General features: G+C 38.0%; 2 protein-coding genes, 2 long non-coding RNA genes and 1 pseudogene across 7 annotated transcripts; 2 read left to right on the top strand and 3 right to left on the bottom strand.

Annotated features, from left to right (window-relative positions):
- The first annotated feature begins 31,718 nt into the window (after window positions 1-31,718).
- On the top strand, window positions 31,719-31,788 carry LOC141515785 (U6atac minor spliceosomal RNA; annotated as a pseudogene).
- Window positions 31,789-46,285: 14,497 nt separating this feature from the next.
- C2H1orf52 (chromosome 2 C1orf52 homolog) lies at window positions 46,286-65,849 on the bottom strand. The gene is made up of 3 exons (XM_074221775.1): window positions 65,467-65,849; window positions 65,131-65,332; window positions 46,286-55,778 (listed from the first exon to the last, which is right to left on the bottom strand). Exons 1-3 carry the CDS (start codon window positions 65,740-65,742, stop codon window positions 55,708-55,710), a joined length of 549 nt encoding a protein of 182 aa, XP_074077876.1. The 5' UTR covers window positions 65,743-65,849; the 3' UTR covers window positions 46,286-55,707.
- Window positions 65,850-66,446: 597 nt separating this feature from the next.
- On the bottom strand, window positions 66,447-86,277 carry BCL10 (BCL10 immune signaling adaptor). 2 transcript variants are annotated; one of them, XM_074221773.1, is made up of 3 exons: window positions 86,111-86,277; window positions 73,447-73,735; window positions 66,447-71,778 (listed from the first exon to the last, which is right to left on the bottom strand). In XM_074221773.1, the coding sequence occupies exons 1-3, from the start codon at window positions 86,165-86,167 to the stop codon at window positions 71,426-71,428; spliced, it is 699 nt and encodes a 232-aa protein (XP_074077874.1). In that variant the 5' UTR covers window positions 86,168-86,277; the 3' UTR covers window positions 66,447-71,425. The 2 variants fall into 2 exon arrangements, with proteins under 2 accessions (XP_074077874.1, XP_074077875.1); XM_074221774.1 differs by lacking the exon at window positions 86,111-86,277 and adding an exon at window positions 81,458-85,773.
- Window positions 86,278-88,704: 2,427 nt separating this feature from the next.
- On the top strand, window positions 88,705-90,887 carry LOC141510979 (uncharacterized). The gene is made up of 5 exons (XR_012475217.1): window positions 88,705-88,778; window positions 88,860-88,955; window positions 89,830-89,951; window positions 90,041-90,167; window positions 90,397-90,887. It is a non-coding gene; the product is annotated as an uncharacterized LOC141510979 (long non-coding RNA).
- Window positions 90,888-98,202: 7,315 nt separating this feature from the next.
- On the bottom strand, window positions 98,203-118,533 carry LOC141512667 (uncharacterized). Of its 3 annotated transcripts, none has more exons than XR_012475566.1 (5): window positions 118,161-118,533; window positions 115,940-116,054; window positions 115,599-115,668; window positions 112,238-113,113; window positions 98,203-101,356 (listed from the first exon to the last, which is right to left on the bottom strand). It is a non-coding gene; the product is annotated as an uncharacterized LOC141512667 (long non-coding RNA). The 3 variants fall into 3 exon arrangements; XR_012475569.1 differs by having other exon boundaries at window positions 115,940-116,043; XR_012475567.1 differs by lacking the exons at window positions 98,203-101,356; window positions 112,238-113,113 and adding an exon at window positions 114,834-115,134.
- Between the last annotated feature and the right edge of the window lie 5,362 nt (window positions 118,534-123,895).

Raw genomic sequence — 123,895 nt, 5'->3', positions numbered from 1 at the left:
TCATCCAGGAGTAAAGAGATGTAATAGTCCCACTGTACAAATGACACTCCATTCTGATTGTCATCTTTTAGGAAGGACATCAATAAGCTGGAGAATATCCAGAGGAGAGAAACTAGGGTAGTGAAGGGCCTCAATCGGTGTCATATGAGGAGAGTTGAAGAAATAAGGGTTGCTTAGCCTGGAGAACACTTGAGGGGAGGGAGGCACAGATAAGAGAACCACCTTCATATCCTTAAAGAGGACTCAAGCTTAAAAAAAACAACAACAAAAGATTAGATTTGTTCTATTTAACTTTGGAGGGTAGAACCTCAACATTGGATCAAAAATAGGTCAAATTTAGATTTTTATTTTAGGGAAAATGTGCAAAAAAGGCAGCTAGTTGGCACTATAGTGAACAGATGACTGGTTTTGAAGTCAGAAGGACCTGAGTTCAAACTGCATGACTGGGCAATCACATAACTTTGCCTCAGTTTCCTCATCTATAAAAGGAACCGAAGAAGGAAGTGGCAAATAACTCCAATTCCTTTGCCAAGAGAACCCTCACTGGGGTCACAAAGAGTTGGGCATGTCTGAAAAAAACGAACACAAAGTCCAATGATGTAATGAGCTGCCATAAATTCCACTTCATCAGAATCTTCAAGGAAAAAGCTAGATGACCACATGACATTTATATTGTAGTGGAGATTCTTTTTGGTCCATGTAAGTCCCTTCCAGTCTGAAATTCTGTGATGTCCTCTGACTTTCCTCCTTGTGGGCTTTGCCTACCCCAGCTGGACCACCTAAGACCAACACTACTACAATCTCTGGAGATGAGGCCATCAGCTCCAGATCTCCATTTAAGGACAGAGCTCAGCTCAGCCACATCCTTGTTTTTTTCATATAACTACTTTGAAGCTTTTCTGACATCTTAACCATGCCCCTGCCTTGAGTTCCTTCTTCTCTACTCCATTCTCTTTCTCCCCCCTCCCCACTTTTCAACTTCCATTGGTATTTTGTCTTCCCCATTAGACTGTAAGCTCCTTGAGGGCAGATACTATCTTTTTTCCTATTTGTATTCCCAATATTTAGTACAGAATCTGACACTTAACAAATATTTACTGACTGAATGACTGACCAAGATAGAGGGGACTGATATTGTCAGCCTTAGGGGTATCCTAGCTATTAAGACAGATTCCAAAAAGTAGGCATCTGTGACCTAAGACTAAAAGGAAAGTGAACTCAAAAGGAAACTCCCAATAAAATTTTGTTTACAAAATCATCATTCCCATCAAATCCCTTGAGAATAAGAACTGTTTTATTGTTTTCTTTGCAGCACAAAAGCTTATTGAATCAGCTCACATATATTAAACTCTAACTGTGAGACTCTTCCATGCCCTAGAACAGAAAGACAATAATAAAAAAGGCACCAAAGAAGAGCAGGGAATTATCTAAAGAGGATGATGTGACTGATTGACTCAAATTTTAAAAGGATGCATATGAGAGTGGGACTTGCAGACAAGCAATGGAGGATATTATACCCTAAAGAATTACAAAACAACGTGAGAAAACCTTTAAAGTCTCATAAATTATTAAATTTTACTTTTATTCCATACTAGTGTTCTAGGACTCAATGTATTAGCTATCCCTACCTGTGAGCATGAATATGAGGGATAGACTTGGACAAAATATTTCCTTCCCAAGTTGCCAAATCTGAGGACACCATCTTCCCAAATTATACGTACATCTTTATATCAGAACGGATGAAAACTATCCCCCATCATCACAGGCAGGCTGATAAAATCACTAGTGATTACTCTGGGGCAGCTATAGTCATCTTTTGTTTTACAATTTGGGGATGATAGTAGGGTGAAGAATATTGTTTTGTGTTGGGAATATTCTTAAAACGATGTCTCCATATCAAAATCATTGCTATTGTTAGTGAAATTTAACATGTTCTTAAATCAAGTAAAAAATCTGAAGAAATCTTGGTAATTTGTATTCTTAATCTTATAAAATAAAGGAGGAAGAATGAGACACCTTAGACTCAGCCACTTTTATGCTTCTTGGATCTTTAGCTACACAAGAATTACTAAAATGTCCTTGGTAACTAGAGATGAAAATTACATTAGATAAAATGGTTTTGTTTTGTTTTTTTCCCCCTTTACCTGTCATATGAAATTCAATAAGAAACCACATGGGGTGGTGGATAGAGAATGAATCTCAGAGCCAGGAAAACCTGAATTGGTTCAGATCATGAGGCTGACACATATTGGCTTCATGGCCTTCAGCAAGTCATTTAATGTCTTGACATTCTAGGCAACTTTCTTTCTTTTTAGGTTTTTGCAAAGCAAATGGGGTTAAGTGGCTTGCCACACAGCTAAGTAATTATTAAGTGTCTGAGACCGTATTTGAACCCAGGTACTCCTGACTCCAGGGCCAGTGCTTTATCCACTGCGCCACCTAGCCACCCGGGCAACTTTCTAAGAATGTGAAATTAGAGAAATGCTGACCTGTCTTGGTAGAGGAAGTAGTTTCATTTGGGAGTCACCCTATCCCAATGAAATCAGAAATCTGGTCCCCATCCTCTATGGACGTCAGTAAAAATATAAGCAAACAGAAACCTGAACATGTTTGTATAAATACAATTTTAATAAATAATTTAATTGGATTTAACAAATCTAATATTACAAATGTACCAGATGATAATGGAAATACAGGGAGAAAATAATGTGAACAAAATCATAAAGGCAAGGAATGAGTTAGAAACATGGTTATCAGTGAAGTTCTTTTATCAATGGGGGAAAGAGTGAATCTAAATCACATGCAGTTTGAGTTATAAGGGGGCCTCAAAAGCCAGATAAGATCAGTTAAATAAAAAAATGCATTTAACAAGCACAGTACCTTTCATGTAGTGGATGGTTGGTTAAACTGATTACTAAAAGGGAATCAATGATAATAAACCTTTTTTATAAAATCGAATTACATTCCTTTTGGAATATAATTAAATCTAAATGCATCTATTTTTTAAGTTTAATATTTTGCAATACTGGACATGAAGCACAGTTTTGCCACTTGAAAAATTTCATTACCTAGTGGTCAACCTTCTGTTAATAATTAATTAATCCATTAAACAACCAGAATCTAATGGATTCTATCAGACACTAGGATAAGCACTAGAGACACAAAAATAAAAGGGAAATACGTAGTCTCTTTCTTTGATGAATTCACATTCTATCTAGAAAGACAACATTTACATATGTAAATATATTAAAAAATACAAAGTGAATGTAAATTATGTTTTGTGGGGAGAGGGGTATTAGTGGTTGGAAGATCAGGAAAGACTTCCTGAAGAACATATTTCTTGAAGACTAGTCTTGAAAGAAATTGGGATTCTAAGAAAGGCATAGAGGGGGAAAAGTACATTTCAGGCATGGATTTGGGGAAGTCATTCCAAGAACTTGACTGTGTAAGAAATAATAAAAACAGACATTCAGTCAATAAGCATTTATGGAGTGCTTACTGTGTTCTGAAGTTATAAAAACAAAAAGGCAAAAATAACCCTGTTCTTAAGGAGCTCATATTCTAAGTGGGGTAGGGGTGGAGGGAACAATGTGGGAATAACTAAGTCAAACAAGAAATAAAATAAATTGGGAGATGATCAGCATTTTAAGCAAGAAAAGACTTCTTGAGGAGGCTAGGAGTTTACTTGTAACTTAAAGGAAACCAAGAGGCAGAGATTAGGAGGGAGTAATTTCCAGGCAAGAGGGACAGGACAATGAAAGTACCCATCAGGGAGGTGGAGAATCTTTCCCAAAGAACAACAGCAAAGCAGCCAGTGTCACTGGACAGCAGGGTATATGAAATGGGACTAGGGGCAATAAGAAGACAGGAAAGGTAAGGAGGGACCAAGTTATATAGGGCCAAACAGAGGATTTCATTTTCCATTGTGGAGGTGAGAGGGAGATAAGATGAACAGAACTTCATTTTTGACTGATGAAAGTAAAGGATGGTCTGCCCAGGGCAGAGACTTGTCTCAGGGAGCTCGACCAGAAAGGATATTGCAATAGATTTCAAAGGAATTTTTCTAAAGTTCGGGTCTGACTACATCACTTTCCTATTCAATAAACTCTAATGACTTCCTATCACTCCCAGGATTAAATATAAAATAAATTAGAGGCAGCTAAGTGGTCCAGTGGCTAGAATGCTAGATCTGAAGTCAAGAAGACCTCAAATCCAGCTTCAGAAGTTTATAAACTCTGTGACCCTGGTCAGATACTTAACCCTGTCTGCCTCAGTTTCCTCATCTGTAAAATGATCTGAAGAAGGAAATGGCAAACTATTCTAGTATCTTGACATCAAAACTCCAAATAAGGTCACAAAGAATTGGACTCCACTGAAAAGTGACTAAGACAGAACAATGCCTTTTCCACCACTATGCTTTTGATTTACCCTGGATATGGAATCCTCCATCCCTACCTTGCTCAAGCAATCTAAATACTTCCTATTGATATTTCAAGTTCTAGGTCACATCCTTCCTCCAAGAAACTTTCCTAGAAATCCAAGACTGGAGGTTGAATGGTATTTACCTCCTCTAAATTTTCTTACAGAGCTATCTTTCTACTGAATTATTTGTATGCATATCCTAATTTCCCTATTAGATTATAAATTCTCAGAAGACAGAAGATTGTGTCTTTAGCCTCATTTATGATTGTATCACCAGTAGTGTCTAATACACCTAGGAAGAGCTCAGTGACTGAACTGGCATATTGGCTTTGGTTTGGAAGGGGGAATCTGCTTTCATTTCCAGTCCACTGCTTACCTCTCCACCAGACCATACTGCTTCAATGTTATTTTTGCAATGATTTCTATTGATGAATATGAGACATGGACGGGGAAAAGTGTATTTAGCTAGCTCATTAAACTAACCAAGTCTGGAACAGAAAATCTATCTCAAATATAATTCTGATTTCAGGAAAACAATCATTATATGATGAAAAATATTTCATTTTATTTCACACAGAGAACCACTGAAAATACAACAATATTTCCATTTCATAAATTTAGAACTATTTAATGTTGTTTAGGTATAAACTTTACTCCCCCATGAAAAGTCACACAGGAAATGACTGAGGGTAAGATTGCCAATAATGATGTGTATAAACACAATTTGATCTCTGATTCAGAAATTATTTCCATTCCAACTGATACCTACAAAACCTTTATTTTTCATATTTAACTTTATTATCAAGAAAATAGTATCATGTATATTTACACAGTAAAAAAAAAAACAATCAAAATCAATTATGAAATACAACCTGAGATCTGGCCGGAAGTCAAGATCACCAAAAACTTTGTAAGTGCCTACTATGGTCCAAGAACTCTGCTAAGCACTGCAAAGAAAAACAGAAACAGCAAGATGAGACTTACCAGCTAACTCTGTCCTTAATTCACCTTACTGAGTTCAGGTGTTGTAATAGTCATTGTCTAATACAAAATCATCTTCCATTGTTCCTGGCTCCACCCAGCACCACATCTGTGGCAAAAAGAGCCCTGCAGAACTGAAGGATGCTTTTAAGGTATGAACCTACTCTTTCAATATTGAATTCTGTATTAATATGTTTGAAAAAGACAATAGTAATGAGACAATAATGTGTCTAAATGTCTAAGCACTGCTTGAAATATAATAACAGAAGATGGGTTGTAATTATATACTTTTTGAACTGGATATGTGATTGGTCATTTCTGTGAGGAATTTCCACATGGATAAAAACAGATACTTTCTCCATACTTTAGCATTTTAAGTTTCTTACCCCTTGGGCATTGAGAAGTGAAGCTTCCACAGTCACATGGCCAATAGCTGACTCCAAAGACAACTCTATTCCTACCATCTCAAGTTAGAGAAATCCTTTACATGTTCATAATAGAACAAAAAATCTTTTTTTTTTGCAAAAGTAGAAGGCAAAAATAGAAAAAGTAAGATACCATATTTGTTTTCTTTTTTAAAAAAATTTACATCTTTTTCAGGGCTAACTAGGTCTCACACTGACCCTGAAGGCAGGAGGACCTGAATTCAAATTCAGCCTCAGACAGATTGTTGTGTGTGATCTTGAACAAGTCACTTAGTCCTGTCTACACTTTAAAAAAAAATAAATTGCATCTCTTAACATTTGACACAACCATTTAAATTTCTTATGTTATTCACTTAAGAAAATCTAACTTAGTTTGATAAGATTTGTAAATTCCTTAGCACAGTGGAAGTGTTATATAAAAATTAGCTATTAATAGTAATAATAGTAATAATAACATTTCTCTGAATTTGCTTGTTGTTCATTAATTTAGAAAGTTTTCTTCCATGCAGTAGACATTTAATATATGTTCACTGAATTTAGCTGGATTACTCTCACAACTTTTTACTTCTGTGGTCCAACAGTGCCCCTGCCGGCAGGAGGCCAAACTAAAGTGAGTCTGGTAGGAAAGCCTAATGTGAGGTCCTTAGGGAATTGTCCTCACCATGGCAACCAAGATATTCTATTGTCTTTTCCTTGAAAATCCAGAGCATTTCCCCAAGTCATTTACATTACTTTTTCTGGCCTCTACTTTCCTATTGCTGAGAAAAAAGTCTAATACTGTAGCCAGTTTGAAGAAGGAAATTAGAGTTAGACATAAATTCACTTTCAATTTCATTAATGGCATTAAAAAGATAGAACTATGACTTTAATGCTTGTGAAGAACTAATATATAAAACTGATCACAGCATAGCTTTTCAAAGCTACAATTTATAATATTCTTCTTTTCCTCTTCTCCCCCCTCCCTATTCCCTTTTTTGTGGGGAGTGAGTTATATTCATGAGTCCTCCATAGAGAATGAAATTTACAGAAAAAAAGGATGAACAAAAATGCTAAAGATTAAGGAAATTGTTAGAAATAGCAATTAAGCAGATATGATATCCCTGATCAATTATATTCTTTGAACTATTCATTTATTAGTTAATACGCTCATGACTTTCCCTTTTAGTTACATAGTTTTATTTTTTTGGTTTGGGGTTTTTGCAAGGCAATGGGGTCATGTGACATGGCTAAGTATTAAATGTCTGAAGTCACATTTGAACTCAGGTCCCCCTGACACCCAGGGTGGGTGCTCCATTCACTATGCCACCCAGCTGCTCCATGATTAATTTTTTTAATTAAAATTTTTCAATTATCAAGCATTTATTTTTTTCCTCTCCCCCCCCCCACACACACAGTAAGACATAACAAACAAAACCCTAGTAGTTAGGAAAAACAAATTCCCATTTATATCTTGTTCTGCTGAATTAGTCCCTCACTTCTCATTTAGGAGGAGGCTAGCACTCATCATCATGTGTCCTCTGGAATCAAAGCTGGTCATGGCATTGATCCACGGCTACCATGTTGTTTTTGTACAAACTGTTCCCTTGGTTCTGTTTACTTCAGTCAGAGCCAGTAGATAGACAGCTGCCATTCAGGAAGGTGGAATGCCCTTTTGAATGAAAAAGACAAGGAAGGTTTGCTTCTTTTGATGGGAGAGAACCTTTGTTTATGTGAATTTTTTTTTTGCTTTTTTCGGAATGTTATTTAACATTTCAAAAAGCCTTCAGGAAGTGTAACTGAACACCTAAATGCTTTCTTTAGTGTTTATCACTCTATCTCAACTTCCAGAACAAGCTCAAAAGTATTCCTGTTTTTTTTATAACAACTTGGGAATTTCATTTTTATTTTAAAGGTATCTATAATTTGGTATCATAAGGTCATAAATTTAGAGCTGAAAGAGATCATTTAGTCTCTTTTATTCTGCAGATTAAGAATTAGGACCCAAAAAGGTTAGGAAACCTTCAATATTATTCATGCATACATATTTTAATGTGTGTGTGTGTGTGTCTGTGTGTATCTCTCTTATATTTAAATTAAAATAAATGGGGGCAGCAAGATGGTGCAGTGCATATAACCCTGGCCCTGGAGTCAGGAGGACCTGAGGTCAAATTTGACCTTAGATACTTAATAATTGCCTTACTGTGTGAACTTGGACAAGTCATTTAATCTCATTGCCTTAAATAAATAAAACTATAAATTGAAATAAATGTAGATGTAGATGACTCTAAATGCCTCCAAGTCAGGAAGATCTGATTTGCAGCTCTGACACATACTGACAGTATCAGGATTCCCTGGTAATTATTCATAAGACTATAAATTGCAGAATAGGGGTTAATCCTTACTGGCACAGAGATTTTTCTCTTCGGGAGTTCATTTCACCAAAGAAATCACAAATCTGGACCAAATGCAATTTCTTGAATTTACGGGATGGTGATATGATGGCCCTCTAAGTTAGGCTATGTATCACATTTTATTAAGAACCTCTGATTGAGGCAAGCTTGTCTTGGACATAGATGGGTAATAAATGAGCTTGAAGTCTCATTGTAGGGCACTTTTCTCAGCCCCTTGTTTTCTAGTGCTTAGCACAGTTCCTTTTCCTCCCTCCCTCACCTCTCTATAGTGGGTAATGAATAATTGATTGCTAGCTTGACTTTATTCTCTTCTTATGTACCAACACCCACCCAGGTAACAGGCACCGAAACTTCAAAGTACAAGGTAGACTCTGTGAAATGAATCCCAAGGAAGAACAGGATGAGTGAGGATAAAGAATAAACACACTGCTATCTTGGGCAGTCCAGTATAGAAATATTTTCATTTATAGTTGTCAGAGTTTAGCTTTCATGGATGGCACATTCGCTAGAGCCCTGTGCTTGGATTCAGGAAGACTAGTCTTCCCGAGTACAAGTCTGACATTAGATATTGTGTGACCCCGGGCAAGTCACTTAACATTGTTTGCCTCAGTTTCCTCTTCTGTAAAATGAGCTGGAGAAGGAAATGGCAATAGCTCCAGTATCTTTGCCAAGAAAAACCTAACTGAGGTCACAAAGAATCAGACACAACCGAACAACAATAACAACAAAGTTTTACGGTATTCAATCAGTTATGATTTTTTTTAACATCTAAACTATGCTAAATGTTTGAAATACAGAGACAGAAATGAAGCAGTCCTTGCCTTCAAAAGTTTAGGTTCAACCTGGAAACACAATATGTACACATATATAAATAAATACAGAACTTCATATAAGCATAATTTTTTTTAAAAAACTATAATTTGTTTATTATCCCAACTTTTAAAAAAATTAATAAATTCCTTGATTGTGTTTAGAAAACCATAATTAAAACTATGATTTATTTCTGGTTTTGTCACTCTTTCTTACCAACAAAGCCCACAATGTTTTTCAGTATCTGGAAATATTTAAGCTTTTGCAGAACTGTCTTTGTTTTCTTCTGTAAGTTTTTTTAAAGGATTATTATCAATCTTCAACAAGGAATTATGGTGAAAAATTATTTTAAAGTATGAGACATGTTGTAAAAACAAACTTTAACCTTTACTATTCTAGCACAGAAGTACAGAGTACTTTATGTACAGAGTAAAGGCTGCATGTTACATAATATGATTTGGAATATCTCCAATCTAATCTAGGAAAAAACACAAACCAAACTTAATTCCAAATTAAATTTTTTTTGAGGTTCTCACATAGACACATGCATAGAGGGTGTTTCTTCAGGTCCATTTCATTGGAAACAGAATGCGGAATCACCTGTTATTAATTCACATATGAGGGTGTATATATATATATTTTACATATACATGTTTGTACACAGAATTTGAAATATATCAATTATCAACATCCTTACTAACAATGATCACAGAGTAGCCAATGGTAGACTTCAAACCTTATTTAAAAAATAACTTTTAGGGGCAGCTAGATGGCTCAGTGGATAGAGCACTGGCTCTAGAGTCAGGAGGACCTGAGTTCAAATACAGCCTCAGACACTTAACAATTGCCTAGCTGTGTGACCTTGGGCAAATCACTTAGTCCCATTGCCTAAAAGTAAAAAAAAAATAAATAAAAGAATTGATCCAAAAAATAATAACTTTTCCCCCAAACATTTTCATATTATTTCATTTGGACTTGAAGCTTTAGTAAAAAAATTCACATGTAATCTAATTTTTTAAAATTGAAATTTAATTGTTATACCTGAATTATCTAATATATTTTTCAATTCACTATTTTTTGAATGCTAGATTTTTCTTCAAGCATCTGTTATAAAAATTTAAAATAGAACAGTGAAACTTTGAACTGTTCAGACTCCCATCCAAAAGACATAATCATAATTTTCCAGTAGTTTCAGATTCTTATAAACAGTATTGAAATAATCTTCTGGTAATGTGGAATTGTTTGTAAAACTTTTGGCTTGTTGTTGGAGTTGTGAACTGATCCCACCACTCTGAAGAACAATCTGCAACTATGCCCAATCAAATTGTGCATACTTTTTGATCCCCACAATATCACTATGAGATCAGTATCTCAAAGAGTTCAGAAAAAAAGGGGAAAAGATCCACATGTACAAAAATATTGATAGCAGCTCTTTTTTGTAGTGGAAAAGAATTGGAAAATGAAGGGTTGCCCATCACGTGGAGAATAGTTGAAAAAATGATGGTATATGAATGAGATGGAGTAATATTGTTCTACATGAAATAATGAGCTGATGAACTTCAGAAAAGCCTGGAAAACTTTGCATGAACTGATGCTAAGAGAAGCAAGAACTAGGAGAACGCTGTAGACATTAACAGCAACAGTTTATGATGACCAACTAGGATGGATGCATTTCCTTTCAGCAGTTCAGTGATCAAGACAATTCTAAAAGATTTGTGATGGAAAATGCCATTCACATCCAAAGGAAAAAATATGGAATCTGAATTCTGACCAAAGCAAACTACACTTTTTAGGTTTTTTTTTTCTTTTTCTCATGGATTTTTTCCCTTTAGTTCTGATTCTTCTTTCACAATCGGAATAATATGGAAATATGTTAAACATGACTATTCATGTATAACATATATCAGATTACTCCTTGTCTTGGGGAGGAGGAGAGAAGGGAAGGAGAAAGAAAAATATGAAACTCAAAATTTACCAAAAAAATGAATGAAAAACTATCTTTGCATTCAACTGAAAAAATAGCATTTAAAATTTTGCTTGATATGTGTTTGATCTTACAATTCTGAGCAGAGGAGAAAAATCATGTAACTATGACTTCCCAACAGTAATTCTAAATAGATGCAATAAGAAACTAGTAAAGCATGATTTCTATGAGCTTTCATTGAAGCAAGTCTTTTTTTTCATTGAATACAAAGCAGACTTACTAATAAGAAAAACCTTCCCCTCCAACCATGTACGATATATGGCAGCCTCATAATTACATACCCAGAGGTTGTTGAAATCCAAAAAGAACAAAGCTTCTAAACAAAGTCCATTGCACTCACCAAGACTGCCTGGAGGCATTTGGAGTTTTATGTCTCTGTTTACTCTGGGATTCAATTAAATAAATGCATATTTAAGGTATGAATCACAGCTAGGCTAGATACATTCTACAGGAAGAAGCAGGAGAGTATGCATCTTCCTAGCAGATAGATTTTAAAGGAACTTTGCTTGCATTCAAAGTCCTAAATATTTGGTTTATTTCCAAAATACAGTTGTTTAAAAGTATTAGAGCATATTCATGAAAGGATAAAGCACTGGGGGGGGGGCATTGTTACAAATGTCACATCCTTGATTTTGCCCTTGAATCCTTTCTAGAGGTAGTTTCTGTCTGCATTGCCTCAGACCTTATAGCTGAGCTCCTGAAGCCTCTGCCAGTCTAGCCAAGGCTCTGACAGGTGCTACCGAGGTTGAGAAATTTAAATATGGCCCATTGATGGTCAGTATGACCAAAACTTGACCAAGATCCAGTCTGTTTAGATCAGACAGGCTGATCACCAAATGCTTGGCCACCAGCTAATAGATTTCTCCCTTCAAAGTACTCACAAAGACTGTCTTCTGAGGCTTTGCAACCTGAGGAAATACAAGCATCTAGGTCCTTAAGAGGGAGACTATCCCTCCGAAAGCTGTTGATCATTTTTCATTTTCAGTGTTTTCTTGGCAAAGATACTGGAGTGATTTGCCAGTTCCTTCTCCAGCTCACTTTCCAGGCAAACAGGTCACAAAGTCTGAAGTCAAATTTGAGCTACCCAGGCCAGAGAGGACTTTGTGAGGGATCCTCACAGGGGAGAACAAGACTCTAGCAAAAGTCCTTCCAGAAGCTCTAAGCTATCTCCTTTACTGCATCTCAGCACAAGTCCACTGTCCCCTAGATAGTGTATTTGTGGGATATTTTCTTAGTTTGGTATGGGAAGGTGAGAAGTCAGAGGATCCTTTGTACTACCTCTTCTTACTACATCCATTTCTAATCTGACTAGCTAGCCTAAATAGGGGAAGCATAGTAGCAGAGGAGGTGGTGGGGTGGGGTGAATGATTGCATCAGGAAAAATCACTCCTAGCCTTAAGGAGGACTTTTGTCAAGAGATGAGTACTTTCTAGGGACCCAAGTAGGAGCTGGAATTGTAACTTCAGTAATCAGTCTTCATTAAAAAACTCAGGTCACATCACTTACTACATGAGAGCATTCTTGATTCCCCCAGATGATAATACAGTGCCTGAAAAAAACAGAGACATTAAATGTGTGTATATAGTGTATTTTATATGTCTATAGAGACAGCATAGCTTAATGAGTCAGAATGGAAGCTAGGAAGACCTAGGTTTAAACCTGGCCTCAGACACATGCATTCTATGTGTCTCTCCAAGCAAGGTTTCTCAGGGCTCGGTCGACTAGCAAGACTTTAAACTTTTGTAAAAGATACAGATTTGCATTGGCAGGAGTTTCCTGCCCTTGAAAGTTCCAAAAATCCAAAGTCCACATCCTAGACTTGTTTATTGTATGTGAACCCCTTCTCTCCTACCCTAAAGAGGTTGGTTTGTTTTGTAAAGAGAAGAGGCTGCTTCATTTTTGTCTAGGTATCCCCAACATTTAAAGAGAGTTGTACCAAGTATGAAAATGATTGTTGACTGATTACTACAAATTCCGACAAATCTCATAATTCCTAGTAAAGTATCTCTCCTCACTGACAAAAGGAGACTTTGGGGGGTTTTTTGGGTTTTTTAGTTGTTTTTTTTAAGATAACTGTGCAAAGAAAAAGTATCTAGAAGGCTTTCATCTCTTAATGCAAATATGAATTGGAGAGTCTCCACAGCACCTGGAAGAGTCAAAAGAGGTTAAGGAACCTTATGTTGCTCACATGGTTTGCTAATTAGTAATCCTCATAGCTCTCCAACCTAATCCCTTCCTCCATCCAAATTACCTAATAGAATAAAATAGGTATTGCCCACACATTGAAAGACTCTGACAGCTTGCCACATTAAAACAACTTTTAGAGAATTCCTTTCCTCACTAAAGTAGACTAAGCATTCCTTGGATGGAAATGGGCCACAGCATCACCTTGCATTCATGGTTTGACCTTGACCATTCAAGCTCCCTGTCCTAGATTACTCCTTCCTCAAGTGGGAATAATAGATCAGATCTTCCTCCCAGGATGTCCCAAGGGATTCTAAAGAATAAATCCATTTAAAAGTCTGGAACTCTCTTGCTCCTCACTTAGGCTTTCTGGCTTCCCTTGCTTCCCCCAAGTCTCTGCTTTAAGTTTGCAATCTTCCTTAACCCTATGGCACCTTTGTTCTGAGGATATCTCTACTATCCTTTCTCATAGCTCCTTCTCCTATACTTGATATAGTTGTTTTCTCCATTAGATTGCAAGCACTCTGAGAGCAGATTTATTTTTTGGTTTTTCATTGAATTGCCTGGACTTTTAATAGCGCCTGTTGTATAGTAAGCACTGAAGTGTTTCTTGACTTGAATTGACTTGATTTTTTTGAAATAGTTGAGACTTAATTACAAGGTAATCAGACCTGGGCCAACCATGATATTTCAGGTTAAGTCTTCCTGTCTCAGCATTGGTTTGTAATGTGACCCACAAGAGTTTCATACAGTTCTAAGTCTCATTTTCTTCTAGTGATAGAAAAAGGAAATATAGCATGAGAATACTGAATGTTCATATTTATTTTGGAAGAGATTTGTGGACATTGATCTCTATCATTGAAGAATAGAAGAGGTAATCCACATTTATTCAGGAACCACCGTAAAATGCTTATCAGGTTAAATAAGTTCAATAAAACACACTCAAAATCCTCAAGCACTCAAATGGATCCGGGATTTCATTGATTTGGGAGTTCTTTCCGGGGGTGCAAATCACAAACTACCCATGCCTGCCCCTTTTTGACTTTCTGTAAGTTTGACATAGATATATGTCTATTCAGTAGTCGACTTTACTTTTTCCTGCCCATGAAGTCTACTGTTTGATCTACTTGCCATCCCTCACCTCGACCACAGGACTTGCCCTTAAGAGAAGGACAGAATTGAAGCAGCTCAAAGGAAACTTGACATTCATAAGTTTAGAGTACCCACCCCAGGTGTTCACATGGACTATTTGAGCCCAACCTGTGGTAGAACATTCCAAGCTCATATTGGTCTGATCAGCCACACTGTCATTTGTCTCAAACACAGTGATGTCATTTTGGTCTTCTTCAATAACAAAGGACAACAACCAACCAGCCAACCCTACTTCAGGGTGCCAACCAGGGGAATGCTAGGCATATTAGGCTCTTCTGGGAGCTTTTGTCTTATTGTTCTGGGACTTATGACTCCATGTAATTTCCCAGTTCCCCTGGCCCCCACCTTTACATGTGTTGTCTTTCTCTATTAAAATGTAAACTCCTTGGGGCAGCTAGGTGGCATAGTAGATAAAGCACTGGCCCTGGAGTCAGGAGTACCAGGGTTAATTGCCTAGCTGTGTGGCCTTGGGCAAGCCACTTAACCCCATTTGCCTTGCATAAACCTAATAGATAAACAAACACATAAATAAATAAATAAAATGTAAGCTCCTTGAGGACAGGGACTATCATTCTAGCACCTTATCTGAAGGATAAAAAGTACTCAATAAATATTTTCCCTACTTATTTACCACCTCTTATTTGAGTGGATCTTTCATTATTGTTCTTCGGAATTCCTTATTGGTTATATATTACTGCCTACTTACAACACAACTACTGTGACACTCATTTTTAATTCTTTGAAGATTGCTGTATTCCAAAATGTCATTGCCACACAATAGCATCAATAAAATACTAGAATAAAAAGAACCTTGGTTTCCAAGGAAAACGGAGTCATTAAAGGAACTTCACAGTTTCCCAAAGGCAATTCCTGTGTCTCCTCTTTTATTACATTTCCAGGCCCAAATGATTGTCATCTATACTTCTGGTTTAGATTACATTCTAATGCACAAGAGCTGTGAGTTGTTCACCCAAATGCATATCATAATCTAGACAACAGACTTTTTTCATCCACTTGGGTGGTGGGTGTTGTTTTCCCCAAATGGTTTGTTGGGCCAAACTCTTTTGAATAGTTACAGATCTTTTCCAGAGGGCCTTGCAATATTCCAGGCTTTGATGTAACCATAGCAATGTCATCACTAATAGAAGGGTTTAGGAGATCTCATCCCTCTACCCCTACTCCCCCCCCTTTAGAGAATCCTGCTTCAACTTGGTCTTTGTGATAGATCTCCTCCAATATAGTAGCCAACAGTTTTGCCAGGCACACACCTTGTTGTTTTATTCCTTGCCTAGAGTTTATAACCATAGGATTGTAGAATAAAGTTTTTTTTTTTTGTCATATCTTTCAAAGAATCTTGAGTTACCTTGATACATGGGTGGGTGACACTCTGTTAAGTTTTTTTTTTGTTTGTTTTTTTTTAGTTTTTGCAAGGCAATGAGGTTAAGTGGCTTGCCCAAGGCCCCATGGCTAGGTAATTATTATGTGTCCGAGGCCCAATTTGAATTCAGGTACTCCTGACTCCAGGGCCGGTGCTCTATCCACTGAGCCTAAGGTTTGTTTTACTCTAATGAATCAAATACTTCATAATGAACAAACATTTTGAATTTACTTTCATTCTCTATATCTTTCAGTTAATTGTGAAATGGTAAAAAGTAATGAATATTAATTTTGAAAGTCTATTTGTTCCCTACTAATACCTTTATCAAAGATACCCTTGATTTGTATAATAATACGAATAAGCAGCATTTATATAGCATTTTTAAGTTTTGGAAATACTTTCAGCTATGTTATCTCATTTTATTCCCTCAAAAATCCTGTGAGTTAGGTGATATTATTACCATATTTGACAGATGAGGAAACTGAGACTAAGTAACTTGAGTGAGGTTAAATAAAGTAACTTGCCTAGGGTGGTACAGCTAGTAATTAAGGTTGGATTTGAATTCAGGTCTTTCTGATTCCAAGACCAACTTTCTTTATAGGCTTGTGTCTGTAAGTGACTCACATGAAGATTTTGGTTAGTGGGAGATCAGAGACATAGGTAAGTAGTTGCTGTTTTCTTAGCTGGTTTCTTTTTTTAAACATGGTCTGAAGTTGTTTTTTTCCCCCATGTCTTTGATATTTTCTCCTTCTTCAGATAAATAATGATGCCTCAAGGCTACCCCAATGGTGTCTCCAACACATCTCCATAACACCCTTTCTCTATACATTTCATCGAATTTGTCTGTTTTTTTCCATCTTTGTTCTCTTAATACTACTTCTGTTAGCCCTTATTATGATATTAGGATCAAAGTAAGAAGGTTCCATTGTATTTGATGATGAAAATAGTTTTCTAGAATTATCCTTATAGATCTTTTCCATTTTTCTTCTATTTTTCCATCTTCTTTCTATATCATCTTTAAATGCCTTTCAGATGACTATTTATTTGGATGTCTTGCAGAGTTGCTTTTAAACTGATTTTATTCTCCACTACTACTCTTTGATTTAGATGTTATTGTTCTTAATCATTCACCATTCTTCCTGACTTCACAAGATTTTACAAATCAATTTATATTCAAATGAACATTGCCTTTGATCACCATCTCTTAATTCTTTGTTAGTCAAATATTTTCTGACTAAGGTTCTTTGAAGTTCTTTTGGTCTCCTTGAATCAATAGATTTACTATAATTAAATCTCTCTATAAAATTATTGTAATTTGTTTCCATATCATTTCTGTTGTTCATTTCCATTTTTCATCACTAATTAGTCATTTAAATAGCTTGAGATTAAGTTGTTGCAGTTGTATCTTTTTCTTCTTAATATTTTTTCTTCTTGGTTTAAAAAATTCTGATCTTTACCCTAAAAGGTAAACTGACTATGCATAGAAAACTGATTCAGGGATAATTCTCAAATTAATAACAAGCATTTCCTCATCTCTTAAAAAATTAATCTATAATTGATTTCTTTTTTGTTGTGCTAATTATAGTCAGTACTTATTAATTCTTTTCTCAAAGAAAGCTTTCAAGATAAAAAGACATGAAGCATCTTATTAGTCTATAAATCTTGGTCTGTTTCATTCCTTTTACCTGAATTTCATTACATTTCCCCTGCCATCCTTATCTTTTTCTACTTGTGCATTGAATTCACTATCTGATATGATAGTCATATATCTTATTCACATATCTAATATGCTGATAATTGTTACATATCTGAGAACACCTTAATACTCTTACTCTCCTTTGCTATAGTTTGAGTGTTTCCTCTCCTTTTCCCTAGTTTTAACCAAGGTTTAATAATCTTAGAAAATGGTATCAAGTGAGTCGAATGCTGGTTCATTCTGGGGTATAATTTTACCTCTGCCACTTATTATCAATGTGATGGGAAGCACCATTTTTAATCTCTCTGAAATTATTGATAAATTGCTATTTGGGAAGAAAATTGGACGTCAAAGAATCACAAGTTATTATCATGAGTTTTATCTACTTCAAAGGTCAATATTCTAGGAAATTCTTTTCTTAAATTTGTTTAAAAATGTTTATTGCTTTACAAGGTAGAAATCACAAGGGAATTAAAAAAGAAATTAAGCTTCTACCTGATTTCCTTCTTATTCCTCCAAGTCCTAGTCAGACTCAAAAATTACCTGGAGGAAGATGACTTGTGCATATGTGATGCATGTTCTTAAAAGATGCATGTTCTTAAAGCTGTATCTAGAAATTCAAGGTGAAGTTTTGCTGCCTTTATCTACTTTACCTATTTCTCTCCTGGAGAATTCAAAAGTCTGAGAAGGGAAATTGGTGATAGCAAAGATAACTGATTGAGGAAAGAGGTTGGCAGCCAAGACTCAATTCACTGGTTTTTCTCTACCACTCACATAAATAAAGACTATAAAGAAACATTTGAGACAGTAAGCCTAGGGCAGCAAAAGGATTCACTCTATAGTTGGCAGTCAAGAAGAAATTTGGCCCTGTTTGGAAATTAAAATGACTTTAAGTCTGGGAGAGATCAGGGTTCTAAATCTATCTACCAAAAAATTTGAGATGATGGAATGTTAGACATCATATGCTTCCATACCTCTGTATTTCACCCTTGTGAGTATTCTTTTCAATAAAGCACAATTTATCCATGTTGACATCCTTTGAGATTCTAGTCCATGTCCTCCCATTCATCTGGCACACAGGATATAACCAACATATTTCCTCTAGATCTTCTAATGGATACCAATGAAGTATGCTGGTGTCAACTGATTTTCCCTTTGCTCTCAATTTACAACCCCTTTGCTTTCTGTTTTGTTTTGTTTTAGGTTTTTGCAAGGCAAATGGGGTTAAGTGGCTTGCCCAAGGCCACACAGCTAGGTAATTATTAAGTGTCTGAGGCCGGATTTGAACCCTGGTATTTCTGACTCCAGTGCTTTATCCACTATGCCACCTAGCCGCCCCAACCCCTTTGCTTTCAATATGACATTATCAGACCTGACCAAATGTGATACTTTCTTCTTTGCATCTGTATACTTGAACATGTTTAATTTTGATTTTTTTTCCTGTCTTTCTTTTTACAAAATCACAGAATTTGAAATTTGGAAGGGATCAATGATCATCTTGTCCAATGCTTAAACAAAAAGTTCCCTACTATGCTATGTCCAACAAATGGTCTTCCACTCTCTTGTTTGAAGACCTCCAAGAAGGAGGTATACACTTCTTAAGTGAGGCAGTCCACATCTCTTCTGGTCAACTCTAAACTCTAAAATATTTTTCTGGTCTTTGTCAACATCAAATGTTTACTCCTGGTTCTGTCCTTAGGAGCCATTCAGAACAAACCTAATCCCTCTTCCATCTGACGTCCCTTCAAATACTTGAAGATGACTATTATTCCCTACCTTCTCTGTCTTTTCTCCCTCCTCCAGGCTAAACATGTTCAGTTAATTACACCAAGTCTCATATTTCATGGACTCAAAGTCCTTCACTTTCATAGGTGACTCTTCTGAATACTCCTAACAAAGAGTTTTCTTCACCTCAACTTTGTGGAGTAGATAGTGTAAGTATGCCCTCAATTATCTTCATCCTATCAAGATTATGAGATGCATCAGAGTTATGAAATATTGGAACTAGGTTTCAAATCCAGATCTAATGATGGCATGAGAATGAACAAATAGAAGAAGGCTGAACTACTTAACACTTAGTTTGCTTTGGTTCTCTCTCCCAAGAATTGTCTTTGACATCTGATGATTCCTGTGAGGGTAAGTTGAAGGAACTGCAAATGTTTATCCTGGAGAACAGATGACTTGGTGGGAGAGAAAGGTGGGGGGGTTGGGAGAAATCAGTTTTTCAAGTCTTTGGAAGGTTGTCATATGAAATAGTTTAATAACTTGTTCTGTGCGGCCTAAGAGATAGAACTAGGAATAGCTGTATATGTGAGAAAGGTAACTCAGTATAAGGGGAAATTTTGTAACAGCAAATATTCAAAAGTAGAATGAATTTCCTCAGAAAGTAGTTGATTCCCTCTCCCTAGAGATCTTTTTTTAGAGGGGGGTGGCAAAGCAATGGAGTTAAATGACTTGCCCAAGTGTCTGAGATCTGATTTGAACTCAGGTCCTCCTGACTCCAGTACCAGTGCTCTGTTCACTGCACCACCTAGCTGCCCCTTCCCTAGAGATCTTTAAGCAAAGCACAAGGGACCACCTTGGATGATATCTTGTAGAAGAAATACTATTCCATTGTGAGATAGATTAGACCAATTCTGAGCTCCCATCCATTTCTGAAGTTTGATGGTTAGATAATAGCTCCTTTCAGAAAGAACTATAATCTCTGGAAGTCCTGAAATTCCACAGTTCAGAATTGACAGGTGAAAAGACTGACCATAGAAGTCTTAAAGAGAATACCAGGAATTTTGTTTGCTTTTACATAATCCCCTATCCTCAAAGCTACTACAAAACACCTCATCAATCCCTCCAGTCCTAAAGTAGGCAAACACACCTATCCCTGAAAGATAAGAGTTCTTCATTTCACTGGTGTTCTGAAACATTTCTTTTGTACCACAATCTTTTAAGAAAGGTTTCTCACTGCAACTTGTAGAGAGACAGTCATATTCAGACTCATTTAAAAAAAACCAAGCAGCTTACCTTGAAAATTGCTTACTTGTAAAAAAGTTGACTAGAAAAAATTTGCTTCATTTTTGCTTTTGGGAAGGAATGCTGACAGGTTGAAGTTACTTGTTTCTATAAATGTAGCCTGGTAGAGCTCATCTAATGTAAAGTCCTCACGTTATGGGTGAGAAAGCTAAGGTCCAAAGAGGGCAACTTCAATGCCCCAGATCACTCACCTAGTAAGTGGAAAAAACAAGCCTAGAATTCAGATTTTCTAATAGTTGACTTTATAGCATACCATCCACATGGGATAAGTTAATTTTTAGTATTAGAGATCTGATAAATCTCCTTCCCTCTTCCTTTCTCTGTTGTGATATGATTTTCTTTATATCATTTTTTCCTTCAGGTTTGCAATCCAATATATAGAGCCTTAAATAGACAGTAAAAGTAGGGCAAAACTCCAGGTGTGGCTGAATTTAGAGAGCACCAAATTGGCATCTAAGAATCCATAAACGGGAAAGTGACCTGAGAACTGAAGAGTTCTTCAAACACTTGACTCTTTCTGCAAATACCTTTTGTCCATCACCATCTTTTCTTTAGGGTCTGAGAAGTCAGATCCAGGTACCTCCTTTTTCCTGTGACTCTAAAATCCTGAGTGCCTTTTGAGACTAGTATGGAATATGGAAAAGGGAAGGGCAGGAGATCTCCAATCTTTAACCTTTTCTGCTGAGGATGGGTTGGGTAAATGTGCACAAGGGTCTGAAAACCGCCGTGCTACAGATCTGGGTCCCAGCCCTTGGTCACCTGCCCAGAGAGATCCTGGTCAGGTTAAGGGCCTTCTCTATCCAAGAGAAGCTCAGATGTGGCAGGTAGGAAAGCTAGAACTGCATGGGCTAGGGCAAGAAGTGGCGTCCTCTCAGCACTGGAAGACTTCATCCATAAATAACAACAAAAGTGACCATTTGGATAGCGCTTACTATGTGTCAGAACTTAGCTGAGTTCTTTACTATCTCGTTTGATCCTTTTAACTCTGGGAGATAGGCACTGTTATTATGCCCATTTTACAGATGGAAAACGGAGGCAAACACAGATTAAATGACTTACACAAAGTCATAGCTAGTAAATGTCTGGACTTCTTGGTTCTACCCACACTATACCATCAGTCTGCCCGTAAAAGTCCTATTATTTCTTACTTGGATACTCTGTCTCTTTTCTCTCAACAGAAAAACCTTCCTAAAACCAAGATAAAGAGAAAGGACCTGGGATCACCTAGGGACAAGTTCAAATCCATAAATGGGAGCCAACGTGCAATGCTCTTTCTGTTATACCATCTAACCTTAGCTTTGTACTTTCTCATTAAGCTCCCACTGCTGATGCTTTTTTCATTGGAGATATCTCTCCTGCCTCTGCCCCTTCCTTGCTTGGGGTTAAACCTCACTTCCCAATAGATCAAAGAGGGAGAGATAGATGCCTAGCCTAGGGTCACCCTTGCATATAGATTTTTAAAAAATGTTAAAATAGATAACGGTTATCCTCTATCTTTCTTCCCTCTTAGAAGCTCCCAAAAAATCTACTTCCTGCCTTCCTTCCTTTACTTCCACAAACTCAAAAAAGTTGTTTTTAATACCTCTTGTTTTAAAATCACAGTTATTATTATCATACTCAGAAACAGCAATATTGCAACAGTGATCAACTGTGGAAGACTTAGCCAGTGTGCTCAACACAACGACCCAAGATAGTACCAAAGGACTTGCGATAAAAAAAATACCGTTTCCCTCCAGAGAGCGTATGTCGTAGACTGAAGCACACTTTTTTCACTTCATCTTTCTTGGTAGTTTTTGTTGTTGCTTTTGCCAACACGATCAGTGTGGAAATGTGTTCTGTGTGATTTCACACATATAATTCATTTCATATTGCTAGTTTTCTCAATGGATGGAGGAGGGGTGAGAGGGAGGGAGAGATTTCTGAACTCAGAATTTGACATTAATGTTTAAAATAAAATCAAAGGGATGTACATTGCATAAGAACTAGAAATACCTTCTCTGCTGGATCTTCAGAAAGTCAAAGTGGCATCTGACTCATTTTTCATCTTGATCAATATCCCAGAATCACATTTATTCAGATCAACTTCATATGCTTGCCTTCAGGCTTTTCTGGGTCCTAACTGTAGATGGGAAATTCTTGAAACATGAAGCTTTGGCTGTAATTGTCTGGACCCCATCAAAGATCTGCTCAAGGGCCCCAGCGTGCTGCAAAGCCCAGGACAATAATATACCTCAAGGAGACTCCAACCACTGTCCCCATCTTGGCCTATGATGTCATAGAGATTTATTATCCTACTCACCTTCTCCCAAATACCTTAACATTATAAGGATATCACTCTTGCCACATGATTGATTTCCTTTTCTGGGCCTGCTTATGTTAATGAAAATTATTAGTTATTAAAATTATTTTAATTTTAAATTATCTAATTATCAAAATGTCAACTCTAATTGAATATTAATTAAAATAATTAATTTTAGATATTTTAAATTAAATATTAATTAATAAATTTATTTTTCAATTATTATTTAAGATAATTTTTTAACATTCTTTTTTTTGTTTTCTCCCTCCCCCCATCCTGTAATAGCATGTGATCTGATATAGGCTCTTCATGTACAATCATGTTATACATATTTCTATATTAGTCATGCTGTGAAAGAAGAATCAAAACAAATGGGGAAAACTATGAGAAGGAAAAAAAATCACAAAATCAAAATTTAAAAAGTAAAAATAATATGCTTTGATCTGCATTCAAACTTCATATTCTTTCTCTGGAAGTGAATGGCATTTTCTATCACAGGTCTTTTAGAATGTCCGATATTCTGCTAAGAAGACCTAACTGTATCAGAATGGATCATTGCCAAATGTTGCTATTAAGGTATGTAATGTTCTCCTGGTTCTGCTCACTTTACTCAGCATCAATTCATTTAAGTCTTTCTAGGATTTTATGAAATCAGCCTGCTCATCATTTCTTACAGAACAATCATATTCAATTACATTCATATACCATAACTTGTTCTGTCATTCTCCAATTGATGAGCATCCCCTCAATTTCCAATTCTTTGCCACTACAAAAAAGCTGTTATGAATATTCTTGTACATGTGGGTCTTTTCCCCCTTTTAAAAAATCTCTTTGGGATACAGTGGTCTAGCAGTCTAGCAGTGGTATTGCTGTGGTCAAAGGGTAGGCACAGTTTGATTGCTTTTTTGGACATAGCTCCAAATTGTTCTCAGAATGGGTGGATCAGTTCACCACTCTACCAACAGTTGGACCTGTTTATCTTTGACATGAATTTTCCATCAATTCTTGCACATAGTTTGTCCCTGTTAATATGCTGTAACCTCTTTTTGCTTCCCATTCATCTCTTCACTGCTCTTTATGTGGCCCACATATGTGTTTCTTTGGAGATTATGATCCAGGATTCATAGCCAGAAAATATCAATAGAAAGATATCAATGTTAATAAAAGATGCCATTCTTTGTCCACTTGGTTTGTGAATGTGTAGGCCTAACTTTTGAATAATTGTGATTTGCCTTCCTTCCTCTGCAGAGTTGCAGGGTTTGCTGGGAGTAATACAATGTCAACTTTAAAAAATATATATCTGGAGGACCTTTTCAGTATGAAGAACTAGAAGTTCATTGAATTAAGAGAAAGGGTGAGAAAGTGGAAAGAGTACTGGGTTTGGAGTTAGAGGTTCTGAATTCAAATTCCATTTACTACCTGTGTGAGCCTAGGTAAATTAAATAACACTTCTTGACCTCAGTTTCCTCAACTGTAAAATAAGACGATGATTTCTAGATGAGATGGATCTTTAAAGTCCTTTCCAGCTCAAAATCTATTATCTATGTAAATTATCTCTGTTGCATTTTTCAAGAGACCCTATATTATAATAATAGTAATATCAATAATGGCTCGTGTTTATGGTGCTCTGAAGTTGGCAAAGCACCTTATAGCCATTATCTTATTAATGTCTTCTAAGTAGATAATCAAGGTCTTAACATATACTTGGGAGGAACTTTTTGTAGGATTTTTAAGTATCCTTTTTATTTCCACTACCAAACTCACATGCTTTTGGGAAATAAATAAATAAAATATGGTATTAAAAGCATTATTTTTTGGTTGGCTGATAGTAGTGGATAATTTTATATAGCTTTTCAGGGTTTCCAAAGTACTTTTAAAATACTATATCATTTTATCCTTACAGCAACCCCAGGAAGTAAGAATTATTACTATCCCTATTTTTATAGATGAGGAAATGGAAGTAGACAATAGTTAAATGACTTGTTCAGAGTCACACAGGTAAGTGATGGAAAACAGATTTTAACCAGATTTTTTTTTTTTACTCCAGCTTCCATGCTCTATCTCACTGCACAACCCAGTCTCAAAAATGCCCAAGAAAATTGGGCAAAGACTGTAGTGTCTTACTGCCAGATCTACCAGATCTCAGATTATATTATAAAGGAGTAAAGCTATATGGTATGGATTAAAAATAGATCAAAAGAACAGAGTCCAGTGGAAGGGTCTAATGATTTGCTCTGTTTGGCTCAGAAGACAGAAATAGGAGCATCAGATGGAAGTTATAGATGTAGATTTTGGCATATTCTAAAGTAAGGTAAGAATCAGTGAACAGTTAGAGCTATCTAAAAGTGGAAGAGATACAGCTTTATAGCTGTGTGATTGTAAAGATAGACTCTGTTGTGGAATATGACTTATGAGAGCTTTTATTCTTTGTTAAGAATGACTTTAATCTATGTCAATCAGGGTGTCTGGACTATTTTCTACAGGTTTTGTACAGGTAAAAAAAGCATTTTTTAGAGGATTGTAATAATTCAGTGACATTTTAGGAAGAAATTGATTTAATCACAAAGTAAGTTACTGCAAAGTGACTCATTTTCCACCTAAACATGATCTTGTTCTCTTTGTCTAAAACTTGCAAATATACTGGTCATCTCATGCCATCATAAGTTTGATCTTTAAAGTAAAAGAAGTTGAAAACATGGTTGTCTTGAGAGAAGAGAAAGTTGTCAAGAGAAAGTCATTCTTCTCCTCAAATTAAGATAATTATAAAAAATACTTTTATTGATCTATTTTGCTTTTATATCATCTGTGCCCCTCCCATTCCCCATGTCTTTTAAAATAACTTCTTAAAATTTTGTGACAGTGAGAAATGCTATTTACAATAGGGATAAGTCTATTTAGAGAAACCACCACAAGAATAGAAACCAACAAAGAAATATCAAACTAAGACAGAAAGATTGTCCCCCCTAACATTTTCTTTATTCAAATTCTTCAAAGAACAAAACTTGCCCAACATATCCTGTTTTGTGTTATCAAGCTCCTATTAATATAAATAGGGCATGTTTGTAGAATTTGCATCAATTAAGATAATTTGATGGATTCACAGTATTTACAATAATAAACTAGAACTTTTAGTCCACAGCCCAAATGTTACTTTCTGAACTGGCTATTCCAAATAAGAATGTTCTTCTGATAAAGACATTTGTTAGTAGAAAGTTTTAGCTGTTAGAGATATTTAAAAATATTTACATTCTTTAGTGAGTGAAAACACTGATTTGTCCTAGGATTTCTTCTAATTACTTAATTTCCCAGGCTCCATGTGGATTGCCCTTTATCAAAATAAGATTATTCATATCTTAAAATTTAATAATGCTTTTTAATTTTAGGGAGTGTTTTCACAATGATTAGCTTATTTTTGATTCTCAGCAGCTCTGGAAAGTTGGAAAGGACTTGACTTTAATTTCAGTTGGGCACTAACTGCTACTCAGACATTCTTCTATTCATCTTTAATCATAACCCTAACCTATTCCCTACACCCATTATTCCAAATTTTTTCCAGGCTCCTTAATTTTCCAACTCTGCTCCCTTATTCTCAGCCAATGACCTCATCTTCTACTTTACTGAGGAAATGGAGCCATTCAGTTCAGACAACCTCAACTTTCTCCATGTTCTTGGAATTGTTCTGTTTCACCCATCATTCATTCTGTTTCAGAGAAAAATGAATTCAGAGCTAGAAGAGTACTTAGAGACTATCATGCCCAACCCCTTGATTTTAAAGTTGACAAACCAAGATCAAGAAAAGAATGATATCTTCTTTTTTAATCCATTCTTCCTTCCTTCCTTCCTTCCTTCCTTCCTTCCTTCCTTCCTTCCTTCCTTCCTTCCTATTTCCCTTTCTCTTTGCTTTGCTTTGCTTTCCTTCCTTTCTTTTTCCCTTTATCTCAAGGCTCTAGGGGCAGCTAGGCGGTGTAGTGGATAAAGCACCAGCCTTGGAGTCAGGAGTACCTAAGTTCAAATCCGGTCTCAGACACTTAGTAATTACCTAGCTGTGTGGCCTTGGGCAAGTCACTTAACCCCATTTGCCTTTCAAAAATCTAAAAAAAATAAAATAAAATAAATATCTCAAGGCTCTAAGCCTTGACCATTTAGGTTACAATTCAAAAAAAAAAAAACCTGTGGCTAGTCATCCCTCTCTATCTGGGAAGATGAAGGAAGATAGAGAATAATTTAAATCAGACCAATGGCAGGTTAGGAGGATCTCTTCTAGAACGCAGAGGAAAAAAAAAATCTTCATAGTCAGTCTCACAACAGGTTCCAGACAGTCTCAGGTCTAAGTCCCTGAAGTCTTTGAGTTGCCAAGTGAACTCTGGCATTTGAATGTCTCTCCTACCAGACAGGACCCTTCCTTTCCTTCTTTCTTTGTCATCCCTTCTTTAGATATCATACCATCAAGTGGATTAGATCCAGGAAATGGATCCATTTCAAACAGCTATTTGTCAGCATCCTTCCTCTTTATCTACCCCTCCCCATCCTGGTTTTGTTTTGACCTTGAGGGAAATGGACAACTGGGAGCAAGAAGCAGAAAGAAAGGGAAGATGGAACTGAGGAGAGAAAGGATGCCTTTGGAAGGAAAACAGATTTAGGACCTTGCAGATTCACAGGATTGGACTGTGCTAAGAGGTCACACTTAACCCTGATCTGTTGGGGTCCTGTCTGGTAGGAGAGACAATCAAATGCCAGATTTCATTTGACAACCCCAAAACTTTAAGGACTCAGACTGAGAATGCCTGGAACCTGTTGGTGAGACTGACAATGGAGATTTTTTTTTACTGTGATTTCTAGAATGGGTCCTCCTATCTTGCCATTGGTCTGATTTAAACTATTCTCTATCTTCATCTATTCTTCATCCTCCCAGAAAGGGATGGCTAGCCACAACCTTTTTTTTTTAAATTGTAGCCTAAATGGTCAAGGCTTAGAGCTGTTACCACCTTTAGAACATTTAAGAATAGTTTCTGAGGTTTTATTGTGTTTTGGAGTATTATTTTAAAAAGCAACTATCTTGTTCATGTCAAATTTATTTGTCTGAATTCACACACATTTGTCATCTTCAAGGAGAAAAATTTTGGAGAGAAAAGGGGTTTATTTCTTTGAAACACTTTTAGGTAAGATTATTGACTGGGGGGGGGGGAGGGGTCAAGGAGCCAAGAGAGAAGATTTCTTTGAGGGAGAAAGAGAATAATAGGCAAAGCCATTCCTAGCACAATCCAACTGGTTGGTGAGTGCTGCAGCAGTCATTTCTCCCTCTTTGCCCTGAAAGTTTGTGCTTGAAAGGGAAAGCCATGTCTATGAACTGGAGTGGTTGCCAGGAAACTCCACTTACAAAGAAGAGGAGCAAGTTCTGCCAATTCAGTGGGTTATTGACATTTTAGCCTGCCATGCTCCCTAGCCTGTCACTTAGTGGTTATGAATACTTACCAAATATTGACAAAACAAATGCAAGATAGCTTTTTTGGGAGAAAGAAACCAGTAACTAGGGGATCTGGAAAGACCTCATATAGGAGATGGATTTTTCAGTTGAACTTTGCAAACAAACAAACAGAGAAAAACCCTAGGGACTTTATGAACCTGAGATGAGGAGGGGAAGTATTCTAGAAATAGGAAGCAGATTCTACAAAGGCAAGGAAGGACAATGAAGATGAAGGCCTATGTTGGGGTCCTCAACTCTTCTTCCCATTCAGTTGAGCTCTTGCCCCACATCCCTATTCTGCTTCCTTTTCGTGGGCAACATAGTTTTAAATGTCAATTTCAAAACAGTAACTCCACTTTAGGCCTTTTTTCAGTGAAGAAAATAATTATCTTGTGTCATGTAAAAAATATTAACAAAATGAAAACTTTTTTCACTGAACCAATCTGAAATCATAAGCAGGGCAGTCAGTGGTAGAAAAGGCTATTTTACTTTATTAAATTAAAGACCTGATCCCTTGCTGGGAAAGGATTTAATTGGTAGAAAAATAGTATAGTAATTTAAATGGCAAGAGGCTTTTATCTAGCATGTACATTGGCTTGTTATTTTAGGATTGCTGAATTATTGGGAGTTGAGGCCATGTATGCTGGAGGCGGAATCCAATTCCTATAAGTAAATTTGGCATCTTAGTATCTGATCTGGATTTTATAGACAAACTAGGCAACTCCTCCAGTATGTTTTGTTGCAAAAGGATACTGCTCTAACCTTCCATCCCTGAATTCTAGTCTGAGAATTCCTGACTGTGGCTGCTAATCACTGTGATAAGAGACTGTTAGCACTTTTGCTCCTGCATATTTGTGTGACAGATTAGACCCTGTCTGGGCACCTCTTGGCAGGTCAAAGCCTGCAGTCCCTGAAAGGAGAAAGCAAGGAGCTCACCCAGCTTGGCCTCTGGCTCTCAAGCATCTGAGTAATCCCACTGAACCTGTTTGACAGCTCCAGAGCCAGGTACCTGCTGAAGCCTGCAGATAAGACCCTCTTGGAAAACCTGATAGCCCCAGTCAATAAGGAAATTACTGAAAGGGGCTGGGGTTTAAAAAAAAATCCACCCCATTTCTTGGATTTAGAAAGGCTTCAGACTTTCATGGAAATCTCCACATTTCAAATTCAAGAAAGAATCATCATAATTTTTATATTTATCTATAAACATTAATTATGGGATCTAATCTAGAAGGTAATGCAGAAACAGTCAGTTAATAAACATTTATTAAGCATCTACTATGTCCCAGGATCTGTGCTAAACCTGGGGATACAAAAAGAGGTCCAAGATGCTCTCTGTCCTCAAGAAGTCCATAATCTAATGGGAGAGGCAACAAGCAATATATATATATATAAATATAGGATGAATAGGAAATAATTGAGAGGGAAGGCACTCAAGCTAAGAGGAAGTTGGAATGATTTCCTGTAGAAGATGGGTTTTTAGCTGAGATTTAAAGGAAGTCAGGAGGGAGAGAAGTCCAGCAAGGAGCATATACAGAGAAAATGCCCAGAGCCAAGAGATGAACAGTCTTGCTTATAGAATAGCAAGGAATCCAGTGTCACTAAGACTAGCGTGTAAGAGGAGTGAACAGGTAAGGAGAGGGATAAGTTAGGAAGGACCTTGAATGCCAAACATACAAAGAGTGAAAAGGGAGGAAGGGGGCTAGGTTAGGAAGGACTCGGAATGCCAAACAAAGCATTTTACTGGAGTCTATTGCTAGGGGAGGGGCTGTCACATGATCCAACCTGCACTTTAGGAAAAATCACTTGTGGCTGAATGAAGAATGAATTGGGGAGAGGAGAGAGATGGGGCAGGCAGACCCACCAGCAGGCTATTGCAATATTCCAAGTAGGAGATGATGAAGGACTGCACCAGGGTAGTGGCAGTGGCAGAGGAGAGGGAGCATATCTGAGAGATGATACAAAGGGGAAACTGATAGGACTTGGTAAAAGAGTCCATATAGAAGGGGGAGAGAGGGGAACTGAGGGTAAATCTGATGGACTGGGAGGGGGCTATTGCCTTTTACAGTAATAGGGAAGGTAGGATGAACTGGGGGGAACAGATAATGAGTCCTGACTGAGATGTTGACTTTAAAATGTCTACTGGATAAGATGGTTAGAGATGAAAGATTGGAGGTCGGCAGAGAATCTGGGGCAGGATTGGTAGATTTGAGAAGTATCAGCATAAAAAAATGATAATTAAACCCTTGAGAGCTGATGAGGTCACCCAGTGAAATAGTGTAGAGGAAGAAGAGAAGAGAACCCAGGACAAAACCCTGAGGGACATCTATGTTAGAGGGCAGGATCTAGATGGGGACTCAGCAGAAGAGGCTGGAAACCATCACTCAGGCAAAACCAGGAAATAGGGGTGTCTTGAAAATCTAGAGATAAGAGAGTATCCAGGGGAAAAAAGGTGAGCAATAGTGTCAAAGGTTAAAGAGTGATTGAGGAGAATTAGCTAGAAACCAGTCATTTTTTAAAATGGGAAACAAAGTCTGGAATGGTAATGACATACCCAAGAACATATAGCTAGTAAGCAGTAGAAAGGGGAATTCAGTAAAAGAATAGGGACTGGACCAGTGATTTCAGTGGAACAGGGAATTTCCTCTACCAGTCCTAGTCAACCCTTTCTTTTTCATTCATTATCTGGGACAGCTAGGTATAAGGTGGATAGAGCACTGGTCTTGGAGCCAGGAGGACCAGAGTTCAAGTCTGGCCTCAGATACTTACTGGCTGTCCTTGAGCAAGTTACTTAACCTTCATTGTCTCTCATCCAGGTCCATCTCCAGTCATCCTGATCTATAGCTGGCCACTGGACCCGGATGGCTCTGGAGGAGAAAGTGAGGCTGGTGACTCAGCTCAGTCCCCCTCACTCAAAACTCAATTCATGTGCTTGGCATGGCATCATCTCTCTGATAGTGTGATCTTCCTCAAAAGTGAAGGACAAACATTATTATTGTTATCATCATCATCATCATTATATACTTGTTTGTCCTTTGTTCTCAAAGAGAACAAAGACATCAGGAGGTGATGTAATGGCCTGTAAATGAATTGTATTCAAGTGAGGGAGGGCTGTGTAGTCACCAGCCTCACTTTCTCCTCCAGAGTCATCTAGGTCCAGTGGCCAGATGTGGATCAGGATGAATGAAGAAGGATGCAGTGGGAGAACTTGACCTTTTAAAGCTAAGGTGTTTCCCAGGTCTCAGTTTAACTGAGGCAATGCCCATTCAGTGATTAGGGCTGGGTAAGAAATGAAGCAGAGGGGCAGCAGTGGATAGAGCAACAACCCTAGAGTAAAGAGGACCTGAGTTCAAATGTGACCTCACACACTTAATAATTACCTAGCTGTGTGACCTTGGGTAAATTACTTAATCCCATTGCCTTGGGGAAAAAAAGAAATGAAGCACAGAATAGCTTCCACTAGATGTGTGTGTGTGTGTGTGTATCAGCTTGGTAGGGGAAGGCCCTCAGGGTTTCTGGAAAGGAGAGAAATTAGCATTCCCCTTGATAAGTATGGAAAAGGTCCTATCATTTTTTTTTTTAAATGGCAAAGGGGTTAAGTGACTTGCTATCCACTGCACCACCTAGCTGTCCTGGTCCTATCACTTTTCCAACACATACATTTAAGGCATTTTCACCTACCATGTTCATTATCTTAAAGAAGTGCCTAAAGCTTCAAGCAGGTAAATCATATTTCCAGGGTCACAAAATCATTGCATCTCAGAGGTTGAATGATGAGATAAGTTGTAAGTAGGAGATTTGGAATTGTAACTCAGATCCTTCAAATTAACCCTACTGGGGGAAGGAGGAAGAGTGAGAGGAGGGAAGGAGTTAAAAGAAGGGAGAGGTAAAGGGAGAAGAGGAAAAAAAAGAGGGGGGAAGGTAAAAGGGAGGAGGGAGGAAGGACAAAAGTAGGAAAGCAGTGGGCAGAGAAAGGGGAGGGAAGTAGAGAGAGGAGGGGAAAGAAGAGGGAAGGAAAAGGGGAGGAGATCAAATCTTATCTTCATGATCTCAATTCTGCCCAGTTTGTTTACCTGTTGCATCATGGAGGCAGAATGAGTCACAAACCATTCCTACACCTTGTTACCTCTATCAACAATACTGCAAAAACAAGAATGAAGTTTCACCACTTCATTATTAGGGAGGCATTTTAGACCCCACTTTTGCACAAGGAGAAACTGCAGCACAGATTAAGATTTGCCTCCAGCTACAGTGAGGGAACAGAATTCAGCAAGCAGACCCATTTCTTCTATTCATAAGGTGAGGCTTTTCCTAGGTTCTGAAGCTGTCAGATTTCATGGGGTTCTAGAACCATTGCTAAGCTTCTAGTCAACTAGTCCCCGCTGCCTGATGATTGGGTAGAACTGGCCTTGCCCTGATCAGCCTCTACTGCTGACCCCACTTTCTCTTTAAATGGTGCGTTTGCTCTTTCTCCACCTTGGAAAGAATGTGAAATTTGGGGTCACCGGACCTGAGTTCAAAAACTATCCTAGCTCCTTGAAATTTCAGGATCCCCATCTGTAAAATGAAGGAGTTGGGGGAGACAGCCTTTCAGATCTAGATTTAAGAACCTGTGACTTTGGTGTGAGTGGCATCCTTTGTTTGAGAGGCAGGGAGGAGTTGGAGAAGGAAGCCTCGATTCAAACCAGATGCCAACATCTGGCTCACTGAATGCAATCTATCCCTGGGGCACAATGCTCATAAATGTCAGGGGCTGTCTAAGGCAAAGAAGAAAGAAAAAGGAGGTTGAGAGGGACGAGACAATGGAAAGAGGGCTGGAATGCAGGAACAGGAGGCAGGCAAGAAGAAAGATGACCTATGGGACCATCCTTGGAACAATTAAACTCTCTGTAGATGATCAGTCAAACCATGTGGTTAACTTCACCATCATCACTGGAAGCTACTGAAGAGCCCAAGGGGCAAGGGCTTAGCTATGGTTTTGAAAGTTTAAATGAAGATTTTTCACCTGCGAAAAAAAGTAAAATACATGGATTTATGCATGGACTTATAGCAAAAACTCAGAAAATAACGCAGCTTCTGGGGTTTGAGATCACTAGGATTCCATATAATGGGTTCAGCAGAAATAAGATTATCCCCCAACCGCATCAAAGAAAAGATGTCCTGGTGGGGGAATCGAATGGTGAAGTACTGTTTCTACCCAAATGAGAAAAACAGCAGGATATGAGGATGTGGGTAGCTGAAGAAAGTCAATAACAAAGACTTTTGGTAATAGAATAAAGAGAAAATAAAACTGGCAGGAAATGTGGCCTTTTAGGATCACTAGCAAGTTCTTAAGGTCTTTCAGCAAGATCAAAAAAAAATTGGTAAAACTAAAGATCATGACTCTCAGTTCTCTTGATCTAAGTTTGAAAATGAAAATCAAATATTTTTTTAAAAGGATGTTTTACAGTGTTGTTTTAATATAGAAATTGGATGCCTAATTCCACTTTTTAAAATTTTTCTTTTTAAGTCAAGGAACAAAATTAAGGTGCTAAACTTATCTAAGTTTTTATTTTAATTTTATATTTTATTCAATATTTATTAAGTCCTAATAAGTGCACAGCATAGTGCTAGGCAGGTACTTATGAACGAACTGAGATTTTCTGTCACATATCTTAAAATTTTTTATGAGCATAATAATTTCTTAAATGTGTAAGGTATTTTTATTACAATAGCTCTGCCAACAAGTATCATTAATCTCATTTACAGACAAGAAATATTAATAATAATATTATTATTAGCTCATTTGACCCTCACAGAGTCCTGGAATGTAGTTACTACTATTAGTTTCATTTTTGTTATTTGGTTATTTTTTCAGTCTTGTCTGACTCTTCATGACTCCTTGAGGTCATGGCAAAGAATCTAGAGCAGTTTGCCATTCCCTCACCAACTCATTTTACAGATGAAGAAATTGAGGCAAACAAGGTTATATGACTTGTCCAAGGTCACTCAATTAGTGTCTGAGACCAAACTTGAACTGAGGAAGATGAGTTTTCCTGGCTTCAGATTGGGCACTCTCTGTCCTATGACCCCACCTAGCTGCCCACTCCCATTTTACAAATGGGGAAACTAAGTCTCAAATAAGTTGAGTGACTTGGTCAGACCTCACATATAACTGATAAGCAAATAAAATGTGATTTGAACCCAGCTAGCTCTTCTTGACTCCAAGGTCAAGAATATAGGTACTTTCTCATACAACTTTTATAAAAAAAAAAAAATATATATATATATAATATATATATATAAAATGAGATTAATTCTTTTAAACAGTCTTAAGTATTTATGAAATATTTATTCTGTGCAAGACATTGGGAATACAAACACAGTGAATTCCTACTCAAAAGGGAGTTTACATTCTAATGGAGAAGACACATGTTTTTCAGTTGACATGGTGCTAAATTTCTTTAAGGACAAGAACTGTTTCACTCTGTTATGGTATCCCCAAACCTGTACAATGTCTGGCAACAGTAGGTGCTTAATAAATATTTATAGATTGGTTTAATCAAAAAGAATTTCAGTCAAGAATCAAGATTAGATAATTAGATAATCAATGTAGGTCAAGGTGGAAGATAATCTATCCTTAAGGGCACCTTGAAAACTCAGAGATATCATGGTACAGGTCAACAGAGAAATAATTAATGGTGCATATCATTTTGTTCTATGGAATTTTGAATTTTCAGAATTGAGATAGCAGGGAATGGATTCATTTTCTAGAACCATGCGCCTTAAGCTTAAGGAATTTTTGGATTGGAGTAAAAAACTCTCCAGGCTCACATAGTAGCAACTCTAATCAGTACTGTAAGTACTTAGACCAAAGAAGGCATAGAAAGCATGAAAATCTTTGGAGTTTTGACTCTGCAATCAGGAATCAAAAGCCTGGTAGAACAATCCATGATATGGTAATGGTGGATGATGATAAATTAATTCAAGATTTGGGCAAGGATGGAAATATAAAGTGAAAGAGATCCCTACAAGCAAAACCCTACAGTAATGCTATCAATTCTCCATCATATTGATCCCTTCCTCACCAAAAGTTTTAAACTCAATGAATTCAGGGATTTTTTTCCCTGTAGAAATGCCTGCACAATTTTAAGGTAGAAATCAATTTGTTAAATAGGCGTCACTTAAAGAAAACAGACTTTGCTGGAGCAAATCATATGAGTTAACACATTTCAAGCACTCTGCAATCTTTAAAACTATATTAATACTAGCTATCATTATTATGCTTGTTCTATTATCATTATTTTATTTGTTGTTTTGCTATTGTCGTTGCTGATGCTATTATTGCTACTTTTCAGAAAATGAGTGGGAAATTCAATTTTATCTCCAAGTATAAGAACATTCCCCTATTATACTCACTTTAGCCTATCATTAGGAAAATGTTCATTTTTGTAATCTCCTAAATCCTCTTCCCTCTTAGGCAAAGTAGGCAAAAGGTTACATGTTTCCTCTTTGTGTTTGCCATGCAAAAGAAGAGAGCTTTTAAAAAATAATAAAATCAAATTATTCTTAAATTTGTGCCCTAATAGTTTTTAACTAATCAATTTGGTCAACTTCCCAAATTCTCTTCCCTCTTAGTCAAAGCAGGCAAAAAGCTACATGTTTAGTTCTTGCGTTTGCCATGAAAAAGAAGAGAATCTTCAAAAAATAATAAAATCACATCATTCTTAAATGTATGTCCTACCATTTTAAAACTAATCAATTTGATCAACTTCCTGGTAATTCTAGAGATGTCTGTTGAGCTTCTCTAAGAGTTGCAACAAGGAAGACAAGTTTCTTCCATAGCTGACTGGAATTAGTTTTTCCTTGGAACTGACCCCATGAAATCATTAGTCATTTAGAGAATTTATAATCCTTTACTAATAAATGTGAACTCAATCACAAGTGGGCATTTGTTTTTCAATAATGAGGGTCATAAAAATTTTCCATTGCCCAGTTACTTTCAACAGACCTATGAATTTCAACCTTGACCATGCTTGACATTTCGATGGAGCTATGATTCCCTTCTGCCAGATACCAATCAAAACTCCCATCCCTCTCCACCCCACATGTTGTAAAATACCTGTCCAAGTTTTCCCATGAATGCATCCTAGATGATCTGGTCAAAATGCTTTCAAGAGATTTCCTTGTGCTTTGCCTCTCTTGGTGATACCAGTGATGTCTCTTGGTCTATCCCTATATTGGCTACCATTTTTTCCATGTGAGTGACCCACCTCCTTTTCTGGCCTTAGACATCCTCTGAGATATTTCTTACATGACTTTCTATGCCTAAATCGTTGTTGGTAACGTGCTACAACCTGATTATGCCTACCTTGAGTCTTTCCACACCTCCATTAAAGTCCTATTGTGATGTCTCATCATGGTACAGACATTATCCTGGGTTCTCAAAGGCTCTGTCAACAGATCACAAGCTCTAGCAGGTTCTACCAAGCTGGAAAGGGTTCAAGCATAGACCTGGTGACAGAATGTGTGTTTCTTATATGTAGACTAGACTAGCTAAATGCAGGGAAGGAGCATGATCAATGCTGGCTACACATGATGAACTTTTTTCAGTCGTGGCAACCCTTAAAACAGACAAAATATAAAATGACCTTCAGTCATATACAAATGCCTTCTTCCAGGGTGATGATAGCAGCATAATAGAAAAGATTGAAGTGTATGTGAGGAAAAAGGTACTAAAAGTTTACACAGACTTATTATTCTTCAGGAGTTTAAATCTTGTATGACTATTTGTGACATATTTGGAGTGGTTTGCCATTTCCTTCTCCGGTTCATTTTGCAGAAGGGGAAACTGAGGCAAGCAGGTTAAAGTGACTTGCCCAATGTTACCCATTTAGGAAATGTCGAAGGTCAGATTTGAATTCAGAAAGATGAGCCTTCCTAACTCCCTGTATCCATCTATTCCATCTATCCATCTAGACCAGTTACCTGGATCATGGCCTAAGCAATAAATATTCATTGCATTCTTACCGTGTTCTTGGACTGTGCTAGGAGATCTAACTTGTGTACATGTCTTATATTTTCTATTAGATTACAAATTCTCTTAATGCATGCACAGTATCTAGTGTAACTTTTTGTCTCTCTCTGCCTAAGGAACATAGTAGGTCCTAAATCAATGTGCTGATAAACAACTGAATGAATGATGAGAAGACATGATCCTTGACTTCATGGAAATTACAATTGAACTAAGGAGACAAGACTAATATGCATACATAATTGGACAGTAATAAATGACAAAGTATAATCTAGTGCTAAGTGATGTGGCTCAGACCATTAATTCAGCAAAAATTCAGCAAAGGAAGATGTTATTGGGGCTGAGTCAGTGAATAATGGCTTAATAAAAGAAATAGGACATTGACTGGACTTTGAAGGATGGGGAAGATTTAGCTAGGAGGAGAAGGGAGAGGGAGCCGTAATTCAGACTGGGAGACCAACATGAGCAATGAGAGATTGGAATTAGCATTTGTATATGTATGGGGGGGGGGGAACGGAAGAGGAGGGTAGGGTGGGGAAGACAGTATAGACCCAAGCTGATCTGGAGGATTCACAATGCCAAAGTGAGAGGCAATGAGAGACAGGCAGGGTGGGGATGGGTTTATAGAAGACCTTGAAAACTAAACTGATGACTGTAGCCTTGATGTGGTAGGTAAAGGAGAGTCATTGTAAATTACTAAACCCAAGAGTAAAATGATGAAGACAGGTTTTGGGAAGAGTTGTCTGGTGAAGATAGGCAGAGGAGCTAGACATATACTTTCTCAAGCCACTCCTTGGAATGAGAATCAGTGAACGAAAATAGATTTATTAAATGCTTGCTATATGTGCCAGCTACTATGCAAAGCATGGGATCAAATACAAAAGTGAGACAATCCTTCCCCCTGAGAAATTTTTATCCTTATGGGAAGAAACACACAGAAGGGATTGTTGGCCAGGGAATGAGGGGAGTTGGGGTCTGGGGAGTCGCAGAAATAATAGCATGTATTATTTACATTATGTAGAGTAGGAGACTAAGCAATGGCTAACAAATGTCCACTGAGCAGTGAGGAGGATGTGGTCCATCTTCCCTCTCTAGGATCACATGGCTAGTAAGATAACTCTAGATTTAAGCAGGTGATTGACCTACCCTGTTATATTAGCATGAGTTTGATGACTGTTGCTCCGAACAAGAGGTGGAAGGCAAGAATGTGGGGATAGAACAGATGACAAGCCAGACTTTGGTTTATGAATCTTGTCTATAGACTATATCAATTGACTACTTGACATTTGATTTTCTACTAAATACTCAGCATTGTGCTGGGAGTTATAATTTGTATATGAATCTTCTCTGACCTACTAGGTTATAAACTCTCCAAGGGCAGGGACTGGGCTTTTACATCTTTTTGTTTGTTGGTGGTGCTATCCAGTTGTGTCTGACTATGGTTTTCTTAGTAGAGTTAATGGAGTGATTTGCTATTTCCTTCTCCAGCTCATTTTACAGATGAGGAAACTGAGACAAATGGGTTAAGTGACTTGCCTGTTCTCCTAGCTAGATATGGCTGAGACTAGATTTGAACTTCCAAAGATGAGTCTTCTTGACTCTTTGCCTAGTAGAATCCCTTGACTCTACTGCATCATCTAGCTGCACTCAGCTCAGTATAGTCTCAGTAGTTCCCTACTGTATCTAGGATCAGATAAAAAAATCTTCTTTTTGGCATTTTAAACTCTCACAGCTAGGTCTATTTTCATCTTTCTTGTCTTTTTATACCTTATTTCTTTGCCATATTAGACTATTTGCTACTCTTCACACAGAACACTATAGTCCCTGTGCCTTCCAACAAATTGTTACTGGTACCTAGAATGTTCTTCCTCCTTATCTTCATATCGTGGCTTCCTTCTAGACTCAGTTCAGACTTCATTTTCCATAGCAGGTCTTTCCCAGTTCCCTCAGTTACTCTGTGGGCACCAAGGTAACCATCTCTATTGATTTATTATTGATTGGCCCACTTCCATTGTCAATCAAACAGTTCTTGGATGATGGATTTTACTTGACTTTTTCCATATTAGTCATCATTGCTTTTATGTTGTAGACTCTTTGTACTACTATATACCCATTCTTTGGGTTACCTGCAATTCTGACTCAAGAAAGATTGTGATTGTTTCACAATTTGCCATCATGTAGCTTAACCAGAAGAATATTGATGTTCAAAGAAGGGATCTTTGTTTTAGGGAACAGTTTATGATCACTGGAAGAGCTAGGCATATTCTCAATAGTAACTGAGCCTACTCTCTTGCTCCTGTGCAATTCTGGGCCAAGTTCATTATCCATCTGTAACAGTGTTTCCCAAAGATTATGTTTACTGATGAACTAACTCACTAGATATCATAGTATAGACCAAGGGTCACTAAACTACAGTGTGGTATGGTCAATGAGTTAAGAATGCTTTTAAAAATAATTGCAAATATAATAATATTTGATTCAAAAATGTAAAAACTATTCTTATTAACTGGCTATATACAAAAATGGTCAGTGAGCTAGATTTGGCCTTTGGGTCAAAGTTTAACTGACCTCCAATGGTCTAAACATTTTTTTTTTTATCTTATACCTCTATCTTTAAAAAAATTTCTGTAATATATATATCCTTATTTATTAATAATATGATGTACTACTCTACTAATAAATATGTATATTATAAAAACACAAAAATAGAAAATTTAAAAATATAAACTAAAGATCAAATAACATTTAATACTAAAGCTAAAGGATTTGAGTAGAGGAGTGACATGGTCAGACCTGTATTTTTGGACAATCACTTGTGAAAAACAGAGTCATCAAAGAGGTGACCAATAGGCCAAATGCATCCCACAATATTTCCTAGGGTGGTCTGAATCAGATTGAAATGTAATTGGGAAATATTTAATCAAATAAATAAAAATACAATAAGAGATATACAACATTACATTTTAAAATGAACTCAATAGCAGTCCATACAAATTAGTGTTATCCCCGCCCCTCCCCATTCCTTTTTGAGTTTGATATCACTGGTGTAGGTGTAGAGGAAATAAAGAAGGAAATAGCCTTTATTTCATACCATTGCTAGACATGATGCTAAGTGCTTTAGAAATATTATTTCATTTAGATTCTTACAACAAGCCTGGGAGGTTGTTGTTTTATATTTTAGGTAACTGTGTCAGGGAAAGGTTAAGTGACTTATCTAGAATCACATAGCTAGTAAGTATCTGACTCTAAATTTGAACTCAGGTCTTTCTGATTCCAAGGCCAGGACTCTACTGCACCACTTAGCTGTCTCTAATCAGATTAGAGAAGGGAGAGACTTGAGTCAAGGAGACCCTTTAGGCAGCCATGTAATAATTAAGGGAAAGAGATGATGAGACCAAGAGGCTGGTGGCTGTTTGAGTGGAGAGATTAGAACTTGTATAGCTGTGATGACAAGATTTGATTGAAAAGATGGCAAGAAATATTATGGAGATAGAAATGACAAGGATGGATATGTGTGAGGGAGAGGGTAGGATGTGGTCCATCTTCCCTCTCTAAAATTAGTCCATCAACACTTTGGAGTCAGGTGTGGGCCTCTAAGGCGACCAGCCCCCACTTTTAGAGAACCCTGGTCTAGACATCAATCATTCTTACTCATTTATTTTACCCTTTCTGTCTAGTCAGGCCAAAGTCTTTAGACTGGTTGCTGATGTCATGAAGTAGGCTGTTGGGTATTCTAGGACTTGATGTGAGCAATACAATGTCATCTGAAACTAAGATCATCAATCTCCATGGAAAGATTTAATGGAATCTGAATGCAGATTGAAGCACACTATTTTTTCCTTTCTATAATTTTTTTGTGGTTGTTTTTCCTTTGGGTTTCTGTCTTTCACAATATGACTAATTTGATAATCTATTTTGCATGGTGGAATTTGCTTATTGTTTCAGGGAGAGGGGAAGTGAGTGGGGGGAGAGAGAAAATTTGGAACTTAAAATGTTTTTAAAAAATGAATGTAAAAATTATCTTTACAGAAATAAAATATTATTTGATTTTCAAAAATGTAAGAGCATCTGGAGCACTTTGTTATTCTTAGGGAATCCATCTTCTATGTGAACTCTCTGCTCAACAATCTTGCAACACAATTGTAAGTATATGTCTCCTGCTTTAAGCTTCTCTTGATACTGATAATCAAAGGGTCACTAACAAAATTCTCTGTTGTGACTAATTTTAAGAAATTTTGTATGGGAGAGAACTTGCTAGAAAACAGTCTTCAAGATCGCATTTTGCTCTATTGAGTTTAATTTTAAAAATGAACAAACAATTCAATAATGAATTCTCCATTTTAGTTAACTTCATCATGGCGAAGATGTTTTCTGCTAGATAAAATTATGAAAGACTGCATAATTTCTTCTCATATCATCATCAAGGATATCCTTGATGCATAAGCGGATCACTCTCATCAAGATTTTATAGGAGATAGGAATAGGTAACAGGTAACTCCCAGGTGAGAAAACTTCCTCCATATGGCACATTCTCTGCAATTTATAGTGTTAAAAAGTTTCCTAGAATACTGAGAAGTTAAATTTCTTGCCCAAGGTCACAAAGTCTGTATGTGTCAGATATAGGACTTTAAACCAAGTCTTCCTGGTTTCAAGGCCAGCTTGTAAGACACTATGTCATCAGAAAAAGATTATCTAGATATGAAAAAATAAACTGAGGGTGCAGTTGGTCATTTTGGGAAAAAAAAACACATTGGCATAGGAATTTGTAATCCTAAATTTGAATTGGATCTGAATCCCAGATTTTTTCTTTACCATCTCTATAACCATGACCAAATAGCTTCTCTTTTCTTCTTCTTCTTCTTCTTCTTCTTCTTCTTCTTCTTCTTCTTCTTCTTCTCCTCCTCCTCCTCCTCCTCTTCCTCCTCCTCCTCTTCCTCCTCCTCTTCCTCCCCCTCCTCCTCCTCCTCCTCCTCCTCCTCCTCCTCCTCTTCCTTCCCCCTCTCCCCTAACTCTCCCTTCTCCTCCTTCCCCTTCTTTCCCTCCTTTCCCTTCTCTCCTTTCCCCCTTCCTTCTTTCCCACCTCTTTGTCCTCCTTGGTATCCTCCTCCTTCTCCCCTTCCTCCTCCTCCCACTCCTCTTTTGGTGGGGTGGAAGTAGTAGTGGTTCAAGTTCCTCATTCATAAATGAGAGAATTGTACTAGTCAAGACAAAGAAACAAATACTTATTGAGGGCCTGTTACAGGTCCAGTACTTTGCTATCTACCTAGGATACAAAGAAATGAAAAAACAAAAACAAAAGAAACCAGATAGGCCCTTCTAATTCTAAAACCTAATGATTATCTAAATATAGATTATTTTTATAGCACAGTTCCAAGAACAAGAGGGCTACAAAGAAAACAGAATATATATTTCAGTGTATATTTGCATGCTAACAGGAAAAACTAAGGAAATGAAGCTCTAATTTGGAATTTCAGCAAGAAGAAATAAGAAAAGGGAGTGTTTTCACATTCCTTTCATTCTTATGGCTAAGGATACATTTCTACAGTAATGTTGATTCTGTAGAAATAAAACCATAGAGAAGTCTAAATTATTCACCATTCCTTTAGTTGCCTTTGAATCTACCTTAGGCTTATCATGACTTGATGCAATAATTATCAATAATGCTAATGAAGGACCTGACCAAAAAAGCCCAAGGCTGACACATGATAGGCCCTCCATGGTATCAATGGAAACAAAACCCGAGGTGGTGGAAAGAGGTACAGAAACCCTGGCAGCCCAGATAATAGGCCAGAGCTGAATTCAGAGAGAGCTCTGCCTTCTAAATAAGTTAAAATACACAGGACACCAACCTAACCCTAGTGGGCAGAGTTTCAGGCAATGTTCCCCATATGGGCAAGAGTCTGCCAGGCAGGAGAGATTCTTCAGATCATCATCACTACCTGGCCATGCAGGTGAGAAAGCAGAGCTGGGAGAGTCTCCTTTCATCTCCAGCAATCAACTTCAATGGGACCTCAAGTCCTTACAGTTCAGAGGCAAAAGAACCCAGGAGGGGAAACCCTGGTTCCAGACAGTCTGGGGATTCCTTTTGACCACGAAGCTGTTCCCCCCAAGCGATTCACTGCTCCCTGAACTATGAAACAATCAAGAGAAATTAACCCTCTCATTTGTTAGCCTTCAATAGCATACTTTAACTGATCTGGAGCCACGGACTCTCAGATAATTGTCCTAATTAGTCTGGCATGGGGTGTGGAATGGGAAGGGAGAATTGGCATCCTAAGTCATTAAAACTGAAACTTAAGGGGGAAAAACCTAGTCATTTCCAGTTTTGACATATGGATTACAGATGTTGCAAAGAAAACAGATTCTCTAGGGGTTTTCAGGGGACTTTTGGAGGAGGGGAGCAAGAATAAATGGGTAAATGAGGTGGGGGGGCAAGGCAGAGGAGGGTGGGAAAGGGGGAGAATCTTGAGTTTTAACAGCCAAAAGAAAGCTCTAGTGAAACCTCTTATTTTTCCAACAGTAATAATACTAGCTAACATTTCAGTTGGTAAATCACTTTACGTATTATTTTTATTAATTTTTTCAATAAATAATAATTAACATTATGTTTTAAGGTTTGCAAAGCATTTTATATGTGCTGTTATTTCTTCTTTTGTCTATTGTGTTCCCTCACAAGCTCCTTAGGGAAGCAACTAGACTGTCTTGTTTGAATTTGTATTTCCAGTGCCTGAGAATGATTTTTTTTTTCTTTTTGACAAGGTAGAATAGGTCATTCTTTGCCTCATCTCTTACTTATCTGCCTTAATCATTGAATGGTCAGACAAACTGAGATCTAGCTTAAAAAGGCCACTGTATCCAGGGCCATCTCCAGTCATTCTGATTCATATCTGGCCACTAGACCCAGATAGTTCCAGAGGAGAAAATGAGGCTGGCGACTTAGTACAATCCCCCCTCCCCCTTCCCTTAAATCCAATTCACTTCCTTGTCATAGCATCACCTCCCTGATGTCATGGTCTTCTTTGAAAATGAAGGACAATGCAAAAAATAATTAATCTTCTAAACATGCTAAACACAATTGAGTATAATATTTGCCTAACTGTTCACCACTGAGGCAATGGGAATGGGAAGGGAGGGTAGAAGGAAATTAGGTAACCTAAAAATATGCATATGCATGTGGATGAATATTGAAAAACTTTCATAACATGTAATTGGAAAAATAAAATATAATATCAATTAAAAATGAAGGAAAAATATCATTTCATCCTTCAGTCATCATCATAGTTAATATTATACCTTAAATGCAAAGCATTTAACATGTATTAATAACATTTGACCCATGGGTCTTCTAACTCAATAACCAATCCTTTTCTAAATAGTCCCTTTCCATCCTGTTCTTCCCAATGAGGCAGCTAGGTAGTTCATAGGAAAGAGCATTAGACTTAGTGTGAGAAAGACCTGAGTATAAATCCTTTTTCAACATTCACTGACTATTGACCCTAGACAAGTCACTTAAGCCCTGCCTGCCTCATTTTCCTCAACTTTAAGATGGGGAAATTGTATTGGCTCTATTGTACTTAACCTCCCAGAGTTGTTGTGAGGATCACATGTGATATTATTTGTAAAGCATCTGAGACAATGTCTTTCTTGCAATAATAAATGCTTGCTCTCCCCACACCCACTACCCACCTCCCCCAAGTGGCTGAGGCACTCTGCCCCATGTGCCTCAGCAAAGCCCATGGGACACAAGAAGTAGATGAGGCTCAGGATCAGCACCTTGGACTTGTATCTGTGGTCCAGTCCCCAAGTATTCTCCATGGAGAAGGCTTCGATTCCATTCTCCTCTTCTCCCCGTTCATATAGCACAACACTGTGTACCATAAAGAGAATTATTATCCAATAATTGTGTGCCTACTATGTTAGGGGAAAAATCATAGAGAAACCTTTCCTGGTATCAAGGAGCAAATACTTTATTGGGAGAAGGGTATGAGAGGGGGATGTGATGTTTCCCAAAGGAAAAGAGTGTGAGTTATGGACATTTGGGTCTTAGTAAACAAGAGGACCTAGAGCAGGTTTTTTTAAACTTTCTATGTGTCATAGACCCTTTCAGTAGTCTGTCTGGCGAAAACTTGGGGACCATAGAGACAAATAGTTTTTAAATAAGGGGAAATAAATTTTTTATTACAAAAGAATTGGAAAAGAAACCAAACATATTTAAAGACCGCTATTAACCTATTAAGAAAATAAGTTCATAGACCCCAGTTTAAGAACCCTATGTCCTAGAGTGTGTCCCTCCAAGGAGTCATTTCTGATTACAGGCCTTTCTGGTTGTCGCTTTACTTTATCCCACACTTTAAAAAAACTCTTGTGGATTGTTACATTAAAATCCTTAATGCCAATTCCCTGCTGTGCCTGGAGTTGCATTCCAGTGCCGCACAGAAACTAAGAGAATGATGAACTTCTTCCCTGAACCACACAGAAAAATAATCATTAAACCAAAAGCACAAATGCACCAGTTGACCTGGAAGGGTTTTCACTAATGCCTCTGTTTGGGTAAATTTCTAGAGAAACCAGCAAAAATAGAGGAAACATGAATAGCCCTAGTTCTGGGTAACAAAACATGCTGAGATAATTAATACAAAGCTCCCAAATCTATGCCATGAATTCTTCTTCAGTTAGGTTTTATTGTTAAATCTAGAAACTCAAGAAAAAGACCTCAAAGTAGAAGGGATTTCTGAATTAGAAAGGAGTTTGGATTATATGACCTCACAAGGCCATCGACTTTAAGATTCTCTCAATCAACCAACTCACAAGTTTTTAAAAAGGCCTATTGAGATACACTGAAAGGCACCAATGATGAAAAGACCAAAAGAAGAGAGAGGGAGAGTCCCTCCCCTCCAGGGCTTATATGGTTTTGGAGGGAATAGCATATATGTTCATATATATATATATTATATATTATATATATATTATATACATTAAAATATATATATATATATGTATATATATATACATATATATATATATATATTCATTCTTCCCAAGTTTGGGACAACTCTACAGGACATTAAGTGCTATGTACATATGGTGCCTGGTTGAGTCAGGGAACCCTTCTTTGTAAAGGGGACACACATCAAGGAAGGGATTGGAGAAAGGCAATTGTGAGAGCTAAGAGTGGATTTTTGAATGACCAGGTTGAGAGATTCTCCAGCCATAGAGGCATCATGAGACCAGTAATCTCTCTGCCCCCTGGATTCTCAGTCTCTGCAACCCCAGAGATCGCTAAGGGCGGACAACCCTTAATGAGATTTTTCTCTCTCTCCTTGGTTGAGCTGTTAACATATCTCACTTCCATCCAAAGAACTCATTTGCTCCTGTGTATACTTTGGTTGATTCTAGTCTATAAAATTTCTCTGATTTCCATTAATTACTTCCTTTGTTAAAGAGTTGGAATAGATATTCAAGGGCTTTACTATAATCAACATTGGGAGGAAGTTAAACAAGGGATATCTTCCCTTTGAGAGTAATCAGTATCTTTAATTCTGAACCCATTGCACTCTTAGACTATCTTATTTTTTTGTGTGATAGACTGATATAACTCTTGACCAATATTCTTCTTGGAGATGAGAATGATAACCCTGGATCCTGCCTGTTCCTGCCCTGATGGGCTACTGATGGCACTATTACTGCCTCTTTCTACTCTCCACAAAGGTAGAAATTGTAGTCTTTTTTGGAGACAGGGTAGGCCAGATCTCATATCAGACATCCATTCATTATGCCATATGAAGGCCAGTTGTATTTATACTGGACAAGGTACAATAAAGTTTTTTGGTTGTTCGGTTGTATTCAGTCCTGTTCGATTCTCCATGAGCCTTTGGAACGTTCTTGGAAGAGATACCAGTCGTTCACCATTTCCTTCTTCAGCTCACTTTCCAGATAAGGAAACTGAGACAAACCAGGTTAAATGACTTCTCTAGGGCCACACAGCTGTGTCTGAGGGCAGATTTGAATTCAGGTTTTCTGCAAGGTGGTAAAGAGGATAGTCAGGAAGACTCATCTTGTGGGTTCAAATCCAATCTCAGACACTGACTAGCTGTGTGACCCTGGGCAAGTCATTTAACCCTGTTTGCCTCAGTTTCTCATCTACAACGTATCCCAGAGAAGGAGATGGCAACCCACTCCAGTGTCTCTGCCAAGAAAATTCTAAATGGAGTCAAGAAGAGTCAGACACAACTGAAGCGACCAAACAAAAATAAAGTTAGCATGAGGTATTTGGGAATGGGGAGTCATATTCATCCATCTATCTATCTATCTATCTATCTATCTATCTATCTATCTATCTATCTATGTTTCTATCTATCTATCTATCCAGAGAATCAGGGCAGGCCTCATGTAGGGGGTACTGAACTAAGCTTTGAAGGAGGCGAGGGAAACTAATGGGTAGAGGTAGGAAAGGAGTGACATCCCTGGAACAACAATGGTTACAGAATTGACAGGTCCTGGGTTTAAAGGCTTACCACCTACCTATGTGTCTTTGGACAAATTGTTTAATCTCTCTAAGCCTTGGAATTCTCATCCATAGAACAAAATAATGGATCTAGACAGACCTGTAAGTCCATTCTAGCTTTCTATCTATGATCTAGTCATGGGAGATATTCTTTTTTTTGGCAAGGCAATGGGGTTAAGTGACTTGCTCAAGGTCACACAACTAAGTAAGTATTAGGTATTTGAGGCTGGATTCGAAATCACAGCTGGTGCTCTTTCCACTGGCTGCCCCCATGGGGGACATTCTGTAAAAACAGAGATGGACTGTCAGATGTGAAGAGCAAGAAGAATGCCCAGGTTGGAGAGTGTATGAAAAGAGTAAATGGGTAATAAAGCTGGAAATGTAGGCAGGAGCCAGATACTTTAAGAATATTTTGTGCAATATTTAACCTGGTTCTGTTCCTGAATGTCTATGTCATCTTGGGTGAAACCTCTTACCCTCTGCTCCTTCTCAGTCTCCTTTACTGGATCACCAATCTGCTCCCACTTCAGTTGTGAATATACTTCAAGATATTTTCTGAGCCTTTTTTCTTCTTTCTTTACAATTTTTCCTTGTTAATGTCACCATGTTCCATAGTTCAATCATTATCTCTATATGAATGATCCCCAAATCTTTTTCTATTTCCCATGTTTTCCAATTGCCTACTACTCAATATCTCCACCTGGATATCCCAAAGGCTCCCCAAACATAGAAATATCCAAAATAGAAATAATTCTATTTGCTTCCAAACCTAGATTTCCTGCAAACTGCTATTTCTGTAGGGAAAACCACCATCCATCCTTCCTGTCACTGTGGTTCTCCACTGTGGTCATATTTGACTCCTTCCTTCTCTTTAGTCCCACCATGGCCAATCAATGGTTATACCTTGTCTATTTTACTTCCACCTTAGCTCTCTTAACTGTTTCCTCTCAATTCTTTGGATCTCTAAAGCCTCTGAGGCCCCCTATTCCCTCTTGGGCTATTTATAATATTCTTCTATTTATCTCCCTACCTACAATCCCTTTACTCTCCAACCTTTTCTTGATGTAGCTAGAAAGCTGATATTCCTAAAACATGTATCTGACCATGTTACCCCCCACTCAAAAATCTTCAATGATTATTGTCTCCAAGAATAGGCATGAAATCCTCAGCTTGGCACTTAAAACCTACTTCTATCTAGCTCCTATCTACCTTCTCAGTCTTATTCTATATCATTCTCCTTTCCGTGCTCCATTCCAAACTAGCTATCTCTAACCTCCATGACTCTGAACAGGTGGTTCTCCCTTATCTGGAATGTACTCCCATCCTCACCTCTGTGAGATATGATTCATTAGGACGCCTACTCTACCCCAATTAGTATTAATCAGTTTGGTATTTTACATAAATCACATAGGGATAATTAGATAAGATAGGTTCTTATAGTAAGCCTCAACCTTAACATAACGTTCACTACTTGTTTACTAGTTCATGAAACTCACTTGCGCAACCTCAAGAATGCTGACAAAGATGTTTCTATACTGTTTTGTTCAATTTTCATGTCCAAACCCAGTGAGGGTTGGAGGATTTGGTTCTTTGGGAAGTTCCCCAATTTATTTTTGTATCTCTGGACCAGTCTCTCTTGTCCATCATGGGCAGGCAACCTGACCATCTTATGACCACTTAGTTATAATGCCCCATGTTTTGCCCAAAACTTGACCTTCCCAGTCCCACTCTACCCCACCTTCCACACAACATACCATTCCTAGCTGATGTATCATTTTGGGTCCCTGAAGGAAGGTCTATCAACCCATAGGATTCTGTACTTTGTAAAGACAGTCTCTCTAGAGTACTCAAATATTATATCTTGTATCAAGTCTTATAAAAATAAGGTCCTAGAAGAAGGGGGACAGCTCAGATTGTGAGGAAAACCAGAAGTCATCAGAAGGAAGCATAACTCAGTGGTTTTTCTTGTAGACTGGGCAATTATAATTTTCACACCTTCCCCTTATAGGATTCCTAGGTTCCTTCAAAGTAAGGCTCAGGTGTCATTCCTTTCCTGCATCCTTCCCCCTTATTATATAACTTTTTTTTTGTATTTGTTTTGTTTTGCTTAATATATGAACATCCTGTTTTTTCCCAAAGAAAATATAAGTGCTTTGAGGGTAATCCCTAACTAATATTTGTCTTTGTATATCTGGTATGTAGCCTGGCACCAGGTAGGTGTTTATCCTATAGTGGCACTGTAAAAATCTTTGAAAAGAAACTCCCCAAGTGGAATGGATGCAAAGCAAAGGTTGCCTTTAAACCAAAACACTGATCTTGTTAGCATCTTTACACATTGATTTATACATTGATCCTTTTATACACTGATCCTTTTCAAATTCTGCTCCTCTCAGGAGATGAGACAAAACTGTGTTATTCATTTTGTGGTTACAGAGCAGAATTGTAATGTTCCAACAAGGGCTTTGAATGAAGTGAAAAACCCAAGGAGTCCACCCATTCCTAGAAAAACAAGATGGAGGGCGGGCAGAGGCGGCTCTTCCCGAGAGGCACAACTCATCTCCAAAGACAATGAGCTGGCTGGAGGCGGCCCCAGCTGTAAGCGGTTATGGAATTGGCATTGATAGACTTTAGCCTAAAAAAAGATGAGCTGTTTGTTCTCATTGGAAAGGAGTACAGAGAAGAGTCAACAAAGATGGGATGTTCCAACATCTGTGTAACAGAACCCAAAAAGCAGGCATTTTTTTATACAGTATGAAAAAGGAATCTTTTTTTTCTCTATGCTTTATTAGAATAATAATAACTGACACCTAGAGGCCACTTTATGTCATTTTATTTGATCCCTCACAACCCGCCTATAAAGCAAGGTTAGCTATCACTATCATACAGATGAGGCTCAGAAAGCTTAAGTGGCTTGCTTAAGATCTTGGCATAATGGGAAGATTGGACTTAGACATTAGAGTTGGAACATGTTGTGTATATTATCAGGGTCTTTATCTGTAAAACGAGGGGCTTCCACTCAGTTGATCTAAGTCTATGACATATTCAATCATCAAGCATTGACTTATGACTCCCATACTTTGTCATATCCTGTGCTAGATTCTAGGAGTCATCAAAAATGAAACAGCCTCTGTTCTTAAGGAACTTACTTTCTCTCTCTCTGAGTCCTCTATGCTTCTTGAAGGCAGAGACTGTTTCACAGACAAGTAGATCCCATATTTTTAAAATTTTTTTTTAAATCTAGATCCCATATTTTTACATGTAAAGATGAGGAAGGATCACCAAGAGTTGGACATGACCAAAATGACGGAATATTTCCTGGGGTGGTGAGGTGCCAGCAATTGTGTATATAAGGAAACAAATGTGTCCTGTAGGAGTTGGGGCTTGAGCAGACACAGCTGGTAAGAGCCATCGCTCTGTCCACTCCCCCAGGTTCACCAAACCAACATGAATAACCATCTGTATTTTCAGTGAGGTTTGATTAAAGGATAAAAACATTTTTTTAGTTACAGAAAACTGAGAATGTTGTAGGAGCAGAGTGGTACAGTGGAAAGAAGCTCAATACCACAGGTTTAATCCAATCTGATACTGCTGATAGGATCTAGGATAAGTCACTGAACCTCTTGGCCTCAGTTTACTAATCTGTAAAATGAATATACTCACAAGCATGTATATATACACACACACACACACCCCCCATATATTTACTTACACACACACACACATATACATTCAGGCACACATATATACCTACACATAAACACACATCCATGCATATATAACTACACATCATACACACATGTATATTAGATATGAAAGCTGGGTGGCACAATGGATAAAAGTCTGGACCTGAGGATTAGGAAGACCTGAGTTCAAATCTAGCCTCAGCCACTTACTCTCTGGATGACTGGCTAAGTCATTTCATCTTCCTGCTTCAGTTTCCTTACCTATAAAATGGGATTTATAATAGAACCTATATAATAACATCTGTATAATAGCTCTGGTGTTTACTTCTCAGGTAATCTGCTATAAGCTTCTTGATCTCTCTGTGCCTCAGTTTCCCCCTCTATAACATGAAAGGGTTGAGCTAGATGAACTCAGAAGTCTTTTCCACCTTTAGATCTATGATCCCATGCCTAAACTATATGAGCTTTCTTGACCTGAATGGTAGGGAATCTCTAGGAGAGACTGAGCTCAACTTTCACGTGGTCAGAAACCCCAGAAGGCCCTCTGTCCATCTGGTGAAAGGGTCTGGGATAGCTCAGGACTGGCAATGAGCAGGATGGTTGGTAGCCATTGCCTGACAATCTCCTGCACCTCTCACCAGGGGCAAATGCACCTCAGAGAAGAGAGGGCTAGTTCAATTGAGGGGCTGTTTTGAGGTCTCTGCCACCCCCTGCTGGTTGACTCAGAAAGTGTCCGTCACATCCAGTTCTGTCCAATTGTCAAAGGATACCTGCTCCTGCCCACAATCCTTTATCTCCCAAAGCTAGCACATAGCCAGAGACTGAACTGGATCTCTGGATATTCAGTTCAAGTCATTATAGCAAGAGAAGAAAGCCAGGAACAGATGATTGAGGGCAGGGAGGTCTATATGGAGACTTACTACCATAAGTCAGTAAAATGATCATGTCCTGAAGACAGTGAGCATCCTTTGCCCCTTCTTTGGAATGATGGATGGGTCTGTGAAGTTATGTGAATATAAACAGCTGCAGATTCTAGAGAACATATCTATCTCAACATTGCATGGATCTCTCAAATTCAATTTTATCTTCTCCAAAGCCTGCATCCTCATGCACCCAGCCTCTTAGGTTTGTGACTTTGGCTATCATCAGGTTATCTTGAGAAGCAGTGTGGTGAAACACTGAGTCAGAATAAAAATAATAATGTACAACACCTCATCCATACTGTGAGAGGACTAGGGGAATGTTAGTGAGAGAAATATATTTTATGTTAGCTATGAAGGCAGCTAGGAACCCTGGGCAATTGATGAATTGAATTTTGGAGTTATCAGTGATGGAGTTAGCACCCTGGTCATGTGATACAACTGCTTCTAAGAGTCACCTAAATAGATACAGCCCTCTTTGAAATCATTGTGATGATCAATCAGCTTGACAGGAAGGATTACAGAATGATGTTCCGTTGATTTCTGGTCCCTCAAGAAGGCAAGATAACCTGAAGCCACATAAATACAGATATCCCACCCATCAGAAAAGCTTCAGTGCAGACAATTCTGCTCACTAAACTGAGATAAATATGAGTTTGCATGAAATGACTTAAAGGCAAGACAGCCAATATTTAATCATGACAAAACTAGTAACAGATCAAAGCAGAGGCAAAGGCTTCATACAATCTTTTGTTAATGTTAAACCTTAGCTCTATACAGGATCATCCTATGTAACTTTATCCCTAAACCTCAATTAGATGAAATAAGAGAGAGAATTAAGGTGTTGCTAAAATCTGAAGAGTTGAATCTGTGGCCATTGAAAAAAACTTCATTTAATGCAAAGCCCAGAAATTCTATTCCAAAATTAAATTAATGCCAAAACAATGTCTCCAATGAGTTTGAAAAGGAGATGGGCCAATTTAGGTTGGAATTTCAAAAAAACTCTTTTTGAGTTCTGTTTTAAATCAAATCAGTGGACTAATTATTTAAAATGAGAGCAATTTATAAAAGCTAGCATGGTTATAAATATCATAAACAAAAGGATTCATCCACAATTTTTGACAGATTAAGATCCTAAACTGTTACTATCAACAGAAACATTCGCGTCAATAGCAATAGATTTTTAGATCATGAATTTGGTTTTAGTTAGGTTGAGTTTCAAGTTAACTGTGGAATTCTTTGGTAGAACCGTGCAGCTGGAAGTCAAGTGTTATTAATAGAACTGAAGTTCATGAGAGAAATAAAGACTGTGTACATGTATACATAGCTCATCACCAAGTATAACTTAGGTAGTAAAATTGAGAATAATGCTACAGGGGAGAAAATGGGACCTTTAATGAAATAGAGAATTTCCAAGCATTCCTGTTGAAAAGAACAGAGACAAAGAAACTCTGAAGTGCAAACACAGAACATAAAAAGATAAGCATAAGTAAAAACTCATAAGGGACTAAATGACTTAAATTCTCCTGTGGGGAGATAATATCTATGGATCCTCAGAATCTTACCAGGGAACATGGAGGGAGTCCAGTTAGAGGAATTGGGAATGTTCCGGTATGTTTTGATGATCATAACAGAAAAATGAAAAGGAAGGGGAAGAATACAATAGGCAGGAGCATGGAAGAAAAAGGCTAAGGAAAATTATCTAACATAATTAGGAAGTACAAGTAGAAATCTATGTAAACACAGAGGAAGGTAGAGAGGTAAGCAGTTGTCATTTGGACTTCACTCTCATCTGAACTGGACAAAGGAGGGAAAAACACATACAGTTGAATTTTTATTGTTGTTTAGTCATTCTAGGTGTATCCTACTCTCCATGACCCCATTTGGAGTTTTCTTGGCAAATATATTGAGTGATTCGCCAATTCATTTTACAGATGAGGAAATTGAGGCAGTCTTGCCCAGATCACCCAATTAGTAAGAGTGTGAAGCCAGATTTGAATTCAGTTCCTCCTGCTTCCAGGTTGAGTGCTCTATTTACTGTGACACATAGCTGCTCATATGTGGTTGAATTAAAAAAACACAAAGCACTTAACAGAGAAACAGGGAGGAAAGGGGGAAAAGAACAAAGGAAATAAGAGGGAGGGTAGATTAAGGGAGTGATTAGTTCTCAGCAAAACAAACTCTACAGATGTACAAAAATATTGATAAAGAGTTGGGGTGGCAAATAATTTTTTTTTAATTTTTATTTAAGGCATTGGGGTTAAAAGTGACTTGCCCAAGGTCACACAGCTAGGCAATCATTAAGTGTTCGAGATCACATTTGAACTCAGGTCCTCTTGTCTTCAGGGTTGGTGCTCTATCCTCCATGCCACCTAGCTTTCCCCAATGGCAAAGAATTAAAAACTTAAAAGGGAATTACACACCAGATGGGGAATAGTTGAACTAGCTACAGTATATACATATGTTGGAAAATTACTGGCTCTCAGCCTGTAAGATATAATGAAGGCAGAGTTTTAGGAAAATCCAGAAATATTTGTATGAGCTGATAAAGAATGGGATGTCATAACCAGAAGAGTAGTTTCCATTGTGACAATATTGTAAAGACCAACAACTTTTGAAATCTTAGGAACCCTGATCAATACAATGACCATCCACAATTCCAGAGGACTCATGATGGAACTCACCTCCTAATAAAGGTGATGGACTCAGGGGATAATTGAGACATATAGTTTTTGATGTGGGCAATATGGAAATGTAGCAAATTCTGGGGATATAAAGCATGTAAGGAGCTTTCCCTACCTCATCTAAAACCTAATGTAGCATTCTTTTTACAGGTATCTAATAAACATCTGTTAAACTGAACTAAATATTTCTGTGGATAGCACCATGAAACATGGGTAAGGACAGTAGCCACCAATTTGAATTTTTTCAGATTATGAATTTAACGTGAGGTCATGATAATATTGAATAAGCAATTTTATTTCCATGATCTATTTACACTGTACAAACATTTTGGAAAAGCACCTCATCAGTTCACAGTACATATACAATATAATTTACTTTTAAAATACATTCTGTTATAAAAGATTCCAAAAAATGATGCAGGTCAACAAATAACAAGTAATGAAATTCTCAGAGCAAATCACTAATTTTGTGAGGGCCCCAAGAATGATAATTTTGACAGTTGCAATGTCACAATATTTTCAATTAATTATGAATTTTAAATGAAACTTTACTCCTTCAGTAGAAAGTTTCAACTGCTGGACTAACTTGTGTGCTTTCCAAAAGGGAAAATGCTTTAATGGAAATTCTGAAAATCCCAATACTGTCTTGGATTTTGAATATCACATTTTGTACTCCAACTGTACATACTCTTTCCTATTTTTTCTTCTTCCCTTGTTCAGTTTCCATTTTACGCTTTTTTGAAGTAGGTTCGTCTTTTTCGTCATCTTTAAAAAGGAAAGAAAAATGTTTTGATCAGAAATTGTGATTATTTGTAGTTTACACCAGAAATTTCCTTCATATTTTTTATTACAGTGGCTAAGCATCTCCCAAAGCTAATTTGCGAAAAATGAAAACACATCCTTTTACTTCAATAAAGTAAAACATGAAAACATTTGAAATCTGAAATATTTTAAACACATTGTTAGATTTTTTCCCCCCTGAGCTTAATATCAATACAATATGTGCTTTTGCCAGACAGATCGCTATTTACATTAGTAATCTAGAGCTGGAAGGAGCCTTTCTATTGCAGTCTCCTTCATTTTTTGTAGATGAGAAAACAGGTATAGAGAAAGGAAGAGACTTGCTTAAGATCCATTTTCTTTCTCATTATACAAACTTCTTTTTCAATGATCTACCTATCATAGGATCTATCATGGGATCACTGATCTACAGCTGGAAGGGATCTCACTAGTCCAGATGAGGATCAGAGGCACAGAAGGTATAAAGATTTGTTTCAGGTCACACAGGCAGAAATAGGATTTGAACCTTGGATCACTGAGTCAGCATTTTTTTCTCTACTGAAGTTGCTCTTCTAACTTTTAAATGGTAAATTGGCTTTCTGTGAACAACCTTCCTTGTTTTCTCTGCTTCTCATAAGAAAAATATAAAATCAAGGGAACAAACCTTTACATTTTGGGTCTAGACTAAGTTACTCACAATTGGGGATTATACAATCAATCAGTGACATGCTATCATCCAGGTACTTGCTAAGTAATAACAGGTCTGGAGTCAGACTCCTCTTCCTGAGTTCAAATCTAGTCTCAGACACTTACCAGCTGGGTGATCCTAGGCAAATCACTGAACTCTTTGCCTCAGTTTCCTCATCTGTACAATGAGTTGAGGAAGGAACCACTTCAGTATCTTTGTCAAGAAAACCCCAAGTTGGAGTCACAAAGAGTCAGACACAACTCAAACAAATGAACAACAATCATGGTAAGTGCCAACACCAATTTCCTAACAATCTACATTGCATTTTTCCTTCTATAGAGAGTATACAAGATAAGACAGTGCCAGAATGTGTTCCCAACACACAGCGATTAGTCTAAAAAGTCAATCTCCTTGCATCCAAGTTGCCATGATTCAGCTTCTGAGCCAGGTGATGTAGGCCCTTGCCAGGTACTTGGTGTTTTTCCTACTGCACCTCATTTCTGGGCCGTTGCCTGGCTGTTCCCCACCTTCTCATCTCATCCACTTATGTTTCTTAGCTTCTTTCAAGACTTCTCTGCCTCCTGCAGAAGGCCTTTCCAGGGGGGCTGGGGCAGAGCCTTCCCCCTTTGGAGATTAGCTTCCTTCTTCTCCTCTCTCTAGAGCTTATATATATCAATTATTTACATAATGTTTCCCTCATTAGGATACAAGCTCATGGAAGGGCTATTTTCTTTGTAACCTTATACCTGGCTCACAAATAATTGTTTAATAAAACATGTTGAGGAACCAGCAGAAGCTCTCTCCAAAGTCACCCTCTTCATTCCTACACCTCTCAGCCTTTTCTCAAATTTCATTTTCCTTCAGTTTTCTGAAGCCCCTGAGTTGACTCTTCCCTATCTGTGACTTGGTTTCTATGCCAGTGCTCTCTCTGTTCATCACTCCTCAGGCTCCTCTTCTTCTCATCCCACCTCAGGCTGTGCTTCAGGCCCACAGTTCTAAAACCTCTTCTCTCTAAAATTCTCCTTTTGATCCCAATGTGATCCCACATGTTTAAGGATCACCCAACCAATCATTAGCCTCAGTTCCACTTTCACATTTCTAAGCACTTGGCTATTTCAAAAACACATTAAACATGTCAAAAATGGAACTCAAAAATCTGCCCTCTTCCCTGTGTCCCTATTTCTGACAATGGAATCATCATCCTTCCAGTTATGAGACCTCAGGCAAGTTCCCCGTGACAGACCAAGTCTTTAATCCTCTTATCACAATGTTTTCATGTGGCCTTTCTACCTCACAGTCACACCGAGATTCTAGGACTCATCACCTCTTCCTGGTAGCACTGGGAAAATCTAAATTGATCTCCTTGCTTCCTTTCTCTTCCACTCCAAACTATCCTACACACAAATTTTCCTTTTGCACAAACCTCTTCATGTGCTGCTTATAGTCAAATATGTGATTCCATATTGACTCCAAGATCAAACAAAACAACAAAGACACCACAAAACTTTTCAGCCAGGCATTTAGTATCCTCTATCTGGCTTCAACTTACCTTTCCAGCCTCATTTCACAATACTCCCCTCAAGTCAAATTGGACTATATGTTATTCCTCACACTAAACATAGGATCTCCCATCATAGGGCATCTAGCAGGTCATGCCTAGAATACATGTCTTCATTTCTATGTATTAAAATCCTTCTCTTCCTTCAGGATTCTTTTTGGTACCATCTCCTCAGTAATGGTTCCCTGGTTGGGATGGAAGGAGAAATATATATGGAAATGAATGTTATAAAAAAATACCAATTTTTTAAAAAAAGAAATGGGTAAATTGGGAAAAAGTGTTTCATTGAAAAAGCATTGAGTTTATGGAGGCAGCTTTGGTGGTACAGTGGATAGAGCACTAGCCCCGGAGTCAGGAGGACCTGAGTTCAAACTTGACCTCAGATACTTAATAATTTCCTAGCTGTGACCCTGGCCAAATCACTTAACCCTATTGTCTTGCAAACATCACCCCCCCACACAAAAAAAAAACCCAAACCACTTAATGTTTAACTATCAGCAGGACATCCAGGCAGTGATTCAGTGGAAAGGTAGTGGTGGAGGATCAAAGTTTAGGAAAGAGAGAATTTAGAGCAGAACACATAGATTTGGTAGTCAGATTCTGCAACTGAGTGCCTGAAAGAGCAACAGGACAAAGTGCTATGTGAGGACCAGGAGGAGAAGTCATTATTGACTAAAGGCTTACATTGACTTGAAAGACTTCAAGGAAGAGTGGGGGTTTTTAAAGTTATGAAGGAGAGGGAGTTAATTCCAGGGATCAGGATGAGGAAAGCCTAGAGGCAAGAGCACAAAGCACCAGAGGGAAACAGAGGAGGAGTTCAATTTAGGTGGGAAATATATTTTTTGAGAGAAATAACATGACTAGACTTTTCAGAAAAATTATTTTAGTAGCAACTTGAGACAGACTTGAGCAAGGAGAGAGTAAAATAAGAAATCCTATTAAAGAATCCCAGGAGTTCAAGAGAACTCAAGGCTCAAGGTCTCATCATCTCTTCTTGGAATATCAAATAGCAGTACATAGATGGTAATGAGAAGTCGACTAAGGTTGAGACAAAGAAAATAACAAAGAATTCAAGGAGAATTTTGGTTCAAAACTTATTCCAGCTAAATGAATCAGCTAAATATAACTGCAGAGATACCAGTAATAGTATATATTAATGTAAATTTGTTTATTTGTAAATTTTAAAAATTTATATAAAGTACCTACAATTTATATGAGCAGCATAACAAAGTTGTTTTATTTAGTCACTCACTTTAGGAATATACAATACTACTGTTATTCCTAACACTACTACTGAAAATATCCATCTATGGAAAAAGATTTCATCTTTTTATTTTTATTACCACTGTCTCACACATAGCAGGTGCTTAAAAAATCTGTTAATTCATTAATAGTCATATTCTACAAATCAGAATTGATCAGAGAATTCTAAATTAAAACTTAAAGGGACCATGGGAATCATAATTTTACCCGCCCCTGCCCTTTTCTCTCCTTAAAAGATAATTTTACATCACCTACATCACCCAATGTAGCTGGGCCCCTCAAGAGAGCCATTCTTTAAAGTAAGTTAAAAAAGAGAAAAAAAAAACTAAACAAGGTGAGCTGAATTAGCCAGCATACTGAAAAAAATTCTAACATTATCTGAGGTGTTCCACATCAACAGACACTCACCTCTGCAAATAAGGGACTGCTTGGCTATTATAATTTCACAGCACCTAAGATTCAATTGCTTTGTTTCTTCCTTTTACACTATAGCAAATCACTGCTCTCTCTCTCTCTCTCTCTCTCTCTCTCTCTCTCTGTATCTTCCCATGTTCCTCTGATTTCATCAATCTAGTTTCTTACAGCGAAGACAACACAGTTCATTACATTCATGTACTAGAGCTCCTCAATCAAAGGGTCTTCTTCACTACTACACAAATGCTGCTATAACTATTTAGGTGTATAAGAGACCTTTGTTTTTATTATTGGTTCCTTGGAATATACAGTTAATAGTGGAATCTGTTCACTTTCTTAGCATGGTTCTAAATTGCTCTTCTCCACAGTGGTTAGAACTATTCACAGCTCCAGGCTGTATTAAAAGTGTGCTCATTTTCCAGCAACTCTTAACATTAAGTATTCTCAATCTTGTCAACTTTGCCAATTTGCTGGGAACAAGATAAAATTTCAGTTGTTTTGATTTTCGTATCTATTATAATTAGGGATTTGCAACATTCTTTCATATGGCTGTTAATGAATCGACAGATCTTTATAAACACCTACTATGTGCTAAGCAGGGGAGATCCATGTACAAAGATGAACTCATTCCTATCTGAAAAGCGCTCACATTCTAATAAGAGAGACAAAATAAATATAGCCTAAGTTTGAAATTCTTCTTTTGACAACTGCCTTCTCTGACTACTTACCGGTGGGCAACTGCTTTTACATTGTACATTGGGGCTAGCTCTTTATAATGGCTGTCAAACTCTTATCAGAGACATCTGATATAAAGATTCTTTTTTCTAGTCATTCATTTTTTTCATCTTATCTCAGCTGCATTAATTTTATTGTTGCAAAACTTTTCAATGTCATGTAATGGAAATTGCCAGCCCCTCATTTTTTCACATTCTCCTCCTAATAGCTCTGTAAGGTAGTTTAGTGTTAAGTATTATCATCCCCATTTTAAAGATAGGAAAACTATAATCCAACATAGTAAACTGATTTGTACAAAGACATTCAGCTAGATAATGGTATAGTTTATTTTTAAATTACACCACTGAGATGTCTATTAGTGGTAAAAATAAATTTAGAAAGTACTTTTGTAACTGCAAAGTAATTACACTGTAGTTTTATTACACTTGAAAATGCTCTATTTTCTGTTGATACATGATATGTTCAAAGGACATTATAAGAGTACATAGATCAATCTGCAAATCTATTTCAGTTCAGATGACTACTACTCCTTGAGGAACAACTCAAAAAAGTCTTTCTATTGCTGTTATATCAATCTTATCTTCTTCCTATTAAAGGGTCAAATCCTTTTCAATTTAGAAACACAACCATAAGAGGGCTCTTCAGTTACTTTTACCTAGTGAAAGTCAATAAACATTTGCTTAGAGAATATAGCTCCTCAAGAAAAGTTTAAATTAAATAATATTCTATTCATTTTTATAGCTAACTATAAGCTATTTGATCCAAAGCAAGTGGGATTCAAATCAATTTAAACTTTTCTAATTCCAATAAAGTCAACTCCTAACTGTCTGACAGAGATCACAAGTCGTATTGTTGGAGTGGGTTCTACCTCTACTGATACGTGGCAATCTTTGCTTCCCAATTGATCTGCAGCCCAATTGATCTGCAGCCATTCAGAGCAATGGCCAGAGTCTTGGGTTCATCTTCACTCAAAGGCTTCAAATCAAATATCTATGAAATTTGGTGGACCTCTGACCAGACCTCCTATCTTGACATCTTCTTTATCCTGCACCCTTCCTAGACCTATTCTTCATCCTCCTAGCAACTTCCAAATACACCATACCTCCCTGCTTCTCCAGGCCATCAACTCTCATCTGGCTTCACTTTTGTCCCTTAAAAAGGTTATCCTACAGTTAATCAGGCCAACTATATTCTAGACTATCAACTAGACACTATCTTCTATCCTTGAGTCGCTTGCTACCTGTCTTACTGCCATTCATTCTTCTCTAACCTGCAGGCTCTAGTCTCAAATACCAATCTCTTTACTTGTACCTTTGATCTTGCCCCCTCTCTCATCCTCTCTAGTTTTCCCTTTTGAGTCAAGAGATACTGTTTGGTTTGACTTCACATAGAGTAAATGAGGGGGGGACAACCTAGATGAAGGCTCATCATCACTTCCAAGTACCCTCACCCCAGAAATGAAACATTCTGGATGTTTTGTATTTAATTTTCTATCTACATGTTGTTTCTCCCAATAGAATCCAGACTCTCTTCATAGACTATTTCATCTTTAATTACTGGAAAAACCTCAGATGCCCTCTGCCTTCATTTACATATTAAGAACCCGTGAGCAATAAGGTTAAACAACATGCCCAAGATCACCCAAGAAGCAAGAAATCAGAGGCAAGATTTGAACCGAGGATGTGTGACTTCAAAGCCAGTGTTCTTTTCACTCTCCACAGCAAGGAATTTATGAAGCATTTGCCGAATGAATGAAAGCAACCCCTTAGAATTTGGTAGATAGTCTTTCTGAGTTATAATGATGTAGTTGAAAAATCGCTATCAACCCAATGGTGAATCACAGGTCCCCTTAGACAGTCTGGTACTTAGACAAATGATTAAAAAAATCCTAGTTTATGTTTTTTGATCTTTTCTCAAGTTCATAATTTCGTTAAACAAACAATATCCTGACCATGTTTTCCTTTCACTCCATAAATTCTAGTCCCTTCCTGTTGATTCTAGGAAAATATATGAATTCCTATACCTACATCCATGTTACCTGCAACCGTTCCAATTTCAGTATGGATGTCTTCGTTGATGCCACGGGACCTGGAGCAAATATCTAGTATTTGTTGACTGGCTGTTGAATCCATTCCCAGACCCTGCCTGAAATCATTTCAGTTGGATGGCTCAATCCGCCTGTTCCTGCTGCTATGGCTTTTAAATATCAAGAGTTACCTCCAGGCTACAAGGATCTATGAGGAGGGAGGAGGGGTCATGACATGGCTAAAGAAACATACTCGTAGGGTACAATCCTCAACAGTGCAGCTACTTATGTCTTCTTTGTTTTTATTAAGGAACAAATGAGTTATGTTGATTGAGGTTTGTCAAGTTGATATTTTTGTAAAAGAAAATTTTGAGGGAAAAAAGGGGGATGTTCCCTTTTCTTATCTTCTTACTAATCCAAGGAAGTAACTGATAACAAAATAGTTTAAAGGCAAGCAATGCAATGGAAAAGGAGAAGTAACAAATCTGAAAAATGAATAATGGGAATAATATATTCAGCATCTGGATATCTCAGACTAGAATAGGTTTGGAGAAATCAAAAGATTAGAATAAGATTTTTTTTTGTGTGTGTCTTGGACACTTTTTTGGCAGTTTGGTGAAGCCTATGGCTCCCTCTTGAGAAAAATTGTTGTCAAATGCATAAAATATGTTGATTTACAAAAAGAACAAATTATGGTAAAATTTCTGTTATTTTTTCTTTGTTGTTGAATTGTTTCAATCTGGTTAAACCCTGGTGACCCCATTCTAGCTCATTTTGAAGATGAGACCAATAGGGTTAAGTGATTTGCCCTGGAGTCATAGGGCTTACAAATGCTTGAGATCAGTTTTGAACTCTTATCCACTGTGCCATCTAGCAGCCCTGTGATCAAATACAGCCATCAATATATGTGTACATATATTTTATTTTGTTTATATTATTATTACGTTTTTACATATTATATTTGTATGTATATGATATTATATACAAACATACATACAAACCCTAGGCTAAAAACTCCTAGGTAGAGGACATAACCAAATTTCACAAGCTAAATTCACTACTGTATTGTTGTCACTTTTGGCTAAAAGAGCTTTAATAAATCACTCTACCTAGATGAGTAACAAAATCTACTACTACCACCACTACTACTACAAAAATATCAGAAACTATTGAAGATGAAATTGATCCCAGAATTCATTAAGGGTGAAGAATGTGTCATTTAAACATAGTGCCCAGAAGGAAAAAGATCAAACTAAAAAATTAATGAAAATTCATTTTTTTTCTTTTCTTGCTAATTAAGTGTAGTGGATAGAGTACTAGCTCTGGAGTCAAACACCTGAGTTCAAATCCCAGTTTCATACATTTCTGAGTTGTATCTTGGTCTGCCTAAGTTTCTTCATCTGTAAACTAGGGATAATAATAGGGCCCACTTTCTAGGATTGTTGTGAGGATAAAAATGAAAATCTGTTAAGTGTTTTGCAAACCTTAAAGTGCTGTGTAAATGATAGTTATCATCATCATCATCATCATCATCATTATTATTATTGTTGTTTAGTAAGTAATTTTTTAGCTATGAATCTTATTAAATGTTTTTCCTACTGATTAAATTCTGCTTTTGTCTGTTCTTGTACAACTGAACTTCTCAAGAATATAAAAGAATGACATAAAAAAAAAGATAAATTTTGCCAGCTGTTTGCCTACAGCATACTAGAAGCACCCAGTTGGGAGAAACTGAACCTTTTGGTCTTTCCTTTGATTCAATTCAGGCCATCTTCAACCTATTATAAAACCTCAGTCTTAGTACCTTTATTGTAGAAATAGAGCTGTTTCCCAGGAGTTTCCAAGAGAACAGACCCTACAGGCTCTGCTTATTCAACAGACCATTTTATATAATTGTTAAAAGAACAAAACATCGTAGCTGTAGAAATAACTTACTGCAGCTAAGCTTTTAAAATTTCTATGAAGTTATGAACTTGTTAAAAATGTTTCTCAACATATTAAACATCAATTATTCATGTTGTTTCTGATGTGCCCTGGAAAAATGGACTAGAAAATGATCAAGGGAGAGGTGTCCTCTCAGTTGCTTCCTTTACTATCTACCCACAGGCATGACAAGAGCAAAGGAACCTCCCTTCATTTTGAAATGGCTAGAGTTGGCTTAAAAAATAATGACATTGTTTTCTCAGGCTAGGATAGATGGATGCATTTGTCATTACCTTCCTGTTACTATTTGGAGGAATGGTGTTAAGTTCATTTTTTTTCATCCTAATCTTAGGACAACTGCTTTAATGCAAAAAGGTGGCTTTAGTTTTTTCACAGCTACAGTCACAAGGAAAGAATAAATAATTGTGTCACCTTAACCCAGAACGGCTATACATCGTCCTTGACATCTTACTGTCCTGCAACAGTGACCTTGGACGCTGGGTCTCCAGTCATCATTCTAAACCCAGTTTTGATACACCGCTTGTACTGCAAGAATCCCAAGCCATCCGGGGATGCTCACGGTCTGTGGCCCCGGGAGTCCTCGTCCTGCTACCTCCTCCCTCTCTTTGTATCCTGAGGCCCGAGGGCCAAGGTTTCCGGGCTCCCCCCCCCCCCCGGCCGCGCCCCCTCCCAGCGCGGGGGGCGGGGCGGGGGCGCGGCCGCTCCTCACCTGACTCCGCGGTCTCCTCGCCCTCCGGCAGCAGCTTGGCCTTGGCTGCGGCCGGCGCGTCGGCGCCGTTGTCCTCGTACATGTCCGACCACTTGATGGCCATGTCCAGCTCGGGCGGCGGCGCCGGCTTCCTCTCCCTGAGGCCGTAGGCGTCGGGCGGCGGCACGCAGCTGGGCTTCCACACTCGGAACTCCTTGGGGGGCTGCGGGCGCGGAGAGGCTGGTGGAGCCGGCGCCCCCGAGCCCCCCCGCGCCCCGCCGGCGGGAATAGGGCCCGGCACCCCGGGGGGCCCCCTCGGGCCCCGCCTGCGCCCCGCGCCCCCCGGCGCCGCCTCACCTCCTCGGGCGCCTTCCGCACGTGCCGCTCCCAGTCGATCTGCTTGTGCAGCGGGTTGTAGAGGAAGGCCGGCCGGGACACGCTCCGGAACAGCTCGTCCGGCCTGGGCAGCCGCGTGGCCCCGGCGGGGGCCGGCCGGGCGGGCTCCCCGGCCCCGCGGCCCGCCTCCTCCGGCTCGTCCTCCTCGGACGACGACGACGACGACGACGAGCCGGAGTTGCCGCCGCCGCCGTAGGCGGCGAAGTAGCCGAGGGGGTCCTTGTGCTCGGCGGCCATGGCGGCCGGGGAGGGAGCGGCCAGCAGCCGCCGCGGCTCGGAGCGGATCCGCCTCCTCCTCCTCCGCGCCCTGGCCGGGAGGCGCGAAGCCGGAAGTGGCCGGCCGGAGCGGCCCCGCCCCCCCGGCCGGCGCCCTATAGCCGAGAGCCGAAGCGGCCCCGCCCCCGACCGGCGCCCTATAGCAGAGCGCCGAGAAGCCCCGCCCTCCGGGGAAAGGGGCCGAAGCGGAGGCGCCCCGGCTCCGGAAGCCCCGCCCCTCACGTGAGGGCGCCCAACCGGAGCAAACCCCTCCCCTCTAAGGAGGGGCGAAAAGTGGAGCGCCCCGCCCCTCGCGCGCGCCGCCGAAGAAGACTCCGCCCCCTCGGTGCGCCCCGGCCCGGAAGTTCCCTCTTATGGAGAGGGAGGAGGGGCGACCCGGGGCGCGGAAGGCGAGACGGGCGTGGCCTCTCGGCCGCGGAACCCGCCGCTTCTAGAAGCCTCCAGGAGGAGGGGCCGACGCCCGGCCCCGAGGCGCTGCCAGCGCCCCCTCCTCCCGAGCCCCCCCACCGCCCCGTTTCGGCAGCCCTCATTCCTTCCTATTTGCGGTTTGTCATTTCATCGATTGGGACCCTAGGGTATTGGAGCCTGATCTCCTTGTATGCGTTGCGCGATGCTGTTCACCATGCTCTCCTCCACGCTTCCTCCAAAATTGTACTCTATTATAATTTTCAATTGCAATCGTAGACCACAATTTACTTTGGTCATTCACTATGAACTTTTGTTTCCAAAAGGAAATGTTTTATATTAGCAAGTTCATCTCCTTTTCTTCTGATATCTTAAGCTAGGCAAAAGGAATGCTGTATGGGTCATTTTCTTCAACAACTCCGTTCCATCAGTCTATCAGCATATGGTTTTACTCAGTTTCCCCATCACTCTATTTTGTCATTTTTGCCAGTCCAAGGTAGAACTCCAAAATTGATTTAATTTACACTTATCTAGGTATTTAATCTTTTCCCCCTTGTGGTTATTGAGCTTGAATTTCTTCCTTTGAAAACTGCTGTTATATCCTTTGACCATTTATCTCCTGGAGAATGGTTTAATCTTACAAATTTGACAGTTCTTTTGTGTATCATGAAAATGATAACTCTATTAAAAATGTTGCAAAAATGTCACCTACTTCCCCTTTTCTTATATCTGCTTTTGCAAAAACTTTAAAATTTTATATAATCAAAATGATCCACTTTATCATGTTCCTTTCACTTGGTTAGTCATCAACTATTTCCTTACCCAGACATGAGAGGTGACTTCTCCATGGCTCCCCTAATTTTTGGTATATTTTACATCTGTCATTCATTCATTTGGAGCTAAATCTTGGTTCCTAATTACCTCGCTAATTAAATAGAATCTTCTTAAGCTGGAAGCCATGTAGAAAAACTGACCTGGCACTCTATTTCTATGCTGATTTTACAGAAACTATCTAAATGATGAATTCAACAAGAACAGAATTATATGTATAAATACCATCAGGTATATATCACTTAGATGAAGTGAAATCTTATTCTCAGTTGCTTTTTTTTCCTAGTATTTAACTCCAACACCTGCTCTTGAGGTCCATTATTGGTCTGATGGAAGGTAATGAATGGCAAAACACACATCACTTGAAGGTAAAAAAAACTTTACAAAAGTATTTATTAAAAAACAATTACATTTTATACCAAGAAAAATTTTTTTCCAGACTTTAATCAAGAAATATTTGAGGAAACTGACATTCAGACTTGGTTAATGCAGGAAAGTAATTTTCACACTTATTGTATTTTGAAAAATATCCCCACTAGATCATGCTAATATTATATCTGTCTCCAACTCTATTACATTCAATGCCTTGTATGCTATTCATTTCATATTTCTGTTTTCTAGTTAAATTTTTATCTGATAAAAACTGCTAAAGAAAACACAAGATCAAAAACGTATTTAACTTTGGATAATCTTATTTGACTAACTAGGAAATGTAAGGCACTTCATAATGGAAATGGAAATAGCTACTTTACCTTTTCAGGAACAATAACTATCTTATTAAAAACTTAAAGATAATCTGCTAAAACTTTACTAAAAATGATTCCTTAAAAAAAAACAACATGATTCTCTTACTCTGCAAGTCAATCAAACTGAAACCAATGATTAGCTCTGCCCATGGTCCAGCCAAGGCACATTTCAGAAAAGATAGGTAAATCACAAGGAAAGGAAACAAACTCTCAGGGAATATCCTGTGGTCCATGTGAATTTGACAAACTACTAAACACTTCACATCAATAGTACTGTTTCAATGACCATTTAGCCATTTTTGTATGTTCTTCAGATACCCCCTTCAATCAGGAACATTCTACTTAACTGAGCTTTAACTTAAATACTAAAAATCATAGAGTTGAGACCTTTTTGAAAATCAATCTACAGAACTAAGTTTTTTAATCCAATTATACCTCACATCCAGGTCAGTACAAATGTATTATGAATATTTTGAAAATGTGGTACATACTTAGTTACTTAATTTCCAGATAACTCAGAAAAAATTAAACTAAGGTAGAGTCATTTTCCTTCAGTATTAAAGGTCACTATGTACTAGGTTAGTAGAAAAATATAATCAATTTCTATTTTATAAACTTAAATGAAAATATTTTTATGTAGTAACCACTTAAAATTTTAGTATTTACATGATCTGGTATAGATATAAATGATTTTTCAGAATACATATAAAAAATAAATTGAAATAGATTTCATTTAGAAGCATGTTGTTTTCTAACTTGTATTGCTCCCTCTGCTGGGGATGAAACACAGACCAGTTAGTTTTTGACACATTAGGAAAATATTTGGACTCATAACAGCGAGAAACCTAAATAATTTTGTTTATTCTTTCATATTTAGTTCATGCCCAAATTATTACTTCAAGTAATGATGAATGATGAAAATGTCTGTTCCCAGATCTCCCCAAGTCAAGGAAGCAGGTGAGAGCTTCAATATGAAGATTTCGCTAGAAACCATGATCACAGGTTCCCTTCTGTGGCTTTGAGAAGTTAGAGCCCTTTGTTTCCCGAGTACAATTTTTTATAAGTTTCCAGTCAATAATTTCTAGTTATAAATTTTTAATAGCAGCAAATCTGGTCAAGATTAAGGTGGAGAGAAGGTAATATCCAACACAAAAATTTCTTCAATACAATTTATTGCAAACATTAAATTTCTCTATCAGTGCAAACTCCTGCAGAGAATGAATGCCTACCAAAGTTTCTTTGTAATTCCCATAGCACCTAGTACAGTTCTGTTCACAAATCTATGTTATCCATGGTTTCTCATCAGTCAGGTTACAAAAACCCCTTTCATCCAGTACTATGGTAAAGATAATGTGAACAGATTGGGAGGGGAAATGTTTTGGTGGGGAGAATTTATTACTGTTTTCAACTCAAAGAGATCCTAAGACGCTGACATGTGCTGTTTAACCAGATAGGATGCAACACAGGAGAGCAGCTCACTCTACCCTTGTTAGGCTATTATCTCAACTGATCCTAAAATTTAGATAATGGTTAGTTTTTAATAATTTAAATTTAAGTATTCTATAGGTCCTAGAAATCATTTCAGTATTTTAAAGGACTCTTAAACTTGAATTATGATAGCAGAAATTTTTCTTACTATATTAATAATTTATAGTTAACAATCCCAAATAAATGTCTAAGAACAGAATTTATAAATGGAATATTCCAAAGTACCCAAATAAATTGTGACTTTGGATTTTCAGTTGTCTGTAAAACAACACATTTAAACGTGATTTTTGACCTGAAAAAAATTTATATTTTCATCCAGAAAAGTGTTGACTTTTTTTGTGTGTGGGGGGTAGATACCATTAATCAAAATTAATCAAAAGAATAGTTTATACCTAATAGGTAGAGAAGGGAAACAACATAGACTCTAAGGAGTAGAAGTAAAGCTGAAAACTTTTCAAAGACCATATATAAGGAGAAAAATATTGATTATTTAAGGAACTTAAAACAACTATTCTGTAAATCAGCTTTTCTCTTGTAATAAAATGTCTCAAGTGGTCATGGGTAATATGTGGACAAGTATAATTTAATCTTCAGAACTGTTCTAAAAACATTGTAACAGGTCTTTTTTTATGGCTGACAATTCATAATTATTTCCCAAAAGTACAAATATCACAAATACTTGAAAACAAATTAGGCTTAGTATACTGCTCTAAAAATGGAAACAACCATTTGGATTCTTAAAGGAAATTTAACTTTAAAAAAAAAACAACCCTACAATATTCTTTTGGCTATATTATACTATTAACAAATACTGTTTTTCATATCTCTTCCTGTAAGACTTCACCAATACTAGTAATCCCATGGTATCAAGCCCCTCTGATTGAGGTGGGTACCCAGACAGATCATCATCTCTTCATTTCCCACCAGGCTGCATTCCTTTGAGTCTCTATCATGCCCCAAGGCTTGTACAACACTTTTCCACCTTCTCCTTTCTTCTTTTGAGCTTCCTTTTGGGTCCTGGCTTACCCCATTAGATTGCAAGCTCTGTGAGAAGGCACTTTTTCATGTTTAAATGCCCAGTCCTTAGCATAGCACCTGGGCACATACTGACTGACCAAATAGTATTTTCCCCACCTGTCTACTGCAAACTTAACATGGCTAAGAAAGATCTTATATGTGGAATTGATAAGTAAACAATAAAAAAATTAATTACACAAGAGATAAAATGTGACATAAATGACTAATGGTGGTGACATCCCATTACAATAATTGACAAGACCACATGACAAGATGGTCAGCAAATGCCCCACTATCAAGCAATGTTGAATAAAACTTAATTCATAAGAAAATAATTTGTTCTAAGATTTTACCCACACTCCAGACAACAACCTGAAGAAGCTGAAAGTACAGAAACTAAAAATGCCTCCATGAAATATTAATGATTGGTGTGTTACAAAATAGTTTTCACTTAGGAATAATAAAGAATCTAAGAACATAAGAGTGTCTTGAGAAAGGCATTAAAAGTCAATGATGATAAGCAAATCTGATCAAATTGAGATATTGGCACATTAGGTTAGATCAGGAGGTAGAGTCATTATATACATTAAAGGAAGACTATGTCTTTGCAAACCATGTCCCTTGGGCAAAAGCAATGCTGGTGCTGGTTAGCAGGAGTTTTACTGGCCAGCATCAGGTTCAATGATAGAAGAAAGCCAACTTCTGAACTCTCAAAATTCTACTGAGAGAAGTTTAATAGTTGGTGAGAACTATTACATTCAGCCCTGACCACTTCCAGCACACATCCCAAGATAAAACATTGTCTTAGTACAGCAAATCCAACCTAGCTGATCACATTATGAAGAAACTGTGTCCAGTTGCAAAAATTAGACTGCAATCATACCAAAAGAAAAAAAAAACCAAAAACCCAAAACCCCACACCCAAACCATCACCAACTAAAACTCTTACAGTGAAAAAAATAAACAGTATACATAATCAAAATATGCTTTGTATTTAATTCCCTAAAAATGCATTAACACTCTATTTACACAGCATGATAAAAATACTAAAAATGCTACAGTAGGTTGTTAGTAAGCATTTACAATAACTGTTCTCTTAAAATTTTATAAACTTTTCAAATATTTCTGAAATAAATTTTTAAAGAAGTGGTAAACTGTCATTGTTGGCAAAAAGAACGTGATCTTAAGGGAAGAAACGTATCACTGGAGTTTCCTTCTTCTTCTGGCTGGGGTTCGAGTGGAAGAGGAGGTGCCCCGGGGTCTCCAGGTCCGGGCAGGGGAGTTGAGGATAAGAGGCTATTTTCGTTTCTTCCTACCTCTACAATAGGTAAATTCAACGAAGTACTGCTAGAATAAAAGGAGGCTGTGCTGGTCTCTCCCGTTGGATGGAAAACAACCGTGGCATCTCCATCTTTCAATTTGTCAGAGAAACTGCACACATTAGAATCTAATCTAGATAGGCTATTTATTGCTCCAGGTGGAGGAGGCATATAACTATTATGGTGCAATCCTAAAATAAAACCACAGAAGATGATCAATAAACTGGTTAGTAAACCTTTTAATCAGTCAGTCAATTCAACAAACATTTAATCAAATAAATGTTATTACACTGCTAATTACTGTAACTTAATTCCAGAGACCCAATATTGTAGGAAAAAAGCCTAACATATAGAAGTCCTCTGAAACTTGACTTAAGTGTTATTACTTAAGGAAATCTGCTCAGAAATGAAGATAAATGGGGGCAGCTACATGGCGCAATGGACAGAGAACCGGCCCTGGAGTCAGGAGTACCTGAGTTCAAATCTGGCCTCAGACACTTAATAATTACCTAGCTGTGTGGCCTTGGGCAAGCCACTTAACTCCCCCTGCCCCCCAAAGAAGATAAATGTCTTTCAAATTTCTTCATAAAAGAAGTAGTTTTCAGAGCTATTACAAAGTCACAAGAGTTAAAGCACAAAAGCATAAGTGCCCAAATAAAAGGAAAAGAAACAGAATGTGTTTAATGTAAGTCATTTCAAATAATGTGTATCAGGGCTAAAGTTTATGAACTGAATAATATCCATTTGTGATGAGCAAAAAATAAGGTTTTTTAATTTAATTTATTTATTTAATCTTGTGTTTATTTAACTAATAGTTTTATACCTCTAGGGAAGTGGAAAGGGAAAATTCTTATTGAAGTCAAAGGATAAAACAATTAACCTGGCTCAGTAAATATCCAATGTTGATTGATGCACTAGCACATTATAATCTATTGATTTGCAGGCTGGTACACTGATCCAGGTTATTTCCTGTGAGTTTTTTTATCTTGAAGCTCAGGCAAAATAAGGATGGTTTAGTTGCAGGGATTCACCTTGAGTTTATGAACTATTTTCTCCTTAAAATCATTTTTAATAATAATGTGTGTGTGTGTATAAAGTTGGTTTCCTTTGTAATCATATTTTTATATGCATTTTAATTTTTGCAAGCATTGGGGTTAAGTGACTTGCCCAAGATCATATAGGTCATTATTAAATGTCTGAGTGTAGATCTAAACTCAGATCCTCCTGACTCGTATTATATCCACTGCACCATCTGGTTGCCCTCCTTATATGCATTTTTAAACAGTAAGTATTATGTGAAGGATTCCATAGCTACAGATATGAGGCACAACAAAGTGGTGGTGGACAGAAGGCCTGCCCAGGACCCAGGAAGCTCTGACACATCCTAGGGAGTCGAGGTGGGGCTGCATTGGCAGAGTCCCAGCAAAATCTGCTGACCCATTAAGCAAACTAATATCCCATTTAGCTAGCTGTATTTCAGGGGGAACTGTAGTTCCACAATAGAGGCATCAGAAATCCTCTTCCTTAGAATAAGCTCCATGCCTTTGGGAAGTCACTCAACAAATCTTGTTCTGTTTCTTCATTTTAAAATAGGTCTAATAATGCATAGTTCATTTTCTATCAATCTGGAAGGGAGTGATGTTGAACTAAATTCACACATATCAGCTTTGATTAAAGAGACAATCCCAGTATCTTTCTATTTTGTCAACTTAATACAATTTTCTAAAGCAGAAAAGGCAATCCTAGTGTAATCCTTCAGTAAAAAACTTCGGGGGGGGGGAATTAACTAGTGAGTGAATTGCTTTATTTTTCCCCTTTTCTGTTTAAATTGTCACCCTGGTATGTACATATCCCCTTACCTTTCAGATACTCAAGTTTGACGATCTTTAGCTTCTGCACTTCATCTGTGATCTTCTCTATAAGGAAGCTCTGTGTTTTCTCTCGTCGAATAGATTCCACCAGAGTGTCAAGTCCCTTAGGGTTTTCCTGTAAATAGTCCAACAGCTTACCAGCTCTTTTTTTACTCGAAGTTCTACAAGAAATTTCTTCAGTGTCCTCTCTAGTGAGTATTTTCTTTGCCCGTAGGTGATCAAAATGTCTCTCAGCTATAATTTTTTCACATAAATACACCCTCAGATTTTCTAAAGCCTAAAAGATATAAAACATATTTTAAGGTTATCTTAAATGGAAAACATTTTATGATTCAGTTGACTGTCAGGCTCTATGAAAAACTAGGGAAACTTACAGTCTTTTGATGAGAAACATGAAATACCTACAGACACACAAGATATCTACCTACCTACCTGTCTCTAGATATGGGAAACAACCTGACAACCTCAAAGGCAGGCATGGGATTGAGGATAAGAACACATCACAAACCCGACCAGAAATATAAATTACGTAGAAGACAGAGTCAATTATAGTAAATAAAATTGGTTTGCCTGATAATTTATCTGTAGGAAATCTAAAAATGCCTCTTGCTTCAATGAATGATACTTATGGTTACTTCTGTATTAAAAATACTTTAGAATTAGAGGTCTGGAAGTACCTTCTGAATTCAGGAAAAATTACACCTCTATTAACTAATGTTTTTCCATTCTCTCATCATGGAGGATAACAGAAAATGGTCAAACTACTCTGTGTACCAATGTAATGGTAAAAACTGGAAAAAAAACTGGAAAAAAAATCCAGTTTAGCTAAAATGTGAGCGTTTGGAAAAGATATTTCTAAGGTTCTTTCCATCTCTTAGGTGCTATATACTTATGTGCAGGGCAGTGGAGTTAGATTGAGCAAATGGCATAGTTTTATAAAGGGTTACATCTAGTTGGAGAAATAAATAACAATTCAAAATCTAATGCAAAAGTATAGAAAGAGAGTCATTACTCAGTAGGATAATTGGTTAAAGGACATGGACAATTTTCCAAAGAACTGAACATTCAAATTAAAGATTGCAAGACATGATAGAAGAAATGAAAATAAAAGCAACTCTAGGTTTTCCCTCACACCTGGCAAGCTGGCAAAGATGGGCAAAAGATGGGAATAATTAATGTTGGAAGAATTACGGTACACTAATATTCTGTTGATGGCTATGGTTTGATTCAACCATTCTAGAAAGTGAACTGGAAGGAGCAGTTAGTGCAGTGGAAAGAATGTCAGCCCTGGAGGTAGGAGGACCCGAGTTCAAATCCAGTCTCAGACATTTAATACTTATTTAGCTGAGTGACCTAGGGCAAGTCCCTCAACCCCATAGCTTTGCAAAAGCCAAAAACAAGAACAAAAAACCCCTCCAAACAAATGGAAAGTGAACTGAAATAATGTTAACCAAGTGATCGAAATGTCTACTATAGTATTTGACTCTAATGTTCCACAGACATATATATCCAAGGAGGTCAATGATTAAAAGGTCACAAAAACATCAAAATATTTGTAACTTTTCAGAGTACCAAAGAATTAGAAAAAGTCGATACCTATTGATCAAGCTATAGCTAAACAAAATGTGGCACACGAATGCAACAGAATATGTGCTGTAATAAATGAATATAAAAAACAGAGAAACGAGGGAACACTTATATTAAGTGATGCAAAGTAAAGAAAGTAGAACCAGAAAATAATATACATAATAATCAAAACAAAGTGTATGGAAAGCACAAGGAAACAACTGAAACTAGCACTATGTAATTATAATGATGAATGGTTACTTTTGCTGAACTGCTTTTCACCTCGTTTTATTCCTCTTTGTTATAAAGGTTGATCATAGGGAAGGTAGTAAAAAAGAATACACTTAGAAATGAAAGTGATAGTGATGAATGAGATCTACAGAGAAGGAATGCTGACAAATGGGCAGGAAAGTGTGGGCCATAGAAAAACATAACAGGATATAAGCCACAAAGGGATGAGTTTGTGTGTGTGGGGGGGGGTTCTTTAAGTCAGCATGAAGAATATGAGGCAACTGAAGTCACTGTAAAGTTTTTTGAATAAGGAAAAAACAAAAGTAAGAAATAATAAAGTGTTACTAGATATTTCTTCTAGTAATGGATATGGGTTTACATTGATCACCTACCCTGGAGTTAGGAGGACCTGAATTCAAATGCGGCCTCAGACACTTAACAATTCACTAGCTGTGTGACCTTGGACAAGTCCCTTAACCACATTGCCTTGCAAAAACTAAACACAGAGTGTACAGGTGGCCAACTGTATACATTAAAAAAATGGTATTGGGCTAGGATTTTACATTTTGAAGACCAATACTTTATGTTTACAAACATTCTAAAAATGGTCTAATTCATAGTTCTAATTCATTGCTGAACCTATTTTGATTGTAATACATTTTATAAGGACTTTCATAAAGATGGCAGACATAGAAAGAATAGGACAAATGTGAGAGATATTTAACAGACAGAATTGTCTGAAAAGGATGTGCTGAACTGAAGAAACTGAATCCTAGCAATCTTGACATTGTGGATATAAATGAAAGCCAAAAACAAAAAGGAGAGACAGTATAGAAAGGCAAATAAATGAAGTAGTACCAAGTAACATCACCAAAAAAACCCAAACACACTTCTCACCTCTCCCTGCATTTCACCCCCCCCCCCACATGATTCTATTTTAGCAAACAAAAAACAACTCATTGTGGGGGCAGCATAGTGGATACAGCATCGGCCTTGGAGTCAGGAGTACCTGAGTTCAAATCCGGACTCAGACACTTAATAATTACCTAGATGTGTGGCCTTGGGCAAGCCACTTAACCCCATTGCCTTGCAAAAACCTAAAAACAAAAAAAAAAACCCAACTCATTACTGAGTCATTACTGGAAGTCATTACTGAATCATCTCTGTACTGTCAAGACTGTCTTGTTAGGACAAATATCTAAATTGTTACAAAACCCTAAGACTAAAAATAAGAAGTTAATATATATTCAATTAAAACTCCAAAGTACTATATTTAAAACAGAGTGACAACTGATGGATAGTACTCGTGCTCTACAGAAATACCTGAATGATAATGGAAGGAACATGCTCCTGATAAAGATATGGGAGATCACAGACCAGTTGAATTGGGACAAATAGGCATGGAGAGGTTGTAATCTGTATGAGGAGAATTAGCATCACAATTCATGAGATCTTAAATAAGAATATGATATAGAGGCCATGGAGCTGGGTATATATCATACTGGGCTTGAAGCCTAGAAATCTGGGCTCAAATCCTAACTCTAACATTTATTATTATAATTAATTATTGCCTGACTCCAATAAGTCATTTAACCTACTGATGGAATCCTATCTCCTTTGAGTATTTTTATTAGTATGATATATAATTGGTCACTTCTTTTAAAGAGAGGGGAAAAAAGGAAAGATATTCAGATCAATTTGAATTTTTTTATTGTATTTTGAATTTTACAACCCCCCCCAAGAAGGCAGTGTGATAGTCTTTACATTGTTTCCATGCTATACATTGATCAAAATTGTGTTGAGAGAGAAATCATATCCTTAAGGAAAAAAATGTAAGAGATAGCAAAATTATATAAGATACCTTTTTAAAAAAAATTTAAATTAAAGGTAATAGTCTTTGTTTAAACTCCACAATTCTTTCTTTGGATATAGAATGTCATTCTCCATCGCCGATACCCTAAAATTGTCCCTGATTGTTGCACTGATGAAATGAGCAAGTCCATTAAGGTTGATCAGATCAATTTTTTTGTGACAATTTTTTCATTATAAATGAACTTCCTTTTTTTTTAAGTTCATCAAATGGGGTTAAGTGACTTGCCCAAAGTCACACAGCTAGGTGATTATTAAGTGTCTGAGTCTGGATTTGAACTCAGGTCCTCCCGACTCCAGGGTTGATATTCTATCACTGTACCAGCTAGCCTCCCCGAAAGGAATACTTTTCAAAGCACTATGTGTAACTTTGGAATAAAACAGTGATGATACTAAAGAAAATGAATTATTATAGCTAGGAGTCTTTCATAATTATTATTAAGAAATTACTCAAAAAAAGATAAATTTAACAATCTGAAAAAGGATCAAATGAAAAACTTGTTTGAAGCAAGAATGTTAAGTTCAAGTGGAATTAATTTGTCCATTGTTTATCTTTTATCAAAATATTATAAAATTAGAACCTACTTTGAAAATTTAACAATTGAGTCACAATACCACATAAGAATATTTCTCCACACTACAACAATCAGGAAAAGGAACACTAGATGCCTGGAGAAATATTAGTAAAATTTAAAAAGTTCTGGGTCCCTACATCTTTTTAATGAAAAGGAAAACATTTTAGGTTTCTCTTTTTACTTCAATAGTAGTCAGAGTATCCTTTCCAATTTTAGTTTTATCTAAATACACCTTTAATAAGCATGTTTATTCCTCCTTCACAATAACTTTCTATTCACCAGTTGATATATCTCTAGTTTTCTCAACTATTATATGCTTCATCATTCTGGTCACTATCCTCTGAATTCACTTTAAATTTAAATCATATTCTATCCATTGTTCAAACACTATAAAAAATAGGGTAAATGTACTTTCCATCATCTAGACATTAGATTCTTGGCATATTTTATTCATTCCCTCTGTGTCCAGAGAACTTTCAAATCTAGATCATTATCAGTCTTAACAACTCTGGACTACTTTAGAAATGTCTGCGGCACATTTCTACCTGTCTGACCTGAAGACAATTCAAACTCACTAAGTTCTAAAATGAATTCATTGTCAAAGGCTTACACCTAGTTATTAAGAAGGATGATTCAGATTTAAGTTTTACCTAGACTAGGTACCACCTATCCTGTCTACCTGCCTACTGAACTGTCAATATAATTGGCTAAAGGGAGTCACATAATACAGCTTCTTGATTTTGATAGCCACCTTTAACTAAAATCAAAGAAAACATAGGACAGGATCCTCAAATCCTGTCACCAAATTCTCAGTTTCTTTAGATAATATTAGCATGCGACAAAATTCATCGGAGCAACAAAAAGGCAAGAAGAGCAAGAGAACTAATGCCCCTGGGATTAGAAGTCACTATTTGACAAAAATTGCAGGGAAAACTGGAAAATAGTATAGCAAAAACTAGGCATAGATTCACATCTCATATCCTATACCAAAATAAGGTTAAAATGGGTACAGGATTTAGACATAAAGAGTGATACCATAGATAAATTAATAGACCAAAAAAATAATCTTTCTGATCTATGAAAAGGGGATAAATTTATGACCAAACAAGAATTAGAGCCCATTATAAACTGCAAAATGAATAATTCTGACTATATTATGTTTTTTTTTTTTGTTTTTTAGATTTTAAGGCAATGGGGTTAAGTGGCTTGCCCAAGGCCACACAGCTAGGTAATTATTAAGTGTCTGAGGTCGGATTTGAACCCAGGTACTCCTGACTCTAAGGCTGATGCTCTATCCAGTACGCCACCTAGCTGCCCCCAACTATATTAAATAGTTTTTGCACTAATAAAAATCAATGCTGCCAAAATTAGAAGGAAAGCAGAAAGCTGGGAAACAATCTTTACAGCCAGAAGTTCTGATAAAGGTCTCATTTCTAAAATATAGGGAGAATTGCATCAAATTTATAAGATCACAAGTCATTCCCCAATTGCTAAATGGTCAAAGGATATGAACAGTTTTCAAATGAAGAAATTAAAGCTATATATAATCATATGAAAAAATGGTCCAACTCACTACTGATTTAGAGAAATGCAAATTAAAACAACAATGAGGTATCATCTCACTCCTATTAAATTAGCCGAGATGAGATCAATGTTGAAGAAACTGTAGGAAGATTGGGACACTTATGCATTACTAGTGGAATTGTGATGGATCCAACCTTTCTGGAGAGCAATATGGAATAAAACTTTTCATTCCCTCTGACCCAGAAATTCCAATTCTAAACCTATATACAGAAGAAATTATAAAAAAATGGGAAAAATACTACATGTTTCAAAATAGTCATAGCAGCTCTTTTTGCACTGGCAAAGAATTGGAAATTGAGGGAATGCCCATCATATGAATACTATGGAATAAGAAACCATAAAAAAGTCAGACCCTACAGAGGCATGGAATGACTTATGGGATTTGATGCTGAATGAAGGGACTAGAGAATATAGAGAACAATGTACATATCAACAATAACATTATGAGACGAACAACCTTGATGAAAGCAGCTCCTAGAAGCAGTCCAGAGAGCTGTATTTGAATGGTTATGGAGAATGTTATCCCCAACCAGAGGAAGAAAACCAAAACAAAACACACAGAAAAAACCAAAACAAAACAACCCTTCTGAATATGATGAACACTTTAAAAATTATCTCTTATGTATCTCTTTCCCTTAATCCTAATTCCTCATGACAAAAGTTACCAATTTGTAAACAAGACAAAATATGTTGGTAAAATGCTAGCCTGACTGTTCCCTGGGGAGGGGAGGGTGGAGGGAAATTTTGTAACTTGGAAATAGGTGTGTACATATGGATGAAAATAAATTTTTAAAAAAAGATAATATTACCATACTATCTCCACATCTTTTATAAATCTTTCCCATCTTTCCGCTCACACAGCCTCTATCCTTGTTAGTCCATTCTTCTATCTTGCCTGAACTACTATAACAGATTTCTAATGGGCACCCCTGTTCCCAGACTCTTGTCTCTAACCCATCTTCCACAAAGCAGACAAATTAGTATTCTCAGAAAATACATACTATGTCTCTGCCCTATACAAAAATCTTCAATGAATCCTTATTGCATTTAGGATGAAACACAACCTTTTCAGGGTGATATTTTACGAGTTCTTCACAATCTGGCATCCATCTCTTTCCAGACTGCTCTTATGTTCCCATACCTCCCACTCTTACTGCATTATCATTAAACTGGGTTACTAACTATTCCTCAGATTCAGCACTAGTTACTACTTTCTGGAATCATCCTCTCCTCAAAACACCCTCCACCTCTTGGACTCTCAAACTTCTTCCAAGGATTGACACTGCCTTTTCTATTCCTTCTAGTTGTCAATGATCTTTGCCTCCTAAAATTACTTTGTATACATGTTATATTCTTCATGTAGGATATAAGTTCCTTGAGGGCAACTGTTTAGATTTGTTTTGGCCTTTGTAATCTTAGAACATACTCTTCCAAAGATGCTTCAGAAATGTTTGCTGAATTGAATCCCCTCACTTCATAACTTCCTTCTATGTCTAAATCAATTCTATATATTCTGATGATTCTACTTGATCAAATATCTCTCACCTTTTTCACTCTCGTCAGTCATACTCTTGTATAGGCTCTTATAAAGAGAGTTGTGGTCTGTCCTTGTTCACAAAGAGGACCAAGACATTGGAGAGGTGAAGTCATGACACAAAAGTGAACTGGATTTAAGTGAAGGAGCACTATGCAAAGGCAATAGCCTCACTTTCTCCTCTGGATCCACCTGGGTCCAGTGGCAAGCTACAGATCAGGTTGACTGGAGATGACCCTGGATACAGTGAGAGAACTTAGCCTTTATGAACTAAGGTCTTTCCCAGGTCTTAGTTTGTCGAAGGCAAAGTCCACTCAGTGATTAAGGATAGGTAAGAAATGAGGCAAGGAAGGAATGTAGAATTCTGTAAGAGATGCAAGCAGGTAAAAAAAATTTCCATCACAAGTACCCAGACTCAGCATTCACTTACTAAGAGAACAAACACCCAACAGGAAACACCAAACAGAGAAAAGCAAGAGGGAAGAAAGGCTTGACACCATTAAAAAAAAATTGTTAATCACTGACCTATCTCCCTTCCTTGGAGATGCTTTTATGATTACTGACATATAGCAGTTCTGTCAAAGCTAATCACAGGCTCTGGTCAATTCTCTTATCTTTTCTGACGCTTTGTATTACATACCATAGGGGATCTGCAACCCTGGCTTCTCTGCCCATTACTTCTCCTTGGTTTGTGAACAGAACTAATTGACTTCTATGCTTCAGCCAGTATTGTTATATATTAACAAAATATACTAAGGAGGCTTCAGACTGAAGTTTTATCTAGGCTAGGTACCATCTACCCTGTCTGCCTGCCCACTGGACTGTCAACACAATTGGCTAAAGGGAGTCACATAATGTCGCTTCGTGATTTTGATAGCTATTTTTAACTAAAATCAAAGAGAACATAGACATTTTGGGGGATGGGGTGAACTAGTTTGGAAATATTCAGCAAATGCTTTTCACAATGAAGTTGAATTTCTTCTCCTGCAGGCCTAGAAGGCTTTTAGAACTATTATTAAGGAACAATGGCAGAACACATTATATAATATCTACATTAAGGTTCCAAAATGAAAGAATGTACTTTCAGGGAAGGACTAAAATAATGCCTTTGAAGAGCAAGGATTATATTGTCTGAGAAGGAAAGGATGGATTTAGCAAAAGGCTTCAAATAAATCTGGACTCTTTTTACAGTGGTCTAGGTGCAGAAGTCAATTTCCATTTCTAATAAGGCCAGAACAAGATCATCAATTTATGCTCTTAGGTTAATTTATCATGGCAGAGGGGTTGAAGGAGGAAGGGCAGCCATCAGTAACAGAACCAAAATTCCTCCTTCAGTAATGTATTTTTGAAGATCTTTTTTCCCCCAGAAAAGATTTAATGCACTCCAATCCAGGGTACCTAATAGGCAATTATGAATGACCAAGGCAAGTGATAAGGTGACTGGGGAAATATGGACCAGCCCAGGTGCTCTCTTGTTGACACCTGGCCATAGGGGCTAAATTGGGAATAAAATATTCACAATCAGACTAGCATCTGAGTAGATAGTCAAAAGGTTCTTTAACAAAACTTGGTTGCTGTAGGTAGCCACTACTGGGAACATTTCAGTGTAACTAAGAGGCTTTTGGCTAGCATAACTTCTCTAGGTGCCCCCTAAACTCTCTGAACAATATTCATTTTCTCACCACTCTTTGTTCTGTTTTGTTTCATAACATTTTAGACAGAAAACTTATTTTCTTGATTAGGAAAAAGAAAGGATAGCATTCTGAGTGGCATCATAGTTAAGGCAGAGTAGAAAATGTCATCCTTTCTGGACTCATGAGATTTAGAGCAGAGGGAATAATTCTGCTCAAATACATAACACATGAAGAAAAGATATATGAAAAAATGTAAAAATAAACATGGCAAGACTCTTTGGAATGGCAGGAATCTGCCCTTGAGGATGTGTCTACATTAGCTTGAGAAGGTGTTAGGCTTTCATTACCGTTTTCAAAAATTTTTTTAAGAAAGATTCATTTTGGGGTGGCTAGGTAGCACAGTGGATAGAGCACTGGCTCTGGAGTCAGGAGTACCTGAGCTCAAATCCGGCCTCAAGCAAGCCACTTAACCCTATTGCCTTGCAAAAACCTAAAAAGATTGATTTATTTTAAATTTTACAATTTTTTTCCCCAAATCTTGCTTCCTTTCCCCCCACCCCCTACAGAAGGCACTCTGTTAGTCTTCACATTGTTTCCATGGTATGCATTGATCTAAGTTGCATGGGATGAGACAGAAATCATATCCAGTTTTCAAAATGTTTAATAATCTTTTTGACCTCTCTGTTTAGATTTCACAGTACTTGGTACCAAATGTTAAGCATTTCAATTTAGTAAAATGATATGGAAGTGTTGGGGACACAATAAAAAAGAAAATATGGCAGAAAGCTATATCTTATTTAAAATATAGTTTACTAAATTTACTACTAGGTTCTGTTTTATTTAATGATATACTAATTATCCACTGCTCATTAAGTATTTTTTTTTAGTAAAAAACATTTAATTGGCAGTTTTAAGTCAAAAATCCTACTTGCCACTAGATAGTAAACATTTTTTCACAATGTTAGGACTCACAATTTTTTTTGAAATACCTATGTGGGGGTTGTATTTTAATATCACATTTTCACTGTCTTGAAATTTGTTTCCACAGAAGGAATTCAACTGCTGTATTTATCTCAAATTGAAAGTTTTTCAAAGAAAGTCCCAAGTTGCAGCAAGGTTATAAAAAATCTGATTTCAGTACTAAAAATTTCTCAATTCAATATGAAAAGAATTATTTTATGGTTTGTTAAAGAGTTGGAGTTCAAGGCTGCAAAGCATGTGACTATGGTGGCCCTGACAGAAACAGGGAAGTTAGCAGCAAGAGGGGCCGGAAAAGGTAATGAGCTCTGTTTTGGACATATTTAATTTTAGATGACTAGAAAATACAAAGTTCAAAATGTCTAATAGCCACTTGGTTAAGTAGGAGTGGAATTCAAAAGAGGGAGGAGGGCTAGATAAACAAATCTGTGAGGCATTTTGAGAGATGACAAGTGAACTCAAGGGGACTAATGAGGACACTCAATGAAAGAAAATGTAGAGAAGGAGGAAAAAACCTGTTCAAAGCCTTGTGAGAAAACCTACAGTAAGGACACAGTGAAACAAGGAAGGTGATCCAGCAAAGAAGACTGAACAGATATCAGACAGGAAGAACCACCAAGAGAAGGCAATGTCAGGAGAATTCAGAAAGGAGTGTATCCTAAAAGAGACTTTTAAGTCCTGGTATAAATGACTGACTAAAAAAAATTATGAAACAATATTAACTTATTTTAAAAAGAACAAAATCAAAATATGTATCATTTGGTCCCATGTTCCAATTATCTATACATATATTTCATCTCCCTGATTCAGTTATAAATTCTTTGAGGTCCAGTCATCTGTTCACCCATGCATCCCCCAAATAATTGCTGAATAAAGAGTTGGGAATGACTTACATTTGTTAAAATAATTCAGCTTTAAAAAAATGTTATTTGTAACATATAGAACACTATATCCTAATTATTCAGTTTTGGCTGCCATCTAGAGTCAAGGACAACAGGGAATTATGCCAGGAGAGGAAGGGTCCAAGAGATAATCACATTCAAAATTGATTTTATGAAAAATTTTGTTTTTTTTTAGTTTGTTTTGCAAGGCAATGGGGTTAAGTGGCTTGCCCAAGGCCACACAGCTAGCTAATTATTAAGTGTCTTGAGACTAGATTTGAACTCAGGTACTCCTGACTCCAGGGCTGGTGCTCTATCTACTGTGCCACCTAGCCACTCCCATTTTATGAAAATTTAAAAAGAGAACATATATTCATTTAATATCTTGTATTGGTTAGTTCTATACCTACTTTATCTCAGCTTGTAAATTGTGAGCCTCTGGGCTTTTAATCATCTTTTGTACTCCCCACTGTACCTGGCAGACACTTTTGTACAAAAATAGCCACATATTCAAGTTTCTGAACTAATCGGTGGATTTATCTTCCTGTTACAATATGAGTCCAAAGAGAGAAGGAAAGAGTTGTGGGGAAAGGGAGAGTAAAGAGACTGTACTAGATGAACTCTAATGTCCTCTGTAACTAGTAATCTGTGATACAAAGACACCTACAAATACTAATATGCTTCATTTCCTCCAAAAGGGACAGGTAATTGTTATTTTTATAGTGAGTCAAAAGCACTGAATCATACTCCGGTCTTTAGACAAAGTAGTTTAATCTTGAAAGACGACACTAACCTTTGTTCATTTTCCCTAGGATCACTGGCATATCTGTTCAAAGAAAGCCAAGTGTAAGGGAAAATTAAACAAAATCTAGTTCTGAATTTGTCACTAACCAGTTCTGGGACCTTGATCAAGGCGACACCTCTAATCCGTCAAACTGAAAAACATTTCAGTAAACACTTAAGTCCCTTCTTTTGGTTTAGGACATCTGATCTAAGCTATACGGCTAAAACACAGAAGCTCCCATTTAGTTCCAGAATTTGATGGATTCAATATACAAATACTATAATACGGGACCAGTAAGTGAGAATGCTGGCTGCTAACCTTTTTTCATATTTAAACAATGAGATGCAACATGATGGATAATGATTACTCATGCTTAAACACCTAAAAGAACGATCACTCGCAGGAAAGACAAAGGAAAAATGTCAACACGAACCCGACAAAAGATATTTCATTTACGCTCCAGTACAGTATGTACCAAGGAGAGGCCAGCTTGTCTACAGAAGCCAAATCATTCTACAGTTGTTTTTGAGGCAGTTTCTATGGATTTAACGGGCTAGAAAGATCAAAAGGTCTCATTTAAATGAGTAGGAGTTTTCAAGGTAGGGGAATCCCTCCAGCAGCCGGCTAGTCCCCGGGGACTGAGGCCTTTCCACCTCTGGGAGGCAGCAGGGCTTTGGCATCTTCCATCGCGGGCCTTCCAACAAGCGCTGCAGCCGCTCGCCGGGCTCCGGCGGCCTTCGGAGCTTTGAGGCTGCCCTGGCCCGGCAGCGGGCGACGCGACTGGAGGCGGCGCAGCGGAGGGGCACCGGCTCGGGGTCGGGGGCTCGGCCGGGTCACCGCAGCCCGCCTGCCCGCTCCGGGCCGCCTCCAGCCGTCCGGCCCCGGAGGACGCGCCTTCCTGGTCCCGCGCCGCCGCTGCACAGCCGGGGACGCCGAGGCAGGCGGCAGCGGCGGGCCCAGCTCGGGCCCCTCCCGGGGCTCCCCCGGCGCCCGCCCCGCCCGGCCCCCGCACTCACGTCCTTCTTCACTTCGGCCATGTCCTCCTCCGTCAGCGCCGGGGCGGCGGGCTCCATGGCGGAGCTTCGCGGCGCCCCCTCCCCGGCGCCCTAAGGGGTCAAGGGAGAAGCCAGAGCGGAGGGCTCGACGGCCCGGGGCGCAGCAGCCGCTTCCGCTTCCGGTCCGCGGCTCTACCGGGAGGCCGCGGCTGCGACCGGACGAGCCCGGGGCGAAACTCCCGCCCCAGACCGAGCTTCCGAAGGCGATTGGACGGCGCGGCCGTCCATCCGACTCGGACGCGGTGAGAAGCCACACCCCTTACAGGCAGATCACACCTCTTGCTTCCGGCGCCGCGCTCAAGCCGCGCCCCTTCCTTAGTTCCTTATCTCCAATCCCCTTCGACGTGAGCCACACCCCTAGAGGACCCGGCTGCCCCTTCGGAGAGACGGCTTTCGTCCTGCGCATGCTCACTTTCCGCCAGACGCAAAACCAGGGTGTCCGGATACAAGCCACGCCCCTCTCCCATTACGGCCCGCCCGGGTGGCCAGCCACGCCCCCTTCCAAGACCTCCCCTCCCGGAAGACGAGCCACGCCCCTTCCTGAAGACTTTCCCAGTATTCCTCAACCCCGCCTCCTTCCGGGTGACTCACAGGCACTCACTCCGAGGCAGAGGAAGCCGCCCTCAAGCCACGCCCCCCCGCGGAGCACAGGCCACACCCCTCCGGAAGTCCCTCCTCTCCTCACCCCCCGCGAATCCTGACCACGCCCCCTAAGGAGGACCGCGTGACTTAGACCGCGTGACTCAGACCACCTTGCCTTTCCATTATCGGCTCCAAAGTTTGAGTCCTAAGTTCCCAGTTTTATCTCTTTTGTGTTTGTGCGTGTGTGTGTGTCTGTGTATGTCTGTGTGTCTCTGTGTGTGTATGTCTATGTGTCTCTATGTATGTGTCTGTGTAAGTGTGTGTATGTGTGTGTCTGTGTCTCTGTGTGTAAGTGTGTGTATGTGTGTAAGTGTGTATGTGTCTCTGTGTGTAAGTGTGTGTGCCTGTCTGTGTGTGTAAGTGTGTATGTCTGTGTGTATGTGTGTGTCTCTGTGTGTAAGTGTGTGTGTGCCTGTCTGTGTGTGTGTGTATGTCTGTGTATGTGTGTGTGTGTTTCCATGACCCCTGACCCCTCCACATGGAACTTTCTCTCCTTACAGATCCCCGGGACCCTCATCCGTGAGGGCCCCAGGGCTGCAGGGCGCCCCTCCCTCTGGGACACCTGCCTCCCCTCCGTTGCTTGCCCAGGTCCTCCGCAGCTCCCCAGGATGCCCGCCCAGGGCCGGGCCTGCAGCTGTGGTTGTGCCAGGTAGCCCAAGTGCAGCAGTGAGCAGGAGCGCCCCGACCTCCTGCAGCCCCAATCTTCCTGAAGGAAGCCTACAGAAAGTCATTTTTCCATGAACAAACAAAATAGAGTTTATAATTTTTCTTTTTCACTAGAGGGCGATCTGCTCAAGCTTATTAAGCTCTAACACACTAATTAAAATCACATTTTTTTCTTTGGTTTACGTTCTTGGTTGAATGAAGAAAAATTCAAAGGAAGCTAACTATTGGAATGCTTCCTACAATGGTCCCACAAAACTCCTACGCATGTTGGCAGGTCATTGAAAAATAATAAAAAGGTGGGTACCGCTGCTGTCCATGGTCTAGGGAAGAGAGAAAGCTTTCAAATAGGGAAATGCTGACCAGGAGTCTGAATAGGTCTTTTCACTGGTCAATGAGTTGTCACAGAAATTGTCGGCGGACTGTTGCTCTGTTCTCCCCTTTGTACATTCATTGATTTCTATCTGAAATAGGATAGATCTCACCTCCACCTTCAGGGAGTTCTCTCTAGCCTTTACCTACTTCAGCATTTACCTCGACTCTTTTGCCCAGACTCCAAGTAGAGACCATAGTAAAATGGCAAAAACTGGGAACATTTCTCTTTCATCTCCACAACTTGATTATTTCTGCTTCAGTCTACATCAGCAATTTGGAAAGGAACCATCTGGTCCAACTACCTCATTCTATAGAGAAAAACTGAGATCCCAGAGGAGTAAAATGCCTTGGAGACAACTCTCAGTGAGCTTATAGTCTGATTGGTTTTTGCCTTTGTTATCAAAGAAGACCAAAATGACAGCACTATGTTTGAGATAAACTATAGAGTGTCTGTGGCTGACCAGCCCATTAAAAGCTCAGAGTGCTCTACCATAGATTAGGCACAAATAGTCCATGTGAACACCTGGGGTGAGTACTCTAAACTTATAGATGTCACGTTTCCTTTGAGCTGCTTCAATTTTGCCTTCCTTATTGATGAGGGCACACCAAACTGAGTGGTCCTGTGCCAGTGTTTCCCATGCTGTGCAATCCTAAAATTCTTCAATGAGACCTTCAGGGTGTTTCAGTATCAGTTCTTCTGACCCCCTTGTGAGCACTTGCCCTGTGTGAGTTCTCCATGAAATAGTTTATTTGGCAAGCATACGTCTGGCATTCTAACAATATAGTTGCACTCTCTGTAGTGCTGCTGGAATGCTAGGTAGTTTAGCTCAAGACTTCATTGTCTGGTATCTTCTCTTGTCAGGTGATCTTCAGAATCTTCCTAAGACAATTTAAATGGAAGAGATTCCGTTTCCTGACATGCCACTGGTAAACTGTCCAGGTTTCACAGGTATATAGCAATGAGGTCAGTACAATGGTTCTATAGACCTTCCAGTTTGGTTGTCAGTTTAATACCTCTTCTGTCCCATAGTTTCTTTCAGAGCCTCCCAAATCCTGAGCTATCTTTGGCAATGCTAGTGTCAACCTCATTGTCAACGTGTATCTCCTTGGAAAGAACACTGCCAAAGTAAGTGAATTTGTCCACAGTACTCAAAACTTCTCCATTTGCTGTAATCAGTGGTTCCATATATGAATTGTGTGGTGCTCACTGAGATGGTGAGAGTGACAAAGGCAACGTGTGGTGCAGAGTGCTGATTACAGACTCTTCCTCTCTAAGCAAAATATTCACATTAAACCAAAGTGATGGTCCCAAGGCAAAATGACTACTAGAAGAATTAATGTCAAGAGATTATCTATGAACAGGAACAGTTTGTTGCCAACTTGGAGGAAAAGCTGAGCCAACACATAGTTGGCAACAGCGGAGCAGAAAAAGAGTGGGAAGCTGGAGCAGCTAGGTGGCACAGTGGATAAAGCACCGGCCCTGGAGTCAGGAGTACCTGAGTTCAAATCCAGTCTCAGACACTTAATAATTAACTAGCTGTGTGGCCTTGGGCAAGCCACTTAACCCCCCCCCCCCCCCCCCCCCCGCCCCCCGTTTGCTTTGCAAAAACCTAAAAAAAAAAAAGTACAAGTACAAGTGAATCTTAGAGAGATGCAGAACTCTTCATTGGGTAAGAAGGCATCTGAAATTCTATACAGATAGTAACAAACCAAAATGGTTATATAATGCCCTAAAGACTATTTATGAGTCAAAGACATAAGGTGCATCTTAGCTACTCAGTGCTGATGGATCCACATTGATTAACAATAGGGATATGATCCTAGAGAGATGGGCTGAACACTTCTTAGCAGACCATCATCAATCAATGCAGAAACCATTGACCATTTACCTCAAATTGAAATCAATCAGTCCCTAGCTGAAGTTCCAACTGAAGATGAGGTTTTGAATGCCATTAGGCTCCTTTCAATTGACAAAGCATTTGGTGCTGATTCTATTCCAGCTGAGATCTACAAGGTGGGAGGTTCATTGTACATCTAGAAACTGAAATTTTCCATATTATATGGCATGAAGAAGTTATCCTCCAAGAATTCAAGGATGCCTCCATAGTCCATCTCTATAAAGGTAAAGAGAATAGATTGCCCTGTGACAATCACAAAGGTATTTCTTTTAGATACTGCTGTTAAGATTCTTACCAGAGTCCTTCTCAATAGGCTGAACCTTCACCTGGAAAATGGTCTCCTCCCTTGGAGTCAATGTGGCTTCAGAAAGAGTTGAGGAATAGTCAATATGATGTTTCTGCCCAACAACTCTAGGAAAAATGCCAGGAACAGAACAGAGGTCTGTATACAACATTTGTAGATTTGACCAAGACCTGTGATACTATCAGTCATGATGGTTTATAGAAAATAATGTCAAAATGTGGTTGCCCAGAGAAGTTCATCAGTATTGTAGGTCAGTTCCATTATGGTAGACATATCCAGGTTCTGAATAGAGGATGTTGCTCTTGAGATTTCCCAGTCACCAATATAGTAAAACAAGGATGTGTCTTTTCTCCCATATTTTTTAGCAAGATGTTTTCAGCCACGTTATCAAGTTGCTTCACTGAGGAAGAACATGGCCTCGAGGTCAGCTATTGCACTCTTGGCAAATTCTTCAACTTGAAAAGGTTACAAGCCAAGACCAAAGTAGAGGGAGTTTTAGTGCATGATCTTCTGCTTGCAGATGATTGTGCCCTCAATGCCGCCTCTGAAGCTGAGATGTAACAAAGTATGGATTGATTTTCTGCTGCTTGTGCTCATTTTGGTCTGACAATGAACACTAAGAAAACACAGGTGCTCCATTAGCCAGCATCACACCATCCATATAGACTGATGGGGAAGACAGACCCAAATTAAACGAAAAGTCATCTGAAAACAGTACATATATGAAAACAGTTGAAAAAGGATGAAGGAAGCTAACACGATAATGGAATCAGCATTTGAATTGCTTCTTAACAAATGGTCAGGATTTACAAAAGAGATTTTTCCCCCCCTTTTTTGCCAGCTTTATCTGAGTCACTACAAGCAATAAATTCTGTTTTGGTAGTATGTAAATTGTCAATTTTTCTGGTAATGGCAACTAAAAAAAAGATGACAGTCTACAACCTTTTGGCTAATTGCTTTCTAACTGAGGCAACACTGACAGGGATGGTGAAGTAATTTAGATAGAAGGTAATAATAATATAGGTCAATAAAAATACCAGGATTTTTAGTCCTGGTCCAAGTGAGTCCTACTTTTATTTATATGCAAGAAAAGACAAATAGAATTTCATTAGTTATAATATATATCCATTAGTTATAATACTATAGTGTACAAACAACCCAGAACCATTTGTCGATATTGATATGACCTTGTGCAATGATGGAAAAATAAAATATTTAAAACACAGGCACACCCATATATACATAAATATAAATTTGCTCACATATTTATTTGCATATGGATATATGTAATATATAATATATGGAGAGAGTAAAGATATGTAATATATAGAGAGATAATTAGGCACAGATATATGCATGTGCAATATGCATATATGCAGACCAGCAACTTCTCAGGAACTTTAAAAACTAATAAATCTAGAGCTGGAAAGCTAGTTTAACCCTTTCACTTCCCTGTGACCCAGGGAAGTTAACTGATTCACCTAAGTCACACAGGTAGTACCTATTGGAGATGGGATTTAAAGCTAGGTTCTCTGGCTCCAAGGGGCAGCTAGGTGGCACAGTGGATAAATCACCAAGAAGACATCCTGAGCAAATCCCTTAACTCTTTGCTTTAATTTCCTTATTTGTAAAATGAGTCAGAAAAAAAAATGCCAAGAAAACTTCAAGTTTAGTCACATAGTGAAGGATACAGTTGAAAATGACTCAACAACAGCCACAAAAATCCCTCTGACTTCAAAGCTAGTACTCCCTGGGTCAATGAGCAATTAGATGACTTGCTTTTGGTCACATGGCTGTTCTGTGTCAAAGACTCAGGACTTAAGGATTCCAAGGTCAGTTTTCTATTCCCTACTTAACACTCTCTCATTAAATTTACGCCTATATTTTGTGTATTATCTTGGTTTTCCTCATGAGCCCACCTATACTATTATAGGTTCAAAGTACTTTGAGAGTCTACATCGACTCAAACTCACGGCTTGCCAGCGCTTAACATTTTGTAATATCATTTCAGAGCAAATAACATTTTATCAAACCAAGTGACAATATAGATCCTTTCTCCAAAACACACAGGGCTATGCTCTCCCATAGGTTACCATTCCACCAGTGTAGGAGGAGACATAGGCAGGAACCATATATAGCCAGGTCAACCCCTCATGCTACAGAGCCTCTGGTAATATGATCAGGATGACTTCTGAGCTACTCTGTGATGCATTCACCTTAAGCTGCTCTTACTCTCAGCTGCCAGGTGTGGCTTATTCATGGAACAGAAATAGCATTTGGTAGGACTTCAACTCTGAAAAACCCAGTCTCAGGCTACAGACTTTTATGAGCTACAGACAGATTCCCACTCAAATGGACTCAATTAATGAGATAGAGTTAAACTCACTTTCTTTTGTTGCTCCTGTTCTTTCAGTCTAAACTCTTGTTTGACTAAAAGGGAAATTCCTTTCAACTTCTTTCCATTCCCATGATTCCTGAGTAAATTCCATGGTCTGTATAAATTACAGGGGTCAAAGGGGAAGAAATTGAAAGAGGTTGGTGACTTCTGACTTATTTCTCCCAGTCCTAGGGGCTAAATTGTTGCTTTTCCCATATTTGCAAAGTAATAGGTTTAAGGAAAGTCCTTCTAAAATACTAAAATTCCACTTTGTTGATGCATTCTTTCAGTTATTTTCAATCTCTGTCTCCTGCCTTTTCCCTACTGTTTATTGTAGTCAAGTCTCTTCTATCCTGGAAAAAACAAACAAAAACCTCTCACCTGCTCCTCTTGTCTCCACTCAGCACTCTTATCTACTGTATCATCTAGTTGCCCCATGTATTGCTTAAGCATTTATGCCAACATTGTACTAAGAGCTGGGGATATGAAGGCAGTCAAAAACATTGTCCTGTAAGATTTTAATGTGATAGACAAATGCAAAAATTATAAAAACTATATATACATATATAATTGGTTCAAAGTACTTTGAGCTCCACATCTACATCTACACACATATGTATACACAAACACACACATATCTATCTCTCTATAAACATATATACACATGTATACATACATAGTTTGAATTCAAGGTAATATCAAAGTGAAGTGACTAGCAGTAGCAGATGAGAAAGGACCTCATTCTAGGCTTGGGGAATAGCTAGCAAAATATGCAATTTGACATAGAGCATCATATCTGATGAACATTAAGAAAGCAATTCAGTGTTACTGGATTGAAGAATATATGTAAAAGGAGCAAAGTGTAATTTGATTGTTAAGGAAGGATGTGGGCATGTTGTAATGAACTTTAAATGTTAAGAGGGCTTTATATCTCTATTTATTCTATTTTTATTTAATCCTGGAGCTAATAGGGAGTTGCCAGAGATTATTGAGTGGGACCAAAGGTGACATGGTCATCAAAATCATTTTAGTGACTGAATGGAAGATAGATTTGAAACAGGAAAACCAACCAAAAGGCTATTGTAAGAGTTCAGGTTTGAGGTGATGAAGTTCTTGAGTAGTAGCAGAATCAGAACAGAGGCAGCAGAGAATACAAGATTTAAATAAAATGAACATGATTAGCTCTCTGGGTGGAGTGAGATAAAGGGAGGAGCTGAAGAGCCTGGGTGAGTGGTAGTCACTAATAAGAAAGTTAAGAAGAGAGGAAAGTTTGAGGATGGGGCAAGATAATGAGCTCAGTTTTGGAAATGTTGACTCTAAAATGACTATGGAATATACAGTTAGAGATGTCTATTAGGGAACTGATGATGTGAGACTGGAGTTCAGGAGACAGGTTAGGACTGGATATACAATCTGGGAATCACTTACATAGAGTTGATAATTGAACTCATGACAGCTAATGAAATAATCAAATGAGATGGTAGTGTCTGGGGGAAGAGAAGAGAACCCTGGACAGAGCCTTGGGAGACAACCACAATTAGTGTGTATGAACTGGATGAAGATTCAGCAAAGCTGAGTGAGGAGTAATTAGATAGGTAGGAGAGACTAGAGTCATGAACACCTAAAGGAGAAAGAATAACCAGTAGAAGAGTGCTCGACAGTGTCAAAGGTTGAATAGGATTCAAAAGGGATAAAAATAAAAATAAAGGCCATTTAGTTTTGAAATCAGACTTGATCATTGATTGCTTTGGAAAATAGTTTCATTTGAATAGCCATATCAGAAACCTGTCATTTATCAATATCTATCAATTATCTTTCAATTAATTAAATTAAAACACACAAAATATTGCAGATGGAGAATTAAGAAGAGAGGAAGTTGAGGTGCTGAATATAGATAACATTTTCAAGGTACCTGATCATGAAGGACAGGATGGTCTGTATCTTTCATGGTTAATACCTTGAAAAAGTCATAATAGCAAGTGGGAATGATCAGATCAAATAAGGGTTTTAAAACAGAATCTTACCTTGTAATGAAATAGGTACACTCAAAGCAGATCAATTTATTGGCCAAATCTCCCTCCTTATTTTACTATCCTCAGTTTTTCTGTTGAGGAATCTGAAGCATTCTTCACATCAAGTCCTATAAACTTTCAATTGCCAATAATTTTTTAACTGCTAAATCCCATGATCTTTTTTCAGTCCTCATCTTTAACCTCTGTAGCTTTTAATACCATTGATCTCACCTTTCACTTCCTTGATACTCTCTCCATTTTGGGTTTTCTTGTTACTGCTCTCCCTAGAGTCTCTAATTTCTCATTTCCCAAGTATCATCTAACTCCCATTCTATCAGATTTTCTCCTTGGTCCTCTTCTCTCCTTTCTTTACATTCTCTCCCCAGGTGATCACATGGTCTTTATTATCATCTTCTTGAAGATGATTCTCAAATTTATATATCCAGACATATTTCTCTATCTGTCCTGAACTTCAGATCCACACTTGTAACTGCCTTAATATCTTACTATCATCTCAATCTCAATGTGTATAAAATAAATGATAATCTCTCCATTAATCTTCATCTTTTTCTAAATTTCTCTCCTTTTGTTCCTGCCTTCAAAATGTCCCTCTCTCTTTATGGACATAGCTGCCATCTTGATACAGATCTTTATCACCTGTACTCTGGATAATTACAATAGTTTGTTTAACACTATTCCTCCCTTCAATTTCCTTCTTCTTCAATTCCTTTTCTTATTCTTTTTACATTGAAAGCCTTTTTAATCCTCTTTCCCTCCCTCTCTCTCTCTATACTACATTCCAGTTTCCGTGATGAGCCTTGATGGAGAAATTCATGAAACAAAGTTAATTTTACCCACTACATTTCATTCTCTTTTTCCCCACTGTATTCTTAGATGGTGGACTCTTTACCTAATAATATATCCTCAATATCTCATCTGTAAACTCAAGTCTTCCCTGAGTTTTGGAGTTTTGCCTTATAACAGCAGCCTTAACATTCAGATTAAGTTGGATTTCCTTTGAGGTTCCATTCTAACTGTCCAAAGGAATCAGAAGTTTATGATAAAGACAAGGGACAGACCACAGAATCTAATTAAAATAGACTTTCACAATCTTTTTTTTTTTTTAGGTTTTTGCAAGGCAAACGGGGTTAAGTGGCTTGCCCAAGGCCACACAGCTAGGTAATTATTAAGCATCTGAGACCAGATTTGAACTGTCCAGGGCCAGTGCTCTATCCATTGCGCCACCTAGCCACCCCCGAGATTGATATTCCAAAAGCACAGATCTGACCAGGTGGGTCACTTTCCTACTCTAGCCATATCTAGTGACTCCCTATCACCTCCAGGTGAAAATATAAGCACCCTTTATATCTTTCATTCTCCCTTCTATGCTGGCACACAGGATTTTTCTTCTTTTGATCTATGTTCCAATCAAAGTGGCCAATATTCATTCACACAAACCTCTCTGTGTTGTCCAAACTAACCTCCTATTTAGATCTCCAACTGCCTCCTCCAAGGGGTCTCGTTGTTAATATTGTTGCTGATGATAGCCCTGTTTGTGGTGGTAAAGAATTGGAAATCAAGTAAATGTCCTTCAATTGGGGAATGGCTTAGCAAACTATGGTATATGTATGTCATGGAACACTATTATTCCATTAGAAACCAGGAGGGATGGGAATTCAGGGAAGCCTGGAGGGAATTGCATGAACTGATGCTGAGTGAGATGAGCAGAACCAGAAAAATACTGTGCACCCTAACAGCAACATTGGGGCAATGATCAACCTTGATGGACTTGCTCATTCCATCAGTGCAACAATCAGGGACAATTTGGGGATATCTGTAATGGAGAATACCATGTGTATCCAGAGAAAGAATTGTGGAGTTTGAACAAAGACCAAGGACTATTACCTTTAATTTAGAAAAAAAAAACTGATATCTTATTGTCTGATGTTGCTATCTCTTTTAATTTATTTTTCTTCCTTAAGGATATGATTTCTCTCTCATCACATCCAATTTGGATCAATGTATACCATGGAAACAATGCAAGGACTGGAAAATTGCCTTCTGTGAGGGGTGGAGGGAGGGAAGTAAGATTGGGGAAAAATTGTGAAACTCAATATAAATAAAATCTTTATAAAAAATTGTTGCTGATAATGTTGTTGCTGCTGTAGATGCTATTGATAATGTTGATAGCATTGCTGATGAAGATGTTGTTACTGTTGGTGTTATTGATGATGATATTGTTCCTTTATTGTGGGAAAAGGTTTGTCCATGATATTACCAGAGAGGTCCACAATTCCCAAGTCTCCCTCCTCCTCCCCAACACCTTTCCCTCTATGCCACAAAATCCCAGCATAGACAATGAATAAGTAGGTGACCATCAGCCAGATTTTTATTATCAGACTTAGTTTCTTTTTCTGCAAAATGATCTCGGTAATAAGTACTTACCACTAAACCTCACAGATAAGGTCAACCCAGGTTCCAGTTTCCCTGTGGGTCTGTGTCCACTTGAAGCCATACTCTCAAGCCCCCACTAATTTTATTACGGAGCCAGAAGATACAATTAGTTCAAAGCAATTTAAAGATATTGCATAACAAAAAATACCAATAAAATATTTTTTACCCAAATCTGGAACACATTTTCTCAGAAATATATGCAACCTGAGGAGAAAGAATAAAAGTTCTTTTGCTCTTCCATTCAGAAGAATGGAAGGAGGAAAGGTGAGAAAAACTAAACTAAGCCTCCAGAGCAAGGTTGGCATCTCTTGACTAGACATGTAGGGACCACATTTTTCTTGTTGCAATGGGAAAAACAGATATTTGGAGTCATAGGTCTTGAGTTCAAATATTGACTCTGCCCCTTATTAATTGAGTAAACTCAGTCACTGGCTCTCTGGTCCTCAGCTACTCAACTGTAAAATGACCTAGATAACTGCAAAGATCCTTTCCTGCTCTAAGTCAATGATCCTCCAAACCCACCATCTAAAGTATTGCTAAGTTTATAGGATTATAAAAACATTCATTATTATAATTCTCTCTAGTAATTTTTTTCAAGATTTACAGTAGGGAATAGAGAAGCCCAGGTATTTGCTCATCTGCTCTTCCTTTCCACCTCCAGACAAATCACTTCCAGTATCCTTTAGTGTAGTTCCTTTTCTCTAAAGCAGGAATTCGGGTAACTTCAATTCTTCCAAAATCACTATTCCATTCTGAAAAGACACTGGGATGAGACTGGAGGAAAGGTGTCACGTAAATATCAATTTGTGAGAAATATGAATTCTGTGATCACAGAATTTTTAAAAATAATACAGGGCAGAGCCCTTAAAACATTGAATATTTCTTGCAAATTAATAGAAATTTTACTTAAAGTCCATATTCATGTATGGAGAAAATGAGATATTCTGCACTGTAGACAGGTCTTCTGAGATAATGCTACTATATAATATCTGCATGAGGTTCCTAGTGGAGAAATAAATAGTAACAGGAGAGAAATTTGAAGGACAGCACCCAATGGGAAGTCATGCCTTCACAGATGGAAGAAACATAGCAGTCTTGTAATGTCCCTACCAAATGAGATAAGCAAGATTCAGAGGGTAGAACTCAGAACTTGGAGGACGGGTGCATGGTGCTGTTGATCTAAAGAAGAAACATTTCCAACTTCATTTGCAATCTCACACTTCTGCTGTGCAGAACTGGGTACTGTGAAGAATAAATCTGAGACATTTTATTTTATTTTATTTTTAAAGAAAGAGTTTATTTATTTTGTTTTACAATTTTTCCCCCATTCTTGCTTCCTTCCTCCCACCCTCCACAGAAGGCATTCTGTTAGTGTTTACATTGGTTCCATGTTATACATTGATCTCAGTTGAATGTGATGATAGAGAAATCATATCCTTAAGGAAGAAAAATAAAATATGAGATAGTAAAATTACATAATAATATAATGCTTTTTTTCTCTAATTTGATGGTAATAGTCTTTGGTCTTTGTTCAAAGTCCATAATTCTTTCTCTGGATACAGATGGTATTCTCCATTGCAAATAGCTCAAGATTGTTCCTGCTTGTTGCACTGAAGGGATGAGCAAATCCATCAGGGTTGATCATCACCCCCATGTTGCTGTTAGGGTGTACAGTGTTTTTCTGGTTCTGCTCATCTTAATCAGCATTAGTTCATGCAAATCTTTCCAGGCTTCCCTGAATTCCCATCCCTTCTGGTTTCTAATAGAACAATAGTGTTCCATCACATACATATACCACAGTTTGTTAAGCCATTCCCCAATTGAAGGACATTTACTTGATTTCCAATTCTTTGCCACCACAAACAGGGCTACTATGCATATTTTTGTACAAGTGATGTTTTTACCCTTTTTTATCATCTTTCAGGGTATAGACCCAGTAGTGGTATTGCTGGATCAAAGGGTATGCACATTTTTGTTGCCCTTTGGGTATAATCCCAAACTGCTCTCCAGAAAGATTGGATGAGTTTATAGCTTCAACAACAATGCATTAGTGCCCCAGATTTCCCACATCCCTTCCAACATTGATCATTGTCCTTTCTGGTCATATTGGCCAGTCTGAGAGGTTTGAGGTAGTATTTCAATCTGAGACATTTTAATCATCTGGTTTGACATTGTATCATTCTCTTTAATTTTCTCACCTGAAGTCACCAGGGACTAACCATTTATTTATTCTAACTTGTAGTTTGAGAAAATGTCCCCTTTACCAAGGACCCAACAAAGTTTTTCCAACCTTTGCTTGACCATAGATCTCTAGGGAGAGAATGACCCTCTGGTCAGGACACAAAGCAGCCTGTTCTACTGCTCAGCTTCCTAGTCGCCAAGAGTTTCTTATTTATGTAAAGCCTATTTTTTTTCCTTTTGGAAAATCCATGAGGTTGGTGGGAATCAGTTCAGTGAGCTTCCCACAAGTCTTCTTTCCCCCTCCAGTCTACACCTCCCTGGGTCCTTCTACCAATTTTCAAATGATATGATCTCAAGTCCCTAGGCCATCTTGGATGGTCTCTTTTGAACTCTCTCCAGCTTTTCATTGCCCTTTCTAAACCAAGGTGCCCAGAAGTGAAGACAGAACTCCAATTGTGGTCTGACCAAGAAGACAGAGATACATACTTCTGGGCACTGTGCCTCCATTTACAGTCTTAAATCAACTTATGGTTTATTTTTATTTCTGACATATCACCGTTGGCCCAAATTTCTCTTCCAATCCACTCAGCCCCCATTCCCAACTCTTTTTTTTTGGATACACATCTGTCTAGCTATGTCACTCCAAATTGTATTTGTAAAAATGATCTTTGAATTCAAGTGTAAGATTATAGTTATCCCTATTAAATAGCAAGAGAGCAAGCATTTATTAAGAACCATAGGATTAGAAATACAAAGACAAGAATAAAACCTTTTTTGCCTCAAAGCACCTACACTATAGGAAAAACAATATGTGGTCAAGGTCAAGTGTGGGCCCTTGTGTACACATAGTGTATATGCAAGGTCATTTCTGTGATGAGTCATTAGTAATCAGTGAAGAAGGAAGTATGAGAGAAGAGAATCCATGGAGGAAGTGCTCCTTGAGTTGAACTTTGAAGGCCATTGGATGTGAGGCTTTGAAGAGCTGGGGATGAGGAGATAACCCATGCCAAATGATGGAAGTGGGTGGTGAAACACTGCAGGTGACTAAGGTTAGATCATTTTGTAACTTGAACCAGAATGAAATAGGATTGGGAGATAGTGAACACAATAAATAAAAATACAGTAGATTCAGAAAATGTTGCTGTGTGGTTTTCGAAGTCAGTGTACTGCCCCCAATGTGGTATAAAAAGCCCTGTTTCTATTTACATTCTGTACCACTGGACTTGATAGTTCAGATTTTCAGATAATTGGTCTGGAAAGACAGGCTAATGAAGTACTTTCAAAGCTCCACAGGGAAAGTACTTGCTATTTTCTTCTGGAGGTAATGGGAAGTTATCGAAGCTTCTTCAGATGGTCAGAACTGCAGTTTGGCCACTGTATGGAGGCTAGATTGGAGAGCAGGTAGAGCAATGGAGGAGGTCATTGCAAAAGTCCAGATGGGGGTGATGACGTTCTGAACTTAGTTGATGGGGAAAGTAATGTGAGTTGAGAGGAGATGAACATAAACAAGGAATGTTAGATTAGGCTTGTATAGAGCATGCTCTCATGTTCCATCTTTACAAGGAGGAGCCCTGCTCATGTAGCTGTAGTAGGTACAAACATGTGGAGAGGTAAATAAGTGATAATGTTAATTCAATTCTTTTGTTTTATTATGCTTCTGTTAATTTGGTTAAATATTTGTTTTAGGCATGCATTTGAAGCTTGAATAATTGAGGATTGCATATTGCTCAAAGCAAGGGTATTACCAATGAATCAAATGACTGATTGACATCTATCTATCTGTCTGTCTGTCTGTCTATCTATCTATCTAATTGCATTTAGCAATTTGTGGGTATCTGTTTGGATCAAGGCCACCCCATCCCCCATCCCCCCAGGCTGTATTCTTCCCAATTGTTAGGAGCCAATCACTAGAGCCCTGCTTCCATTTAGTCATTTCACATTGGTTACTTTTACAAAGGAATATTTACTTTAAAGCTATAGCATGAACAAATGTACAACATTCTCCCCAATAATTTCCAGAGCATAATCTCCCTGATTCAATCTTTGTCTCTGAGTGGGGGTGGGATTGGGTTTAGGCTCACACGCAAATTCTGCATAGCATTGATCCCATCAAGTTCATGTCAAAAATTAGTATTATTGCCAGTTTCTTCTTGGCTGGAGTTCCAAGGGTCATTTCAGATGATTGCTTCATAATCCTTAAAGAATCAAGATTGGGATGTCTGCATTCCTGGACTTTGGATTCCTGTGGCTTGTGCTGTAATCTTTGAAATTCCTTCCAGTGAGAAACTCTATATCCCTCACCTAGAATGGAAAAGAGTAAATTAAAAGGCCAAGGTGACATTTCTCAGGGAGTATATGATGTTGTAGGTGGGTATGTGGAGGCCCTATGGTCCTTTGCCTTATCATATGGTATCAATTGGATTGTGTAAAAGAAGTCAATTCCTTTTCAAGTTTTGAATACAGTAAATAGAAGTGGGTCAGAACTTTTTTTTTTTGAGGTAATCAGAGGGAAGTAACTTGCCCCAGGGTTGCACTGCAGTAAATGTCTGAGTTTGGATTTGAATTCAGGTCCTCCTGATTCCAGGGTTAATACTTTATCATATCCTTTAAAAGATAGATCCAGTTATGCATCTAGTGTAAAAATGTTCCTCTAAGCATGTGGCAGCCAACTGGAACCATTATAAAATATCCACATGTGATTTAGTTATCACAGTTCTCTTGGAAGTGGTCCCTACACATCCTTCACCTGTAAATGGAGTCTGTATATGTGCTAGGCCTCCCCCCCACTCCATTTACAGAGGTAAAGGTAAGATGATTTGAACAGAGAAAGAGATAAACATGCATGCGTGCACACACACACAGACAGACACAGAGACAGAGAGACAGAAACAGAGAGAAAAAGACAGAGATAGAGAGGGACTGACAGAAAGGGTAAATAAGAAAGGAGGTATTTAAGTTGAATATTAGAGGAAAATAAGAAATCTGAGAGTTAGAGGAAAGGTGAAAGTACCTTCCAGGAATGGAGAATTGCCTATGCAAAAAAATAATTGGGAATCAATTTTCCCAACCAAAAGTTGGGAAGATGGGGTGAAGGAATCAGAGGAGGTTTTGCTTATGGAAGGGAAAACTCAAAGGACATAAACATTGCCTTCAAATATTTGAAGGATTGTCTTGAGAAAGGTGGGTTGGTCTGGCTCTGCTTGGGTTCAGAATGTGGGACTAGGACCAAAGGGTGTTAATTATAGAGAAGTGCATTTTGGGACAATGTAAGGAATTATTCCCAAGGATTAGTGTAGTCTATGAAATGTAGGATGGGCTATGTTATGAGTTCCCTATCACTGGAAGGACTTCAAGAGAGGCCAGATGACCAATCCTCAGGACTATTATAGAGGACATGAATATTTCTGGCAATGGTTAACAAGGTGCTACATTGGATCTGGAGGTAGGAAGACTTAAGTTCAAAACTGTCCTTGGATAATTTTTCTTAGTTATGAAATGGAGATAAGAACAATTGCCTTAGGGTGGAGATCAAAAGAAATATTTATAAAGCCTTTAGCACAGATTTGGCCCAAAGTAGGTCCTTTACTGTTTGTTTCCCCTTATATCCTAGATTTCAGAATTCCCTTTCAACTATGAAATTTTCTGAGTTTGCCTAGAGCCATGGCAAAGTCATATAGGTGCATAGGAGGTAATTGCTAAATTTTGAGTGTATTTACACGGCAATCACTAAAATGAGGACTTCATTGTTTTCTTGATTTCTAGGCTTAAGAAAGTGATGTAGTAATAATGGAGCTTAAACTTAAAAGTGTGTCATATGTACATTTTTTTCCTTCAGAGAGATAGTGGTGGAATATTTACCAGCATATTTCAGGCTCCACCCCACTCACATCAATGAAAAAATCTTTATTTAATCATTTGATCAATCAGAATAAACCCATGATCAAGGCCTGGGCATCTCCTTGAAGCAGTCAAAAACATATCAACTAGGTGCTAAAGGAAGTCTGTTCTCATTGTGCAATGGCCTTGGTCTTCTAAGCTTTTACAAAATGAGTGAGGTAGTTTAGAATCCAGGAAAATTGAAGGTCTGACAGCTTAACTATTCAGGTTAAATCTGGAGAGGGGATTGATTGATGGGGAAGGAGGCTCAGATCTCAGCCTGGACCTCAATCTCCTTCCTTTCTTTTACCAAGGGAGGGTTTTGTAAATTTTGTAAAATTTGGAGATTTCAGACTCCCCAATTTGCTCTGGAATAACTAACAAAGAGTCTCATAGAAAATCTACCTCAAAACTGAGAAGAACATAATGAAGACTTCTGGAAACTGCATGTTACTCCCTTTGCCATTTGTGCTAATACCTGACTCTTTTCCCTCTGGAAAGTATATGTACTTGTGGAAGAGCATATTATACTTAGGAAATGTTTTGTAACAAATGTTCTTATACCACTCTAGTAAATTTTTTGTTGTTTTGCTGTTCAGTTGCTGTTCCAACTCTTCATGGCCCCATTTGGGGTTTTCTTGGCAAAGATATTAGAATGGCTTGCCATTTCCTTTTCCAGGTCATTTTATTTTTATTTTTATTTTTAATAGTTTTTTTTTTACTTTTCCCATTACATACTGTAAAACTTCAGCACTCATTTTTACAAGATTTGAGTTTCAAATTTTTCTTCCTGTCTCCCCTCATGCTGGTAAATGTTTCACCACTATCTCTTTGAATAAAAAAAGTATATATAGCATACTTTTAAGCTTAAGTTCCATTATTACTACTACATCTCTTTCTTAAGCCTAGAAATTAATAAGCCTAATAAATCAAGTCCTCATTTGTAGTGATTGCCATGTAAATACACTCAAAATTTAGCAATTACCTTCTAAGCACCTATATGACTTTGCCATGCCCGTAGGCAAACTCAGAAAATATGGTTTATTCATGTGTCTAGCTCATTTTACAGGTAGGAAGACTGAGGCAAACCCTTGCCCAGGGTCATACAACTGGTCATTGTTTGCGATTCAAACTAAGGAAGAGGAATCTCCCTAACTCCAGGATATATCTATTGTACCATCTAGCTGCCCCTATAAGAATTAGCTAGTGTTAAGTATTTAAATAGAACAGGGTTACTAGTCATGGGGGGAGGAGGGGAACAGTCAGTAGGGGCTGAATTGATGGTGGTCGAGTAGATACTTTGACCTCCCTTCCCACCAAACCACCCTAAAACTTGAGGTGTGAGATGTAACCAGGTTGGCTTTGGAGGAGAGAGCCATTGTGTACGGTATACAAGCAGAAGAGAATTCAGTTGCGTATGATCAGATCATAGAACATGGTTGGGACTGAAGTCTAAAAATCTTGGAACAGTAGAGAGGGACCAGGGTGTAAAGAACTTGGTTTGATCCTGGAGGCTACTGGAGTTAAGTCAGCCAGTTTATTCACATTTAGTTCTATGCTTTCCATGTAGGATATTGTTAGATCTTTGTTGTTCCTCAAAATAACAAATGGAAGCTCTACTCCCACTTCTGTCAGCCTCCTGTGGGAATAAGTGATGAAACAGTAGTGTAGTCACATGGTAAGTATAAAGGCATCTTATTAGTGTCATTCTTATTCTTGGCAGAATCTGTATAGAGTAACTTTGATTACTTTGGCCCTTGCTGCCTAAAAGCAAAGGTCTGGTATATTTCTACCTCTTCTCCAGGGGTTTTTTGGTATTCTTGGGGGAAAGGGGAGTTTCTCTGTGCCTTCCATTCACCCAAACCCTCATTAAGTGGGTTTCCTCGAGTTTTACGGATCTAAGCACCCCAGTTCCATTTAAGCTTTTATGAATCAGATTACCTTCTATAGAAGAGTATTAATTTTAAAAGTATAGCTGGAACAAATATATGATTATTCCCCCCCCCCCCAAATCTCTCCTTCTCTGGGGGTGGAGGGAGTGGGAGAAATGGAAGGTGGTTGGGAGATTCATTTCAAAGTCCAAAGGTCACCTTGGGCTTGTAGCTTGGGACCTTGAGTCTTTAAGGATTTCCTATTGAGATGGTTGCTACTATACTATCTGAAATCCTAGGTTCCAAGATACTCAAGCTTCAGTTTCCCTGGTTGGGTCCTCTACCTCCCACACCTTTTGTGTTCCCCAGAAAAGCATCAACAACACAGACCCAAACATTTCTCAGGAAGGGAAACTTAGCCCTCTGGACCTTCTCAGCTTATACTTCATAGTGCTCCTTTGTGAGTGAACCAATAGCATCTTTGGATTCTAAAATTCACTGGAGAACCAGCAGATGGCATGAGTGACTCGCCCAGTGTCACCCAACTAGTGATTATCAGATAGAATTTTATCTTCTATGTGGCACTATCTACTCTGTAGAACTATTAATTATTGTTGTTATGTATCCTTGGAGTCTAATGCTTTTGTACACTGTAGCCAATTAAATTTTTTTTAAATTGAATTAGTAAGAAGAGGTAGAACTCAGAGAAAAAGTTTGTAATTGTCATGTAATACAGTAGATATAATGGTAGGAAAAGCATTGATTCTGGAGCCAGAAGACTTGGATTCAAATCTCAACTCTTAAATCACAACCTCTCTGGGCCTCAGTTTCTTTTTCAGTAAAATGATGAGCTTGGTTGAGATGACTCTAAGTCATAGTTCAACTCCAGATTCTATGATTCTATGCTATCGTCACATCATGTGATTGACTGATAATACGCTCTTTCCATTTTGATGAAATAAAAATGATGATCTGTAAGTATTTGGAAAAGGTCAATGTTGGGTTAGCTCATTTTCTTAAAGAAATATTTGTTTGCACTAGAGGTATCAGTAAAAGTATTTACAAAAGATGAGAAAAAGAAATTTCCTTAATAACTGATCAACAACTTTGTTTTATATAAGTAAATCATTAGACTCAAATTTTCTCAGGAGATACTTTAGGGTTCACTGACACCAAACATATCTGTCATCTTATTCCACAAACCTTCAGGAGGTAGTTTGCGTGTGAAACAGTGTCTGACATCATTGTAATTTGTGTGCTGACCTTACCAGACAGCATTTCTCCCTTAGAAGAATTTATGGATGGTGCCAGAATCAATCTGAATTATAACTGGATTGTTTTTATTCCAATTTGTTCCTAGGGATAAATCCAAGACATGTTTTTGATCAGGGACATTTATCCTGATTGACTCTAAGAATAAGACTAACTCTCATACTTGGGCTCAAAGATCAGCAAAGTGATTGATTGAATCAAATATAGTGAAAGATACAGGCCTTATGAATTGGTCATGTAATTGTCCTCCAAAGAAGGTGTCATGAGGTTCTTTAGAGATAATATATTTTTCCCTGAAATTTCCTTGAAATAGTTGGGTTCATATATAGGTAGATCAATCAGTCAGTCAATAAATATTTATGAAACTCTATGCTAAGTGGTGTGTGTGTGTGTGTGTGTGTGTGTGTGTGTGTGTGTGTGTGTGTAGCTATGAATGTTGGAAGGTGACACATGAATTGTTGTTAGACCCCCAAACATGCAGAAAGAGGAGAACAGTGAGCTACTTCTGGGTCCTGCTTTCTTAGACAAACTAAATAATGCAATATTTTCCAAGTTACCAGGTCAGGATCATTAATGACTCAGCAAAGATTCAGGTGGTTCATTTTACTCCAATTCTCCTGAACCTCCATGAGATATTAGAGGATCTAAGCCAGTTGCTGGGTCAAGGACAATTTAAAACATAAATAAATTCAAACCTTCAAATTAATAGTCCTTGGATCAAAGGGTTTTGCATAGATCTTGAGTTAGAAAAGACCTCAGGGATGATCTAGTCCTCCCCTCTCATTTTACATTGAGCAAACTAAGGAACACATCTCATAGGCAGAAAACATCAGAGATGAGATCTGAACCCTAGTTCTTCAACTCTAAATCCAGAAGTCTGGATATAAGTTCAGAAATTGCCTAAGAATTGACTGAACCATTAAAGGATCATCAGTTTAGACCTGGAAGAAAACTTGGAGTTTGTTTAGTCAAACTTAATTACTTTAAAGATGAGAAAACTAAGTTTTAAAAAAAATAAAGTGACTTGCTCACGATCATCCAGATAGTATGAAGCATGAGATTTAAAGTATGAAGAGGAGATTTATACCCAGGTTTATGGACACACTATATTTTTAATAATTCAACAGGTAAAAAGGATAAGGTTGAGATTATCCATCAGTGATTGGATGCAGAAGTTTGCTTCCCAGTTTCTTGGAATTGTGGAAAGAATTTGTTTTTTTCCCAATATAAAACTTCTTTGAAGTTTTTTGTAAACACCAAAGTAGAGTAGAGAGTTAATTTGAACAACACTGTGAAGGGCTTATTCCAAGCCAAATGGGAAACCTAGCAGAAAATTGGAATTGATTCAAGCAGCATATTGAGAAACTTTTAAGTAAAGTTGGATTGTTGAGAAAACAGGCTAGGTGACCTTTCCTTGCAGGGCCAAGATGTGTCCATCCAAAGAGTACAAAGCTCTAAGAAGGATGGGGGTGGGGGGGTGGGGAGAAGGGGGAGGATTTGGCAGCAATCACTGTATTAGAGGAAGCCAAGGAAGAAAGCTTTAAAGAATGAGCAAAAACTCTTTTTTTCCCTAAATAACTACTCCAAGGTCAATGTGAACTCATTGATATTTATATAAGTGATCAAAGGTGAATGCAATTTTTTTTCCCATGACATGACTCATTAAAATAGAATGAACTTTGGGTGGAGGGGGAGCTACTTTAGACAATGATTAAGTTGGTCATTTACTATTTGAGGCAGCAGATTTGATTTTGTCAAGTGATACTAGCCAGAATGGAGTCCAAGAATGATGGAAAAATCACCAGAGCATGTCCATGTAAAAGGAAAAGAGGAACAGGTTGTTTCCTCTAAAAAGTTTAAAAGGAAATTCTCCAGTCAAGCAGATGTGATCTGAATGTTGTCAAATAGCAATTGTTTGTGAGTAGGTGTGTGCTTCCGAGGAGCAGGAGGAAGTGACTAGCAGTGGTGGGAGGTGAGAATAATAGACAAAGCTAGGCTTATGGTAAACAGGAGACAGAATCTGGAAGAGGAAAAAAACTTCAGTAATATTTGAAAGGAGAGTCGGAGAGAGAGAGACAATGGAGACAGAGAAAGACAATTGAGACAGAGAGACAGAGAGAGAGAGAGAGGAAGATGCTCAGCAAGATCTTGAGCAATAATTATGAAAACAAGATGAGAAATATTAAGCATGAAAGTTCACTTTGAGAACCAAGGTTGTTTCATATGGCATGTGAACAGAATTGTTAGGAAATGCAAATCAAAAACTGTTCAAAAACCTTGTAAACATGAAAGGAAATGTCAACAGATATTGAATAGAGCAGACAAAAGGGAAAAGATGAAGGAAATTGGAATCTGATGTCAAGGAATGTAAGTTTAGGGAAAGCAGGGAACTGGAAATACAGAATAAAAAGTTATTTGCACAGGACAGTTGGGAGGCACAATGGATAGAGTCCCCCCCAGCCTTGGAGTCAGGAGGGCCTGAGTTCAAATTCGACCTCAGACACATTTAATATTTACTTAGCTGTGTAATCTTGGGCAAGTCACTTAACTCCATTGCCTTGCAAAAATCTAAAGAAAGAAAAAAGTTACCTGTTCCATCCTACCCTACTCTAGTTTTACCAAGTGAAATTCCAGAATAGTTTGCATGACCCTACTAATTATGTTATTTACTCGTCCTAGCCCCAAAATCAGCCTGCCCCAGGAAGGTCAGAGTTGAAGAAGAGACAAAATAGTTTTTTTTTTTTTTAAAAACCCACCAATAGTCAAATCAACCACCAGAATTCCTTTGACCTGGGTCATCTGTTGAGCTGTCAAATCTCATACTATGTCCAGAAACCTAGGTTTGAGTAGAGCCTCTGACACCTACTTACTCTATGATCATGGGTGAGTCATTTAACCTATCTCAGACTCAATCTGCTCATCTTTCAGGTCTGGGTAATAGTATATATATTCCATGAGACATTGTGTTATAGTGAAATTGGATACAGGAAGGTCTTGAGTTACTGTCTTTTACTAGTTTACTGGTTATTTGGCCAGGGGCAAATCAATTAACCTCTTAATTCCTCAGGTGATTGCCTAGGATTTATCTACTAAGTCAGAGATGAATATACTCTACATTGGTGAAGAGAGCTATGTGCATTCATGAAATCTCAGATTCTTTGTATTACAATACCTGTATCATAGGGGAAGTGTGAAGATCAAATGAAAAGCATGTGTAGAGTGCTTTGCAAACCTTAAAATGATATATAGATATAAGCTATTATTAAAATAATGGTGGGACTGACCTCCAAGGTCTAGTTCTATTTTTTAGAGTATGCATATTTTCTGTCTATTGCCAATTCATGCAGTGTCTTGGTAAGCGTGCTTTTGTAATTGCATGATGGAGGAGTTCTTTTGATCTCCACTGCAGAGTGGTGCAAGTATTCTCCAACTGTTTCCTTTTATCACTGCATGATGACAAAAAATCTTTTAATTGGACTGCTGAGTTAAAACTTAAGTTGAGAACAGAAAAACGTTTTCTCTTTTCCTTGACAGTTTTCAAAGAGAACTTCTGTTAGCTTCTGGCTTGGGGAGCTACTCTTTCCTTTGTCTTGCCTTTTCCGTAGCTGAAGTACGGTGTCTCAGTTTTTTTTTTTCTGTCCCTATTGTGTTTCATCTTTCCTGGTCTTAGGTGCATGAGAATTAGAGACATAGTGGGCATGAAGAGATATGGTGGGAGGAATGTTTTGTTTCAACTACTTTGTTTGAATCCACTCATCCCAGGGAGCAGATATAAAGAAAGAAAATTGTGCACCCCTTCTGGGGTGGGTGGGGTAAGAGATATTTTTGTAGTTTGGTACTTGCTATTCCTTCCTAGTAAATATTTCTCTCTAATAGTTAATTTATATTATTGAGTTGGTTAATATTGGAGAGATTGTAAGTGGTCAATTGCTATTGGGGGAATATGGCAGATGGAAACTCATGAATACCAGCTATTGTTAACTAAATGGTTGTTCTATTCTTTAGAGCATGCACAATATTTTCTATATTTTAATAGTATTACACAACTCTAATTCACTCAGAGTTACCCCTCCCCCAGAACTTTGAGAGGGAAGAAGTTAGCTATCCTCTGGGGACCTGACTTTCTGTCTGAGTAGACTTGGAGAAAAGGAGCGTGTAGTGCTTGGGTTAATGTTTTTCACCTTACTTTTCCAACAGAGTTCAAATAGAAATGATTCTAGGATGAGTCATACTATTATTATCTTTATGTTTAATATTCTATGGACTATATAATGCAGGTAGACAAGGTAGCTGCTTTTTGCAATCAAATTAAGACTATTAGGATGGAAGTTTATTGTGTATAGGCTCAGGAAAGCATCTTCCACCCCATCCCAGTAACAAGATGAAAGGGAATGAGATATACCTTCTTTGAATCTGCTTTGGTTTTTATTTCCTCTTCCAGCTCTCTTTGTTTTACAATCTTTTTGTTTTATGTAACTTGGAGAAGATAAGGGTGATAGTGATTTCTATACATTTCTCTTTCCCCATAGTAATTCATCATGGTGCTCACCTAGATTCTTTCATATTTTACTTGTCTCAGCTCATTCCCACTTCCCTCTACTGCTATTTAATTCTCATTACCTTACTTTCCAAGGAAGTACAACATCTAGATACAGAACTTTGGTATATTTGGTATAGTTGATTTTACTATTAATTCTATGGATTCAGTCCATAAAGAAGTCAGGTGAACTTGGAGTCATGAAGTCATAAAGACCCATATTCAAATTCTGTTATAGACATTTAATCTTTTTATGCCTTATCTGTAAAATGGAGATAATGAGATCCTCCAGCTCCAAATCTACTACTTTTTCCATGTTTTCTGTCATAGGCAAGAAAGCAACTCCAATTTTGGGCTATTGTAAAAGTTATTCCTTTGCTAGGGAGGGGATAGTTCTGAAGTACTTTGATCTGGCCAAATCACATATAGAATATAGTGTTCCACTCTTGGTACTATACACATACACACACACACACAATATATACACACAATGTATAGCACATACGTTGTAAGGTTTTCGTGGAGATCAAAGGAAATATAAAGCATTATACAAACCATAAAGTATAATTGAATGCTAGCTCTTACTATTATTCCCTCAGAGCTTTATAGAAGAATTAAACAAACAACCCCAAACAACCCCTAGATTCAATTTTGCTTTTCCGTGAAGTTAATCAATCAATATTTGTTGAGTTTTTGCTATATAAGGCCTCTGCTTCCCCTTGAAGTTTGTGTGTGATGTAGTGAGCAGATGACCAACAGATGACGGGGCAGAGCCACATGAATTCCACAGAGACAGAATTTGGTGTTGCAATAGAATGGAATAAATCTCAGGATTAATTTGGCCTTGATTCTTGATGGGTGTGATATTAGTTTCTGTGTGTATATGGCAATTTTCCATTAACAACATCAATTCTCATAAATGATTGTAACCCACATCACTTCTACAGAGCTCAGCAAGACTAAGTTTTATTTTCCTCTCTGTTAACTATCTCTCATGATAGGATCAGAGGTCTAGACTCTGGGAGTCCTCAAAGCCCATCTAATCCAACCTACTCATTTTTAGATGAGAAAACAAGGAAGTGAGATGACTTGCCCAAGGTCACCCAGGCAAGCATCAGAGGTAGGATTCAAACCTAGGTCTTCCAGCTCCAGATTTAATACTTTTCCCATTGCCAAGAAAGTGAATCTAATTTTGGGCTACATTAAGTTACTTCCTTTAATAGGGAGGGAATAATTCTGATCAAATCATATATAGAATATATCATTGTAATCCCGACATTCTATTTTAGGGTAACCCATGACCCAAGACCAGCAAGATCTGTGAGCTTACACAGATCAAATCCCATTCTTTGGATTTGACCCTGAAGTGGTCTTCAGAGGCCACCCACTTCAACACCCTTATTTTATAGATAAGGTAAGTATAGGAGTTACTCTGGGAGGACTAGCGCCTCAAGTGTGAGGGCTTTGCAGAGCCCTTTGAAGGGCTGCTCATCCATCAGTGTCTACCTTTCATTTGACTCTCATCTGTGACTCCAAAAAACTATAGCATGTGTAGTGGCCACACTGAAGGAAAACCATCTTGGCAGATGAGTTAAACCAGGTTGAAGGTAACCAAATGGCTCAAACCTGTTGGTGAGTTAGCGAGATGTCTACTCCATGTATATGATGATGTCCAATGGCAGAATGAGAAGATGAAAACAATTTGTCCCAATGGCCATGAAGTTGGTTGAAGCAGGTAATTTAGAGTACTTAGAGCTTGGTCAGACACAAAGATGCCAAAGTCATCCACTCCATTTTGAGCCATCACCTGTAACTCTGACTTTAATCTTGCCACTGGAATTTGATGATTCTGGAAGAGAAACTGAGGTTGACTCTGCCTCACTTGAATTCTGCCTAACAGTTCACACCCAAGTCAAACCATTACCCTAAGATGTCATGAATTTTCTTCAAAAATGAAGGATGAATAATATATAGAAGATAGATAAGGAAAGGTGATTTGGTGGGTTGAGTACCTTGTCTAAGTTTGACTAAGAAGCAATAGGCAGAACTAGTATATCTGACTCCAAATCTAGGTTTCTTTCCATTTGAACCAGGTGCTTTCCCTTTCTACTTTATAAATTCTTCTACCTCTCAGCCTTCTTTCTCTCTTTTATATTCCTGATATATACATACTTGATTGTGAACATCCTGCACTCCCCACCCATTGATATAACTTCTTTGGCAGAGATATTTTTCTTTTCCCTGTAATACAGCACAATGTCTTTTCCATAGCACACAATACTTTGGAGTCATCTATACTGGGTTCAAATCTTGCCTTTGATGCTTACTGCTCGTGTGATTTTGGAAAAGTCACTTAGATGCTTTTAGCCTCAGATTCTTCATCTCTAAAATGAGGGGCCTGGATTAGATGGCTTCTTCCAGTTGCAGATCCTATAATGTACTTGCCAATGAGACACTCCATGTAGCCACTTGAGGCCGCCCTTGCTCCATTGGTATCAGCCACTAAATTAAACATGGATATTATAGATGCTTTAGTTTCTCCTTCTACAGAGATTAGATCAAGAGACTCCTGTCAGGCAGATCTAATCAGTAGAGGGTCTCAGATTTAGGTTAAAGTTTTAAAAAAAAGCTAAAAAAGACAATGTATATTATGGGGGGAAATGGTTTTATCACAGCTTCCTTTAACATTTATATTTTATAGCATTAAGGTTAGTCTTTTTTTTTGCTCCTCCCATTGTTTTTCCTGTTAATATTAATGTAAATAATAAAAAGAGACCACTAGTTCCTAACAAATTCAATAGGAAGTTAGATTATAGTTGAAATATACATACTAGGATTAGAGGAAAATCAATGCTTTTCATCATTTGTAGTTAGTGGTATTACTCAGGCAATTTAAGAAAGGGAGATTTTCATCGGGTGTCTCCACACCTCCTCACATGTAAAATAGTGCTTTTCTCCTGATATATTCATATAATTATTGAAAGAAAAATCATCAACTTTGAATTCTAGTCTCAGGTATCCACCACTGTCACGCTGCAGTTTGGCGTAAATGCCTTCATTCTTTGAAATTTTAATCTTCTTATTTATCCTGCTGTTAATCAAATTTCAGACTAATGTCAAAACATGAATAAGGTGATTTGAGAATTGTATCTGACAGGAATCGTGCTGCAGTTATGCAAAGTCGTACTAGAATTTATGTAACGGGAACTTAACTAGAATCAAGTGTTAATTAAGTATGGAGTTTTGGGAAACATGCACTAAAATTATTATTTCTATATCTTAAGGACAAATGAACCTTCCATATTTTCCAACTTGCAGAACTTTACTGAAAGAAAGGTTTTACAAGGACTGAGAGGTCCCTTCTGACTCTAAACCCTATAAAAATGTATGTAAAGTTCTTTGCAAAAGTTTTCATGGTATAATAGAAACTCAGTCGCTTATCTGCAAAATGACTGTATTGTGCGACATGACTTTTAAGTCCTTTCTAGATCCAAATCTATGCTCTATGATCCTAAGATAGATCATAGATCTAGGTCAATATAAGCAAAAAAGTGATAATTTTGTTGTATCTTTGTCCATGTTCATTTCTTTTTCTTGTTTTATTGCTATAGCTAGCATATCTAATATATTGAATAGCAAGGATAATAATGGACAAACTTGCTTGATCCCTGATCTTAATGAAAAAGCTTCTTACAAAAAAAGCTTCTTACATCTCCATTACAGAAAATGCTGTTTTTTGGTAAGATCATGAATCTAAGAGGCAGAAGATCTGGATTTGAGTACTAGCCTTGTGGCATATGAACTAGAATGCCAGATCCGAAATTAGGGCTATCCGACGATCAACTCTTTATAGCTGTGTGGTTGGATCTGGTCAGATCACTTAACCTTTCTTGGACTCAGTTTCTTCCATTATGTAATGGAAGAAACTGAGTGTGTGTGTGTGTGTGTGTGTGTGTGTATATATATATACACTATATACTATACAATAGTAGCACCTTCCACAGTTTCTGTGAGGATCAAATGAGATAATAGTAGTAAAGTATTTCACAAACCTTAAAGCAGCACATAAATGATGAATATCAAATATCAATGTAAATATCATCATCATTTAAATTATTCATATTATTATATATGATCATATAATATATTAAATTTCAATAAAATTATTATAGAATCATAAAATTATTAATTACATTAAATTTTATTATTTATTACATGGGATGATGTTTGTCTTCATTCTCAAAGAAGATCATGACATTAGGGAAGTATTGTCATGACAAGCACATGAACTGGATTTGAGTGAGGGGGTTCTGTGCTAAATCACCAACCTCACTTTCTCCTCCAGAGTTATCTGGGTCCAGTGGCCAGATATGAATCAGGACAACTAGAGATGGTTCTGGATGTGAGGCAATCAGGGTTAAGTGACTTGCCCAAGGTCACACAGATAGGAAGTGGCAAGTGTCTGATTCTGGATTCGAACTCCCATCCTCCTGATTCCAAGGTCAGTGGATCCTCTGCACCACCTAGTTGTCCCACATGGGAGTAAAATATAATACATGAAGCAAAATTTAATTATTTATAAAATGGTCATAGTAATGATTCACCTTAATTTAGCATGTGAGTGATTGCTTCATCTTCTTATCATATTATCTGTGAGCTAGACTCATGAATATTTTTATCCAGATTTTACATAGGAGGATCATCCCAGGAAAAGGTCTGATAATTTAAATGAATCACTTAGGAACAAAGAGCTAGTCAATGTTGGAGATAGGATTTGAATCCCATTCTTTTGAAAGTTGATGTTCTTTCTGTTTATTCATCAGCTCTCTGTACTTACCATTTTGGATTCTTAGGGAAATTAATTAGTTAATAGGAGGCAGCTTGGTATAGTAGATAGAATGGTGGACTTGGAGATAGGGAGACTTGGTTTAAATCCTGTGTACAAAACTTATTAGCTATATGATATTAGTCAAGTCATGTAACCTACCCGAGTTTCAGTTTCCTCTTCTGTAAAGTGGAGGTAATATTATCCATAGTGCTTGACACATGGCATCATTCTGATAATCAAATGAAATGGCTCATGTAAAGAGGTTTATAATCTTAAGGAGCTATAGGAAGGGGGGTTATTTTAAACTATGCTTATGTAAACTATGTATCTGTAAATGATAACATGCTGGGCAAAAGAGGCAGCCAATTTAAGGTTTTCATTTTTGTCATTGAAAGCTAACTATTAAAGAAAAGTAATTCTAATAGTAATTTTTTAAGGAAAGTTAGCATATTGGTTGGTGGCAAACAGATCAAGTTTCGTGTGCTGAGATGACTCCTTACCTTCAAGAACACTCAGCTGAATACTGCTCCCCAGGAACTTCATTTCCAGTGATTAATTCCAATAGAGGCAGCGAAGTTTACCTTGGAAGATGACTGATACAAATCTGTCAGGAGACTAGAGCAAATCTGACTAGATCTTTGGAGTAGTGTTTAGGTCATTGTCATCATTATCATTATTGCTACCACCATCATCATTATCAAGAAAGCATTTTGGATGGTGCTTTAAGGTCTGCAAAGTACTTTATAAATGCTATCTTTGATTCTCACAACAACAACCTGAAGAAATCAATGCTATTATCATCAATCCTTAGTTTATAGATGAGGAAACTGAGGCAGAGATTAAGTGATTTGCCCACTTTCACATAGCTAGTGTCAGAGGCTAGATTTGAACTCATTCCCGGGCTTGGGCTCTATTCACTGTGACACTTCAGTTAAAACAATAAAGAATCTCGTTGGTTGAGAAGAGATGCTGGCGGGGAGGCTGGTGGGAATGTGATGACTACCTTCCTACATGTGAGAGTTGTCAGAGGCATCAGGGATCATAGAAGAAGAGTAGGAAGGGGCTTCGGAGTCATATTATAGATTAGGAAACAGACTCAAAGCAGTAAAGAGCCTTATCCAAGGTCATACAGGCCATGTCAGGGGCAGAACTTGAACCCTGGTTCTTTGTCTCCAGAATATTATTTCCACCATACCACACTTGATACCAGAAGGAAAAATTAGGAGTAATGGTTGGGGTGGGGACAAAGGGACAAAGATTTCAGTTCTATATAAGGGAAAAACCTTCTAACAACTGGAACTGTTCATAAGAGAAATGAACTGCCTTGAGGGAAAGGTCAGATGCCCAGATGTCAGGGGAACTTCAGTGGAGAGGTTTGTTCAGGTACAGGGTAGATCAGGTGGCTTGCCCTCCCCTGCTCCAACTTAGGGATTCGGTGATTCTGAATGTTTGCATCCTACCATGGCAACATAAACACCAGAACCCAAAAAAACCCTCACACCTGTCAAGGTGGGTTAGCCCATGAGACACAAAGTGAAATACAGAAAACAAATTCTCTGGAAACCTTGAAACACCCCAGTGTCATCGGAAGGTCACTGACATGCTTAAAAAAGACAACCTGCGGGTTTGGTCACCAAGGTCTCCAGAGACTCCTATGTATTTTTAGAAGTCACTGAGTGCTTACTAAAGAGGTTTGACACTCACAGATCTGGAATTTGAAGTTACTTCACTCAGAACCCACATATACAAACTGTTTTTTTCTGTTGTTATGGCTGGGGGTTTTCCCCACCAGCTCTGGTCATTTCCCGATATTGAGATTGAAGTCAGCTTGGCCATGACCTTTCAATTCAGCATCACATTTTAGAATCTGGCATCAATAATCACAGTTTGAATGATATGCCAGAGGAAATTCTTTCATGATATGGTTAATGGATCATAGTAATAGACTCAAATGCCGATATCATGTTGCTTTAAATATTGCACACTTGCTTTGATCCTTTTATCAATTCATAGAGGCCAGAACATGTTTTGCACTCCTACAGTATTCCCAAAGCCTGATGACCTTAGGTGACATGTTGAATACTAAAATAGAGTAAATGGGAATAGAAGAGAAAAGAGTTTGAATTTGGAGAGAGAAGATCTGGTTCCAATGTTGTCTTTGCCTCTTATTAACTGGGTACCTTTATTTAAATTCTGCAAGGATTTGTACCTTTATTGATGTCAGATTCAAATCCTTCCATAGCTGAGCAGACAATCTTTGTGAGGAGACAGAATAATGTGAATTCCTTCAAGTCTTTCTTGAACCATTAGATTGAGAAACTTTGCAAACTTTAAAGAACTATATGAATGAAAGTTATCTTAATGCATGTAAAAAAGTCCACTGATAATACTCTAGAAAAAGGGCAGCCAATTTAAAGCTTTCTTTTCTGTTTTCAAAAGTTAATTATTAAAAAAAAAGGAATGACACTCTTAAGGAAAGTTGCTTTCAATGCAGTCATGTGTTGATCAGTGGTAATCCAGAAACAGCAGTTTCTGGTGAAAAGATAAATCAATATTTTTCTGCTCCAGAAACTTCATCTTCTTTCTATTTCCTCTTCAATCAAATACAGACTCCTCAACCTGGCATTCAAACCCCCCGATATAATTTCAATCTATAGTTCTAAAAGGATCACTCCTTCCTCCTTTACCTGCAGTCTAGTCCATCCAAAAAGATCTACTTACCTTCCATTTCCCACATTCCCTCTTGTGGTCAGTCTGGAACACACTCCTCCTCACATTAGAGCAGCTGCCTCCCAGAGTTGTTGTGAGGATCAAATGAGATAAAGTTTCTAAAGGGCTTAGCAGAGTGTCTGGTTCATAGAAGTTGCTTAATAAATAGTTGTCCTTGCTTCATGCTCAAAGGACAGCTCAGGAATGAGATCTTACAGAGATCTTACAGAATTCCCATTCATTAGTGTTCTCTTGTCATCTTTCCATTTCCCTAATCCTGTAATTACTTTTCTCTCTATTTTCTACATACATCTAGGAATATCTCCAGTCATCCCAATTCCTCTCTTGCCATTGAACCCATATGGCTCTGGAGGAGAAAGTGAGGCGGTGACTTAGCACAGTCCCTTCTCACTTAAATCCAGTTCATGTGCTTGTCATGGCATCACCTCCCTGATGTCATGGTCTTCTTCGAGAATGAAAGACAAACAACAGTCACCTATCTGTGTACATATTGCATCTACCCTAATAGAATGGCGACTCTTTGATGGCAGGGTCTATCTTATTTTTGTCTTTGTAGTTCCAGTACCTAACTCAGGACTTTACCTACAGATTGTTGACTTGAACTGAATGGGTTTCTGTGACAATAAATATCATCCCTGGGTGCTCTGAATTCCGGAAATGTATTTTTTTTTTACATCTAATTACAGTGATCCTTAGATGAATAACAAATTGCAATTGGCCCTTGTTCATTCCTTTCCTGCTTGGTGGGACGTGTCAGAGATGAATTTCATTGGTATACCTTGTGAGAACCAGAGTCCTTTCCTTAGAAGATGTGGCATCAGAGTATAGGTTCAGTAACTTTGCCACGGTCTCACTGCAGGTAAGTAATTCATAAGAGCTAAATTATAACTTAACCAGATCAAAAGTGCTTTTACTCCCTGTTACCTTTGAATGAAAACATAAGCTCCCCAAAGGGTTGGTCTGTTCCTAGGCAGCTCTAGTGAGATGGACCTGAGAGCCAGGAAGACCTAGGGTTAATATCTGCCTCTGATATGGACTGGATTCATGGGAAAGTCCATTTCTTTCCTTTTTCTAAGTCTCAGTTCCTCATCTGTAAAATAAGGGGATTGGCCTAAAGGGTCATTTTGGCTATGAATCTAAGATCCTATTGTTTCAAAAAATCATATTCATCTGAACAAAGGGATATGTGATATTTTTTTAAGGGGGTAAGAAGCTGTTTAAATAGTTGGTTTTTCTCCCCAGAAGGTTTTAAAACCACTTCCCTGAGTTCTTGGATTCCTTCCAAACACATTCTGATCTCCAGAAATCAAAAGGAAAAAAAAAGATGACTTGCTTCACATCACATTATTGGAATCTGAGATATGTCCAAAATCTGTGAATCACAGTTTGTGGAATCAATTATTTCCACTAGAAGATGGGCAACCAAGGTTATACTCCATGGAGCTTGCTGCCAGAATCAGGACTTGCCTAATTCCTGAACTTTCTGAGGACCGAGGGGGAACATTTTTGTAATTGGTCAGTCCCCTTGAGAGCATTGAAGACAGCATGGAATCATGGTGAATTTTTCTCTATATAATTTTAGTCAGCAGGGGCCATTCCAGAGTCCATAGCCTGCCCCAATGTAGGGCTGCCTCCAAGAATTTTGGATTCTGCCCCTGAACCATTCTAACTTCTGACAGGTAGCCCTTCTTTCACCTTATCTCAGGTAAGTGAGTCTCTTAAACATTCCTATGCAACAGTCTCACACTATGTCCGGAATGTGTCAACCATCCCCTACTCTCCAGCTTCACTTTATGTGCTGTCTTTTCCTATTAAAATGTCAATTCTTTAGTTTGTCTTATATTTGTATCTTCAGTGTAGGCAATAGCACCAACACATAGTAAGCACTTAATAGAGTCTCTCTGTCAATCTCTTTCTCTGTTCTCTCTCTTTCTCTTTCTTCCTTCTCTCTTTATCTCTCTCCATTTTTCTTTTTTTACCTCCCCTTTTTCCCCTCCCTCTCTCTCCCCTCCCCCTTCTCTTTCCCCCTTTGTCATATATATATATATACATATATATATATTCTTATTCAATTCTAAGCATAAGAAAAAAGAACTTCTTTTCCAAGGATTTGGGCTAATTCACTCTATTTTCTCCATTTGGATGAGAGAAACATGAATAATGAATACTTAGTGTGTTGAGAAACATCTTTAACAAATGGATCACTCCTCTGAAATTTAAAGAACTTAGCTGAAGTGGATATTTATAGAAAGACCAAGATTTTCAAAAATTATATAAATACACCCTTATTGAATTAGCAGAACCTGTAGGGTTTGCTCTTAACAAGCAGCTGTATCTCTAGAATTCCCTACACTGAGAATGATGTTTCATAATGGAGAGCTATATTTTTGAGGTTGGAGATGGCCTGTTTTCTATCAAAGCAAATGGCAAAAAGTTAGGCAGAGTTTCCAGCATGGTGTTAGTAAATAGCAACAGGACTTCCCAAGTACAAGGGCTGATCTGTCACTGCTTTCAGGCATTGTTTATGTCAGGTAACAGTATGAAGCTATATCTTATCAACTGGTATAACTGTTTGAGGTTTTTATTTATTTATAGTGACAGTGACATGGTTTACACTTGTACGTTTCCCCCAGAGTTTGATAACCTCATTTGTCATCTACTATAAGAAACTCAATTTACAGGGAAATATGGTAAATAGGAGCAGAATAGGAAAGAATCCTGGTTTTAGAGACAGAAGATCTGGTTTTCAATCCTTTCTCTGTTCTCTACACTCTGGGTACCCTTCAGCTAGTCACGTTACTTTTCAGGTCTCAGTTTTCTTATCTGTAAAATAAGGTGGTTATGGGGCAGCTAGGTGGCGTAGTGGATAAAGCACCAGCCTTGGAGTCAGGAGTACCTGGGTTCAAATCCGGTCTCAGACACTTAATAATTACCTAGCTGTGTGGCCTTGGGCAAGCCACTTAACCCCATTTGCCTTGCAAAAACCTAATAAAATAAAATAAAATAAGGTGGTTGGACTAGATAATCTCTGGAGTCTTTTCCAGCTCTCAAACTATAACCCTCAGGTTCTTTTGAAAGAAGGAGGACAATGAGAAAGCTTGGGACCATTAACACTTTCCTTTAGTATGAATAACTCTTGTGTGCAAGTGTGCAGTTTAATTTGAGGGCTATTCTAAATTGATCTTGACTTCTTCCCCCCAAGAAAATTTGAAAAAACTCTCTTAATTGCATATTATAGTATATTGATATTTTGCCTACCTTTCCAAATTTATTAAACATTATTCAACTTAATGCATTCTAAATTCCTTCTAAACCAACCTTTTCCTATTGTTCCTCACATTCAACCTTCTATCTTCTATTTCTGCATCTTTGCACAGACTTTTCTTCTTTCTCACCTGATTGAAAGGGAAAGCAACAAATGTTGGAGGAGATGTGGAAAAATCAAGATACTCATTCACTGTTGGTGGAACTGTGAACTAATCAAACCAATCGCAAAAAATTTTGGAGAGCAATCTGGAATTATGCCCAAAGAGATTAAACTACCTATACCTTGACCCAACAATACCAGTACCAGATCTATTTCCAAAGATGATTAGGTAACAAAGGAAAAGAAAACCTTTGTGTTCTAAAATATCTATACAATCTCTCTTTGTGGTGACAAAGAACTGGAAATTTCAGGGATGCTCATCATCAGGGGAATGACTGAACAAGTTCTGGTATATTATTGTGATGGAATACTACTAAGCTATAAGAAATGTCAAGCTTGATTATTTTAAAAAGCATGGATAAACTTGCATGACATAATGAAGAGTGAAATGAGCAGAACCAAGAGAATAAAATATATTGTATACAGCTTTAGAACTACTTTGAGTAAGTCATTTGGATTATTAGAAATATCCAAATTAACTACAAAGAACCTATGAAGGAGGCTGTCATCTTCATTCAGAAAAAGAGCTGATAAATAGAAGTATTTATAGAATGATTTTACATGTATTTTTACATATCTGTGTCTAAAGGTATCCATTTCTGGGGGGGGGGCGGTGAAGAGGAAAGAAAAAAAAGAAAGTTACACAATAACTTTATTATATATTCAAAAGGAATAACAAGTGGTGCTTAATGGATTTGCAGTTTCATGTTCAATCATCTTTTTTTTTCTTTCCTATGTTATGGAAATGCCTGTTTTATGTCTTCAGTTCAGAGCAAAAAAATAAAATTTAAAAATATTTTTAAAAAGTTGAACTATAAAAAAAGAGAATTCCTTGCTTTTTTCCAAGTCCAGCTCAAATGCCGTATTCTTTATGATCTTTTTTTTAGGTTTTTGCAAGGCAAATGGGGTTAAGTGGCTTGCCCAAGGCCACACAGCTAGGTTTGAGGTCGTATTTGAACTCAAGTCCTCCTGACTCCAGGACCATTGCTCTATCCACTGTGCCACCTAGCTGCCCCTATATGATCTTTTTTTTTTTTTTTGGTTTTCTGGCTGCAAGTGCCTTCTCTCTAGTCCACCCTTCTAACCTTATAGATAATTTATATATGTCCTTTATACATTTTTATAAGCACATATCATCTATCTTGAGACCTGTACATGATGCTAGGTTCATAGCTCTAGAGTTCGATGAGTTCGATGAGTTCGATAGACTTCAGAAACCACCTCATCCAAATTCCTTTATTTTGATGAGTTTTATTGATGCTTTGTCCTTCATTTTTCAAAGAAGACCATGATAATCAGGGAAGGTGATGCCATGGCAAGCACATGAATTGGATTTGAGTGAGGGGGCCTGTGCTAAGTCACCAGCCCCACTTTCTTCTCTAGAGTCATCTGGTTCCAGTGGCCAGATATGTATCAGAATGAGTGGAGATGGCCCTAGATGTGAGTCAGTCACGGTTAAGTGACTTGTCCAATGCCACACTAGTAAGTGACAAGTGTCTGAGGCTGAATTTGAACTCCTGTCTTGATTCCAAGGCCAATGCTCTATTCTCTTCACCACTTAACTGTTCTTCCCTTTAACCAGATAGGTTAAGTGATTTGCTTAAGACCTCAGAGGTAGTAAGCTTCATAGGGAAGATTTTGTTCATCTATGGTGGCAACTAAGTGGTGCAGTGGATGGAGTGCTGGGCTTGGAATCAGGAAGACCTGAATTCAATTCTAACCTCCCATACTTATTATACCTAAAACTCCATAGATGCCTCAGTTTTCTTCACTTAAATGGAGTAATACCTATGTTATAGGTTGTTGTGAGGAACAAATGTGATAATATTCATAAAGTACTCAGCCCAGTGTTGTGTATTTAGTAGCTCCTTAAGAAAAGTTGTTTTTTTCTCTTTCCACTATACTAAGCCCTAATCAGTATGGACTAGGGTCAAATAAAGGCTCATCCTCATCTGCAATTTGTACCATACAACAGCAGAGGGCATTCTAATTCTTAATCTGTTCTCACTTCCAGAGCTAGTTACTTTTTCTCCTGAGTTTTGCCCTTTGAGGGAGGAGAAAAAAAATCATTGAGAAATGTGAAAATTACCAAATCATTATCTAGACTCAGGTCTTTATTAGGAAAACTCCTCCCAGTCATTCACCTGGAAGCCAAGGGTTTACCTGGCAATCTTGCTATCTACCCTTTCTCCCTCCTTCCATTTTCTGTATCTTTAATTGAAAACAGTTATCAAAGCAATCCAACCATTGTTGCTGCAATTGGCATATCCATTGACTGACCAGTTTCTCTCCTCATATT

This window comes from Macrotis lagotis, chromosome 2, assembly GCF_037893015.1.
Source record: "Macrotis lagotis isolate mMagLag1 chromosome 2, bilby.v1.9.chrom.fasta, whole genome shotgun sequence".
Lineage (NCBI taxonomy): Eukaryota > Metazoa > Chordata > Mammalia > Peramelemorphia > Peramelidae > Macrotis > Macrotis lagotis.
The sequence above is the reverse complement of the archived record's forward strand: the minus strand, read 5'-3'. Positions and strand labels throughout refer to the sequence as shown.

What these genes read in the sequence shown, in the direction of transcription:
- BCL10 (XM_074221773.1), bottom strand. Translation starts at nt 86,167, where the DNA reads ATGGAGCCCGCCGCCCCGGCGCTGACGGAGGAGGACATGGCCGAAGTG. An exon ending in TGGCCGAAGTGAAGAAGGAC is followed by an intron (nt 73,736 to 86,110) that starts GTGAGTGCGGGG and finishes TATATCTTTTAG; the next exon opens with GCTTTAGAAAATCTGAGGGT. An exon ending in CAAACTTGAGTATCTGAAAG is followed by an intron (nt 71,779 to 73,446) that starts GTAAGGGGATAT and finishes GTTTTATTTTAG; the next exon opens with GATTGCACCATAATAGTTAT.
- C2H1orf52 (XM_074221775.1), bottom strand. Translation starts at nt 65,742, where the DNA reads ATGGCCGCCGAGCACAAGGACCCCCTCGGCTACTTCGCCGCCTACGGC. An exon ending in TGCGGAAGGCGCCCGAGGAG is followed by an intron (nt 65,333 to 65,466) that starts GTGAGGCGGCGC and finishes CCGCGCCCGCAG; the next exon opens with CCCCCCAAGGAGTTCCGAGT. An exon ending in CGAGGAGACCGCGGAGTCAG is followed by an intron (nt 55,779 to 65,130) that starts GTGAGGAGCGGC and finishes TCCTTTTTAAAG; the next exon opens with ATGACGAAAAAGACGAACCT.